This window comes from Leptosomus discolor, chromosome 1 (assembly GCF_034619465.1).
Source record: "Leptosomus discolor isolate bLepDis1 chromosome 1, bLepDis1.hap2, whole genome shotgun sequence".
Taxonomy (NCBI): Eukaryota; Metazoa; Chordata; class Aves; order Leptosomiformes; family Leptosomidae; genus Leptosomus; species Leptosomus discolor.
In genome coordinates this window covers 75,172,532-75,286,133 of record NC_141391.1, presented here as the reverse complement: position 1 = coordinate 75,286,133, position 113,602 = coordinate 75,172,532, and the positions used below count along the sequence as shown (strand labels likewise).

General features: G+C 42.6%; 4 protein-coding genes across 7 annotated transcripts; 1 reads left to right on the top strand and 3 right to left on the bottom strand.

The window, feature by feature from the left end:
• Positions 1–12,480: 12,480 nt before the first annotated feature.
• Positions 12,481–72,686, top strand: CYFIP1 (cytoplasmic FMR1 interacting protein 1). Of its 4 annotated transcripts, XM_086482213.1 has the most exons (30): positions 12,481–12,597; positions 12,806–12,895; positions 14,275–14,352; positions 15,804–15,905; positions 17,152–17,333; positions 18,693–18,789; positions 18,925–19,053; positions 20,320–20,424; positions 20,602–20,693; positions 21,920–22,037; positions 22,740–22,862; positions 25,602–25,727; positions 26,027–26,193; positions 27,575–27,722; positions 29,591–29,744; positions 30,972–31,128; positions 31,689–31,785; positions 32,130–32,206; positions 32,300–32,408; positions 32,982–33,101; positions 36,678–36,877; positions 43,877–43,964; positions 56,102–56,245; positions 57,800–57,890; positions 65,806–65,936; positions 68,250–68,322; positions 69,456–69,550; positions 70,692–70,930; positions 71,834–71,981; positions 72,457–72,686. In XM_086482213.1, the coding sequence occupies exons 1-30, from the start codon at positions 12,481–12,483 to the stop codon at positions 72,619–72,621; spliced, it is 3,762 nt and encodes a 1,253-aa protein (XP_086338339.1). In that variant the 3' UTR covers positions 72,622–72,686. The 4 variants fall into 4 exon arrangements, with proteins under 4 accessions (XP_086338339.1, XP_086338340.1, XP_086338341.1 ...); XM_086482214.1 differs by lacking the exon at positions 12,806–12,895; XM_086482215.1 differs by lacking the exon at positions 14,275–14,352.
• On the bottom strand, positions 49,810–50,481 carry LOC147416239 (fibronectin type III domain-containing protein 9-like). Its single transcript, XM_086482212.1, has one exon. The coding sequence runs from the start codon at positions 50,479–50,481 to the stop codon at positions 49,810–49,812; it is 672 nt and encodes a 223-aa protein (XP_086338338.1).
• A 3,191-nt stretch (positions 72,687–75,877) lies between the features above and the next one.
• Positions 75,878–89,237, bottom strand: NIPA2 (NIPA magnesium transporter 2). The gene is made up of 8 exons (XM_086482211.1): positions 89,198–89,237; positions 86,373–86,429; positions 81,563–81,623; positions 80,970–81,192; positions 79,277–79,333; positions 78,411–78,501; positions 77,682–77,842; positions 75,878–76,810 (listed from the first exon to the last, which is right to left on the bottom strand). The coding sequence occupies exons 4-8, from the start codon at positions 81,106–81,108 to the stop codon at positions 76,173–76,175; spliced, it is 1,086 nt and encodes a 361-aa protein (XP_086338337.1). The 5' UTR covers positions 81,109–81,192; positions 81,563–81,623; positions 86,373–86,429; positions 89,198–89,237; the 3' UTR covers positions 75,878–76,172.
• Positions 89,238–97,970: 8,733 nt separating this feature from the next.
• Positions 97,971–110,849, bottom strand: NIPA1 (NIPA magnesium transporter 1). Its single transcript, XM_086482210.1, has 5 exons — positions 110,496–110,849; positions 107,209–107,256; positions 103,214–103,304; positions 101,733–101,893; positions 97,971–98,482 (listed from the first exon to the last, which is right to left on the bottom strand). The coding sequence occupies exons 1-5, from the start codon at positions 110,653–110,655 to the stop codon at positions 97,971–97,973; spliced, it is 972 nt and encodes a 323-aa protein (XP_086338336.1). The 5' UTR covers positions 110,656–110,849.
• Between the last annotated feature and the right edge of the window lie 2,753 nt (positions 110,850–113,602).

Sequence of the window (113,602 nt, the reverse complement as noted above, 5' to 3'; positions counted from 1 at the left end):
AGCTCTTTTAGAGGAAAAAGAAACCTTAAGAAACTAAAAGCTATTTGCTTATATCTGTTTTCTCCTCCACCCTGTCCTGTAGTATTTCCTTATTTTTTTAAGAGAACTATTAAATTATAACTTGCTTCTTGTCTGATTCTCACCCTCCTTCCAAAATGCACGTTTTTTAAACAGCTTCTGAAGCTTGTTTTTTTAAAATACTGTAATTTTGCAAAATTGTACATCATTTTTGTACTGTGTTGGATATTGAATAAAAAGCTACTTTTAAGCATGAATAGTACAAATTTGCCTAAAATATCTTCCAACTTATTTTTCAGATAAAGCGGTGTAGGGTTTTTTTGCTTAAATGGAAGTCGAGAGAGTTGTATTATTGATTTACTGAGTACTTACAGGTAGAGAGAAGGAGTGGGGATGGCAGCACACAACTTCTGTTTTAAAGAGTAATTTTTACTGAAGCCTTTGTTCGCTTTTTAAACTTAAAATAAGGCAGTGCCAAAGCCAGAGCTTCAGCTGCAGGTTAGCATTGTGGAAAAAACCCGCTGGATGTGATTAACGCCTGTCATGTCATCAGGGGGCATATGCTGTAAGACAGAGCTGGATGCGTAATGTGGAGCTGCTGCGGAAGGGAGACTTGGGGGGCTGCCCTGGGGATGCTGTGGCTGGCAGCTCCCCCCCACAGGCAGGGGCTGCTGCCAGGTGGGTTCCATCGAGACGTGCTAAGGCTGACCCTGGAGCAACCCTGGAACTGGGCTCGGGAAGACAGTGCTATCCTCCCCTGAGAAAACAGCGGTTTCTTCTTTATTTCTCCCCAGTCTTGTGAAGTGGAAGTACAGTTCAAGAACTCACATGCTTAAATAAACACTTCGTGTTGTTGCTTAGCTTGAAATCTGAAGACTCCAGACTCTTGCCTTTCCTCTCCATCTTTGTGGCTCGTCTCTCTCACCTGTAACGTGACAGACTGGTGCTCAGCCCAACCATCCCCTGCTCCTCTCAGCCTATGCCCACAGGTGTGCCCTTTTTGGTTAAAATAACAGCAGTCTCTCCACACCAAATACGAGGGACAACCAACCAAACCCACGCTGAATAGGCCTGAGCGGTCTGTGACGGTAGTCTTTCTGCAGGATGAGAGGTGCTGTGTCTGAGCAATGCCAGGGTAGCTCCATGTGCATGTTCTTTCTCCTCTTCTTTCTGGGGTGGTTGTTGCTCTTGCTGCTTCATTCCTCATTCTTTGCAGAATCCTTACACTGGGAATCTTGTCTTCGCTAAGAAATGAGAGAGCTTTTCACAGCTGCTGAGCGTGCCAGAAGTGCTGTGCTTCTGTGCTAAACAGCGTTGCTTCCTAACACACCCATGCAGCAGCAGGAAGAATCAGAAACTGAAGAATGGAAGAAATGTGTGTTGAGGACAGCTGCAGGAGATAGCAGCACAGCAAAATGGCCAAAGCAGCGAAACAAGATTAAACAACAGGGGAAGGGAGGAGTAAACTGGGTGAGAGGAAAAGAACATGAAAAAGAGAAGGGGAGGGAGTTAGTCAAGAAGCAGTAAGGAGAAAGAACTGGAAGTTGGACAAGCAAAATGTAAGTTGCGCTTGGTGCAACTCAAAGATGTAATATTGGGGAGTACTAAAGGGACGAGGCAAATACGTGTAGCAAAACAGATCTCAGCACATGTAACCTAGAATGAGACAGCAGTTAAATCTTTAGCTTCGTTGCAGCCTGAAGAGAAGCCAAATATTGCAGAAGGGTTTTTAGTACATACGTAAGTTTAGGATTAATACATTTTGTTCCATCTTCGCTTAGAACTAACTCAGCGCTGTAAGAATTAGTAAGTTGGCACACCCCTCAGCCATCTAGCCCCACCAATAGCAGTATTTTTTTGTTTTGTATCAGTGACTTCTGTCTTGGGCTTCAGGCTTAGGTGCGCAGGTGAAACAAACCAAGCAAAACCCCTCTGAATTCAAGTGCCATTGCAGAGGGGGTTTGCGTGCTGCAGACCAAGCTGCAGTGACAGGCCCTCCCTCCTCCTTCACATCCGTGGGATGCCTTTGGAGCAAACTTCACAGGGTTAGGCTTCTCCCATATCATTGTAATGGATTCTCAAATGAAACGGATGGGGATGAGCAGAACCAGTTTCCCGTTTTTGAAGCCTGTGCATCGTACTGCGCTTGAGATTCCTGCGTGGGGATAGCATTTGACCCTATGTTTTATCATCAGGAAGTTGCATCTCTCCTCCAAAGCTTCAAGATGTGGAATGATACTGCAGATTCATAGTACCAGCCAGGCTGCCTGTCGAAATACCTGATGGTTACTTGTTGCGTTGTCCACTGCAGGTGCTGCTGCTGTAGCATTAGTACGTGCTCATCTGTGTGCTACAGCTGGCTGCTAACACAGCAGGAAAAGATAAACCCGCTCTTGTGCTAACTTGCTAGCAAGAACATAGTGACTCCAGCCTTGTGCTACAATGCAGGCATGCTAGGGATACACGGTGTTCTCTAATTGTGGGAGAGTTTCCTTACTCCTGCTTTAAAAGGGAGTAGCTAGTAGACCTGCACCTGGTGACAGGCATCAAGAAAAGTGATTCTGTCCTACTGTGGCTACTCGGTCTTGATGTAGGCTTCGTGCAAAGAGCCTGAGAGTTCCCATTCATAACCTGTTGCGATGACAGCAGGGTGTCAGGCCTGCCTGTCATTGGAAACGTGCTTGAATTCATCCAGGACATTGGAAGGGAGCGCCTACAGTAACTTGACAAGCGTGACTGATTGTCATCTGAGTGCTGGTGGTCAGTGTGTCAGCGAGCCGTTTCAGCTACGTGACAGCATCATTAGCAGCAGTGTCCTCCTGACTTTGCTTATGTCGTGGGAGGGAGGGAGGAACAGAACTGACTCATGAGAGCGTGGCTTTTCGTCTGCATTAACGGTGCTGCCATTGTTTACCAAAGTATCCGCTACTGTACAGAATTTGGTTTTCGAGGCGATGGGACTGGTGTGACACTGAGCACTCGGACCTTGGGTGCACAGTTGTAGCACAGGTGTGTAAAGAGACAGGGCTTGCTTGTCGCCGTGTTTCCCTGCAGGGGACAGAAACTGGACAGGTGGCAATGTAGGCTACCTTAATGGAGATGGTTATGTGAAAAACTCACAGGTGACTGAACACAAAGAGCTTGTAGTTTGGGAAGTTGAGATTTTCTAAAAAAAAAAAAAAAAAAGAATTTTTTGTGCTTTAGCCTTACGTTTTCCCCCAAATCTGTGGTCTGCTCTTGGAAGCCGTCTTCATGCTTCCCTGCACCCCTCCAACGGCAGGGCAAAGCAGTTGGAGTCTAATACTAAATTAATTGTCCCCTTCTGCTGGGACTTGCTGTTGTGCTGGGATGGGATAACTCGGTGCCAGAATTTTTGTTTTCTCTTTTGCACCTATTGAGCCTTTTTTTATTGCAATCGCAGCTGTATTTTTGAAAGCTTAACAGTATGTCAAATCTGTTGCACAAAGGACTGTCAGCTGCTGTTTGCTTTCTTCTGCCTTTTACTTTAATCAGGCAGGCCAGTAAATGATGTGAAAAGCATTTTTCTTTGCTTCTTCAGCTTATGCAAATCTGTTGCTTAGGAACGAAGTGGAGCTCCAGTCCCGAAAGGAACATCTTATGCTGATCCCCTTGGCAAAAAGGCAGATTGTGCTGCCCAGAGCACAGAAAAAGAGCGTTCAAACGGAGAAGACCCAGCGCGTTGCTGTTCTCTGAAGCACTTCAGTTATGAGTCTGTTAAAATGTTTGCTGCTCAGTCTGAACTGATAGGTATGCAGTTAAACAGCTGAGGCTTTTGAGGTTTAATTAAAATAGAACTAAAAGGGAATTTTTGAGAGCTCTTGGAGGTTTGTAAGAAAACTGAATATTATAGTAATCACTGTGCTGTTCTTGGAAGAGAAAATCCATTCCTTTTGTAAGCTCTTCTCTTCACACGGACCTTTTGTGATCAGTGTCTCATGGTTTAACTTGAGTAGGAACATTACACAGAGTATTGAATCAGATTTTCTTTGTAGAAAAATGATTTAATTGTTCTTCTGCAAGCCAGTAACTTAAAAGAATGACACAATGAAACAGAAGAAACCTGAAAATGTTGTGTTGCTATAGGGATAAAACTTAACTTCTGCTGCTGTGCAGACGAAGCTGTTCCTGTGGGAATGTTGTCATTAGTTCCCATGGAGTTCACTGAGATTGGTCCCATAGACCCTGGTTCCACAGGCCATTCAATCATCTTTTAAAATTTATCTCTATTTTAATTTCTCTCCTTCTGTGCATGGACTGTGGAATTCCTTTGTTCCTCCTTTTCAAAGGATATGCTTCTCTTCTCCCTCTTTAACTGTAGTACATAGACTTTTCCTGATTTTCCTCATGGTAGTCTGTCTTGTGAAGTAGGGTAAGCTTTGCTTTGTTCATTTATTTATTTATTTGTGCCTGTTTTAAAAAGGTAAAACAATTCATGTGAATACATATTTCAGTTGATAGATGGCACGGCAGTTGGAATCTTCTGTATCCATGCCAGGCTTGAGGTTTTGTTTCAGTTTAAGATTCAAAGATGCTTTTGCAGACTTAGGGAAGAAGAGAGGCAATGTCAAAGGAAGTGCTGTTTAAAGTGCAGACAGACTTCCTCTTTGTCTTATTGTGAGCCTGGGAACATGTACAAGCAGTTGGAGGTCAAATGCATCTATTTAAAAGCAAAAAGAAAAAATGTGTCCAGTGGACTGCAAAAAGGCAAGGAGCATCCGTTCCCGACACCTGTTTTCAGTCAAATGAAACCGCGTTCTCATCTGCAATGTCATAAAATACTCTAAAATTTTCTGTAATCTAGCAATTTTTTGTAGTTGTTTAAACTCCACTTTAATTGTCTCACTCTTTGGCACGACCCTTCTCCATCTTTTTTGGATATGAAATAATTTTTTCCACTTACAAATGTCAGTGTGCGAGATCTTTTTGGGTTACGTAGAGCGTGGTCTTACCAAAAACAATTCCCTGACAGTCCCAAAACACCTCTGCTTTCTTGGGCTGTATTCTAACGCTAATATTTGCATGTGTTTTATTGGTCTTGGGTGTATGTATGTGGGTTTCAAGAGCTTGCATTATACTGGGTGCGACCGCGGCCCGTTCCGTGCAGCAGGAGGTGAGGTGTGCTGCAGCATCTCTTCTTGCCCCACTGGTGCAATTGCGCTAGGACGTCGCTGAACACGCTCTGGTAACTTCTCCCTGCAGTGGAGAAAGAGAGAGAAACTGTGCTCGAGGGTCGGGCTTTGCTGATCCCAGCTCAGAGCGTGGTGTGCAGCCCCTGGCTGCAGCCCAGAACTGCTGATCCAGCCTTTTGTGACCGGGGGGCCCCAACCTCTCCTCTCGAGCAGGGGGAACTTGCCCTGCGGTTATGGTGGCCGTAGGTTATGTTTCTCCTGAACTGTTTCGGGCTGTTTGAAATGTAACTATCTGCATTTTGAATGGATTCATGCTTCTTTTAACCTTCAAGTTTTCTTGGAGCTCATGGTTAAATGACTGAAAATACTTCTCCAAAGCTAGTTTCTTAATTTTTGTTTCTTGACACGTGTACTTAAGATACTCGTGCCCAAGAATGGTGAAGTATGTGAGTCCCTGTGGTCTGACTTGTAAGGTTTGTAAATATAAGAGTTTATGGTAATGTCAGTGCTGAACATTCTCTTTTGCATCTTGAATGGTGACTTTTGATTTACGCTTTGTTCCCGGAAGAGCACTTGCACTCTTGCATTTCACTGTGTACCCTATTGCTTTGCGGGAGGTTATCCACTGCTGCTGCATCTCTGACTCCTCTCACGCTGAGGTTCAGCGTGGCTCAACTCTTTGCCCATTTAGCTCTTCTCACCTGCTTGGCCAAGTGTGGCAGGCAGCGGTGGTGTGTGTGTTTGGGGCAGGGAGGGAGGGAGTCTGTCAAAAGAGAAAGCAGTGGTAGGTGGGCTGCTCTGAAGAGGATGGGACCTCGGGAGAGGTTTGCTCTGCTGTTGCTGCTGTGGGGACAGCCTAGGCAGCTGGCGGTTCGTTCAGGAGTAGATGGGATGCGCTTCATTTTTCAGCACCCGTTTTCAGAGTCCATCGGAAAAGCGTGATGAACAAGTGGAGGAAAGTAATTTCATCTGTCACTTTTCCATCTGCTATCTTACTGCAGCGCTTCGTGCCAGGGCAGCTTGAGGACCCAAAGGAACGCAGCTGAGCAAAGACACTTGTTTTACTCTCAGACTGTTGGAGACATTCTGGTATTTCAGCTGAAGTTAAGCTGAAAAAAGCGCAGATCCTTTACGTTGTTGTCTCTTTAATCCCCCCCTTTTTTTTAATTGGAGGTTAAAGATAAGAGGAAATCACTGTCCATGAGCAGCTGAGCTGTTGCCTGAATGAGATGAGACTTTGCTCGCCTTATCAGCTCGAGTGCCCTGCATGGTGAGGTTGGCTGCTGCGCCTCTGTGTGTGATATCGGTGCTGGGGAGCGTTTCCCTCCCCATGGCATTGCCTGCTCGCTCCTCAAATCTTTCCCTTGCCATGCTATCAGCTAAACCCTTGTTTTGTTTTCTATGGAAATTTACCTTCCAGGGCATAAGATGAGCATGCGGTTAACTTGAAAATCTTAGTCCAGGGGATAACGGCCTGGTAATTTAAATAGCATATGTGCTTGTACCTCTCTAAGGAGTTACTTCCCATTCGTTCCTTGTGTATTTCAGGATACTCAATATACTTTTTCGTTTTTTAAAATGTTTTGTGATGACATGATACCATCCTCCTCATCTCCTCTGATCTTGTCTAACAGCCATGGAATTTCGTGATATATGATAGGTTTTGCGGTGAAGGGCTGCTTTTTTCATCTGTAAGTAGATGTTGCTCAAACCAGTTTTTTGAGGTTGAGCTTGTAACGTTGGAAATCAATGTCTTTTTAGAGCTCAGCTGGATAGATTCTTAAGGCCATTAGAGGCCGTTTCTGGGGAAGTCTTGGCCAAATGATTGTAGCAGAGGCTAAAGAGGAACTGCGTGGTAATTTCTGTATTTATAACAAGATCTCAAGAAGCCTACAGTTACTGAAGTTCATTTGCTTTGCCCATATTATTTTTTTTTTTTTTTAACTTGGTTACTAGCTACATCTGTTGAATTGTGTGTGCTGTTGCTGACCATGTTTAAGAACTATCTCCTATCATCAAGCATCATTTTCCTGTTTCAGCTATTTATAGACTGTGTATCTGAGTTGTCTTTTGATCTTCCTTTTTAAAAATCATCTGACCTGCTTAACACTGTCACTGGAAGAAATCTTTAAAACTCTAAGGTTTCTTTTAATAATTACTTAACTCCCTAGAATTTGGGGAATTTTTTTTAACTTCAAGCTTGAGAAGTGAGTAATATTTTAATGTTCTTTTCTCTGTTTTCTCAGTCCTTACCTTCTGGTTTTTTTATTATTTCTTCTGATCGCTTTTCTATTTTTTTTTTTTTTTTGTCTAGAATACTTTTCCCCATAATTTGCTCCTACTCATATTTTTTTTTTTCAAATAGTTTGAAGCCTCAGGAGGCCTCAAAGAGCAAGGCTGAGAGATACATGCTGGGCATTTTCCGATTGCTTGGTATTAAGAATATAGATCTTTTGCAAAGACTTCATCATTATTCTGTGGGGATGGAGGTGTCAAAATGGTGTCTGTGTCAGGATTGACACTTGCCTCCTCTAAATACCAGAGCAATGTTGTGAGCAGGGCACTGCGTACCACGCAGTTGCATGGCTGTGAACAGTACAGAATTATGGCATTTAAAAAAGACTGGCAAATCCTTTGTCTGAAGATGTTTCAGTGATAAGCCACCTCGCTCTGAAGTTAAATAAAAATGTAAACAATTCTAAAGGGACTTGAAGGTCTGGTGCCTTTTTATTATTTTGTTTTTCTTGCAGCCAAAATGCAATGGAGGCAGCTCAGTGAGCTTCTCTGCAGTACAGAGAGCAGATCAGGCCCAGCCAGCGCTCATCTCCTTCAGAACTGAAGAAAAACAAGAATATCCTAATTTAAGCTAGTCACTAGTCTTGTACTAACATACCCAAAGTTTTCCTAAAAACTCTGTGATTGATACCTCTGATCCTTGGGCACGGTGGGACTTGGCACTGTAAAGCTGAAGCTTCTCTGTGCAGGAGGCAGGGATTTTCTTGCTTTGAAATCCAGAAAAAAGGAACTGAGAATCAGCACAGATGCTGCTGTCTCCTGCTTAGAAAGCTTGATGTGCTCATTAGACACCAAAATTTAGCAAAACAGCTTGCTGGTCTATGCGATTCTCTCTGCTGGAGAGACAATGTCAGGTAATGAATGGTTTTGAATTAAGTTGTGTATGTCCAGGAAATGTGTTCTTGGAGTGCATTTTGACATTACTGCTGTAATGATGGGTCATGATACAAAGATAACAAAAGAAAAATAGGATTTTTCAGAAGTAATTCTTACTTGTCTTCTACCTGAGAAAACCCATCCTGGAAAATCCTGGGAAAAGATACAAAGCTGAAAACATCATAGGAGTTTAGTAAGAAAATAATTCTCACAGTTTGGGTAAATTTACTAGTATAACTATAATTAGCAGTATGATTATAGCATTTTAATCTGTTCTCATTTAGGTAAACTCCTAATCAGACTCTGGTTTCTGCACTTTTTTCAGTCAGTCTTTGAAGTTTCTTATGTTCTCTGCCAAAAGGGAGTCTGTTAAAATATTAGTGTTCTTGCCCAGTAATTTCACCTGTAACAGCTCATAGTGAATGACTCTTAAGGAGGCAAAACTATCCAATTTTGTGTGTTGGGAATTGTATTTTTCTTAAATGAATTTTTCTGAGATGTAGGGGAAAAAAAAATCTGGTTTTGTCAGCCCTCCATTGTTGCGTATTAGAAACAGCAGTTGTCTTTTGGAGCTGCTTTTATTAACAACAAGCAGCAAAAAAGAAAGAGGAAAAACCCCCAAACTTCAAGGAAATCTTTTCTGTCCTGGTCCCAGGGCTTCCGCGTCAGGCGAGGAGGTGGCAAGGACCGTGTGGTGGTGTCACCTGGCTGAGGGATGTGTCTCCTGGCTAACACAGCATGAGTGTGGCCGAGCCCTGGCTGTCCGTGTCCCCCCCCCCCGTTCTCAAACCTCTGCTGCTTGCTTCTCGGGGGGCAGAGGGGGAACACGCCCTTGCAACGTTTGCAGATGTGCCAAAGCTGGGCAGGAAGGAGCTGCTTCCTCTTTCATGTCTTGCTAGGTACCAGAGTAAAAAAGATGAACAGAAACGTTGAACTTGGCCAACAAGATACCAGGCGTGTGGATACCTTTGGCAAAATTACAAAGCGGAGCTGTCAGCGAGCGACCTTAGAACAAGAAGGCTTTTGTAACAGTCTGCACCCAATTACTTATGTTTTCCTGGTTCAAAAAAATGCTGATCTGTCTTTGGGAAATCACGCTGAAGGGCTTGGAAAAATGCGCCTTCCTGAATTCCCTTTCACAGCCTGGAGGGCAGCAGAAAGCTTTTGTTTCTGAGCTTGTAACTCTGGCCCGCTAATGGGGGTTTCCCAGATGTGCTATTAAATAGATGGCAGCATGAGATGGGATTTTGGTTTTGCTTATGCTTTAGTTTCTGTTTTTAAATTGTTTTCCCATTATTAAAAAAAATCCACAGATAGTCTAATGTCTGATAGATGGAACGTAGAAAGCTGATGCTGGAGGATAACCACTGTGTGTGATTGTAAATATTGAGGCCAAAAGTGTGCAGATGTGCTTTCTGAAATAGCACGTGCGGGGATTAAGGGCCATATCTTCAGAATATTTCCCTGAAGTGCTGAGGAAACACAAGTCAGGAGCCTGGCTTTTGTAAATGCCTGGCTCTCTCCTGCAGCAGGGACCTGAGTCATCAATGGACCATGTTTTGGGAGGAGAAGGAAGATGTGTGCATTGGGGAAAGGGTATTTTCTTGCACTTTATGACAGCTCCCCTTTTTACGTGGATAAGAGCCGTAATCTTTCATGTAGAATGAGCAGCCACTTTTCGCTGTGGTTTTTGGAGCATGGGTGGAGCAGGTTTTTTACGCACGCCCCTGTTGTGCTTGCTTGGAGCTGGAATTTTGTGGCCGTTTATCTGTCGTGCAGTGCAGCGGGGGAGAGGGCTATGGGCCTATCAGTCCCACAACCAGCACGTCCCAGAGCAGCCACACAGCCAGGTGCTTCTGTTTTCGTAGAGAGGCTAAGAAGGGGAAAAGTTTCAAGTTGGAAGGAGCCTCTCAGTTAAATTAACTCATGTGAAATGTTGTGGTTTTTTCTTTTTTAGCTAAAGCTTGATCTATACATACTCAGACCAAAAATTGAAATACTTTTTAGTTGAAATGCTCTGACTTCTTGGCAATTCTCTTCCACAACATCACAACATCCTTCTCTCTAATTTGGAGAGAGATGGATTTGATGTGTAGACTGTGCGTGGGGTGAGGAATTGGTTGGATGGTTGCATCTAGAAGGCAGTGGTCAACGGCTCGATGTCCAGATGGAGATTGTCGGCAAGTGGCATCCCTCAGTACTGGGACCAGTGCTGTTTAATATCTTCATCAGTGACATAGAGAGTGGGATCAAGTGTACCCCTCAGCAGGTTTATGGACGACACCAAGCTGAGTGGTGCAGTTGACACACCTGAGAGATGGGATGCCATCCAGAGGGACCTTGACAGGCTGGAGAGGTGGGCCTGTGCAAACCTCATGAGGTTTAACAAGGCCAAGTGCAAGGTCCTGAATGTGGGTCAGCGCAATCCCTGGTATCAACACAGGCTGGCGGATGAGGGGATTGAGAACAGCCCTGCCGAGAAGGACTTGTGGGTACTGGTGGACAAAAAGCTGGACATGACGCGGCAACGTGCACTTGCAGCCTAGAGGACCAGCCGCATCCTGGGCTGCATCAAAAGCAGCATGGCCAGCAGGTCGAGGGAGGTGATTCTCCCCCTCTACTCTGGTGAGACCCCACCTGCAGTGCTGCGTCCAGCTGTGAGGTCCTCAGCACAGGAAAGACATGGACCTGTTCAAGAGGGTCCAGAGGAGGGCCATGAAGATGACCAGGGGGCTGGAGCACCTCCCCTATGAGGACAGGCTGAGAGAGTTGGGGTTGTTCAGCCTGGAGAGGAGAAGGCTCCAGGGAGCCCTTATAGCGGCCTGCCAGTGCTTAAAGGGGGGCTACAGGAAAGGTGGGGGCAATCTTTTTAGCAGGGCATGTTGCAATAGGACAAGGGGTAATGGTTTTTAAACTAAAAGAGGGCAGATTTAGATTAGATTTAAGGAAGAAACTTTTTACACTGAGGGTGGTGAAGCACTGGCACAGGCTGCCCAGAGAGGTGGTAGAAGCCCCATCCCTGGAAACATTCCAGGTCAGGTTGGACGGGGCTCTGAGCAACCTGCTCTAGCTAAAGATGTCCCTGCTCACTGTAGGGGGTTTGGACTAGATGGCCTTTGAAGGTCCCTTCCAGCCCAAACCATTCTGTGATTTCCTCTAGGGTAAAATTGTTGAAAGTCTGACCTCCTCAAAAGACTTTTGCCTAGACGTGGAATTTTTTTGGCATTTATTTGTTTATCAAAAGGAGGACGCTGTGGGTTTTGCCAAGCTCTAATTTGAGCATAACTGTGGTTCTTATGAAGGAGCTTGAGCTGGGTGTAGGCAGGTGTTGGGCAAGCATCCCAGCGCAGGTCTGTCAGCCAGCACTCCTGTCAGTCCAGTCCTTCCTCGTTTTTCGGCAGGGATCACAAATTGCACAATAGAGGCATTTGTTTATTTTAACCTCATATGCTCAGGTTGAAGCAAGGTTTGGGCTGGTATTTCAAGAAGCAAAAGGCCCCTGGACCTTTCTGATGGCGGTTGTTTAACGTTGTCGGCGAGCTCTCTTTGTACGTGGTTGCAGCGATGGCTTGGGACTCAGGGTTGGTCTCTGAAGGTGGAAATCACTTTGGGCTGCTTCCTTCCCTTGGCTTTGGGTTTGGGGTTTTGTTTTTGCCAGCTGAGCCTTTCCTTGGAGGTAAAGCTGTTGTTTCTGCGGGGCTTTCCCCAGGAAACCATAATTAGGTAAGAGAAAGTGAGGAGGTTTTTCTGCCAGGCCACTAAAAGTGCAGTGAGTGCTGGGATCACCAGCCCGTCCTGTCTCTCTCGCGGTGAGCTTTTGGCAAAGCTGTGGCGAGATCTGCTCATTCCCCACCTGCATGTGCAGCAGTGGGGGTAGAGAAACATTTCTCAACTTGTAAAATTAAGGAGGAGGATGTTAGTCCTAAAAGTCTTTTTTGAAGTTGTATACTAAAACCAGCTGGGTTTGAGTCTGACTGTTTGTCTTCAATTATGGTTGAAGGGAAACTGCACATTTCCCACATAAGTAGTTCCCTGCTCATCCTGTCACTCATTTTCCGTGTGTATAGTAACACATAAAAGGTTATATGTATGTGTGCATACATATCTATATGTATCTATGTATTTTTTAATCAGGTGCAAAATGACTGCTCAAGTAACACTGGAGGATGCCTTGTCCAATGTGGATCTCTTGGAAGAATTACCGTTGCCAGATCAGCAACCGTGTATTGAGCCCCCGCCATCATCTCTGCTTTACCAGGTAAGTTGTCATTGTAGGAAAAAGAGTTTTTCCATTTCCCATTGCTTTTAAGAAAAAGAGTACGTGCTTTTCAAAATAAAAAAACTCCAACAAACCAAACAAAAAAACCCACCAAAAACCAAAACCCAAAGTGTGTTTATATTTGCAATATATATAAAAATTTCTTTCCCTACCAAAGATTTAATTCTGTACTTTGTTTTCTCTGCAGCCAAACTTCAACACTAATTTTGAAGACAGAAATGCATTTGTCACTGGCATTGCAAGATACATTGAGCAAGCTACAGTTCATTCTAGTATGGTAAGTAGATGTTCAGGTATATACTTTTGTATTACTTGGAATAAAAGGAGAGGAACTGTCTTCTTGCAGTTCATTGTAAGAATTGTGGTCACAGAAAACCAGAAAGCAGGTTACCTGCTACACTTTGAGGCTGCAATAAGATGAAAAAGCATGTGGCGCTTCTTTTTCATACATGTCCTTTTTGGCAGTTTTAAAATTGTCTTTCTTCTTGCTCAACCAATGTTGCTCAAAAGTTTCCTGCTTTCGTTGTGCGTTTTTCCAGTATTTGGAGGTGAGTTAGTTGTATTGACAGCTAGCTGCTGTAACTCGAGTGAAAAATTACCTTCCATCCTCCCAAATTTCCACTATTTCTCTGTCAGTGTAGTGGCGTTGAAGGGTGTTTGTTGGTTTTTGTTTTGTTAGTGGTTTATTCGCATGCTTTTGTGTAAGGTATTCTGTGGTTTTTAACAGTTCCACAATAGAATATAAGACTTCATGCTAGAGACTCTCTGCTGATGCTGTAGCTGGTTTGGGATACAAAAGAACTGCAAATGCTGGTCTGTACTGAACTTCCTGTCGTTCCGTGGCACTCTTGGAAAATGAGGAATAGTATATCTTGTAATTCCAGAGGCCAGTTCACAAACGGTGGAATGGCCAGATTAAGCACCTGATTACATGCTACTGAAAATTATGTAAATTAACACCAATCTACTTTTAAAATTATCTGGTGGCTCCTTAACCTGTTTTGATTGTTTGGATGTTGTTGGACCTCTCCTTTGACATGTAAAAAAGGCTATTGCTCTGCACATGCTGACTCTTTCGTCCTTGACCATTCAACCTGAGTTTAAAAAGAAAAACAAACACCACCCCACCACCATCCTCCCCAGATTAGTGTTTTTATTTATATTTGTGGATCACAGTGTCTTCAGTTTTGGGAAGAAAGAGCAACATGAAAACCAATCTGATCTGGGGAGATAATGATTTTTGTCATTAGGGAAGCATAATTGCTGCAGTTGTTGATTAGTGATCTGATAGATGCTCGTTGGCTGAAGTGGTATGAAGATGATGATGTGATTTCTCTCAGGATTAGGTTGGGTGCTAAAAGAGATGACTGAAAATAAATGGAATTTTTTTAAACTGTTGGATTACAGCCAAGCGGGACATCAGCAGCTGGTCAGCTCTGATACATGTAATATGCCAAGTGAGCCTTTGAATTATGGTAATACTATTTTACATACATACAGTATGTTGTATCGTTCAGCTTGCAGTATGTGTGTGTTTGCACGTATACATTCTGGTAAGAGAAAGAGATTTGTTTGGATAAGGGTTTGGAATGATGGAAGACAAGTGGATTTAACCCTTTTTTATTACAATGTCTATATTAAGTGTCTTTCTTACAGAATGAAATGCTAGAAGAAGGTCAGGAATATGCGGTCATGTTATACACATGGAGAAGCTGCTCAAGAGCCATTCCTCAGGTAAAAGATTAAAATTAAACTGTCATGCAACGTAGAATCATAGAACAATTTCAGTTGGAAGAGACCTTCAAGGTCATCGAGTCCAACCTTTGTCCTAGCTCTACCAACACCACTAAACCATGTCCTAAGTACAACATCTAACCATCTCTTAAACATCTCCAGGGATGGTGACTCCACCAGCTCCCTGGGCAGCCTGTTCCCATGCCTGACAGCCCTTTCAGTAAAGAAATTCTTCCTAATATCCAGCCTGAACCGCCCCTGGTGCAGCTTAAGGCCATTTCCCCTTGTTCTATCACTTGTAACTAGGGAGAACAGAGCGACCCCCGCCTCGCTACAACCTGCTTTCAGGTAGCTGTAGAGAGCGATAAGGTCTCCCCTCAGCCTTCTCTTTTCCAGGCTAAACAGCCCCAGATCCCTCAGTCATTCCTCATACGAGACGTGCTCCAAATCCTTTGCTAGCTTGGTAGCCCGCCTCTGTACCCTCTCCAGTACCTACGTGTGAACTTCTCTCTTGTTTTGGTGTGGAGTTGCACAGATAGAGCTTTGTCAATGAGCTCTGAAATTTAGTCTGCTTTGACTCCTGAATTGTTAAGCTGGGTGTGCCGTAGAATAGCATCTTTTAGCACTTGGGGACCAGTTGAACTCTTTTTTTTTTTTTTTTTTTTTTTTGATAAGTCATCTGTAGCAATGCCTCATGGGGTTTGTGTCAGTCTTCCTGATTGGTTCACGAGTAATATAGGGGTAATGTGCTCTAGAAGGAAAACCTTTGATTGTTGGATCTGTTTGAAGTCAAAATTTCATTCAAGAGCATGGACCCTTCACACTCCCCAACTTGATACTTGAATTCCGAACAGGTTTAACAAGTAGTGTAGCATGTAGCAATTAACATTCAGGTTAAACATTCAAGTTTCTAGACATCTTACGTAGTCATTTTCTAAAGAGCTATGTAGTGTTTTCTTGATCTATATACAAAAGTAAAACCCTGTGAAAAGGTGACAAGTCAGCCTCAAGTGCCTGGGAGCAGTTGTACAGGTGTGGGGTGGGAAGAATATTAAGATGCATCAGAAAACTGAGGAAAATTATAACCTTGAGTTGACACCTGCCTGCTTTATCAGGAGTTTGTAATGCAATTAGTTTTGTACTGAAATGCAAGGAAGGGTTTTCCTGTGGTTTAAATATTTAGAGTGTTTTAATGTACTGACCATACGGAGGTGTTTAACAACTAAATAATTTGCTGTGAGGGAACAGAAATGTCTTACAGGTTTGTTTTTTGTTTGTTTGTTTGTTTTTTTCCCACACAGTTAAGCTTAGAAAACTAGCATGAAATTACCAAACCCAGAAATTTATGCCTTTGTCTCTTTAAGGATCATAGTGCATTTTCTTGGGATCTTAGTTTCTGAGCCTTTATCAGGGAAAGTTCCAAGTGTAATGATCTCTTCAATTATCCTCAGGTCAAGTGCAACGAGCAGCCTAACAGAGTAGAAATTTATGAGAAAACTGTGGAAGTTCTGGAGCCAGAAGTCACAAAACTGATGAATTTTATGTATTTTCAGGTAAAAGAAATGGAAACAAAATTTGTCAGTAGGCTTGTATTTTTGTATTCCTATTTTGTGTGCTTGTCATTGTGTGCTTAACATTGTGTTCTCAGATGCTGAACTGATTTCATTATACTTCGAAAAAAAACCCCATATTGTCTCACAGAAGGGCAGAATTTCTAATGTCTGTCTTGAAAACTTCAGGCGATCTCCATTAAGACTTCCAGCATAAAATCAAAGGTAGTTGCCTATGGTCCCTACATAGCACATGGGGACAGAGATCTGGCACTTCAGGAAGAAAGGAAATAGAAATATAATACGTTTCACATGGATACATAAAAGCGTCTTGGCACAGAAACCCTTTGTTGGGGAGTGAGGCATCCCCAAGTCTGGACACCAGAGCAGCAGGTGCATCTCTTCTACAGAAATTCATAATTGAGGCAAGCGAACCCAGTTGTTGTGACCTGCCAGCCACCCGAGCTACTCGGGCACTGGAGAATAGCAGTCTGTCTTGCTTTCTCCTCCCATATTGGCAGCTTGCCATTTGGTTCAATGGACTGAGGATGTTTCCAGACGTTATTTGGAGGAAGAGAGAGCAGCTAGAGGCTGTGAGCCCTGGAGCACAGAGGAAGAGGAGACTGAGTGAAATGTAATATTTCCTGTCGTCTTCCCCAACTGGCGGATCTTGCTGACTGTGAACAATCTTGTTTTGTTCACGGAGATTAGTGCTCTAAACTCTGAACAGTTTGCTTTCAAAGTTGCTGTCTTTTTTTGTACTTGTAATCTCCATCTCAAATGGCCCTGATGTGCACTTGGAAATAAGCCCTCAAATAAACATGTGGCAGGCTGATTTTGCAAGTTGGCATGTGCTGCTGTTAATCAGTCTGCTGTAGGGTTTTTTTGTTTGTTTTAAGAGAATATGCCTATAATTTGCCCTTTAATGAATACACACTTTCTCACTAAAGAAAATGAAATCACTCGTTTCAAAGGGATTTTGAACTTCTCTGGCTTTAATCTGCAAAGAAAACCTTGCCAGGCAAGCTCTGTGGCAAAAATCACTGGTGGCAGTTGTAGCATACAGCAAGTATGGAGAGGTGGAGCTGCAAAGTCTGTGCTAATGCCTTGTTAGCCTTGCGTGCTTTAAACATTTTTCTGCTTCAGTGGCACTTTTCATTGGACCAGCTTCAGTTACACGATGAAACTTTACTCCTGGAAATGTCATGGCTTTACTCCCTGTTTCTTCTCTTTTTTTTTTCCCCATTAGAGAAACGCGATTGAACGATTTTGCGGGGAGGTGAGACGCTTGTGCCATGCAGAGAGGAGGAAGGACTTTGTGTCTGAAGCGTATCTGATCACGCTGGGCAAATTCATCAACATGTTTGCGGTATTGGATGAGTTGAAAAATATGAAGTGCAGCGTGAAGAACGACCATTCAGCCTACAAGCGGTAAGTGGCAGAGGAGCAACAGGACCCGGGTTTCTGCTGCCAGGATACAGGCCTCCCACGAGATGGCAGCAGTTGCTCTTTTTCTGGCAGCTTTCGCTTCAAAAGTAGTGGGACAGATTACCTTGAAACTGGGGATGCATTGACTGCAGTTAGGCAGTTGAGTAAATCTGTTTTCTTTATGCTGTTCTTCCAGCAGCAAGAGGATCTTCTGCCTTTTAATGCCAAGCTGTCAAATACTTACGTCTGGGCGTACGCTAAACGTAATGAATATACTTTGCTCAGTAAAGCTTTTCAAGTTTGAGAGGAAACTGGCTTTCTGGTTTCTTGTGCCACTGCTATTCTATCCTATTTTTAGCATCCACTTTTGATATTTGTAGCTGAGAGTGGTTACACTTGTTTGTAAGACATTTCAGGTTTGCCATTCAAGGTCATCGTGACCACAAGTGTAGCTGGGAGGGGAGGAGCATGGGATATCAGTGGCCAAGTTTTGTGCCTGAGCTGCCAGATGGTATCGGATATCTTTTGTCAAACATAGTGGTCAGAGCAGCAGGGGAAGACAGTCTTTATGCCAGCTGTAGCATCTGTGGTCTTTCATAAAGAAAATCGTTCAGGCAATGACTAGCCAATTTTATCTATCCTGCTTCCACTTACATGAGATTTAATTTCTGCCTCGACCAGAAGCTGCCTTTTGTAGTTGTTGTTGTGCTTGGAGATCTCTTAAATTTATTTAGTTTGTGAGTTTTTTTCTTCTTTGAAGGCGTGCTTCTAGAGGACAAAGTCTGTTTTCTGGAGAACTGACTTTTCCTGGGTTGTTGGGTGGCTTGGGTCTGTAGAGCCATTGCTGCCCCCACCAGTTGAGGGATATACCAGTGGTTTCTGTGTTGTGTTGGATTGGGTCTTTTAACGAGGGTGCAGGGGGGGATTTGGGATTAGAAAAACAGTTCATTTGGGATAAATTAAGTCCATATCTCTATCATAGTGAACTTTCACCTTTCTTTTCAGCTGTTTTCCTAAAAAGTCTTCCTTTTATGAAACAGGCCCTTGACACAGATTTGTTGAGTTGATAGCCTGTGTTTGGATAAGTCACTTTTATAAAGCTCTGGCAAGAAAGTACTGGCTGCGTCTGCCAAGTTCTATTTCTGCTTGATTCAGGAGTCTGGAGGAGAGAGATGCTTTGAGGTTGACAGTCCTGTACGAGCAGTGAATGTTACGCCGTTGTACTGGTGCTTAAAGACCTCCTGACACCTAACAGTTCCCCTGGCAGATTTGGGGACAAGTGTGTTTCAGTTGAGAGGGGACAGATTTCCTTACAAGCAGTCATACTGAAGGGAAATACTGTCTTTTCTTCTGTTTTCAAAGAGCTGCTCAATTCCTGCGGAAAATGGCAGATCCTCAGTCCATTCAAGAATCCCAGAACCTCTCCATGTTCCTTGCCAACCACAACAAGATAACACAAGTAAGCTTTAATTGTCTTCTTGCACAGTACCTAATGCTTTACGAAACTCTTAAAATAAAACTTTTCCAGTTTGGTAGAAACTGTTGATCCCCAGGGAGTTGATTAATATCCTTTTCTTCTTTTTTTTTTTTACAGTCTTTACAGCAGCAGTTGGAGGTGATCGTTGGCTATGAAGAGCTGCTTGCAGATATTGTGAATTTGTGTGTGGACTACTACGAAAACAAAATGTATCTAACACCCAGTGAGAAACATATGCTTTTGAAAGTAGGTTTCTTTTGGGTACAAAATTAAAAAAGAATGATTGAGGCAGGACACAGATGTTTGAATTCTGTTTGTTTGGGGTTTTTGGTTTGTTCGTTGTTGGTTTTTTTTTTTAAAAAATGGAACCAAATGAACCAAATAATTCAAATTATTCAGTTTTCTTTTTTTTTTTTTTCCTCTCTGCCCCTTTTCATTATGTGCTAAATCTATTTGGAAAGTTTCTAATCCATTTTTATTTTTCATAAATTGAAGTTGACCCAATTGAACTGCAGCCTTGTTAGGAAACCAATTCCACGGAATTTTGTTTCTATGAAGTATAATGAAAATTGAAAGGAACTACTACATTTTACATTTAGATATGTGGCAAGTTTGTGTCAAAGGTTTCAGGGAAGAAGAAGCTTAAAATTAGGGTTAGTAAGTAGATGTTTAGTTAGCTGGAATTTGTACATGGGTGCTAGGCAACATGAATCGTGGTTGATATTATCAGCTGCGTGTCTTGCAGTGGAAAAAAAGGTGTAGAGTAAGAATTGAAAATTTGCCTCATGACAAATATTTTGAGTCTCTTCATTGTTTTACTTCTGAGGAGCTCTGTTTATTAGGGCCGAACTTGAAGCATCATGAAACAATATGTGAACTCTAGAACTTCTAGCTGCAGGGATGTGCAACGGTCTTTCATATTTAGGCCTTTTGTTTGGTAAATACATGCTTAGAACACATTAAGTTGCTGATGCTCAGCTCTTGCTGCTGTAAATACTGAATTATATCTTAATGAATAACTTGGACAAAACGTAATTAGATTTTTTTTGATGCTTCTGAGCTCTTGAGTATGTAATTCAGAGATGCACTGAAAGCCATAAAAAGCAATAAGTCAGAGATGTTAGATCCAAACTTCTGTTACAGATCAGTTTGCACATACAGAATTTTAATAAAATGGAAGTGGAAAAACAACCTGTCTAAAAATAGCCAGACTCTAGTTTCATTGAGACTTTTTGGTATGCTAAACCTTTATACAGACAAGTAGCATCTTTTAAGGATAACTGATCAAGCTAATGTTAATATAAAAACTGCTAGCATACGTATACTAGAAGAATACTACAGAAATGTATGTATCTGAAAATATATGCTATTTGAAGGAGGGTGGGTGTTTCAGGTCTGTGTTTTTGAAGGATTACTTTTTTTTTTTTAATGATATGAAGAGTGGACTTACAGCAGCAGGTTTTTAACTCTGAGGTCTTTTTGCAGAGAGGTTTGTTTTTTTTTCCTTTTCAGGTTATGGGCTTTGGATTGTACCTGATGGATGGAAGTGTCAGTAACATCTATAAGCTGGATGCAAAGAAAAGGATAAATTTGGCCAAGATAGACAAGTTCTTCAAGGTTGGTTAAGAGAGGTGTTTCTTAATATGTGATTTTAAAGGTAATTCCTCTTGCGTTTTTAAGATAATTAAATAGAATAAGGATCACTTTGGTCTTTCATATGGGTAAATAGTGGTTTCCTTTCACTAAGATTTGTATTTAATAATTTCTCTAATCTGATTTATTCCCTGTTTACAGCAGTTGCAGGTTGTCCCACTGTTTGGTGACATGCAGATTGAACTTGCAAGATACATTAAGACCAGTGCCCATTATGAGGAAAATAAATCCAGGTAAGGGGGAGAAGGAAGCAAAGGCAGGGAGTGTCTGGTCTGGGCAAAGTCAGGCTCTTGGAGTGTATTTTCATAATCACCCATTAGTCTGTGGGTCTGTAGTAATTACTTTAATAGGATTTTTGCCTTGGTCTGCTTTTTCATGTGGGTATTTTACTATTAATGTTTTTCATGTAATTAATACAACTAAAGAAACGGGTTGTTTAAAGGTCTTACTGTTCAGCTGAGCTCATTCTTGCATCTGTGACGTTTCTTATCACCTGGGTTGGAGGAAATGAATTTTATCTTACACTAATTTAATTTTTATTTTTTCCTTTAAATATGAAACTTTCTTTAAAAGAAATGAAGGATTTTACTAAGCAAGGTGAGCAGTAGTAGTGCATGGGTAAATAGGCATGTGTATATTGTATACAGAGCAGCAACTTAGCTTGTCTCCCCCCCTCTTTTTTTTTTGGCTAGGTGTGCAGCACAGCAAAATGGCTGGAAAATGCAGCCAGTTTTTACATAAATGGTTCCATAGTTTATGGTCATTGCTTTGTTTTAGTGAACGTTTCTGTGCTCCTCCAAGACCTTCCCTCCATGCAGTTACATGAATTTAGAACGTAGTGCTTTGCATTTTAATTCCTGCAGAAAAAACACATAACCTGCATGTAATTGCTAAGAGAAAATCAACAGCAGTGGGCCTACTGAGCTACTAAAAATGTGAGGCTACTTAACATGACATTCTTGGTAGCATGTCTTTTGTGACCCTCTTGATAACACATCGATAGTATTTCATTATGTCTTTTTTGTAGTTGGGAGCATACTGTAGGCTCTTCATCATTAAACAAGGGTAACAAAAAACGATCTGAAGGTAGCATGTATCTTATGGCCTATACCTCTACTTCTGCCCTGCCTTGCGCTACTTTTCCCTGACTGTATGCTCCTGAAGAGAGATGCCAGTTTGTATTTCATAGCAGCAGCCTTTAAAAAAATACAGAAAAGAGTTTGGGGTTTTTTTAAGACTTGGGAGAAGTGCTGTTTGAATGTAGAAAGGCAATCCACCACTAACGGGCTGTGCACGGTCAGAGGTAGAGGTGTGAGGAGAAGAAAGGCCTCAGGCCTCAAATAGAGGAGAAGGAAGACTTTTTTTAAAAGTCATGCATTATGGTTCTTTCTTTGCAGTATCAGTTGTACTGTTTATTGCCTAAACTGATTTAGGTGGGGTTTTTTGTCGCCTGAAACAGATGGACATGCACGTCTTCCAGCAGCAGTCCCCAGTACAATATATGCGAGCAGATGATCCAAATCAGAGAAGACCATATGCGTTTCATATCAGAACTGGCTCGTTACAGCAACAGTGAGGTGCGTGGGATTAGAGTTATTCATGCAAATTTCACGTCACTGATTAACAGTTTCTGTTAAATATTCGAAGAGCAGGTAAACCTCAGGCTAGGTAAATGACAAAGCTTGAATCAAGAAAAGCTGGCTGCAGGGCTAGTACCCAGTCTCTGCATGATATTTACACTGTTTAAATTTAATAATAATAATGATACATCTACAAACTGCAGTATTCTTCTGCTTATATACATATCTGTCGATCTAAGATATATATCCTAGAACTTTCAGCATGTCTCTTTTGGAATAGGTTCTCTAGTCCTTACTCCAAACGGGTGCTCATAGCAGTTTAAATGAAACTAAACATTAAGAGATTATCTAAAAAAAAAAAAAAAAAAAAAAGAGAGAGAGAGAGAGAAAAGACATGTACATGCATACACGCATGTATACATACATATATAGAACCTATAACACTTATATAATATATATAATTAGTGTCTTGAATTGATGGTGATTAGGGATGTCGCTGGTTTCCATCACTTGAACAAAATCTGTGAAGTTCAACTATGTAAGTCTGTAGAAGAAAAAGCTGATATTACTGCAGGTGTTGGTACACGATGCTGTTTTAATGCTTAAAAGAAATCTATGTAGAAATTTGGCTATGGATGCTGGATACAGCATGTTCTGATGTGGTTTTGGTTTTTTTTTTGTTGTTTAATTATGTTCTAGGTGGTGACTGGATCTGGTCGACAGGAAGCTCAAAAAACAGATGCAGAGTATCGGAAGCTGTTTGATCTGTCTCTGCAAGGGCTGCAGCTTCTCTCTCAGTGGAGTGCACATGTCATGGAAGTGGTATGTTATCTGGGGAATAAAACCAGATGGAAAAGAGGCAGCCTGGTGGGGTTGGGCAGACTTTGCTTTAATGGAATGAAAAATACATGTTGTGTTTTTTTCCCTTAATTCCGCTCTTCCTTTTTCTTCCTTCACTCCTTTTCTCCTCCTGCTCCAAACCACATTCTCAGAGGAAGGCACATGAAGTTCTCAAACGGGTAATAAGAGTCATGTTGCTGCTTTGAACGTCCAGTAGCACGTACAATCTCATACAATACATACAACTTGTTATATTTAATGGATAGGTGATCACTTGTGAGCCGTGACCAGATGTTTTTGTATTGCTCTTGATACATACATTTTGTAGACTAAGACTTCATTACTTTCCTCTAAACCTTGTTTGAAATTATATAGAATCACAGAATGGTTTGGGTTGGGAGGGACCTTAAAGACCCATCTAGTTCCAACCCCCCTGCCATGGGCAGGGACACCTCCCACTCAAAGCCCCATCCAACCTGGGCTTGCACACTGCCAGGGAGGGGGCAGCCACAGCTTCTCTGGGCAACCTGTGCCAGTGTCTCACCACCCTCAGGGGGAAGAACTTCTTCCTTGTATCTAGTCTAAACCTGCCCTCTCCAGCTTCCAACCATTACCCCTCGTCCTGTCACTGCAGGCCCTTGCAAAAAGCCCCTCCCCACCTTTCCTGCAGGCCCCCTACAGGTACTGGAAGGCCGCTATAAGGTCTCCCTGGAGCCTTCTCTTCTCCAGGCTGAAAAAGCCCGGATTTATGTGCTGTTAGAAATATCCCTACCAGCACACAGTTACACAGGAGGTGATAGAACAGCCTCAACTGGCTATGTTTAGATATCATAGCTTAGTAAATTGAAGCATGTAAGGTCTTAACCAAGGTCACAAAAATGAACAGAAAGGTTCCCACTGGCTTTAGATTAGGCTTTTAGTCAAAAGAAAGTAAATGTGGAGAAAGGAAAGTTTGACAGGAGATGAGGAAGGGAAAATAAAGAACCTGCGGAGCTATGTTTTAATAATTTATTCGAAAAACAGATGCCAGTTAGAAACTGCTTAAGGCAGAAATTGAAGAGAATGATGCAGGATTCCTTTTTATGCTGCAGACATTTGGATAAAAGCTGCATGTGTTACCTGCACTAAACCATGTTCTACGAAGGGTTGAAGCAGATGACGTATTGTATGAGAGAAGCCAGACTTGCTCCTCCTCTGCCTCTGACGTCTGAGGGAGTATCGAGCTGTTTGTGCTGTGTGAATCCAGTGCGGTCACAGCGAGCATAGCTAGAGACCCAGTTTTCTTTCTCTTCTATGTTTTTAACTGCCTCTTTTAAAAGCCAGTAGATGAGTCGTGCTTTTTCCTGTATTATCCTATTCCTGTTTAAATCAACAGTGTATTTTATGGTGAAAATCTTCTTCTCCTTTTCTCCTTCTTAAGAGAGGTTGCTGTTGTCTATTTCTGGCCTTTGCAGCTCCCAGACTTGCTCCCTTTATTTCTGTCATTGCAAAATGCTGCATTCAGGCTCTCTCTTCACAGGGACAGTCTTCCTATTTTACTGTATTTCGTAGAAAGTCCTTCATTCTTAGCTCTGTTTTTATCCTCCCAGTTCCAGAACAAACTTTCTCTGAGGATCACAGCAGGCTTTTTTTGCTTATTATCACTGCTTTTCTTTGTCTTTCTGATTTGTATGGGTTCCCTTAAGTACTTCTCATGTAAGTTTGTTTTCACCTTCTCCCTGTCCTCCTACTGAGAATTTATTCTGATCTGGAGTATCCTGCTTATTTACCTGTCTTCTGCATTCACTCAGTATCCATGAACCTTGTTAACCTGCATCGTGTTCAGATAAAAAGTTTCAGCATATGTTTAATGTCTTACTTAACTCTTTTAACTTACTGCCCCCAAAATACTTCATCTTTGTTTGATGTTTTCTTTGTAGCACTTAGGTTGCAGGGTGTGATGCTCTTCTTTGCCATAGGTAAACCAGTGCAAATATTAATCCATTGTAGTAGGCAAATTTATATTGCTCTGTTATCTGCAAAGATAATATCAACCAGACCTTGTTATTTGCTGAACTCAAATGGTGAGAAAATTGTATTTGAATGTGACAAGGATTTTTCACTAGATGTACCCTGATGGATATTAGATCAGCCTGACACTGCTCAGGAACATTTTGAGCTGTGTTTGCAGTTGACTGAAAAGAGAAATGCATGCTGTGCAGATAATATTGTCACAGGTAATACAGTATTTCCACACCTTTAAGCCTAGTAAACATGGGAAAAAAACCCAAACAACAAAACTGTATAGTTTTCCAGGTGTGCTTTGAATTCTAAATGTGAGTATTTGGCCAAGTTTGGAAGCTCCTCTTTTTGTGTGTGGGTGTGATGGATTTTTTTTGTTATGCTCTGAGGTCTCTCTGTATCTCTTGTGCTTGAAGTAGAGAGGAAACTTTTGCCTATGCTAGCATTTCCTCCGTGAAAAACACCCTGAAGTGCACTACCTGCTGAGTGCAAATTGCATTTTTTGAGCTAATACAGGCTGTTTGGCATTTCCACTAGAGAGTAGTTTCAGGATTTATGTAGGTTTTGAGAATCGTACCAAATGTTATTTCTCAGATATTCTTGAAAACACTGGAATATTTCTTAAAGCATGCTGTTTGTGTCCAGCTATGTTTTGTGTTTCTCAGGCCTTTTTTTCCCCTCCCATCTTTTTTTCTCCCCGTTCTGCTGTGTGAACTGCAGTATTCGTGGAAGCTGGTACATCCAACTGACAAATATTCTAATAAAGATTGTCCTGACAATGCAGAAGAGTATGAAAGAGCAACAAGATACAATTACACTAGTGAGGAGAAGTTTGCTTTGGTTGAGGTAAGATAAATCTTTTTTTACAGGGATTTTCTAAAGATTAATTCTATGCAAAGGAAAACATTCTCTATAAGCATTTTCTATAGCCAGTGCAAAAAGACAGTGTGCCCTGTGTTGATTCTGAAAGAGCATGTTTTCCTTCATTCAGTGTGTAGGAGGAGCACAGGAAAACTGTCCTTTGTCTTTTGGAACATGTTCGTTCCCCTCTTCTCGTTTTCTTAAAAATGAGCTTAAAAAAGGGCTCTTTGAGAACAGTTATACAAACAAAATAAGAAAAATACATGTTTTTTTTTTTTTTGTAGGTGATTGCTATGATCAAAGGTCTTCAGGTGCTGATGGGAAGGATGGAAAGTGTTTTCAATCATGCCATTCGCCATACTATTTATGCAGCTCTTCAGGACTTTGCCCAGGTCACACTTAGAGAGCCGTTAAGACAAGCCATTAAAAAGAAGAAAAATGTCATTCAGAGGTAGCCTTCTTGTTTTCTCCTATATTTTTCCCCAAATCCTACTGCATTTGTTGCAGAATTGCACAGCTGTTAAATTTTGCCTCTTTAAGTCTGTAGTCCCCTACTAGTCTGTCTGGTATTCAAAGTTAGCTTGGCTGAATATGTATTGGAAGTTGAAGAAGTCTGAAGTCAAAAATGAATGGCTGCCAACATGGCTATGGTAAGAGTCCAGGCTGTCTTGAGCCACTTATGACTATGGCGGGAAATCTTGTGTTCCCTGTAGTTTGTTTCTAAGGAAGGACAAGTACTGTGATATCGAAAGCAAGATAGTCTTTTTATTTTGGAGAAAGGTGTTAACTGTCCACCTTCATTATGATTCCGGTGTTACCTCTCCTTGTGTGTCATGTTTACATCCCGCCCCATAGTCTTATCTCTGCCCTCTTAGCATCCTGCCTTCTTTCTCAGTTTCTGCTGCTTTTGGCTTATTAGCCTTGCACTTCTCTTCTGAGTGCTCCATCTGCCCACTCTGCTTGGTGGCATTTCCTGACTTTATTTTTTTTGTCCCTAATTGTTTGCTTTAAATCTTGACTTGTTCGCCATTTGTTTACTCCTACGTTTCATTGCAAAGCTCTTGGAGGTGAAAGTCTTTGGCTAATTAGGCTATTGCTACATGCTCTGACTGCTACAAAAATACTGTCATAAGCTAAAAATAAACAAATTACTCCAAATTACCAAGTTTGCAGGGAGAGTCTTTGTCCCAGGGACTCACATGAAATAATGAAGTGTTACTTTCATACTTGCTCAGATTCAGGAGGAGCCATTTGATTGATCATTCAGCATGCCACAGGATCTGGCTGGCTGTGTTTCTGCCAAGTATCTGAAGTCTAGTTCAGTATTTGGAGTTAGAATTATGAAGTTGTTTGTATAAATTCCAGATGAATTCTTAAATTCTGCTGGAAAGAGGAATTCTGCTGTATCTTTTCATTTCAATCCAGAAGTGTGTCTCTTTAGTTTGGTTAATAATCTGCTTTGGTTTGATTGAATAATCTACTTTTTTGTGGTTTAGGAGAACAAAATGACTTGATGCGCTTGCTAAGGGTCCCAGAGGTGATCTTTTTATCTCTGGTGAACCAGTTTCAGAGGTCAGCTTTCTTCTCACAGAGAAGATGGGCTCTGGACTATCCTTTTTGATAAACAGCGTGGAGCGATTGTTTTGTGGATGTGGCATTCTTGACGTTGGTGGCGAAATCGTTTGCGGTTGCTCTGAGTTACCCGGAGCTCCTGAATGCTGTCGTGAAGTTTCTGTGCTTGTGGAAGAGTCCTTAAAAAAAAAAACCAAACAAAAGTTCTTACCAGTGCACTTGGATGTGTACCAGTCTGAAGTAGCGTGAATTGTGTTCAGTGTTTTGCAGGCCATCAGAAAGACAGTCTGTGACTGGGAAGCGGGTCACGAGCCGTTCAATGACCCAGCTCTAAGGGGAGAGAAGGACCCTAAAAGTGGTTTTGACATCAAAGTCCCAAGGCGTGCAGTGGGACCCTCCAGCACTCAGGTATTTTCCTGTCTGGTGGTTGTGATCTCTGTCAACAATTATTGCATGAAATGTTTTCTCTCTGGCCTGAACTATTTAAAAACCGCAGGTTTTGTTGTTGGGTTTTTTTAATGCTAAAAATCTACTCTGATTAGATTTATATTTATGTAACTAAAATCCTCTGTCTGGGTTGCTGTCACTTTCTACTCTGATGCATAATTTTTCCAAGTGTTCAACCTCTTTAATTTGACTTCCTGGGAAGAAATATTTTCTCATTGACCTCCTAATGTTTTTTAAATAATATTTTTGAACTATATGATTTTTTTCTTGGCTGACTCCCATCTCTGGTATGGCTGGTGGATTTTTTTTTAAATTTTTTTTTTTTTGTTAAATCCCAGTATTCAATAGGTGCTATACAGTTTTAAAATGTGTTTAAAATATAAATTATTTCCTGTAAAATATGGGAGAGTGTTTGACTTCTGACAAGATCCCTCTTACTGTTCAGTAATGAATGATAAAACTGCTCCCTAAAATCTATTTAATCTTCTGCTGCCGCTAAAACAAGAGGTATTTTAAGTGTGTTTTCTATGGTAGTCATTGAAATCCCGTGCCTAGATGCTCCTTCTTGTTACCTCCATATAATTCTCTTTTTTTGTTTTCTTTATGGATTTGTTTGGAGAGTGTATGGTCTGGTATTCATAGCTCATCTGAGAAAATGAGGTACTGAGCACTTTGGGTGAAAAATTGAAGGCAACTGTGGTTTGTAAAGACAATCTTTTAGTACCTAAAATTTGTGGGAGCATGTATGGATAATCTTGGGTAATAAAAAGTTGCTTAAATTATGGTAAGATGGGTTTAATGAAGATTTTGTTTGGGGAATTAGAAAAAAATGTTTTGATTTCTAATTTTCTGGGGGAAAAAAATAAATATCACCACCATTGTGCTGCTCCTGTGCTTGGTATGTTTAAGGGCTTTGTTCCACTGGCTGCAACAGGCTGTTTAGAGTACGCGGTTCTGTCTGCTTTTTCTGCTCTTGGGCTGGCACACTTGTCTGTCTCTGCTGATAGGAGGAAGCAAGGTCAAATATATCGATTTTAGATAGGTTTTTCTCAGTTTCACGCAGTTCTAAAATGGCTATGTATGAATTGGTAATACTTGGAAATCTTTGCGAAATCGTTTGAGAAGCTACTGGCTCTCTGAGCATCCTCTGAAATGAGCGGGACCTTTTCCCTTCACTTGAGGGAGCACTGGATTGCGGTGATTATTCTGAATGAAGAAGCCTTTCTGTATGTCCTCCTCTGCATGCTTACTGTGCTGCTTTTCATTTTTAACAAACTAACACGTTTTCTCTGCTTCTGTTTCCCCTTCCTTATTTACCCACGTGTTTTTATTAACGGATTCTCTCTCCCCTGCCTGCCCCTGTCTGTTGGTTTTTAGCTCTACATGGTTCGCACTATGACAGAGTCCTTAAACTCTGCTGAGCTGTTGAAGCAGCTCAAGTCTCTGGGACTGGAAAAGCTATTGCATGTGACACACAAGTTTCTGAGGCAGTCCTACATCTATCCGCCTCTTTTAAACTTTGGTGGTAAGACATTACTTATTACTTTTACTTTTTGTGGTGATGTGAACTGTTCCACTGCAAATGGTCTGCTGCTAAGTGTCAGTGGAGGTCCCCTTGGCATGGGTAGGCGTTTGTGCTGGTGCGTAGGCTAGCGTTGCATCTGTTCCTCTTGCCTGAAAGGCTTTTACCCACACAGTGCCAGTTTTCAGTTTGAAGTGGAGCAGTCGCTTACTGATAGTAATTCTCAGTGTTGCTCAACTAATGTACTGTGTGTATTTTCCTTTTCCCCCCCCTCTTTCCACCACAATTGTTTCCTTTAATGATACAGCTTTACATGGTGAGAACTATGTTAGAGTCCCTCATTGCTGACAAAAGTGGTTCCAAGAAAACCTTGAGAAGTAGCCTTGAGGGGCCCACCATATTGGACATAGAAAAATTCCATCGCGAGTCTTTCTTCTACACTCATTTGATAAATTTCAGTGGTAAGATATGTAGATGATCAGTGTCCAGCTTAGCATGTCCTAACACCTCTAACACGACCTGGAAAATGTTTCCGATTGCCTAAGTCAACTTACCTTTGGTTTATTTATCAAAAGCCTTGGTCTGTCCAAACTTTTTCCGAGACCTGGTATTCAGTATTGTGGTGGGATTTTTATTTTTACTTGTTATACATTTGTTTATAATGCATCAAATTTCATATTGTTACCTCCCTTTTTTATTTCTTTTTTATGTACGTATTTATATAACCAAGGGACAGATAAGCCTATACACATCGAAATTTTAAAAAGGAAGTAGTTTTTTGTGTTTGGGGTTTTTTGGGATGTTTTTGTTTTACGTACAGAGGAAACAAATTCTCTGTTGTGGTAAATTTGATGTCATTTCACTACTCTTACTATGCAGTTAATTGTAATCGGAAACATGCTGTCCTAAAGAATTCACCTACTGACATTGAATGTATCTAGTCTTTGTCATCACCATGCTGTGTTGTCTTTTCATTTTTGTTTTGCTGCTGGACTCCCTTACCCTCGGAGGAGGGGGAGCCTGTTAATGTCAGTCATACTGCTACTGGGGAACAGCACTTCAAAAGGTCTTCAGAAGATCTTGATGTGAAAAGTTCATTCCTGTTTTGGTTCTCAAGCCTTCTGCAAAAGAAGGCTTGTGACGAGTGTTTCTGGAGAGGTGGGAAGCACGCCTCCGCGCCCTTGACAGTGGCCTTAGAAACTTTCTGTTTTAATCTCTCCTTCATGTGTCTGTCTGCCATTTCCTGCCCATCTAACCAAGAGGAACGTGTGGAGCGATTCAGTCCTCCAGTGGGAGAGATGGTACTGGTGGATCCGGTACAACTTTGTCTCCTTCGCCTGCTGCTTCCCAAGTTCAGTGTACAGCTTTCTCAGCCCTCAGCTGTGAAATTAAACTAGAAATCCTCCTTTACTGGTGTACATAGTTTTTCTGTTTAATTGGTAGTCTGGTCCACTTCCACGCTTTTTTCTGTCATAAGGCACCACTTTGGGGCCAACGTGGAGTTCAAAACTCTTTGAAAAAGTCATAGGCTTTACGTTTTGAATTTGGGTTAAGTATTTGGCCTATGTATAGCTCTAGTGACTCACGCCTGCTTTTTTTGTTTCACATTTGCATCATCAGAATCACAGTTACATTGTTCCTGATGTATTTTTGTAAGAAGGGTAATTTTTCCTTATTTATTCTGAAAGAAACCCTGCAGCAATGCTGTGATCTGTCCCAGCTGTGGTTCAGAGAATTCTTCTTAGAGCTGACCATGGGCAGAAGAATCCAATTTCCCATTGAGATGTCCATGCCTTGGATTCTGACGGACCATATTTTGGAGACTAAAGAGGCATCAATGATGGAGTAAGACCTACTTGTGCTCTTCCACTGAATGATTATTAATGAATGTCATTCCTTATTACAATGTTACTGCTTTAATTGTTTTGAACAAGCAGTCACCGAGAAGGTTTTCTAAACCTTTATAAAATTTTCCTCTTAACATTTGCCAGTTTCCAGATTCTCAAAGTTGTTTTTTTTCAAGTGAATAATTGAAATATGGAACCTTCCATATAAGTATCATTGCACCAGCCAAATACGCTGTTCCCTGAGTGAGTTCATACTCCTCAAAGATGTCAGATATAATGCAAAGTCATAAAAGCATAGTTCCATTGTGATGGAAAGCTACATCTAGAAAACAAGTTTCAGACTGCAAATTCATCGATACAATTTCTTGAACTATCAAAAGACTTTCTTAAAGGAGAAATTGTGGTACTTTTTGCATAAACTCAAACAAAATGATCCTGTTTGCACAAACCGCATGTAGATTACAATATTGACTGGCTTACAACATCTTGAATGCACCATCCTAAAGAATCATAATTTCTATAAACATGTAACTCTTTCTTTTATTCTTTTTCATTCAGGTATGTTCTGTATTCTTTGGACCTTTATAATGACAGCGCTCATTATGCACTTACTAAATTTAAGAAGCAGTTCCTCTATGATGAGATTGAGGCAGAGGTAAAGTAACCTTAGCTGTTGGAGAAAAGTAGTCTGTACCGGAATGTGAAAATGGTGCTAAAGGCCAGGACCTATTGTAAGAGATTCAGAACAGTTGGGGATTATGAACAGAAGAAGGACCAGAAGGCGGGTAACGGGTTGGGTGATACGTTGTGAGGAAACCTGTAGACCTGTGCAAAACGCCTCGCATTAATGCTGAAAACTGAAGGTCATCTTCTCTTGTACTGGGAAATCTGGGTGCATTAATTTTCTTAATTATGTTTGGTAAACAGTGGGAGGTCTTGGATAAGCTCTGCACTTTTAATTTTAAGTATCTCTAAATGTACCGTTTTTTTCCCCCCAAGGTAAACCTATGTTTTGACCAATTTGTCTACAAGCTGGCAGACCAAATATTTGCGTACTACAAGGCAATGGCTGGCAGGTAGCTGTTCCAGTAGTGAGAACTTCCATTCATGCGTTTCTACTCTGCTTTGCTGTCTAATATAGTTTAAGCATTTTCTTCCTTTATTAATAGCCTACTTCTGGAGAAACGATTGCGTTCAGAATGCAAGAGTCAGGGCGCAACCATTCAGTTGCTACAGTCCAACCGCTACGAGACACTGCTGAAACAGAGACATGTCCAAGTGAGTTACCTCATACTCTGTTGTGTTTGAGTTGCTTGGGAATTTTCCAATGGTGTTGATTTACAGAGGTATATAAGACCCTTCCTGTGCTTTATGTTCTGTCATCTAAGGGACATAACTGACATTTGGATCAGCTTTTTTTGTCATATGAAGGAGTAAGTTAAGAAAAAAAGGTAAAAGATCCTGCTTTAATGCAAATGGCTGTTGCAGTTAAGCAAACACAAGCCAAATAGGAATGTCACGTGGGGTAGCGTCGTCTTCCCAGTAATGTTTTTTACCAGTTTTCAGTATGTTGTCGGCACAATGTTATGGAAGCATAAAATGCTGATATAAATACTTAGATGTAAATGCAACATGTGATTTTACTTCTTTTTGTGAGAATTGGGGTGTAAATTGTAGTACCTCATTTGTTCATGAATTTATAAATTTTTGCATCTGCTTTGTTTCTGTGTGTTTGGAATGCACGTTCTCCTTGTGAGACTGTTAATCTGTGGAGTTTCATAGTCCTTGTACAGTTTGTCTCGTAATTTGACTTTCAGTTTCTGCATTTCTTCATAGCATTTTTTTCTTTAGCTTCTTGGTAGGTCAATAGACCTGAACCGACTGATCACTCAGCGAATTTCAGCAGCCATGTACAGGTCGATGGAACTGGCAATTGGTCGATTTGAAAGTGAGGATTTGACTTCCATTGTGGTGAGTGGTGTGTTGCAGTTTTGCCAGAGCACTAACTCTGCAGTTGGGGTCTAGATGCTAGTTTTGCTTTGTTTTGGTTTAATTTAATTTTATTTTTATTTCTTTTGTTTACATTGAGAATGATAGACATCTAGCCTTTTTTTTTTTTCTTCTTTTTCCCCATTATAAATCTGAATTTATTTTTTAATGGCAGAAGCGAAAAACTTTCTCAGCTTTGCTGAAGTCCTCTAAGTATTCTCTCAGCAAATAATGGTTCAGTCACTCCTGAAAGGAGAAGAGGCTGGCTGACTAACAGGCAAACTTATTTTACCCTGAACCTTAGTTAAATATAGGATCATAGAATCATAGAATCATTTAGGTTGGAAAAGACCTTTAAGATTATCACGTCCAACCATTAACCCAGCACTGCCAAATCCACACTAACCATGTCCCTAAGCACCACATCTACACGTCTTTTAAATACCTCCAGGGACAGTGATTCAACCACTCCCCTGGGCAGCCTGTTCCAGTGCTTTTGGTGAAGAAGTTTTTCCTAACGTCCAATCTAAACCTCCCCTGGCACAACTTGAGGCCATTTCGTCTTGTCCTATCGCCTGTTACTTGGGAGAAGAGACTGACCCCCACCTCACTACAACCCCCTTTCAGGTAGCTGTAGAGAGCGATAAGGTCTCCCCTCAGCCTCCTCTTCTCCAGACTAAAGAGCCCCAGATCCCTCAGCCACTGCTCATACGAGATGTGCTCCAAATCCTTTACTAGCTTGGTAGCCCGCCTCTGTACCCGCTCCAGCACCTCAGTGTCCTTCTTGTAGAGAGGGGCCCAAAACCGCACACAGTATTCGAGGTGCGGCCTCACCAAAGCCAAGTACAGCGGCACGATCGCCTCCCTACTCCTGCTGGCCACATTATGTCTGATACAAGCCAGGAGGCTGTTGGCCTTCTTGGCCACCTGGGCACACTGCTGGCTCATGTTCAGCTGGCTGCCGACCAGCACCCCCAGGTCCTTTTCTGCCGGGCAGCTTTCCAGCCACTCACCCCCAAGCCTGTAGCGCTGCGTGGGGTTGTGGTGACCCAAGGGCAGGACCCGGCACTTGGCCTTGTTGAACCTCATACAATTGGCCTCAGCCCATCGATCCAGCCTGTCCAGATCCCTCTGCAGAGCCTTCCCGCCCTCGAGCAGATCAACACTCCCACCCAACTTGGTGGTGTTTGCAAACTTACTGAGGGAGCACTCGACCCCTTGTTGAGATCATTGATGAGGATATTAAACAGAACTGGTGCCATTGCTGTGAGCATTCCCACACCCTGACCACTGCCCTTCTGACTGGCCCATGGCCTGCTGCAGGTCTCTGAAGGACCAAAAAAAAAAAAAAAAAAAAGGAAGGGAAATCATTTAAGCAGTCCTATTAGAAAAATAACAAAACTTTTCTCTGTAAGTGTGAAATCATACAATGCTATGGCTGAAGTTTGTCTGATTTACTCAGTCTAGATTGACAAAACCACTTGCCAGAGAAGCTGCTTAGTCTTGTAAAAGGCATTCTTTTAGTCACCTCCAGCTACATCATAAATTATACTGGCAAATCCACTGTTGCCATTGTAGTATATTGTGGAAATTATTAATTCTGATGTGCTATGATTGTTTTCTCCCCATGCCTTAACCTGCATCTCTGTTCAAACAGAGCTGTGGCCTGACCTGACGCAGTACTCTGGAGTATGCTGCTGTACATGGGACTGTGCAAGTCCCAGTCCTGTTGAGACTGAGAATCTTGTTCTTTCCTTGCCCAGAATAAAAATAAACCTACTGCAACTGAGGGCCTTGGGAGTAAGGTGTAAACATCACCTGTAGAGAAGACGTTATACTAGGACCCCTGAGGAAACAAGGAAAATGAGCGTTCTTGTGATTTAAATTTTTGCAAATGCCCACTCCTGTCCTTGCTTACAGATAAATTGCGGACCAAAACAAAACAGTCTAGGGCCTGGTAGATTCCACATGAGTTTATTTACCCAGGCAGCTTGGTTTTGTAGCATGCAAAAATAATATTTTTTGTGAAGGAACGAGAACTTACTTGTGCCTGTGGAAGAAGAGCATCTGTGCAATACTGAGGTGCCTTTTTGAGTCAGTTTCTTGATTAAAATGCTAAAAACCAAATTTTATTTCCAGACGGCATGAGTTTGACAAGTAAATATGCAGCCAACAAGAAAAATATCAGATACATTCAGTTCTGCTGGAATGAAAAATAAATCAAAAGTTATGCAAGAAAGTTTACGATTGGTCTTTCTGTAATAAGTTTTTTACCAGTGATATTTTGTCATGCAGTTAACTACCGTGATTTAACTCTTTACTGAAGATAAATCAAAAACTGAGGCCATAGAGCCTCTTGACTTTTCAGCACTTGGTGTTATAACTTTTGAATTATTGAAATGTATTTTTACTTTATGTGCAGGATTTTCTTTCTGGCTAGGTGAACAGAAACTGTTGATGATGTGTTTCTTAGGTCACAGGTTCTTACTTTTTCTTGAGTTAGAAAGCAACAGGGCTAAGGAGTTGTCCCTCTAGCACACTCCTTTTTTTTTTGTTTTATGCAAAGTAATTTCTGCTTGTTTTCCTCAGTGAGAAATTGATACTGATAGCTTAACTGATCAGTAATTTCTGCTAAATAAATTAATTGAAGGTAGTTAAAAGACTAAGCTGTTTTTTCCCTCAGATTGGACTGAATACTGTAATAGCAATCATAGTGGTTTGATGCACAGCTAAACAAAGCCAGTGGACACTCCTTTCTTCACTAGGTCATTGCACCGCAATCCTTAAAAGCAGTGCCTTGGGGTTTTCTTGACTGAGAGGTTGTGTTCTTTGTGTTTGGTGTTTTCAGCGGCTGATGTCAGAGATGGATTTATTTTATTTTATTGTTTTGTTTTGTTTTAAAGAAAATGCCAGAAACTATACTAGGAATTTCTTGTCAAGAGGAGAAACATTATGAAATGCAGTGCTTATAGCTAGTTGTGTGGTCCGCAGCTACTGATTTTGTAGATACCTTCACAACATTTGTAAATGTCTGGTCTGGTCTTCCATGGCATACCAGTACATTCTTCACTGGAGTAAACCGTGAGAAGGACTTAGGGTAAATGTGATGCTATCCCTGCCAGTACTACTACAAAAATTAGTTCACCAGTTGCCCTACTGAACAGAAATTACTTTGTGATAGCTTGTAGAGTAGAAAATGCAGAAGATGCTTCTTGGGCTGTGTCCGAACCCATTTAAAGGTTGGAGTTTTAACTTTTGCTCGGTGGAAAAAGAATTGGTGCAGATCTGTGTTTGAGACCCATCTGCATTGTGGACTGATTTTAATGAATACCCTTAAAATCTCAGAGAGTTTTGGTGGGAGGTAGTTACAAAACAATCCCAAGAGCACTGATTTTTTTCCGCTTCTTACCATTAAAGTGAGAGACTTTTGTTTGGGGGAGAGTCAATTGTTCGTTTTGACTTCTTTCTAGTCTTTTATTCAGTCACAGTTATTTATGTACTTTGTTGAGTTTCTCTATTACATGCACTACTCACTTTCTTTCCTCTTGTCTTTTGTAGGAGCTGGATGGCTTGATAGAGATAAACAAAATGACTCACAAGCTTCTGAGTAGATATATGACCTTGGACAGCTTTGACGCCATGTTCAGAGAAGCCAATCACAATGTGTCAGCCCCTTATGGAAGAATCACTCTTCATGTCTTTTGGGAACTCAATTATGATTTCCTTCCAAACTACTGCTACAACGGGTCCACTAACAGGTTAGCATGGCAGCCTTTTGTTTGCAGCAGTTCTTCTGTCACCCCCCTGCAACTTCTTTCCTAGCAAATGCTGACAAGTCCATCTCCATTCAATTAGTGTGTTTTCCACTTCTAGTGCTTTACTGGAAGTGAAGCAGCATGAGTCATTTTACTAACTACTGTCAAATATACGAAAGCCTGTTATTTGTCCACAATAGAAGTAAAATGTAACTGCAGCATCCAAATTCTGACATTTTGACGACTTAGCTATAGTATGCTGAAAAATAAAGTGTGTCCAAAAATACTGCAAAGTGTGTAGCAGGAAGCTATTTTGGTAGACAGGATCCTCAACTGTGAGATGATGGAAATAAAATTAAATTCCTGATTCTGCATTACCGTGAAGAAAATGATTATTTACTGGAGAAGGGAAGAGTTCGGTATTCACCACAACTACAGTTGCAGCCTGTAAAGAGAATGAGTAATGGAAATAGAAAGAGGAAGGTAGGATCTCAAGTTTTATCTAAAGACTGGGAGGTGTAATGCTTGGGACTTTGCATTTCTGGGCTTCCTGCTTGTGTGCTGTTTTCAGGATTCACGTTGCTTTTAGTTTACTCAGGGTTTGGTTAAAGCACTGTGAAGTGACAGTAAAGTGATATTGAATATTGAGCTGTAGGAAGAGGAGGAAGCCTGTTCTCATCTTTCACTGTCTCCTTGGAGAGCTTTTCCTCTCTGACATGTCCCGTGGTGGTTATGCTGCATTTTAGATCCAAAACTGTGTCTGGGAAAAAAAAGGAATGTTTTTTTGTGGTTAAGTTTTAGCCAAGAAACTTCTGTTACATTAATCATGGAGAGCAGGGGCAGGAGATATGATTCTATGTTTCTATGAATCTTTTTGCACAGGAGAGCTGAATGTATTTCCAAGGAAGCTACTGTGCCATTGGTGTATTAAGAATCACATAAGCATAATATTAAAAGAAAATCTTGATGAAATACTGATCCTTCACCTGTCAGCTTTAATGAAGGACATTCAATAGCTCCTATAATAATTCAGCCTGATGTTCATCCTGGCCATAAGGACTGCTGTAGTGCAGACCACAGTGCTTGGGAAGGGAGCGTGGAATGCCAAAGGACACTAACAGGATCCTGTAGGGCTGTTGCTTGTCTGTTTAAAAACTGTCTGCACGAATTGAGTTAGGCTGATCCTCAAGCTCTTTGGGTAATTAATTCAGGATAATTAATTTAAAAGACGACAAAGTTATGTGTAGCATGTGCCCAGTTTCATCACAGAATTGCTTTGGTTTCAGTCAAAAACAGCAGTGTGGAGAGAGTGGATGTGTGAGTTGCACATGCTATACCGTGCCCATCGATATTTTTGCTGGGAGAAGGAACGGGGAGTTTCTAGCCCTTTCATAGTTCTTAAGCACGTTCGTTACAGCTATTGCTGCCTTGCTGTTAGTGTGAACTTTAAACTGAGCTTTCTCTGCATTGAACTGTGCAGGTTATTGTGTGCAAATACAGGAGCACACAGTGAGGAGCTCTGAGAGAGCTGCTAGTTTATTTCTTGACTCTTGATAGGTAGTGTCTTGCATGAAAACTACATGTAAACAAGGGGAGAAAAGTAACGATGAAAGGTTGGAAGAAAGAGAAATAAGCGTGGTGAAAAGCAGAGAGGTTACTTGCTGGTGAGGGGTTGGAGGCAGAGCTCCCAGGAATTGTGTAATACCTGTGGCTTGGCTTTTAGTAATTTGACCACAGCCTAGCAGTAAGGATCCTTCTTTTAAAGTTAGTGTTTTGGTCAGATTAGCTCGTGTCCGGTACCTTTTGAAGCTCTTTTTTCCCAAGAATGCTTGAACGTGACAATTTCGGACATCTGTAAAAGAGTTTGAGTGTTTAGAAACCCTGCAGGTTTGGTTCAAAGGCTAAGGCTATTCACGCAGAAGTACTGACACACATTGCATGTTTAATTATTTGGGATTTAGGATTATTTTTTTTTAATATCTGATAATTCACTGAGATTAAACAGTGAGGCTGCTATTAAAAGATTTAGCAATTTAATAATTGCAGCGGCCAGTTTTCTGAAATTTAGTCTCGTTAGTGCTGGCCAGCTGCACAGGTGTCTCCAGACTTGGGTGCCACAGTTTGTAGAGAAGGAATTGGGGAGATGAACGAGGGGAGCTCTGCAAATGGGCATTAGCACTGAAATCCAAGGATGTTTTTCATCCACCTGTTGTTGATCGCAAAAGAAAGAGAACAAACTTTTGGATAATGGCATGAGCATAGGAACTGCAGAAGAGGTCAAAGCCCTCTCTAGTCCGGTGTTCTGATGCTGGCAGCAGCCGTGCAGAGGCCAAGTACGAAAACAAGGGAGGCTTGCGGTGACTTTTCTCCCAGGAACCGTGCCAGCCTCTAGCAACGATCAGGTGTTTGTGTAAAACAAAAATGGTGGGATGTTAGTGGATTTCTGACCTTTTACAGGTATTTTTTTCCCCTATTGCTTTGTCTAGTCCTTCTTTTAAAGCTATGTGAGTTTTTGGCATTCATGACATGCTGTATTGAGGAGGGAGTCTGCAGTGAAGCTGGGTGCTGCAGGAAAAAGTATCTGGTTTAGTTTACTCTCAAACTGTTGCCTGCCAGTTCATACACTGAAAGCGACCGCCAACAGCCATTTGCCACTTGTTGCCTTTTCTGTGCTGCTTGGGATTTTTTTTTAAGAGCGCTCTCTCATGTTGGCCCGCAGCTGCACGTTTTTCCAAGCCGAAGGTCTTTCCACACAGAGACTCTGTCATGCTTACGCCTGTGTCTGTGCTTTTTTCGTTCGCCTGTATCTTTGTGGAGTTAGGAGGACTAAGGCTGTCCAGAAGATTCAGATGACACAAGGACAACTTTGAGATTTTTGTTCTTTGTTCCTTTTCCACTGTCTGTAGGGTTCCTTTTTCTGCCTTATTGTCTTCCCTAATTCTGAACCGGTCTTTTCTTCCATGATAGCTTGCTTTGTTGAGGGCTAACAGAGGACCAAGTGTGAGACAGCCCAGACTTTTATTTGGACTGAAGGTTTTCTGTGCTTTCTTGACACAGCTTCTGGAGACGGTAGTCAGACTTGTAGCTCCATCTCCTCCCAACACATTGTCTAAATCTGTATTCACTGCTGAAAGTTCACGTGTGTAGCACTCTTCTACATGCAGTACGACGTGTTTCTTCTGAGGATACAGATTTGTCACAGAATGAACAAAAAGACCAGCTTTTCATTTTTCAGTCTTCCTCCCTGCCTGCCTCTCACCTTTCCTTTTGCAAGCTCTCTGGCTCTGTCCTACTGCTTTTGAGGCTAGATTTCACACGAGAACAGCTGTGTCTTCTTGTCTCGTGTACACTCTGATAGTCTGTGTTCAGAAAAATCTTCTGCCCTTTCAAACACTGTTGGAGCAAACCTGAAAAGCGGCACTGGCAGTGAAAGCTGCCTAGTTACTGCCGCAAAGAGCCAAGGGGTGCAGAGGTATAGGTTTATGCAAAGTCAGGGTGGCTGTAGACGACCTTCCCCCACCTTAAAAAAACAAAAACAAAACAAGAACAAGTCTTTCTGCCAAAAGGAAAGGTGATAGCAATGGAGTGGTGGAGATCTGTTACTCTCTTATGATCTGTTTTCTCTGCTGTTTCCTCACGCTTCAGTTTGTAACCTCCTGTTCTCTCTATCTTGGCATTCATGTTCAAGAAGGGTGAGTTAGATCTAGCATGCACAAAGAGAGGAGGTGTAGATCTGGTAGACAGGACAAACTAATTTGAGAAGGCTGGAAGGTAAAAGTGTTCATACCAGTTAGACAGGGAAGTGCAGAGGGACACTTTCTGTATGAGTAGGGAGGGAGGATTGTGGTAGCTTACTGCTTCTGAGATGGAGCTCAAGAAGGTTATGAATGAGATTGTCTGTCTGATCTGGTGCCTGCAGTAGACAGGCAGCAGGCTCATTGACTGAAGTGTTCTCTTTCAGATTTGTCCTTGTTTTCTTAACTAGATTGTGGTAATTAGAATCCTAGAATCATTTAGCATCGTTTGTAAAGCGCTCACTATGAACTCCTTCCTGGTAGGTATCACAGAAACACTGATATAAAATGATTTGATCCCTAAAATAATTACTTTTGGGCTTACATTGTCCTTTAGCAATCACTGTTGCAAAGCTTTGGTAAGCCAGCAGGCTTTTCATCTGCTTAATCTACTTTGACTGCTTACAACCTGCGTTGATTAAAATGGATAAATTGCTGTGAGATTATCAACACTGATTAAAAATGAAAAGATCTGATTCTCGAGTACGCCAAAACCTGCATCCAGCAGTATCTGAGGGAAAGTAAAAACTTGCCTAGCTTTAGAGTTGATATTCAACGAGCTTCAGTCCTTCAAAGAGATATTTCTGTTTCTTGGAGGAGGAGCAGGAGGGAGCCAACCAGCAGGATGTCAAGAAGAAAACACACACACATTGAAAAATTTGAAGAATAGGAGATGATGCTGAGCTGTGAAGGTTTCTATATAGCCCTTAGTTTTGATGGAAGAAATCTCTAATATTTATCTGAATGATATACTGGGCTTCGTCACATACCTCCTAGAATGATGCGCTCTCTTCAGCCTGTTGTATCCTCAGTCTTGGCCATTCCCCATCTGTAAGATGTCAGGTGACTTTATCTCTTGCGCCTACTTTTTTTTTCTTAACCTCTTTCTTGCTCTCTTGGCATCTTTCACCCAAGAATGTATAAAATGGGTGCTTACTTCAAGTCTTTAAGAAAGCTTTAAGACCATTTTGCTACTACTCTAAAGTATTGGCGATGGAGAAACCCCCAAGAATATAGAGGAGCACTGGGGAACACACAGGAGTTACTTGTGCTTGTACAGAGCTGGTGGAACTTAGGGACTGTGTCTCAGAAGTATTTCTTCAGCATTTGATTTCTGAGGCTGCGATTTCGCCTCAATCCAGATACAGTCTGACTGGTTTGTTCCCAGACACTAATGACATTGTAATTAAAATACATTCATAATACCTTTTTGAAAAGACTAAGAATTGTAGTTACAGCTTCCAAAGTCATGGGATACACCCACATTTATATTCTGAAACACTCTTTTCCTTGTGAGGGTTTTAATTTAGTGGTAACAAACCAGCATTGCCCTGCATGCTGAAACCCAGTCTTATCTCAAATGACATGGTATCTTTAATTTCTTTCACTTTAGAGATTTTCTTAGGGCTTGAAAATTGATGTCAGTTTAAAAAGGAAGAAAGGGGGCCTAGAGTAATCTCTGGGACTGTCATATGTTGCAGATTACTTTGAATTCCATCAAATGTTTACAACATCTCTGGTAAACTCATTAATGAAGTATCTGTGCAGAGAACAGATTGAAGTAATCTCAAGAGGAAATTTTCAGATGCTGTGTAAGTGAGAGTGAAGGCGGGAAACTTGTGAACTGAGGAAATTAAATGTAAGGACATTTAAATTATATATGTATATAGTGTAAAAAAGAATACACATAAATGATCTTTTCTTCAAGAGCTCTAAAAGCAAGCACTTTCTGGACTTCAGCAAGTACAAATACTTCTGGAAAGACAGGGCTAAAATTCATATGAACGAGTGAAACTGTGGCTGTATGCCTATTTTTGAGCAGGTTACAGGAATACAGAAAACCTTGTCCTGAAGTTACAGATTCTCACGAGAATGATTCAGATTACTTACAATTATTTCCACTGTGTTTTATTTCTAAGTCGCGTGGTGCAATTTATACATGTTTGCGTGAAACAATTTTTGATTAGCATGGTTGATTTTGTTTTCAGCTAGAAAATGGATGTATTAAAAATAGGATTTTGACGTTCTTTCTAGGAAAAATTATTAATGAATCATTTAGTTTGTGTGATGGTTAAAGTCAAACATATTTTAAACAAAACCAGATCAAGATATAATTGTATCTTATGATATTATAATGTACTGCAAACTTCCTTTCCTGAAGCCTGTTCCTAGATGCATTTATTTTACTCAGCCATCACTCAGAACAGCCTGATCTGTTACAAGCATTTGATGTACGGTTCTTAAATAGCTGTTTTTCCTCTTCACTGTGTATACACAGTTTTGCATCTTATTTACCAAGAAATCCTTTTCATCAAATTAAAAAATAAAGCCATCCAACCCGTAAACACACAGACACGAGTAATTTTGCTCGGTTTAGTAGAGTTAAGCAGAAGTAGAATTGTAGTAGATGTCGATTAACTTCTTTCTGCACTAAAACTATAGTGCTGCAAAATGCGCCTTACACAGTTAACGGGCAACGCCAGGCGAGCAGGTCTGTGCTGCGCGTTCAGGAGAGGACTGGTGCCTGCAGAGTTCCGCCCAAGCACGGTTCTTCAGACGCCGGGGCCCTCCGTTTGGAGGGGGCTGTTTGATCCTGTCTTTTGCAGTCCTCCATATCTTTGTAGTTCTCTTGTCATCCTCTTAACAATAGACAAAGGCAAAGCTAAACACTGTTTGTATTGGTACGTGCTCATGCTAAAGTATGATCAAACTTTGAAACATTAATTTTCCTACAAGGTTTCTACCCTTCCTCCTGACTTTTTTTTAAAGGCGTTAACCTGAAGTGTTTCTCCTGCTATGAGTTTCTGGGGGGGGGGTAGGGCTCCAAAACATAAATGTTCATTCTTAAGGACTTCCTTTTGGAAGCACAAAGAACTTCCTTACCCTCCGTGAGGGGCTGCTGCTGCTTTGTTAGTTGTATCTCTTTGCTGGGCTGGGCTAGAGTAGAGGTGAGAAATATTTTGGGACCCTGCACACCACTGGAAGAACAGGGTCTCAGTATGTGATAGAGAATTGCATCATGATTTGTGTCCAGGCTTTTGGGCAATGCAGGCTATGTGCTTCCCTGGTTTCAACTTGGGCTGAAAGGCTACTGGTCTGGCTTTAATTTTATATGTAGACAAAGGCAGTGTTATACTGGGTAAGGTGCATCAGGCACACACCTACTAACCTAAGTATAATTAACAAATTCTTTATTTTGTTTTTATAGATTTGTTCGGACCGTGCTACCGTTTTCTCAGGAGTTTCAGAGAGATAAGCAGCCTAATGCACAGCCGCAGTATCTCTATGGATCGAAGGTTGGATTTGATTCCCTTTATATTTGTGGTTTGCTAATGTTTAAAGGTATCTTTTTTAATTACAGAAATTATGGAATATGAAAGTTATTAAAAATGGACTCAAATACATTTTGTGAGTATTTTAAACTCAACATAAGCTTTTTTTTTTTTCAGACTTTGCTGTAAAGCTCACCATATGTTTCAGCCAAAGTGCAAGTGATTAGTCTGATGGTTAGTTTTATCTGACATAGCTAAAAATAAGTCCTTCTCTCAACCACCTTGCATTGCACAGTTGCTTATAGTGACAGAGCAGGCTCAAAGAAAAGATTAATTAGTCATCTGGTGAAGTGAGAACAAGAGCCCATCTTGGGTGCAGCTGCTCCCTTGTTACAGTGATGAAGACTGTGATGGCAGGAGAAAAAGAAACAGACAGGAAAAACTGCTTCCTTCAGGTGTTGTCTGACTTAAAAGGTTCTGACCATCCTAAACTGTCAGATACCAAACAGCTCAAATGATTTAAAAAAAAACCCACCCCAAACAGTAGCATTTCTTTGGCACCTTCAATCCAAGGACCTCAAAGTCGTTGTGATGAAGTTGGCCTTCTGGCCATCTCATCTCCTGTATTAGCATCGTCTTTCTTGCTTTGCAGCTTAGGAGCACCTAGAAGGTTTATGCAAGTTTTCAGGTGTACATGATATGCAGTCACGTACTCTGTGCCTTAAGGCAGTGCCCAATACTGAGGTTGGAAAGGAGCTTACGTGGGTGACCTGTTGAGAGAGTACTCGGCGCAAGAGAATAGTCGTGGGCTTTCATGGAGCTCCTCAAGCGAGGAAGGTTGAACTGTATTCGCAGAAGCAATGCTGTGCTCATCTGTGCAGTACTGTATGTTGGAGGGATAGATTTATTCCCCCGATCACTGCAGATTTGTTTCCTTGCCCTTCAGAATTATTACGTGCATCTTAACGAGTTAAAGGCATAGCACATTAACATATATCTGCAGTTTTAATATCCAGTCAGAAATACTGATCTGCTTCCAACAGCAGTAAAAACCAGTAGTGGTATCTTCAGCAAATCATTTGAGAATATTTAATTTTGTTGTTTTCTTGAGTATCAGGGAGGCAAAATGACAGTATGGAAAAGATCAATAAAAAATATAAGGATCAAATTAGAGGATTGTTGACTAAACAAAAAGTTTTAAAATTATGTACTCAATTATCCTTTAATTTATACAAATGCGCTGTGTCTTTTTCATGTCTAGCTACTTTCATTATCTAGCTCATGCTTAAAGATGAGCATAATTAGTCATCCTACTGTTATTATTTTCTGCACGTGATATCCTAGTTATACGGTGCAGTCTCCGTGAAGTGATTTGCCCAGCAAGCTAGTTTTTGAGAGCTGAAGAGATAGCCCAGAAGTTACAAATTTTAGTCCTAACACATTCCCTGCAATTGTAAAACATGCATGCTTTTAAAATATAAAGGAGGTGGAAAGGATTTATATGTCTTTAATGTGGAATGTAACAGCTGAGTGATTGTCTGATACTGTGAATAAATTTTTATGTAATTGTTCTCCAACAGGGAACAGTAAATTATAGGAAAGTGCGGTTTTCTTACATTAGAGTTATTGTGTGCCTTACTATTTTAGGAATTCACCAGATGCAGTGTGAAGAGCAAAAAACCTCACTGAATTTAGTAGAGATTGCTAACTTAATTTATCTAAGTGATGATACCGTGGGGTGAGTGACAGAGGATTAACTGGCGAACCCTTTTTTTATCAGTCAGGTTACGTTATTAAATTGAGTTTAGTAATCTTTACTCTGAGAGCTATACGTTTTCAGAAATCTGATTATTTTTCTATATGAGCAGGAGCAGTTGAGGGGGTTCTTAGATGCGTTTCTGGAGCAAGATATGTCTATATTAGCAAATATTCCTGGCTGTCTGTAGTTTTAAATTTTTACAAGAGTATATTTTTATTCTTGAATCTAAGGTATTTTGGAATTGGGGATATCTCAATGGAATTTTAGGAGAATTTTGGGACGTTTCTACTGTATATCGCAAGTAACAGATAGTGATTCTTACACGATAGAGGCTGCACGTTCTAGCATGTGATACAGTTGCATGATATTCTTCAGCGTACTATATAGCCAGGCTTGCCACAGAGCACATCCTTGTGTGGGTCCTTTAACGGCTGTATTGTTGAATTGCCTCCTGACTGGATAATAGTGGTCTATGGGGTAGCTACGTATTTTTCATTTTATTGTCTTTTCTGAGTTCCTGAGCTACCCGAGATATTCAGGTCAGCACTTCATACTGATCATATAGCCAAGGAATATGACTTTCATTTTCCTTATTGGACTTCATTCGTTGGTTTGGAGGTTTTTGGCATGTTTTTGTGTTTGTGTTTTTTGGGTTCTTTTTAGCCATCTATAGCGTTTATTTAGGTCAGTGACAAGAGCGTTGTGGTTTCTTGTGCGTATGTACGCTCATACATGCATCTGTTGGACTGTAATGGCTAAACACTTTCTGTGCAGAAGCTTTGCACGAGCAATGTTCTTGCTTAAGAGTGATTAAAGAAATTTTTAGTTTTGATCTCAAAATGTTCACATTTCTCAGATGATTCTAAGTGGATCAAAGCATTTGGTCTATATTAATGTGTATTGATGCTTAGCATAGACAATTGTGTCCGCATTCTCTGTTGCATCTAAAGTTTTCTGAGCAGTATCTTCATCCAGTCAGCAAAACAGAAACCCACCGATAGAACTCCTCCTGGCTGACACGGGAGCAGAGCTGTCAAGTGGGAAGGAGCTGAACTGCAAAAGCTCATCAGCCTTTTAAGTGAGCTGGAGGGTTTTAAAAGCTCATTGAGCATGGTCATTGAAATCCCTTTCATCAGGGAAGTGTGTGTAGGATTAATGAAACGAATGTTAGCAGATTGAAATTCGGCAACAAGGGCTGGATGCATAAAATGATTAATAATGTACATAGAAGAAAGAGCCTCTTTTGAGGATTTGAAACTAACTTTGCATATTAATGAAGTGCCTGCTTTTGTAGAGGTTGTGTAGACCAGAAAGTAAGAGCTTCCTTTCTGGCTTATGCAACATTTGCCAAAGATTTTCATGTTTGTATAGGTTCTGCATTTTGTAGATGCCAACTCATTTGTTTTGTGAAAAAAAGACACGTTTGGAAAATATTTCTCAATGTGAATATAATGTTTTTTGTCTACTGCTGGTGCACAAATTGACATCAGTTTGCACTATGGTACATCTTGTTATCAGTTTAGAATCACTTAGAATGTTTGCCCCTTACTAGGTCACTGTTAAAACTGGACAGTGAACTACCAAACCACAGAATTGCCAGAATAAACCTGAATGAATCTGTAATAAAACTTTATGAGCAAGAGACAAAGAATCGTGTAGCTCTATGAGTGGGTGGTGACGTGAGTTCTTCAAAACTAGCGCAGAAGCGAGATGACACTCCTTATGCATTGCTCGTTTGCAGCAGGTGCGAGACGGTCCGTTGCTCGTGAGGTGATACAAATGTTTATCTCAGTAGTGCACAGTAAACTCCTTGGGTGGAATGGTTTTATATTTAGATGAGGTAAGTCCCATTCCTGGGAGCATTCCCTGGAGGCTCCTTGCCTCCTCAGTCTGACACATACATGCGTCTTTTTGTATGTATGTGTTTGTGTAGAAGTAATAAAATTCAGTAGGTGAATTGCCTCAAAACCGCTTTAAGACTGAACTGCTCCTTGTTCTCAGTATGGTATATACACGTGTGTATAACATGTGAGTGCATGTAAATATACTGTATTGGACTGCCTTAAAATCCACGTAAAGAAACAGAGATGCAGAGAAGGAAACAGGTTTTCAAGGGCCTAAGATGCTGGCAGAGATGAGAATATATGTCTCTTGGCTCCATCCCTTCAACATTAAAATAATCTTTTCTCTCTTTGATGAAATTCTAGTCAGAGAAGTGTTACCATTAATTTGATTACAAGATCATTTAAAAGCATTTTTTTCTATCCCTGCTACCCAGCCACTGCTTTTTGGCAGTAGACATGTAGCGTTGGCTTCATGCTCTGAGGAGAGTGTTTCAGTGTCTGTTTCATGAAACACCTTCATTTGAAACAGGAGTAAACTGTTGTCATCTTCACGATTTATTTAAGACTGACGTGTAAGACAAAGAAAAACATGTGAGCTGGAGGAAATGCTATGTGGGGGGTGGAGAACACATTATCGCCAACTTAATAAAGACGCCTTTTGAAGTGTTTTCTAAAAGTAATAATCGCCCCCATTCAGGGCGCGTTTCTGTGTGTCGTACCTACCGTAGTAGAAAAAAAAGTAAAGATGATGAATCAAACTTCTGCCAGCTCGTGTCTTCCTAGCAATAGGAGAGTTGACGTCTTTCACGAGTTGTGGGAAATGTCAAAATAGGGTAGCTGAAAAGACCCGCTGCCTGCTGTAAAATATTCGGCGGGCACTCTCTTGCCAAAATGGTACACCGCCTCGGCTTCCGGGGTGTGGTGGGAAGGGATGGCAGCTGCCCAGCCGGCAGTTCTCCAGCCTTTACTGGTACAACCGAGCTGTGCCAACAAGACCGGACTTTACGCATAAGTTCGTATCAATAGGAGTTTAAATTGCCTGCAGTCACAGCGTATCTTTGTTTTTCAGACATACCATAGTGTACAGCAATACTAAGGTTTATTGTCTTTTTATGGAACACAAATGCACTTGAGAGATTTAAAACAGGGTGACTTAAACATGTAAGCCAGACAAGACTTGTCATGTTGTGAGAGTGAACAGATTTCTGTCTGAAGGGCCTTTCTTGGCACTTTGCCATGAAGCTCAAGGCAGAGTGAGAGGATCGGCAGATTTGCTTGTTACAAAAATAGAATGTGTTTTGGCATATTTACTTCCTTGCCCCTTCGTTAACACAAAACGTACTGTGCAGTTGGAGAGGAGTTTGCAGCTGGTGAATGAGTTTTTATCATTAACACTGAGAGGGAAAGAGAGAAGGAAGGGCCAGGAGTTGCTTCTCTGAACTCCCATCTCCTCTACAGGGAGTCACTCACCCGTGGAGCAGAAGGTAGCTTGTGGCGGGAGCAGAAGGTGGCTTGTGGTGCGTACAGAAGAGCACAAAATACGATAACCCATGATCTTTCCTTAGTTTCATTAGAAGTGTCCTTACAGAGTCGCTATCTCACATGTGTTTTTAGACTGAGGCGCAATTCAGATAGACGAAAGGATACCATTAAAATCCTGGTGAGTTTAGCTCACGTACCGAGACTGACCTCATTCAGATGGGAGCTATGGAGAGCGCCGTGGTCGGTGAAGCGCATCGTCTGCGTGATACTGTTTGTAGTGTGTAGTTTGAGAAGCAGTCAGGCTTGTGGGTTTAAAACTCCCACTGGCAAACCACTGCACTTGGGGTGTACGTTCCACTTGCCTGTAGTGTAGCAGTATGGGCTGCCATCTGAAAATTTCTACTCAGTTTTAATTTACGCTAGTAAAAAGAACAGTCTCTTAGTCACTTTTGATTCACTTTTGTATTTGTTTGCTGTTTTGGACTGAAGAAAAGCAACCAAAAAATCCCCTCAAAATATAAACCGATTATTTGCTACATGCTTTGCTTTTATATAGCAGAGCGTGGCTGAAGTGCTCACTTCTTGGGAGTCTGAACCTTTGCCTCCGAGTGCCTCTGGCTGCCTACGGGCTGTCGGAAAGGAACGTGACGCCTGAGGTCCAGCCAGGAGCGCTGCGGCGAGCAGTCGGAGCTCCGCGTTGTGAGCGCTGACAATCCACGCCATCCGTTTGAAGCAGTTGGGATGTCAAATGTAGTCAAAAAATCTCCTCCCTGACAAAAGGTTTCTAATTTATAGCAGAGCGCTGTCCTGTCGTTGGCACTCGTTCCTGGCTTTTGGAAGGGCGTGTGACTGGCTCTTTGCATGCCGAGGGATTCTCTATGATGGTGGCCAGCTGGATGCCACCCGGGTGCTTTTCCTCAGTGTCCTGCATCAGTTGGCTCTGCCTGCCGAGCTCCTCCGAGGCGTATGCTGTGCTTTGGGTCCACGCCTTCCCGTGGTCTTGTTTGGAGGTCCTGTTTCGGCCTTGCAAACGCTCGTGTCTCCTGCGGCACAGGAGGTGCAGGCAGCCGTAGAGGAGGATCGCAGCGATGATGAGGAGCAGGACGCTGCTGGTGAGCCAGATGCCCAGCGCCAGCTCTTTCTTGGTGTTGCTCGCAGACGCCGGGTCTCTTTCCAGCGTGTTAAAAACTCTGCACTGGTCACTGGAGGGGTTTGCGGACTGGCAGGTGACACACACGATGTACGTCGTTAGCGGGGTTAGGTTTTCAACGACAAAGGAAGAGCGGCTGGCAGGCACCCTCTCTTCCTTCTGGAAGCTCTTTCTCGAGTAACTGGATAGCATGCTGTTCCAGTTAGGGTGGTACATGACGCTGTAAAAGCTGTCGGCACAACTGGCCGTTTTTGGCCAAATTACCATTGCCGTGTTTCCTGTGATGTTTTGGACGGTTATTCCCATCAGGATGTTGCTGAGGTGTTTTTTTCTCTCCCAGTGCTGATCTCGCTGTGGAAAGGGAAGATGTTCGTTTCCCAGGGAGGTAGCAGAAAAGCTGCAGCACTGGGGAGGTCGTGTGGGTCTTAATCGTAGCGCTCTGTAATTTGGGAAAGGAGTTTATTAGGAAAGTATGCTCTTGTCTTCGGTACTGCTCTGTAAAAGTGGTAGTTGGAAGTTCATAAGGTTTAGGGTATTTTAATCTGTGTATTTCTTTCCCAAGTGGAAGGATGAACATGTACCTATAGAAATTTAATCAGAGCTGCTGCCAGTACAGGTGAGCAGTTGTACCTTGTCTCCATGAGAGATGGTATGTTTTGCAGAATTTGCAATCGGGAAACCACTTCCTTTCACAGATTTTTTCCAGATGACTGAAAAAGAAATGCAGCAGTTGTTTTTCTCTCTGCTCTGAGTATTTTATGTTTTATTTTATGTACGTGGTGTTTTACATAATCTCAAAGCTTGCTTCCGTGAGCAATGAATTTTCTTACGTTAAGTGGCAAGAGAGGAGTGGCAGGAGTGGATTTTGAGGGATAAATTCCTCTACCAGCCACAAGTCTTCATTTTTGCCAGTCACGATCACTTAAAAAACAAAACAGTATGTGGAAACATCACCAGATATTATTTTGTCTCCAATATAATTTTACATTAGTTTGTTAGTCGCCGATACTCTCCATTTTTTTGCCGGTGACTTGGCACATCTGTAGCCACTGCTAGAGCAGTGTGATGGCTGTACGTGGGTGGCATCAGTATCACAATATTTAGTCTTGATGCTAGTCGGGCTCTTGGAAAACCTTTTTCAAACTGAACTTAGTTGGTGAAATACAGCTTTTGCTATAGCATAACTTTTGGATAAATAGTGGGTTTTTAAAAATGTCTAATACTCTTTTCTGTTCTAAGTGATTGTGTGTAATTCCACAGTCTGTCTGCCCTGAACTTACACTCCTCCTCATGATGAAATTGAGATTAGAAAAACTGCCGGTATCTTGAGATTCTCAGTTTGTGTTACCACTGTAAATAGTGAAAGGAAAACATCTATTTTCTGCAATTCTCTGAACACATCTATTAAAGAATATATAATAACAGCCAGTGGGTATTTTCATTTGTTTGGCGTGGTTTTTTTGCTTTTACTGTTGTGAGGGTATCTTTTGAAAAAGAGCCTACCTTGGCAATTTAATCTGATTCTCTTAATTTAGTAGTGGGTTTCTAGTGGCACTCATGTGAAAGTTTTTTCCACTGTGTAAGTTTCTTGCTTTTTGTGTTAAGATAAATGTCCGTGACAGTAACCCTGTATTTAGTTGTTTATAACTTCATTTTTATTTTTATTTTTTTTTATGATCAGGTTTAAAATGTTAAGTCTCCTGGCTAAATAACAGTTGACTATTGAAAATTCTCCTGATGAAGAGAGCTTGTAAGATTTGCTCATAACATATTCTGAAATTATTCTGTAATACTTTTATTGTATTCTATGCTAGATAGGAGGCTGGCATAATATATATTATTACTGGAATTTTTATAGTTACATTACATTAATAGTAAGAATTCTGTGACTGTTTATGTGAAAATTGATGGTCAAGGCTTTTGGATTACACTTCTTGGGAAGTGGGAAGAAAAAGATGTATGTTTATCTTCATTACAACATAAAACCTTAGATATGATTAATCCGGGTAGATGCTGCCATTCCAATTACGTGCTAAGTGCACCCTTTTTGATACAGCAAATATAAAGAAACTGAGTTTGTAATCAAATAAACTTACTAGACAGGCACATTCTGGCATCTACCCAAATTCTGCAGATATTAAAATCAGGGGCATTAGTAAGATCAGAGCTTTCACTTGCTCAGTTGTCTTCTCTTTAGCTGGTAGATCCCAATTACTCAAAATTATAATTTATTTTTCATAGAACACTTCCTAACAGTCTAGAAACAATAGTTTAATCATCACAGCATTTTGTAAGTAGAATGTTTGGATTTTAATTAAATAACAATAACACATTTCTGTTGTTACAAAATGTCAGTTATTAGAAGACACATAATTACTGACATATAAATGTTTGGAAAACCCATTTGATGTTTTATAAAGTCAGTACTTACCGTCACTTCCTGATGGAAATTTCAGAACAGAATTTTCATACGGTGATGCTGCTGTGAAAACGATGTAAACCACTAAATTTTCTGTATCCCTTTTCACATGAATTCTTCCCTGCCTGATGTCTGCTTGCCAGTTTGCTGCTTCTTCCCCTCAGATTTCCTGGACTGGATTCTCATTGCTTGGTGGTTTCAGTTTTTTTTCTCCAGTGCTGCTGGTGGCATGGTTTCTTTGTCTCTTCCACTTAAATTCATGCAAGAGCACATCTTGTCTAAAGATGCTGTTGCCTTTCTTTTCGGAGAACATACAGGAGAAAAAAATAATGTCTTTTTCCCCCCTCTCTCTTGCTTGCCTCCCCTTGGACAGTGTACTGTGCTCTTGTGCGTGTACCCGTAATGCTGTGAGTGATTAATGTTAGCACTTTGATGACATCAGCAACTAGCAACTCTCTTTTTTTTTTTTTGTTTAATTTAAGTAGGGGAGGGAGCAAGCATAGCTTAAAAAACAATGAACTCCATCTTTCCTTCCCTCCCTTTCCACCCCCACCCTCCCTTTGTTATTAGTGGCTTTTGTGCATCATGCGGGGGAAGCAGCGGTGGCGTGTGGTGGTGTTTTCTAAATCCCTTGTCACAGTTTCTAAAGCTCCGCTAATCCAGTGTTTACAGGTGGACCATTTTGGGTACTTCCGCATGAGGGTTATGTTAAAGAAAGGTGTATTTTTAGATTGGCTGGCTTCTAATTGTTCTGTATTGGTGAGTTTTTAAGTACTGAAATAATGTTTTTAGGGCTTACTTTTCTATGACAAATTTCTGCTGTGCAAAGAGGAGTTCCCTCCCTTTAATCTCATGGCAGTAAAATGTTTTAACCTACTGAAGTAAAATTCTCCTTGTGCTATAGCTGAAATCAATAGTTTGGATGCATTTATTGTGGAGACCTACCTGATTGGAAACATCAAAACCAAAAGATGAAATCTCGCCTTTTAGAGACAATTGTATAAAAGCTTAGTGTCTGGGGATGTTCACCTGTAGATACAGGTTTCACCAGTTCTCTCTCCCGTTGATGCCCCAGACCCTTTTTTTCTATGTGGAGAGCTGTGGAAATGCACACGTCGTACTAGAGGGTACAGCTTTAGGCTGTCCACCCGGTGGGGTATGTTTGGAGTTTAGCCTTTTAGCCGGCTCTGATCTGATAGCAGGACCATGTCATGTATTACGAGTCTAATAATTAGCCAAGGATCTCTTTTAGTTTGTGTTCACAGAAAAGATGGCTGAGTATTTGGGAACGGCCCTCCTCCCCAAAAGCCACACAAGCCTGCGGTCCTTAGAACAGAGCTTCCTGGACTGATGGATGGCTGAGGCCAGGGGAGCCTCCAGAGCAGGGTGACCTGCTTGGGGACCTGTTTGGTTGGGTCTCGAACATCTCCGAGGACAGAGACTCCACAGCCTCTCTGTTCGGCCACCCTCACAGCAGTGAAGTTTTCCCTGACATTTAAATGGGATTTCCCGTTTGTGCCCGTTGCCCCATGTCCTGTTGCCGGGCACCGCTGAGCAGTCAGCTCCATCATCTTTACTCCCCCCCATCAGTTACTTACGCACGTGGGTGTGATCCCCCTGAGCGCTCTCTTCTCTAGGCTGAACAGTCCCAGCTCTCTCAGCCTTTCCTCATAGGAAAGATGCTCCAGTCCCTTAATCATCTTCGAGGCCTACTGCTGGACTCTCCCATATGCCTCTCTGTGTCTCTGCAGTGCTGGGGAGCCCACCACTGGACCCAGCACTCCAGGTGTGTCTGTCTCACCCGTGCTCAGTAGAGGGAACAGATCACTCCCTTGACTCTGCCTAACGCAGCCCTGCTGGCTGCTGGCCGCCTTTGCCACGAGGACATACTGCTGGCTTGTGGTCAGTTTCTTGTTCACCGGGACCCCCAAGATAAGAAAAAAAAAAAAAAAACCCAAATCCACCTTCTGCAGGTCAGGCTGTCTTGCTGTATGGTTTCATCACAGATGGACGTTCAGGCACGTAAGAAATATAACTAAACCTTTAAGTATATTTCAGTACTGGCAACTTTTGAATTTTCACATTGCAGCAATAAATTGCTGTTTGGAACTTCCTGTGGTTGTTGAAGCAGATAAAATTTATGTAACTTTCTGTGTGTGAGTGTCATCAAAACATATGCAAAGTTTCTCACTTATGACCTAAGTTGCCTCATTCAGAAAGTTGGTTTTGGATCTCTAGTTCTCTCTCGTTATGACCCAGATGGTCTCTTCCGAGCCTGTGCTTTCATGTGTTTCTTCATAGTGCAACAAATTTTGACGTGTGAGGGTTTGTGAAGTATAAAAGGTGGCCAAGAAATGTTAACCTGTTGCCAGAGTTGCATTCGCTATATATCAGTCTAGAGTCCAATATTTAAATTCCTGAGACCGCTGTTCAAAACATGTTGGAAACTGGTGTTTATATAGAGATTTACCAGATAAATAAAAATGTGTATGTTCTGTCCTGGTATCTTACAAGACTTGATAGAGTTTCATGACTTGAATTCCTAGTAGTTTCTTTGTGGAGTGCCACATATTACAGTATCTGGTATTGACTGACATGGATAATTGGGGTGGGATTTGCACTGAAGAGAAGGTCAGTGTTCTTCCTGGATACTGGTGAAGGAAAATTTTCTGTTACAGCTGATGTTTGTGGAGTTGCGAGTCTAACAGTCCGCTGTCTTTCATGCATGTATTACACTGAAAACTGCGGAACGAAAAGGAAACAGAACAGAACCTTCTGCAAGAAGGGCTGACAAGATTCCCTTTTAAAATTAAATTTCAGGATATTAGGAGAACAACCCTCTTACAGAAATGGAGGGTGTTAATTTTTTGATCCGCGGCTTCAGCAAACAGTTCCTAAATCCCTACACAGCACCAGTCTGTGTGGTTGTGTTTGCTTTGAAGAAATAGTCATTAATACGGCAAAGCACCTGGTCCTATTTATACAACTCGAGAAGAATTGCCATGAGGTTACATCCCAGACTTAGATTTGCTTTGATCTTGTGTACAGCTGAGGGGTTTGAAAAAAGGGAGATGCTTATTAATTAGTCGCAGAGAGCAGTAACTACAGAAGGCTGTTTTTTTTTGTAGTTGAGTCGTCAGAGATTTAAAACACCTACTATGAACTGAAAATTGAAGTAACTTCTTTCAAGATGTTTTATACATACAGGAATGGAAGCTGTGCTTTAAATTTAAGGATCTGTACATTGGCATTGACTACTCTTATCCTTTTGTACCTGTGTAAATAGAAAAGTACAAAAGAGGAAATGTTCATAGTTTTATAAATGGTAAGTGGAAGATGCCTAGTGGAAAAAAAAGTGTTTAGGAAGCTTTGTGTTATTGCTGGAGAGTGAGTGAGATCTGAAGTTATGTTATTTTTAATATGCTTTAAAATGCTGTTTAAGTGAGATTATTATGAAGATGCAGTCATCTGAAATTGCCATTAATCATACCTGTTCTCTCGTTTTAGGCGTTGAATCTGGCGTATTCCAGCATCTACAGCAACTACAGGAATTTTGTTGGTCCTCCTCACTTTAAAGTCATCTGTAGACTTCTTGGGTATCAGGGTATCGCTGTGGTGATGGAAGAGTTGCTGAAAGTTGTCAAGAGCCTGGTATGCTAATTGCCTTTCATTTTCTGCTATTCCAAATGGTTTCTGATAAGAAATATCTCAAGAAAAACAAAGTCAAAGTAAGATCTCAGATAAAACTAATTAAAATGTTGCTTCCGTTGAAGTTCAGTATAAGCTGTGTTGGAGCGTACTCAATGTCTTGTGAGAGCAACAGATGTGCCTTGGTAGCCTGAGCAGTGTTTTGAAAACCTTGGATTCTTCACTGGAGATGAATTTAATTTCTGGAGACCTATGCTGTTAGGTCCTGGGTAACCTCTGGAAAAGTGTGAATGTTTAAAATTAGTTGATTTTGACTTAAAGATTGTACTGTAAATTCACTTTCTCGATATTTTTGAGAACAGCTGGAGTGTGCTTTCTGCCTTGCCTGACTTCAGGGCTTTCATTAATAACATCATTGACAGATGACGCCTTAATAACGAGGAGGGTTTAATCTCTGTGCTTGATCTAGCAATGGGTAGCATCAAGGCCATTTAGAGGAGTGCTCAGAGCAGATGTTGCAGAAGTCATCCATGCAGCCTGGGTATCTTGTACTGGAAAGGGCCTTTTCTGCAACCAAGAGGAGGTTGAGGGGCTGGCTGTTTGCTATGTTGTTACTGTCTGTGTACACAGTCATAGTGCGTTGCAGTTAAGTTTAGGCCAAAGAAATTGCCTTTTCCTCTCTGTCCCTGTTGCCTGTAAGGAGCAAGCTGCCAGAATAATCCAGCTATACCGGGGCGGAGGGAATAGCTGTAGTATTGATAGTCTCACTCCAGAGACTTGGCACATTCCCAAGTTTGTTTACAGTAATTCCCACAATTTTCTAAGTACCTTTTTGATGTTCTAGAAAGGCTGGAGCCTGCTTGGAGGGGTGTTGTGGTCTACTGGGAAGGAGGGAAACCCAGCTATTTTTTGTGGTTTTGGGCTTGAGTGTTGCTTTGTTGTTTGTTTTTTTATTATTTATTTAGGTGCTAAATCATCCCAATTCATTAAAGGTAGCATTGAGCACTTGGGCATTTATAAAGAAGGTTAAAAGGCCTTGGGGGGAAGGTATCCTGCTGGTGCCTGGTGCAGACGCTTAGATATAGGGAGACAGATATGAGATAGGTGGGAGGAAGGCAGACTGACTGTAGGCTGTGACTGTGTCTTAACTGGTATGGCTGGAATGGCCGGTTTGAGCTGTTACAGATGTGCCTAACGCTTAGGATTTTTATCATATTGTTTTTGAAGGCATTCAAATGCAACTTTTTAACCAAAAATCTAAAAGTTGGTTAGATAATAGAGACAGTCTGCAAGAGAAGAACATGATTTCCTCTTTTTTACCATCCTGGCCTTAGCTGTTGTGCTGCTTTTCCTGTAGCAAAAAGTGTCTAATGCCACATGAAGGAAAGTGCAACTGTATTCATTTGAAAAAGTTGCCTTTTTGAAGATGATGATGGAGAGAATTAAACGCAGCATTTTTAGAGCTTGTTCAATTCATGGGTAGGTTGAATGCAATTTATTGTAAAGTTCCTTAGTTCGGTAACACTGACGTCTTCACACGCATCTGTTTTCTCTTAGTTACAAGGGACGATTCTTCAGTATGTCAAGACCCTAATGGAAGTGATGCCTAAGATCTGTAGGTTACCAAGACACGAGTATGGTTCTCCAGGTTAGTTCGTGTTTGGTGTTACCATAGCAGCCTTCATAAGATGATACTAACCACTGCCTTCTGGATCACGTGTACCTCTGTCTTTCCCTGCCCTTCTTCTCTCTCCCAATAATCAGCACTTAGTCTGGTGTCTGTTTGTTCGTTTGTTTGTTTTTCATAACAAGAATCATTGAATGCTGGGCTTTCCGAAAGTACTTAATAAAGTTTTAAGCTTTCTGTGCTTAGGGCAAATGAAAGGATGACAGTCTGTCTATAGACAGCCTTACGATGTAATTGTGGGATGGGATGTTCACAATAGTTTCTATTTCTAGTCTTTCTTATAAGCGTGTTGAGCTTTTGCCTCTGCAAGTTGGCCTCTCACGCTCTGTGTAAATGTCTCAGATAACCCGGATTCTCTGGAAAAGGCTCTATTCCCTCTTTCTTTGTCCTTATCAAATGTAAGATAAAAGGAGTGATACTGCTGAGAGGCGAACTGGTCCTGCCAGAACAGTGGTGTCCTGAGGCTTGTGTGGGGCGCATCCTAGCCCCATAACAGGAGGTGTGACAGTTGCAGAAGAAGAACTTACTTTCAAAGCTGCTTGCCACTATGGAGAAATTGGCTAATTAGTGTTTATCACATTGTTCACTGAAATTCTGAAACTGCTTCCCCCCCCCTTCAAAATATTCCTCCTCCACAACTTCTAATTAACACAAATTAATCCTTCCATGTGCCACCCACCTCCTGAGGATATCTTTATTTTTCCAGAGTCGATTAAGTTTATTAAATGCCGCTCCAACTGGAATGAGGTTGGTTTTTTAATGCTTCCCACAGCTTGCTTGACGCTCATTACCAACGTTAAATGAAATCAAGCACTTACTAAGTGTTTCCTTCCTGTTTTTCTCCCTGGAGCGTAGAAATGGATGAATCATGGTAGTTAGCAGTATAAAAATAATCTATCTGAGGTTTTTAGCCTCTCATTAAGGTCTGACCACAAAAGCAGTAGGTATTCTCAAATACAGATTATGCATCACTAGGGTCTGTGGTGCTACAGGTGACATTAGGAAGCTCATAGTCTCTTGCCAGAAATCCTCACCTGTAAGGAGTTAGTATTTGGCAGGAGGTGCCCAGGGACTTAAGCAGAAACTTTCTCTAGAGGTTAAAAGGCAATCCATCCTATCAGAAAGCCAAAACTTTATTGTGCAATAGTGGCCTTCACAGGATTGATTAAAACATTTTTAAATCCTTCACCACTTTCCTTTTTTCTTAGATCACAAACTGCTTTGACCTTATATTTACTCTTGCAAAAGAAATCCCGTTATGTTTAGATGCCCACTGTACCAAGAGATCAGAGTAACTCTTGGTTTTATGATGGAAGATCATAGCAACTAGGATTGGACTGGATCTCAAAACCCCAGATTCTCTGCTGCTTCACTGCCCCTGTTGCTGACAGGGTTTGTCCCAATACATGTATTTTTTCCTGTTCTGAACTACTTCTAGCATATAACCTCCCAGGGAGTCTCTTCCAAGAAATGGCAGAGACAGCCTTTATACACTGTCATGCCACCATTCCCTTTCCTTTCGAAGACACTAGACAGAAAAGTCACGTGGAAGCTCAGGGCACCTCCATCCCTCTCTCGCATCACTGCAGAATCGCGTTGCGCTCTCTGACGTCTCCCCATCGTGGAGCTGTCTGCCCTTGGAGCAGCTCTGACTGGTAAAGGACAGTGTTGTCTGTGACGGCGACGTGCTGTAGATGTAGCCCTCATCTGCCATCTTGAGAGGAACTGCCGGATTGTAGAAGGGCAGGCTCAAACCGTGCTTGATTTGAATCCCTGTCCTCTCCTTTCTGTGCTAAATTCTCCCAGGTAGCAGTCTTTGCCACACCTTGTTTACTTGGTTCGCCGCAGAAAATACAAGCTAACACATGCCAACTGTTGTCTGGTCCCAAAACTTCTGCCTCCGAAAGCTTCCTGCGGAAGTTAGTAGTTGTAGTAGTGAGTGCTATGGGGCATGTCTGTGCTGCTTCTATTCTTTTGTCACAAATCCTTTAATCACTTCGCTGTGATTGGTGCTACCTACAGATACAGCCCAAAACTCTGATTCCAAAGTACAGATTGAATGCGTAGATTCTCATCTGTCTTGATGCAACATGCATTTATCAATGCAGAATTAATTTCCTGAGTTCGTTCTCCATATGCAAAGCGATTTAAGTGTGCTCAGCAAGTAAGCCTCTAGCTATTTCATACACTTCGGACTTTTCATTTGGAGAGCTTTGTTTGGGCTCTGTTGATTGCAGTTCCTTGAGCCCTACATAATCAGCCCTCTAGACTTGTGGATTTCTAAACGGTGATTTACTCCTGCTAAAAGGAGCAGGGTACAGACAGTGGCATCAGAGTTGTTCAGGACTCCTGTTTGCCAACGGGTTTGTTTCCATAGGAACAGTCTAATGCAGTGGGGAACTTGCTCAGCTTGTAATCATAAAAATATTTGTCTAAAAATACATTAAGCATAAGTATTTTTAAAGGGACCTTTTAAAGTTGCTAAAGCTCTTAAAGGAATATTGGCCTGTGAGTTGAAACCTGAAATTTCATCTTGGAGGTAACATTTTCTTCTGCTGTGTTTTTCAAGTGTGTGAATACGGCATTCCTGCTCTTGATAAATGAGTATTTCATGGCCTGCCACTCTGAAATGTCATTGGATGTGATGAGGAAAGTAGTTTGTCAGCTCGGCTGCGAGATGAGGCTTAGATTTTTGTCACTGGTATACCGGCCCTCCTAAAGAAGGTCTTTTTAAAAAAAATCAATGGTCTTAGCAAGACATTAACTTGGTGAGAAAGTAGCCGAACTGTGTATTTTTTCCTAAGTCTAGCATTTCCATGTTTCTTCTTTTAAAAAAGAAAAAAAAACAACAAAGAAACAAAGCACCCAAAGCTGGTTCAGGGCAAAACACTCATTACAGTGGGCCATGATCTCTTGAAATGCCATGTGTTTGCCCAGCAGCGTGGGGAAGCCTCCCAGTGCCCCGTGCCGCCGGCTGCTGTGTTCCCGTCTCTCCCTGGGCTGACTGTGCTGCTGGCTACACCTGCTGAGCTGCTTGAGCACAGCAGCCTGGCAAAAACCAGTCTTCCACCCCTCCTTTTTCTGGACTATTTCGGATCAGAGTCTAATAGGAACTGGAGCTAGCCTGGGCCGGGAAGCATGGTGGAGGGCAGTGGTGGCTAAAGGCTGCTGGGGAAGCATCCCTTGGGGCACTGCAGAAGGGCTAGTTATGCTTCCTGTATCCCAGGGTTTTGATCAAACTTGGATGAGTAGGAGAATAAGTTAATTACTTCGTGGGGGCACAATGGCTTAAGTCCTCATGAGGAAGAATATAAAGGGAATTTACTCCTAGGTTTTTCTGGAACCTGTCCATTGGAGAAAGATTTGGGAGGGAATCACAGACTATTTGAAAGAATTTGTGGGCAAGCCAAGTAAGGCCTCATTAGCTATGCAGAACATTAGGATATGTCTTTCTAGCAAAATATACACGGTGCACAGGCTCCGTGATCATAATTCCCAGATACATGTGCATGCTTAAACCTCACGAACATTTCTGTTGAAATGAACAGCAGGACTGCTGGTGTGCAGCGTTAATGATGTCTCTTGTGAGCCAAAGATGTACTTGTAGCTAGCATTTGAAGGTCTGTATGGAAGTGAACATAAACTAAAGGTCATTATAGCACCCAGTTTCTTGGGAGCAGTTTTGCTGTTGCAGATTAGCAGATTTTACTTGACAATAGTCAAGTCAGTACTCTGCAGAAAATATCCCCAAACACAACTAAACCAAGAATTATATTGAAGATCTAGTTTATTGTTAGTCAGCAATTCATTTCTAGAATTCATAGCTAATTTTTGTCCTAATCCTTTAGGTACCAGAATTGTTTCAAGCTCTGGAACGTGTTTGAGTCTGTAGGTGTCCGTTGAGATTGTCTTGTAGAAAATGAAAGGTGCCCAAAGTGAAGAAATCCAACCAGCTTTGCTTTGCCTGTGCTGATTTCGTCTGAGTGCCTAAATTAATTAAGTGTGCAGACTGCACAGCTGAAACCTGGCATCTGCTGTTTGAGTGCTGTCAAGATAGGATTTTGGAAGCAGAAATGGAACCTAATCCTTTACTAATCTTCTGTACTTTACTGGATCTATTTGGTATCAACAGCCTTTGCTTCTGTTGAAATCTGTGTAAATCAGAAACTGGGATTATAAGATCGATTATTATGACACCTAATGTCATCCCATCTGCAGGAATAGAGGGGTTTAATTAGAATTGCTTTCTTGGAGAGAAGGAGCAAACCCAGTTGATTCATATGCCTTGCAAAATGCTGTGCATGTATTACTAATTCAGTAACTTATGAATTGTACCCACAAATAAAATTAGGGGAAGGAGGAAGGTTGCGTGCAGTTAAGTGAAATCTAAGACACTTGTTCTTTATCCAGGGGTTCAGTATGCATGTGTAGTCTTTCATAAAAATATGTTCTGCGTGCTGTACAGTGTAAGGAAGTGTAATCAGGAATGCCATTGCTCAAACATTAATGAAAACATGGTGATGTATTTCTGCCATAGGACTCCACTGGGGAGCAGATCGTGCTTTCAGTGTCATTTCTGTTCCCATCAAAAATAGCCTGTGAAGTTCTGTAAACTTTCCTCTGTTTTGCCAGTAAATCAAGCCCTTCATCTAAGGGGAACGGTTGATGGCAGCATTTGGAACAACTGCATGCTAATACTGAGTGTCAGATTTTCAAAACCACGACACTATAGGTGTGGGTGTGTATTTATATATCTGTAATACGGATACTGGGGCTTTGGGTGAAGAAAAGATCTTTGTTAAGGATTTTGAGAATTCTGGAGCGACTGTAAAAGGCAATATGTAATTTTGATGGTATGAACCTCAAGTCTCTCTGACTTCTGCTATCCTGCTGCTTTTGGGTGGACTCACCACCTCTTTAGTTTCAGTTGCACCTTCAGTATGAGTTCCTTGTTGCTGGTCACAGTCCTCTGTGCCGCTCCTGGTTTCTCTCTGTGCCACCCTGCTCCTTTGCATTTGCTGTAGGTGACATGTGTTATGCTCAGGATTTCACTGCCCATATAAGATCGATAAAATTTTCTCATCATCTTTCTGGACATCAGTCTCTTTTCTGATACTGCCCACAAAATCCCCAGGCTGGGTGGGGTATTGAGGAGAGTCTGAAAACCCCGCTCTTTTCCCGTCATGACTGATGGTTGTTTCTGTGTTGCAGTAGCAGAATCGACCGTGTGCTCTGCCTAGCTGCTATTTCTCACCAAATTGCTCCCCACTCACCCGACAAGCTAAAGGGAACGACATCCCTGTGTCTGTCCTTGTTGCTCAGATAGCGCTTTTTCGCCACGGTGACTATGTGGAGAAGTCTACAGTAACTCACTGGGTTTCGGGGAGTCTTCCAGCCCTTCTGTTGATTCACCATCAGTCTCTGTGTACATGCCATGGATACTAAGACCAGAAGTGTTTGTACATATTGTAGTTTTATTTCCTCTAAGGCACAGACCTAAGCCCAGGATAATGCAATGGACTTTCGTTTTCCAGAAAGTCCTGGTGTGTGGAAAGTATTTGACTTGACTTCTAGTAGTTGATACTTAGAAGACCTTTCTTGCTATGTGTGGAAGCCCTTTCATCAACAGAGAAAAACACAAAGGAAATATTAGGGCGTGTAGTACAAAACACTGTAGACTTGTGGTAACTCTTGCTTCAATTCCCTCACTTTGCATTTTTTCCCTAGCATCAAAAATTTTTTGTGAATAATTTTCTACCGTATCAATCTGCCTTTTCAACCTCATCTTTCAAACAGGAGTCCCAGTATTCAGCACTGCAGCATCCCATTCCTACGGTGGGCAGGTGTGTTTAAATTTGTTAACAAACCCGAGTCCTCGCTGCTGCTCAGACACATGGAATTGCAATTGGCCTTTATACCGCAGCGTTGAATGAACACCGACAGTCTTTTCCAGAGCTTTTTCATTACATAGGCCCCATGTTAAGGAAAGGAGGGAGTTGGTGGTGTGCTGGCATGACTTGTTTGCTTTTTAGCTAGATTTAAATGTGTTGCTTTTGAATAAATCAAGTTCAGCACGCACTCACTACATCTGACCTTTCTCCATTAGTTTTTCAGCTCTGTTTTTCTATTGAGTCACTAAACTACTAAAGTTAGGTCTGAGATTTATTTCCACTCAATGCATGTGGGAACACTCATTTACTGTGAATTTTCTGTTGACAAACAGTTCTTTGAGATGTAACAGAGCCAGCCCTGGATCCTCTCGCCTTGCACCTTACTGATGTTCCGTGTTATTAATTTTAATGACATGAGGCTTTCTGGAGAAGTGTGTGGGTTAGCTACACAGTTCCCTCCTTCACTGCATGTTTTCAAGTTCCTCTGGTGAATTTGAGGGATTTCCTTGGAATAGATACGCTGCAGGCTGTATTTGGTGTTTGTCTGCTCCCCTCTCAGCTGTTGCTTGGCTGAGTGAATACCAAAGCCTAATCTCCTGCACAGGAAGAGTTCATCAGTTGTGTCCAGGGAACGCTTGGGATGGGGGGGCGGATCAGTGCTCTCTTGCCTTGTCTCTTCTCAATTGCTTTAGATGTGATTGGGTGGAGATTTAACTCTGACTTAATTCACTGTAATGGAAATGAACTTCTGTGTGTAGCACACAGTTCTAAAGCTTTGTGCCATGCATTTTCAGATGAGGGTTTTGGTGGCTTTTTAGAAGGGCCAGGCTTGTGCAGACAGAGGGAAAAATGCTGATAAAAGTTAACTTGTAAAAAGATGGAGAGCTGTCTGACCTACTGCAGTTCTCTGCTCTTCCTCGCCCATCCTGCACATCGCTTTAACCTCTACGGTGCGACCCAGACGAGTTCTCTGCAGCAGCTGCTGAGCCCGGGGTTTCCCAGGTTTGTCTCTAACCAAGGGACTGCACAACCTTTCTGGGGCTGAGGGGAGAGGAGCTGGAAATCCACCAGCATGTTACGTGTCATCGTTGTTTGGGAGAGGTTTGGTGGAAAAGATGTATGTTTATGTAAATGACGTGGTTTTGAAAATAATCATTTTAGCTGTTTTTCAACAGCTTTTGGCAAAACTTTGACAGAAACAGTGTTCTGAACTGCGCTTGTCAGCGGGATCTGATGTACCCACAAGCCAACAGAGAGCTTAACTTGTGATTTCTGCATTTAATTGTTTTGTGGGATTGCAGATCACCTCTGTGGCACAGAGTCGTAGCCTGGCACCACCCCTCTTCCCTCTATCTTCAGTGCTGTGCTCCTTGCTGGCTCTGTCATCCTTGGAAATAACAGCTGCGAATTGAACATGTAGGGTGGTGTGGCAGGTTGGGGGACAGAGGCTGAAACAGGACTAATAGCAGACGAGAGCCCCAGTGTCTTTTCCTGCTCCTGGAAGTTATTTTCTTGCTTCTTATACTGGCTCTCTTTTCCAGGAGTGAGAAGCTAGGCACTCCATTTTGCATGGTTTGTGCAATTAAAAAGGTCAGCACGCCACTGGCTTAACACTTCATAACCTCTGATTTTTAATGTATTGAAGTTCTGCTCCTTTCAGTTTCCTCTAGGCTGCACACCTGGAGACAAAAATCTCATGTGCTGGTATCTGGAGAGAGAACTCTAAGCCCGCACCCTCAGCTAGTTGCGCTCTGATACCGTGTGTGCGTGCGCATTCAGTGCAACCTTTGAATAGGCAAATTGGTTAGAAAATTGGAGTGCTTTTGAGGCAGAAAGAAAAATTAGCCCTGATCCGTAGGACTCTTACTCACATGACTAGAACCTTTTCTCTGCTTTCCCAAGGTAATAGTTGTGCCTGCGTGATCATCACTAGATTTTGTTCTGGCTCCTGAGATTTAATTTTTTTGCTTCTCTTTTGATTTCAGGTATCTTGGAGTTTTTTCACCATCAGTTGAAGGACATTGTTGAATATGCAGAACTGAAGACTGTCTGCTTCCAGAATTTGCGGGAAGTGGGAAATGCCGTCCTGTTTTGCCTCCTCATTGAACAGAGCCTGGTAGGTGCCTGCTGTGCTAGTTTAAAACCCATCTGTCTCTCAAAATGTACTCTTAAATTTTTGTTGCTAACATCATAAATAACAAGGCTGAAATCTGCAAGTTTGCTATTGCTGAAGGGCAGATGGGCAGAAACAGTTCCCTGCTCCGATCTCTTGCAGTGGCTTTCATGTCTGTGAGATAGCGGGGATGCCTGACTTTGCTGGGTGAGAGACATTGCCTCGTGTACAGTACCTGAGGATCAAATATTATGACTTTCATCATAAATTATGATCAAATACCGTATTCCTGCAGTCAGTAACAGGGTGGCTACTCTCTTTATGTCAATGAGTTGTGCAGCTGATACTGTTATTTTTCTTCCCTGCTTGTCGTTCCTGTTGTCATCCGAAACATCGCAAAGTTAACATGGACTTCTTGGACATCCTTCTTGCCACTAGGATGGCTGGCAGTGGTGCCCGCTCTGCCGGGCGTTCATCTGTCCTAGTTTGAACGAAGCTGTGAAACATGTCCAGTCTTTCAGCTGCTTCCTATATGCCTTACAGCACACGAAGCTGCCCTCTGCTGAGGCCATGGTGCTACAATTGCTCTTTATCCTTACCTCTCCTTTTCTTTTCCCACTCTTCTTTCGTATTCTACAATCTGCTGTTCAAACAAAATAGCCAGCTGTGTAATTTCTTGGTCTTCATGCTTTTGGGCGCTTACAGAGGGAAAGGTTGGCATCGCTTGTGGGCCAGAAAAGCAGCAGGTGTGCTGGCTTCCCTTTCTTTACCTGGGTTGTGCTTCTGGGACTTGGGTGGGGAGTCTCTTCCCTGCCTGTCTGTACAGGACACTCTGCCCACGCTGTGCAAGCACACGCTGCCGCTGAGGCTGGGCTGCCCGTCCCATAGAGGTCTTTGCTGTCTGCAGACCCACCACGTCATTTCCTTGGCAAGCTGGCTGGGGGCCTGCCACTGCACAGAAATAAATCCTCACGTAACACTGCTTCTCTAGGGTGCACTAAAGCTGTTGATGTTAGATAAGGCAGTGAAGACACACTGTTCCTCAGAGTCCTGTTTATGCTGTTAGAAGATCCCTCCCTCGTGGTGGAAAGTAATTGGAGGGACAGGTGACAAGCAGTGAAGCCGCATTCAGTAACGGGATAGCTGAAACAAAATGAGAAGCTGGATTCCTTTGGATTCAGGCTAACAGGTACGCAGTGAAAGGCCAGGAAGGTGAAGGCCCTCACTGCTGGAGGGTGTACTGAAGTGACACCAGCGCTGGAGGTATGTTCTTTGGGACGCCGCCTTGGTGACACTTTCTAGTAATACACCCCTGCCTGCTGCCCCTCCTCTTGTTTTTGCCCTTGGTGGTGCCCTGATGTCCTGTCACAAATGGCAGTATTTTTCCATTGTGGTCACCCATGATCACTTAACTAGACTTTGCCCCAGTGCACAATGTAGGTCTGTAGTGCATTTCTGCTAGTGGGCGAGTCTTGTTGATCTCGACGGCCTAGCACATGCATTTTCAAAGTGTTGACATAGAATCATAGAATCATTTAGGTTGGAGAAGACAGTTAAGAACATAAACTCCAGCCATAAGGAACTAGATGTGGGGAAGAAGGCGTATTAACTCCGGTACCCTGGCCTTTCTGAGTGTATGGTTGATGAACACCTCTTCTAATATAGTGCTGAGGGACTACAAATGAGCAGGGCCTCTGCTCTGAAAATGAGGAGAGGGCTTACCAAAGTCACGTGTCTGCTTCTGGTCATCTCTGCCTTTTCCCTGCACGTACAGCAGCCAAGAACCAGGAGACATCTGTCTTCCTTCCCCCTGCCCCTAAAGATGCACAATACTTCCTGAGGGGCGGTTCACCGCTGCTGTCCTGTGTCTCAGCCCGCCTGGCGGGGAGATGCCCCCACCATGATAACGGGTGGTGGGAATAGCGTTGGTAAAAATAACCAAGCAGTGACTCATCTCCTTCAGCCCTCCGTTGGTCTGCGCAGGAGCCGTCTGCTGCTTTCACACCGAAATTACTCATTCTGCATTCGTCTTTTTCATAAATACGCTGTCCTTTACGAACTGCCAGCTGAGGGTGGGAGGAGAGCTGCCAGAGTTTATTTGGGAATCCAAGGTAACCTGGTGAAATCAAATTGTCTCTTGGGGAGCGATCCCCGTGAGGAGAGCGAGGGTGCGGAGCGACTCTGTGCGGTGGTGACAGAGGCTGGCTGCCCTCTGGTGTTGAGGCGATGGCGTGCTTCTGGAAGCCCGCTTTGGGGATCTGGTGTGGTTTGGGGATTCTTCAGTCCTAAATGCCTCTCTTTTCCTTTTCATTCCAGTCCCTAGAGGAAGTGTGTGACCTGTTGCATGCAGCGCCGTTCCAAAATATCCTGCCCAGAGTTCATGTCAAAGGTATTGGCTAATGAAAACGCCTTCCTTGGGTAATGCTTTCCACTTTCCTTGCCTCCTGCTGCAGTTTCAGTGGCCATCCTCAGTCATCCTTTACAACATCGCTGTTAGTTACAGGACAGAGGTAATATTCAGGCCTGTTTGCCCGGGTGAAAAATACGTGCTTCTTAGCGAGGCTCGGTGCAAATTAGAAGAGGAAGAGGAGGAATACCCTGACAAGGACAGGTGGGATGGATAGCCAGGGCCATATTACCCCTCCATGTGGATGTGGTGAGAGGCTTTTCCAAAGGTGCTGTTTAGTTTATATGATTGTCAATTAAATGAGGTAGGTTTGATCATACAGGGTATGGGAATTCTGTCAGCAGAGTAAGTAAATACAAGCGGTCCCTGCTCCCAGTAGACTTTTCACATGCCTTTGTACTAAACTGGGCGTGCAGTGGTGAATGTTTGCAGGATTGCTTCCTTTGGTACCTGCTTTCCTCATCCTTCATCATCAGAAAGTGAGCTTTTTTTTCCTCTCACGCTTCTTTCTGTGCTGCTCCTCCATCTCCTTTCCTCTCTGTTTCTCGCTGCCAGAGAAGCTGATTTGTTCTGCTCGGAGAAAGCTGCTTGCATCTCTGCATAAAACTAACCAGACCATTGTAAACAATATTTTTGCATTTGCTGGAGAACATTTCCTACTTGCCAGTGATGAGGGGGTGCCAGCTGCTTTTTTTAAGCCTTGCTATAAATAAGATTTCACCCTCATTATACCCCACGTTCTAGAGTCAAGCATTTTGTGTATGATAAGGGGACAATTTACATGGCTTTGTACAAGTGGGAGTCAAATATGTTAGCAGCAGCAGCAGCATAATAGAGCCTTATATTCTTTCTTTAATTTAGCTAATTAATTAAATGCATTCTACAAATCCTTCTTTCTGTTTGCACACACAATGCAACATTTTAAAATATGTATTTTTCTAAAAGCATACTGAATACTAACCAGGTATTTAGAACTGAAATTACCTTTGAAAATAACATACTCAGCTTTCTTCTGCAGTGAATAAAGATTGTGTGAAAATAAGAATTTTCTTGGTTAACTGCAATTTATCAGTGCGCTCTCTTTTTTTTTTTTTTTTTTTTCCTTCCCCTTTCAGAGGGTGAAAGACTTGATGCTAAAATGAAGAGACTAGAATCAAAATACGCTCCACTACATTTGGTTCCTCTCATTGAAAGATTAGGAACACCCCAGGTAATCTCTCATTTGTGTCAGAGGCAATTCAAGAAATTTCCGAGCACTAGAAAGCCTGTTCTTTCACATGTACCGATGGCTGTGTCAGAACTTCAGCCTGCGCATCCAACTCGCTCGCACAACAGGGTTTGTTTTTTTTTTTTCAGATCTGTGCATTCGGTAAAGCTGTTAAAGCTCAGAAGTTTAAAACATTTGAGATTGGGTTGGAATTGCCAGGTTTTGGAGAAAATGCTAGTTTGTGTGTACGTTGCTATGTGATACCCTCTCAGTGTAAGGGCCAGCCTGGGAGGTCCTAGTGCAAATTCTGCCAAAAGCAATCAGTTTTCTTGTGCACGTATATGTATGTTTTAAAACAATTTATTCCTTTCTCAGCCAGATTATTAGAAACCCTTGGAAAATGAGCGAGTTGTGCTTTCCTGGAAACACAGCAACCAAAGAGAATGTTCTTGAACTGCCTTTGCAGCTTCAGCTCTATTTTCTGTCAGCGTGAGGGGTGCGTTAATTCCATGCTAAGCTTTGCAGTTTACAAGCAATTGAGATGTGAATAGTAGAAACTAAGAGCAAAGTGCTCTGAAGCAAAGACTTCAGACTGCTTTTGTCACCATAGGTGCTGCCGTTCAGTAGGTGCTGCTGCAGGAGAGAGCTCTGTGTGACAGCACAAGCTGGGACAAGCCCTGTCTGGCATTGCCTGCTATCGGTTTGTGCTGTCTTTGGAGCTTGCCCATCTCTGACAGCAGCAGCCGAGGCAGATGTGCAGGAGCGCAGGCAGGAGCCTATTGCCTGTACCAGCAGTGGAGCACTGAACTCTTTGGGTTTGCTTTCTGCCTCCATTTAGGCAAAGAATTCTTTAAACTTCCCTGGGACTAGTCCAGGATTAGCATTACCGCAGTTAGTGTTGCTACACCAATGGCCTGTCTGCTTGAAAAGGCTTTTACAATTTTCTCTGAATGTTTTTTCCATCAAACTGAACCCCAGGTGAGTGGCCTCTGACCTCACTTAAAGTCAGGGGGAATTGCTTCTAAAATACACCAAGCGAAACTGAAAAACGTGGTGGTGGGTTGTTTTGGTTTTTTTTTTAAGTAATGTCTTGTGGTCAAGTGGCTTTTACCAGGATTTTGCACTTTCTTTCTCTCCACCTTAGCAAATAGCAATCGCAAGGGAAGGGGACTTGCTGACCAAAGAGCGCCTCTGCTGCGGCCTCTCCATGTTTGAGGTTATCCTGACGAGGATCCGCTCCTTCCTGGACGATCCCATCTGGCGCGGGCCCCTGCCCAGCAATGGGGTGATGCACGTGGACGAGTGCGTGGAATTCCATCGCCTCTGGAGCGCGATGCAGTTCGTCTACTGCATCCCCGTGGGAACGCACGAGTTCACTGTGGAGTACGTAGCGCACCGCCAGCTGCCGCGGTCCACCTGCGGGCAGCAGTGCTTTGCTTGTCCTCCCCGTAACCGGCAGGGGGCGCAAGGCGTTAGAACGGAGGGGTTGGTTTGTCCATCTGCAACGCCGGGAGGGCTCATAACGCGTGAACACAGATATTACTGTCTTTTTAGCAAAAATAACCCTCTGTTTTAAATACTGCCACTGTATAGCGAATGATCCCATGACAAACAGGCCCCAGAGCAGACATCTTTCAATAGCGGTCAGACCCCTACAGATGCTGACTTAAATCAAAACAGCTCAACGTTGGTGTGTGTATTTCTAACAAGTATTTGTCTTCTCTGAATTAAAAGCAAGAACGAGCACTTGGACGTTAACGTGATTAACACGAGTTAACCAGGAGCTGTAGTTCTTGGGTTTGTTAATGTCGATAATATCCTTATTTTGAAAGACTGTTGAGCTGCAACGTGCTTTTCACTGAGCAATTACAGAGGCAACAGCACAGGACGTTTCCTTCCTTTCACGCCTGCAGCCCAAAGGAGCAGAGTGGTGTTGAATTCCCACTTGTTTTCTTGGAAAGTGTTCTTTCCTTTCAAAATGAAATGCTACAGGAGTCTATTGGGGAGTAAATTTTTTTTGGAGTAACTCTGTAAAGTGGAGGGGGGTCTTCTGGTTTTGTTTTTGTTTTTTTGTTTTGTTTTGTTCAGCATCCATTTTGCATCACTTGTGGTATCTGGAAATTAGTTAATTTATTATTAATTTAGTCAGGCTTTTTCAGTATCTTCTAGATTAATGTCTAACGCATTTGTTATTCAGTATAACGGCCGATGACTGAGCATTTCCTGTGGATATGTTTCTGAAGATGTAGGTGAAACGTGCTTTATGTGGTGTGTTTCGTGTCTCAGGCAGTGCTTTGGAGACGGCTTGCACTGGGCCGGCTGTATGATCATCGTGCTTTTGGGACAGCAGCGTCGCTTTGATGTGTTGGATTTCTGCTACCACCTGTTGAAGGTCCAAAAGCATGATGGCAAAGACGAGGTTATAAAGAATGTGGTGAGTTGAAAACGTCTGTTCTGTATTTGCTGTAGAAAAGAAGACAACAATAAATCTGAGCCGTTTGTACCCGGATGCAGCGTAGAGGTAACGATCGCTTTTTAGAATGAAATGCCGAAAATGAGGGCCCCAGGGGTTGTAGGAACAAAAGATTAAGGCATTAGAACTGGAGTTTGAAGGCCCATCAGTGAGAATTCTCATTTCCTGAATATGTGGGATTTTCTTAATGCTTTCCATCTCACGTACATGCATTCCGATTATGACAACACTGCTGTAAATTGCCCTTTTTTTGTACAAAAAGCAGCACTGTCAAAAACCAGAACACACCTTGGATTTTCGCTGGATTAGCTGTGTAAGGCAGACATTCGTAACATTGTTGGGAGAGGTGAGGTAACAGCATTTGCTGGTTTTTTTGTTGAAGCCTTTTTATCTCCAAAGCTAATTCCTGTGTGTTTGGTTTTTTTGTTGTTTGCAGCCTTTGAAGAAAATGGTCGAGAGAATTCGCAAGTTCCAGATTCTGAATGATGAAATAATTGCTATTTTGGACAAGTATTTGAAGTCTGGTGATGGAGAGAGCACACCCGTGGAACATGTGCGCTGCTTCCAGCCACCGATTCATCAGTCCCTTGCCAGCAACTAGACTTCCCGCCTAATGATACTTTTTGCACCTCTTTAGGCTTAAAAGTATGAGGAAAAAAAAAACAACAAACCAACCCCACACCAACAGTTTTAAGGAATATTCTCATCTGCATTTTTTTCAGTATGCCTGTGCCATGCGAGTGGTGCACTGTCCTCTTCAGTCTCCAAGCACAGTAACTGTATACAATCCATACTTATTTTTCTAGGCTAAAATTTTATACACTTTGATTAAAAACCTGCAACTGTAAAAGATTTTTGAAATCTCTTTGCATTCCTGTACTGAGGGGGCCATTTGAGACTGGACTGGCAAAATTTCCCCCTGAACCTGTCAAAGTAAGAGCTGTGGAGGGTAAGAAACTGGGTTCTGTAAAAAAAAAATAATTTAGAAATCCATTCCTAATTGACTGTATTAGAGCATTAATTGCTTAATTAGCCTTTATTAAAAAAAAAACAAAACAAAAAACCAAAAAAACAACAACCAACAAACTCTGCTGGTGCTTTAATTTTTCTAGTCAGTTGATTAGTTTTCCTCTTTGCAAAACTGTTCTCTGAGATCAGTAATTATGGAAATGAAGGCTAATTAAGGTGATTGTTTCAGAGCTATTTAACATAGAGGTGACTGATAGTATTCTGATCTTTAAAAAAGGCAGTAGTCTGGCTGATTAGAACGGGGACTTCTTCCTCATCAGAGCTTCTAACACGGTTTGTATTTCAGTTGGCGATACATCCCTGTGTACCCCAATACACAGGGATAAGGAATTACAAGTGATAAGGAATTCTTGTTCACAAGATTTTTGACTACAGTGATCAGGTGTAATCTATCCCAGTACATAAGCTCTAATGATGTGAATAATGATTTACGTATGGGAAGTATTCGTTTAATTACACTTACTGTATTGTGCAAACACCACATGAGTAAAATTGTTTGTAAAACTTCGCTGCCGTAAAAGTTGAATTTCAAAGCAACCTGTTCAGCCAAAAGCAGTAACTCCTGTTTGCTTCCTCCAGGCTCCGAACAGAGCTTTTCGGTCGGCTGTTAGGCTCAGCCCAAAACAAACATCAGTGCTAAGATGGCTGGAACAGGCACAGATGCGTAAGGACAGGATACGGCTTTCCAGAGGTGGCAGTTGGTTAATGTTTCTAATGCCCGGTGTGAAACCACGAATGCCTCCCTTTGAGAACCCGTTTTTCTCCCTTCCCTCTTACTAGTCCAAGGGTTGGTTACAGCACATCTTTTCTCCTGCTCAGCTCTTTTCTGATGTTTCACAGCAATGGAATAGAGTCCAGCAGTGGGTAGAAATGAGCATCTTGAGAGAGGAAGGATGCAGATGAGGAACATGGAGGTACTGGGGTGGCAGGGAACTGGATTTTGATGAAAGAAATTGACTGAAATTCTTCAGCAAAACAGAGGATAGAGAATTTTCTGGCAATCTATAAGCAAATTTCCTCTACCGCAGGTTTTTCCAGGACATCTGTGCTTGAGAGCTGCTGTTCTGGAGTGGTCTCTGCTGCGGTGGGAGTGCAAACAAGGCTGCCCGGGGTGTGGGAGACAGTTAGGAAAAGCCTGTGCTTTGTGATGCCAGTTTGTTGCAGGATTTCTTTCACAAGGTGCTTAACAGACAGTTTTCTTTCAACGTTTCTTTTTAAGTCTCAGAAGACTTCTAGTCAACCAAGTGCTTCAGGCTTCAGTTAAGGAAATGAGCAACTTTCTTAATTTGAGATAATCATTGGTTATGGGGCAAGTCTGACACACCTGAGGCTTTGGCTTGGCACTGTGGTATACAAATGGTTAAGAAAGCCTGAGGTTTTGTTTAAGAACTATTTAAAAATAGCTAATCGTGATGTGAGTAAAGTCCGTCCTAATTCTTACCAGTTAGCTTTCAGCAGTAAGAGAATTGGTCTCCCACCATCCTAAAACTACTGCCATTAATACATATTTTATGCTCCCTTTTCTCCCTTGGGTATCAGTTTAAGAGAACTCAGCCATTAGTCCTATGAGATGTTCGTTTCCCATTTCTCCAAGGTAGGTTACTTCTTTTCCAACAAGATTATTAGACTCAATGGAAGCTAAAACCTGTTCACCTGGTACAACTGCTCCCAGAGGGCCTATCACAACATACAGTAACAGCCTCCCCTCCCTGTATGAAATCGTAACCTGCTGTTTGGCTGGGCTGGTGTGTTGGTACTGGGAGCGGCAACCCAGAGCTGGGCAACTTGGCAGCAGTTTGGCCGCCTCCCTGCCGCTCCCCGTTACTGTGCCCGTTGTTGCGTAAGCAGAGGAAGGACGTGTTTCCCTGACTAAGCGCTGCTGATGTGACATCCCTTCAAATTAGGTAGAAGTTCAAATCCCATTCTGGAACCAGAAATTAAAGCACTTTTTCTTGCTTCATACCTTCGCCCTTCCTGCATGTATGACAGGTGCCAAAGGAAGGCAGCAGAGTTAGTTTCACAGGTGGGAACTGGTGGGGGTTTTTTTTGTCGTCCTCATAATAACCTTAAATTATACTCTTAAGCAGTAAGCACTGACAACTTGCAGCAGTAACTACTTGGCTCTGTCCCACATAATTTCTAACCTTCCCATCTATGCTAGAAATGCTCTTACAAAACCCTTATCACTAATTTTATCTTCTGCCTTTGCGAACTTAAATGACTACCTAAAACTGCCTCACCCCTTTTTTAAGCAGTGACATTATGGTCTAGGTTTTTGGCCCTTTTAAAAAAGCTGACGATCACAGCCATAACTGTTACTGGAAACAAACCTGCAATTCTCTGAGTTCAAGCTGTAACATCCAAAACACAGAGCAGCTCTGCAGAGCCAGGGCAGCACAGTGCAGCAAACAGGCAGAAGCTGACTTCTTTCACAGAAGAGGGAGTAGCTTTTTGGCTATTACTAATGACGCAAATCCTTCCTCCTGCATCAGATGTCTCAGCAGGAGCTCCCACCTCACCCATCCAAGCAGAGCAGGAGCTCCTGCCTTGTTGCTGCCAGCCAATTACTCTGAATTGGTAAAGCTGGGGGGTTTTTGATGCAAATCCTCAGCTTGAGCATATAGCTTTAGTTAAGCAGAATTTTCAAAGGATTAGTTGTAGCTTTCCCTTTCCTCTCTTACAAACTGGGCCAAGAGTACTTACTGCAGCTCCTTTCTTAGTATTTTTACAGTGTTCAGGCAGGGCAGAAGTACAAAGGACCCAGGTTCACTGCCATCTTTTTACCACCAATGCAGAAATAAAGCTATTTATTTTTGATAAAATTGTCATTAGTGCAATACATCTTAAAACAGAAGAATGAAATGGAAGTATTTACACATAACTTAAGCAACAAAACCAACTGTGGTTTGAGGTCATTTTAGTATTTTTAAAAGTAAAAATAAGGCAAATAAAACCCCCTTCAGTGTTCATTATCCAAACTAATTGAACTGAAAAATTAACGATTGTCTATACATCCTGGTTAAAAAGTACACGATTTTCCAGACAAGCTCAGACATTTCACAGCAGAAAAAAAAAAAATAATCCAGAGTTACAGAATTGTTCTTAAGTAACACATAGATAGTTTCAGAAGGCTGACAGGCTTCCATTTCTCCTGGCTGAGAGACTCTCAGTGGATTGCATTTCAACTAGACAGGCAGAACTTTCTTCATCCTGATTAAAGCAGTCGTATGTGCTGGGCAAAGTACCATTTGCTGCTCTGTCATCCTTCCGCAAAGAGAGGGGCAGATTTGCTAGGGTGAAATTAACATCTTTGAAGGCATGCAATAAAAAGATCCCCACAATAATAGTCAGGAAGCCACTGAAGGTGCCAATAATGTCGTCAGCCGCCATGTGTTGCCATTCCTTGAAAAGGATGGCAGAACAAGTTAAAACAGATGTTGTGAAGATGACGTAATATATTGGAGTCACTATCGAAGTGTTGAATATATCCAGAGCCCTGTTTAAATAGTTGATCTGTGTGCTCACACAGACAATAAGGCTTAGCAGCAGAATCCAAGACAAGGGATGTTTCAGCACTGGTTTTCCTGCGAAAAGTTCCTTTATAGCGATGCCCAAACCTTTTACGCAGGAGACTGATAATGCTCCAATTACAGAGCAAATTGTGATGTACACGAGAATGTTGGTCTGTCCATGGCGAGGTCCCACCACAAATATTAGAATTAAAGACACAATGACAACAAGGGTTGCGAAGACCACAAAACCTGTGGTTGGGGGGGAAAAACAATAATCTTGTTATTTATGTACACCGTCAAAAGCATCTTAGAGGTACTGAGAAACCGCTCATTAACAACACGATCAGCTCAGCTTAATCAGAAGAGTCCAGGATGTTTCTCATTATCCTCCAACGATTTTAGAGTGAGCTAGCTAAAACAAAGAATGAAGCTCAGACACGTTGTATTACCCTTGCCAGCCCAGCAGCAAGATGCCTACAGGATTAGATTGCTGTATTGCCTTGCACACAGACAGCACTGGATACGGGCTTGCGGCTGAATGCTGTTGAGGGAGGTACGCTTTGGCGGGCTGCTGCGTTCATCGGCAGATTTCCAATAACCAGGTCATTCCTTAAGCCTTTTAATCTCTCTGCTGGCCAGTTCCTCATGTTTAAAATGGGATTTGTCTTTGCATATGTAGTATTCTGCAGATGGGTATCTGCAAGTGCCTCATCTTCCACGTAAGCATTGGAGCTAGTCTCCAGGATATCACACTTGTCAGCAGACACTTAACCACAGCACCTACTTTTTCATTTCATTAAGCTCCAAGTGGGGCTTACAGACTGACGCACTTCAATTAAAAAAGTTACAGAAGTGGTGTTTACCCAACTGTGCTGCTGCATTTGTTTAAACTGTCATCTCAGTCGCTCACATCGAGACACTTCTTTTTTCAAGGCCAGACAAGTTCACTGGCATCATGCAAAGCTCCCGATGGAGTTATGTCACAGAACTCCAATCTCTGCTTCATTTTGACAACACAAAGCAGACACGGGCTATCTTCCTGGAACTTGAAAGCGGCAGTAATGAAACCATAATAAAGAAATGATGGGCTGCGTACATATCAAGTCAGCATTTTTCTTACCTGGATCACCTAGTTTGTGGGACATTTCATTCAAAGTTTCTACTTCCTCCTCTTGTGGAGCGTGAATTACCATCACAGTTGATCCCAGTATGCTTAGCAAACACCCTATTTTTCCATGTAGATTAAGTTTTTCATTTAAAAAGAAGGATGACAGAATGGCACTAAGAAGAAAAAAGAGCACCAGCAATCATGGAATTAGTAATAGCCCATTCATTTGCTCATCAACTTACAGGTTGCTTTGACTGTACAGGTCACTTCCATATGCAAGGTGCACCTTAAAAATAGCTGCATCATTGATTTTCTACCTCAAGACACTTGCTATGGACAGAACTCCCTGTTAATATTTGGCATCTCTCCCCAGAACCCCTTTTTTATGCTGCCTCCCAAAAAACTCTGTATCTAAGCACTTGTAAAGATAATTCTTAAGAGACAAAAATCGTAACTCTACGGAATGAAAATACTACCCTGTTGTATACAACATGTCTTTGAAATGCAGAGGACAAGAGCTTCTCACAGATCAAGGTGCAGATGCATTGCTAGAACCCTTTTACAGCACAGTCACTTCACATTTGGAGAAACTTAGAAGTTACTCCTGACGTTTATAAGCACTCTTTATTTATTGTTAAGAACAAACCCACGTTTATTACAGCATATTTCAGTGACGTTTCTAAATAAATATTTTACTTCTCTCTCCAAAAAATCACACTGCTTTCTGTTAGCGTTTCTTACCTTACAAGAACACTGAGAGCTCCTAAAGGAGTCACTAACGTAGCTGGTGCAAAAGCATAGGCAGCAAAGTTAGCCACTTCGCCAGCTCCCACTGCAGAGTAATAATAATTTAAAAAAATAAAAAAAGGAGTTAGGCTGTCTTATGCAACAAACCTGTGAATCAGTGCAAGTGTTCTTATAGACACAAACATGCAGAAAGGGGACAATGGAAAAATCCAATTACAGCGTTTAGCTAACGGTACTAGCAGAACACCCACCCCCCTCCCCACTACTATATTTTAAAAAGAGGCTGGGGGGCTACAACAGGTATTAAAATTAATACAGCCAAATTAGAAGGTGTGTTATTTGGTGTCTACGTTGTAGCTCCCGAGCCATCCAACTTGACTCGTGAACTTCTGTATGGAGAAACCTGAAATAGCAGGATACAGGGCAGGCCAGAGTTACCTGAACAGAACAAGTAAGTCGAGAGTTTAAGCAATGAAGAAAAAAAAAGTTCAGAAAACAGACATCATCCCAAAATATGCTTCCCTCTAAAGAATCCCTTGTATCTGAGCACTTCTCTGCTAAGACAAAAACCAGAAGGCATATGCTAGCGAAGAGATACGGGAAGACCAATGTCTGCCCAGTTCCACTGCCCAAAGGCGGCAGTTAAATTAATGCAAGAACCTCTGGTGTGACAGAAGTTATATTAAAATCAGTAGAGCTGCACCCATCAAATCACCAGACACCATTACCACACACTGTAGAATCCCCACCTCGCTCCTTTTTTATAATCATTGCTGACACCTGTGCCATAGCTATTTACTCAAGTTACATAATGCAGATTATATTTTTGATACTGACTTGAATACATTTTGGACACTTACTTGAAAGAAGTCCAGCCCACCACAGCCACTCCTTAAGGTACGCATGACCACCTTGACCTAAAATTGAAAGAATATTTGCTACCCCATTAAAAACACACATTGACAAACAGTAAGCCCCATCACTGATAACATAAAATAATTTTTGCAGCCCATGCCCTTAAAAACATTGGCAGCCTTTTGATGCTTGGGCTTTACAGTTACATGGACTGAAATGAAAGCATCTTAATTCCTCATGTGCATGTGTCTCCCACAGCCGACTTTGAAAACCAGTTATTTTATTGGTTTTGTATTAGACATAGCACTGATGACCGTATCTGCATTACCCTGAAACAACAGTTTTTTCAACTCTCTGTAATGACATAAAAAGCCGTGTTATGTGCCTCTTACAAGAGTGCTACTTTGTGGAAATCGTGCAGGGTTTATATGGTTGATTACATGTACAAACATGTGAAATGTAGCGATGCTTTCCCATTCCAAACCAGAGAGCACGAATTATGTAGCTCAAGATGAACCATCTTTTAGGACAGATGACAGGTACTGAATTAAAAATATTCAGATTCAGCCTTCTGAATCATCTGAGGATGCTGCACCCATCCTATCTAAATCTACCCTCTTTTCAGTTTGAAACCATTGTCCCCTGTCTTGTCACTACAGGCCCTGGTAAAAAGTCTCTCTCCTGCAGGCCCCCTTTAAGCACTGCAAGGCCCCTGTGAAGTCTCCCCGGAGCCTTCTCTTCTCCAGGCTGAACAACCCCAGCTCTCAGCCTGTCCTCACAGGGGAGGTGCTCCAGCCCCCTGATCATCTTGATGGCCCTCCTCTGGACCCGCTCCAGCAGGTCCATGGCTTTCCTGTGCTAAGGACTCCAGAGCTGGACGCAGCACCGCAGGTGGGGTCTCACCAGAACCAAGCAGAGGGGGAGAATCACCTCTCTCAACCTGCTGGCCACACTGCTTTTGATGCAGCCTGAGATACAGTTGGCTTTCTGGGCTGAGAGCGCACATTGCTGGGTCATGTCTGATTTTTCACCCACCAGCACCCCAAGTCCTTCTCCCCAGGGCTGCTCTCAATCCCCTCATCCCCCAGCCTGTCACTGTGCTTGGGATTGCCCTGACCCAGATGCAGGACCTTGCACTTGGCCTTGTTGAACTTCATGAGGTTTGCACAGGTCCACCTCTCCAGCCTGTCAAGGTCCCTTTGGATGGCATCCCTTCCCTCTGGCGTGTCGAGCGCACCACACTCCATCCCACTGTCTAGATCACTGATGCAGATATTAAATAGTAAATGAGGGACACTACTCATTACACACTATTACTACATGTGATTTTTAGTTTTCTAAAACAATCTCCTGACACTTCTAGTTAACGCTCTCCTAAATTCACTCCATCAGGAGCACAGATGTAGTTAAGAGCGCTGCTTCCAAGTTCAATTTGCAAGTACAATTTAGACTTAACTGACACGGGAAGGAATCGTTTAACAAGTGTCCCTAGAGGGCATTACATGCAAATTAAACACTATGGTTCACACACAGAGTTGGTGTATCTGACACCAGAGAAAAAACACATCAGATGTATGTTTCAGGTTTCATATACCCGTAACAAACAAAAAGGTTAAAACAAGACCATCTGTTCTGTCAGTAATCTTCTGTTAAACAGCAAAACTTAAACATCAGCAAATTTCTTAAACATGCATTTACCTGCTCTCATGGAGCCTTTCCTAGCTAGCCGGAGAAGGCCTTTCTTTTTCAGGATGAAACTTCCTCCGATGAAAATGCTGGAACTCATAGCCAACACCAGACCAATACAGAAGTCATATCTCCCACGAGTTTGGCTCATCTCGTAAACTACTAAAGACTGTCACATTGATCAATGAACGGTAGAATTTCTGTTACTCAACACTAGACGATGCAACACTGAAACCTGAGCAAAATAAACACATTGGAATTACATGGGTAGAAATACATACTGTATAGGAAAATCCTCAACAGCTCACGTGACTGGTTCTCCTGTGAGTAGTCTCTGTTATGAGTGTTTTTTTTTAAAAAAAAAAAAAAGGAATCTTTGAAGCATGCGTAAGGCTGAACTGTGGATGAGTGGCAAACAAGTCAGAGCACACAGAAGGAAGGGCTTCCGACCTGCCGTATAAAAAACGAAACCCAAACAAATAAAAGTTCTTTGACAAACCTTAAGGAAAACTTAAAAGATGCAATTCATTTTTCTTTTCATTAAGTACACAGATCTATGTCCAGCACACCATGTAACTGACCATACTGGTCAAACAATTACTTACATTGAAATCAGTTTGTAAGACAGTTTGAGAACAGCCACAGCATTTCTTCCATATAAACTCACTAGAAAAAACGAAAAAGGAGATTAGAATGGATGTTTAATCCCATAGTCATCTCCCTAACACAAACAAGCTTAAGATGTATGCACATGCACTTATCCTCTAACGAACAAGAAACAAGGCATCTGTGTGTTGATGTATTTTACAAAGCGTTTCCCACACCTGCATGAAGCATCTTTTTTTCAGCTTAGCTACAGTAACTATGCAGAGTTTACAGTTTAAAAGCTTTCACCTCGCCTGCTAAGGCTCCAAATCTAGTTAGGTAAGACCTTCAATGAAAGCTTAGCAGAAAATAGCGATTTTTAGGATAGAAATCAAGATTTTACATACTCAACCTCCCGCTTAACAAGAAAATTATATTCAGTGCATCTTTTCTCCTCTTACAAGCTGCAATGAGGATATCCTGGATTCCATCTAACACACAAGATTTTAATTTAAGGTATGTCTATAAGTAACTTTTAAACTGAAGGAAAAAAAAGCCCAAAGTACTTTCAAGGTGATTAACCTCTCCGTAGTACGAAAGGAAATTAAAACTATTTTTTATGTTTTGATTTCAAGACAACTGATAATTATGACGCTGTAGAGAACTGTTCTAAAGGAAGAAAACATCCACAGATAAAAGAATTTTTATCTCCAGGGAACACCAATCACAGATGCGCCAAGACTAGCATTTAGTTCCCTAAGCAATTATTTTCCAGATACTCAGAAGTGTGATATATGACATAAGTTGCATTAACAAGCTTTTGATTTAAAAGTAAAAGGGGGGAAGAAGAGGATGGAATGAAATATTTCCATTTCAGCGCTTATTGGAACCTGAGTTCCACAGCTTTAATGTTGAGATATAGCAGCAGCCTCCCCGAGCAGGAGTACAATGCTGGTGTCGAGGGAGGAACTGCAATATCAAGCACCCTCTTACATGCGCAGGCAGAGATGGACGCACCCACTGGGAGTCCAGGACTAGATAAAATCATATTCTGGTCTGCCGTGCCAGTTCACAGTTCCAATTCCTGCACCTGGTTCTTCAAAACCTGTTTTCTTCCAAAACTACCTTTCCCTGTACGTTCTTGCTTCCGACTTTGATTAATTTGCCACACCCCTAGAAAAGCCTAGCAGAGCACTACAGGTAGGTTTAACATTAAAACAGAACATAGATCCTCTTACTTACATCCAATTGGGCTGTGAAAAAGTACAGGAAATCAGTCCCATTTAATAAGCACTCGACATGGCAGTACCGAAAATGCTGCAAGATCCACAGTTCAAAATTCTCAAATCCTCTTCCCTTAACCCTTGCACAGTAATTTTTAATATATTACTTTGCAGGAAAAATTTAAGTAAATTAACTGCAAGGGTCTGCTTCCATTTTCTAGCAACTTTAAAAAATAAACTTAAGTAACTCTTGCATGATACAAAATCGCCTATCAAACAAAGCTAAAAAAGACAAGTTACTACTGTGGGAGACAGACCAGAACAAGCCACCTCACTAACCCGTCACTATTTCTCTGGTTTTGAATTCAAAGCAAGACTTTTGGTCCCCTGAAGAAGAGAGGCATTTTTTAATGCAAGGAAAAGACATCAAGATACTTTTGCGACTGTTCTCTCTGCCACCTTTTCTAGCAGTCACAGGTCACACTGTTCAGGTAATCAAGCTGAGTGTTCTTCTGGCTCCAGCTGGTGCAAAATGTGATACTGGTATAGCAACACCTGAGGGAGGGGGGCTTCTTTCTTGAGCTTTTCTACTCTACCAGTGTTTTCAACAGCTGCTACTCTAGTTATATTATAATGGAAGTATTTTTAGTAGTGTAGTTTTTTGCTGAAGCAGAACTCACCATACTGGCAAAACCACTTTTTTTCCCCCTCTCCCTGGCTTGCATAGTTTCATCTACATGAAAACATTTCTGACAAAGGTAAAGAGCATCAGTTAGTCCCATCCTGACGTCTTCCACCCACTGCATTTCAGAGACCAGGGAAGAAGCACAGGCTGGTTTTCTTTGGAGTAAAGGAGAAATTCGATTGCAGAAGAATGAGGAAAACCTGCGAGCTAATTTTCTGAATTTAGTCTTTAAAAACCCCTAAGTACGCTACACTTCAAAACTAGTAGTTCTACTCTCCCTCATGACCCAAATACATTAAAGAGTTTTTGACTCCCTGTCAACCACTTTGTTAATCTTGTAAATGACTCAACTCTTAACCACTTCTTCACATAAATTAGCGCCAGCTCTTCTTGCCAAGTTTATCCTCACAGACATGGCCAGTCCCATTCCAGCTTGGGCTGGACTGCCATACTTCCACCTAAGGTTTAGACGCGTGTCTACACTTGCTGGCCATTTCTGCCGCACAGTCACAGTGAACCCCCCTCTCTGAGAGACCTGGGTCACTCTGCATACAGCGCAGATGTAACGCGCCTGTGTAGAACTGACAGTGTAGCTGCAAAGCCAAAGCAGTAGCAGGTACAGGAAGTTTTACACTTCAGGAGATCCGTAGTTCAATTTTAACCCTAAAACTTAGTAAAAAAGAGGAACTAACAGGTCCTCATAAGTATCACCAAGAAAAATTACCACCTTCGGGAATAAGAAAATGCCATGAAATGAGGAGTTTCTGGATTAAATACTCCTCTCACTTTTCAGCTTTGGGACATGCCGAAGTTGTCCCATTCCAGCAGCCAGGGCCACTACTAAGCAATAAACAGGAGAGAAGCCAGAAAATGTAAAGGTTATAACTAAAACCATTGCCAGCTTTGTTTATTTCGTATAGTTCTGCAAAGGTTCTTTAATCAAGTTCATAGCTGATGTTAACACAGAGGACATTTCACCCATCCAAGACCAGCAGTTTCACAGCAGAACACTTAACTTTCTGCTCTGATTTCAGAGATGTAATGAGGGGATAGGATTTTCCTATCCACAGAAGCTACATTTACAATGCCTCGAAGAACCACCCATTTATGAACTGCCTGTGGATCTTCCAGTATCTTGAGTCATAACTCTCAGCATGTAACAGTAACATGACAGACAACAAGGGGAACATATGCTGAGTTTGGTTATCAGACAGGGAGAGATGGAGAAAAAGCTTTCTGAAAAAAATCACAGGACATAAGAGAGTCCAGATTGGACACAAAGTTTGTTTGCTTATTTTTAAGCTGTAACCAACAGGTATCACAAATGCTGACAAGATACAGACTCTCTGGTCTAAACCACAAAGGAACACTTCTTTGTCGCTTTGCTGAAAAGTCCTTTCTCCCAAAAGCACACAGAGCACTCAAAAGATGTTATAAATGTATTGTAAAAAACAAGTTATCTAAATCTCAGAAACACTGAAAGTGGTGTCACGAGGTGAGATAATACTTTACATTTAAAAGCAGGTAAGTATGAGGGAGTTATCAGCCAAAGACAATTAGTATCCCTTCTACAAATTGCGCATTGTATGGAAGTAATAATTACAGTCAGCACAAGTAAATGTGGTGGATTGTTCAAACTTTGCCTACTTGGCCACCAGCCGTCAAGAGTTCAATAGACAGCCTTTTCTCCCAGAAGTAACCTAAATATATGCTAAAATATTTAAAGTGCTAGAATTAACGATTTTCTTGTCTAAAACCTGATCTTCTTAACTGTATAAAAGATGATGTCACCAAGCTAAAAAGGACCTTAATAGGCCATTAACTTCAACCCTTTGCCATGTACAGCATCATTCACTGCTGCTCCTCATTACAGGTAATTCAGCTAAGTTTCTCCCAGAAAATAACCTCATAAATGCTGCAGCCATGCTTTGATGCTTAGGAACTCTCATGTCTAATGATCTTCACTCTGAGTACCAAAGCCCGCTACATTTGTCTACTCTGGACTTGGAAAAGACACAACTCCCGTTATCTTTGCACCCACACCTTAACATCACTCTGCAAGTCAGGTGCTTGGCACCTCCTGCTGTGTTACCCTCTGGGTCCTTTCCCAATAGCCCACAGTTTTTCTATGAAGTCAAACTCCCAAAGCTCTTACAGCGTTTTAGCTGAATTATTATTTATTACTGCTGCAACACAGTGGAAGATTATACTCCTCTTCCTGAAACGGGTGGTTTTCTTAGCCCTTCCTGAGCAGTCATCTACTGTTGACTCTTCAATTTCTCTAGATTATCACCTCTAAATTATTTTCTACAGAACTACCATTCTCTAAACTGTTATTTGTATAGCAAATTATTCCTGCCTAGGTGTGATCACTTTCATTCACTTCTATAAAAAGCATCGCTTTTTTTTTCAGAAATGTTTCCTGAAAATATTCATCTGAGTTTACACACTGGTGACCCTTCCCTGCTCAACGCCATTCTTTGTCCTTTCAGCCAGATCACTGAACAGCACAAGATTCAGCAGTCATGACTCACACGGAAGGATTTTTAAACAAAGTCTGTTTTGACAAGACATTAGTAGTAATAGTTACTCCAGGTACAGCCATTCAGCATCTTTTGAACTGTTCTGGGTTTTTTTTATTTTATTTTCAATTCTGCTTGTTTACAAGAGCTCCATGAAAAATTTTGTTTCTAACACCTATTTAATGCCCTCCTAGCCATAAAGTTTTCATGGAAGAAAAAGCAGTTGAATCAACAAGTTGCTCTTAACAAATACACACAGACCATCATGTCACACACAGACCATCAATCATGTGCTCCCTTCTTCCTTTCCACAGGCAAAAAACCACAGGAAACAAACACTCCCTAACAACAAAAATGCAAACGTTCAGTGATGAGCCTTTCAAACACTCATTATACATACCAACTTTGTTCCAAAATCCAGAGGCATTCGCTTCTTAAATATTTCAATGTCAGGTTTCTAAAATATAAGTTAAAAATAATATTAATTGACATTAAGAATTCAGCTAAAAAAAATTATGTCCATCATTTCAAGTTAATCTCATTTTCATGCATGACACACAAGACTGTACATTGTCTCATCTATGCTTTAAAAATAAAGAGGATTTTTATTTTAAAAACACTTGAATAACAAAGTAGTGTGATTTTTCAATTTAATATTCCTTAGGTATGTCTCACCTGAAGCGTTACAGTTATTTCATCCCTTTGCGTTTCACTTCATTTATCAAAGAAACTAACTTGCGATTCAAGCTATTCTTGAGAAGGTAACATGCTAAAGTCAAACTGAAATACTATCCAAGTCCTTTCAGTTTTGTTCTGTAACTTAAGTGCTAAGGCACTTTTATTACAAAACCTAATATAAAGTTTTAATTACTGGCTTTGGTGCAGTGAGTTTTTAGAGGCTGTTTATCTACAGAACTCCAGGATGGTGGGGAGTATGAACACAGAAATTTTCTCAGTAACTTTACTAAAATCCTCAAAATACAGCTAACTCTTTAATCCAAGCCTTCTTCCTTAGTTATGTTCCGTCCACTCATGAACTTGTCTTTTACAACACAGGGATAGAGAGAACACTGAAAGGACAGACATAACACACCATTAAAATAAAAAAAGCTGCTGGTTCAAAACTTAGTCACATCCATCTTTAAAAGGCCAAGATGAGTGCATACAGTACCCAAAGATTCTGTATACATTTAGGAAAGAGTACCTTCAATTTTGCACTGTAAGTCTGCCCAATACAGATACAGTTTTCCAGCTTTATCAAAGTTAAATGAGCGTGCAAACTTGTACATACAATTACTTAGATATTACATAGGCAAGGAAAAAAATATTTGTTTATAATGTTATATATATGCATATATATATATGTTAGAGGCACTAGCACAAGTACTCAGAAAGCAAAACATCTATTAAGAGTTCTGAAGTTCCCTATTTTAAGAGAGTTCTGAAGTTCCCTATTTTAAGTTTTAGTTAAACTGTGAGGAAACTAATCCTTTACAGCAGATTTCTATTAATAAAGCAAAAGCAACAAGAATTCCACTTTAATCAAATGTGAGAAAACAAGTAGTCCACACTGAAAGCTTTTGTACATCTTATTCTTTGTATTTGCTATTTGTAGTTATACTCTTCCATAAAAAGAATGAGCTTCCATTAAAGCATTTTCACATAAAACTAAAAAGTATCTTCACTAAAGCTGAGTGCTACTCATTAACTAAACACAAACTACAGATGCTGCTTTATAGCTGATACTGTATTAACTGTATTTCTCAGAAGTCTATCAAAATAGATTCAAGATAAGAGTAGATGACACGTCTTGCTTCGTCTTTGCTGCACCTAGTACACTAGCTTCATTCGCAGTAGGATGAGTCACCAGCACAGGTTCACCGAATTCTACCTTTAGTATTTAAGATGGGCAATTTCAAATTTAAGATAACTCAGTAAGTTAAAGTCGAATCTAGACATTAGTCACTGCTTTTCCTTTGATATGACTGATAATCTGTTATAACCCACTTTCTACTTGCTGGGATTTTATGCTGCAAAGCAGTAACCTCAACAAAAGCAAACTGGTGTGACACTGAATTCTAAACACAATGATACTGATGAAAACTTACACAATAATTTACTATCAATGAAACAATAATTTACTATCAACAAACTTGTTACCTTTCAGGGGGAAAAAACCTAACTGTATACCATGAGACACATCAAAAGCATTCAGAAACAGCCATGATGACTTATGTTCATTATGTTTTAACTAAAAATAATGCTAAAGATATTGCCGGAAAATGGAGAAAGGTGGTTGAAAAAGAAAATATTAAGAAAAAACCCAGGAACTAAAAAGAGTCAGACCTAGGCTGTATCTTCACAGTACGAGAACAAACACAAATCATCACTCTGATCCACAATGCAAAATTAGAATTATTTGTTTCCACCTCAAACTAAAGCACTGCCAGGACTCCCAAGTTCTACTGAAGCAGATCTAGAACCAAGTTGTGCAGCTCTCAACCTCAGCTAAACTCAATCCTGAACCAAACCGAAGACAAACTGGTTTAGCCCCTTGATTAACAGCACGCACGCCCCATTAAGTACCACCACAGCTCTGTTAGAACAAGCACACCGTAATTTGCCACTGGTGCCCAGCTGGAGAGCCTAAGAAATATTCAGATTTATATTGTTAACCTCGGCCTCCAGAGCCCAAAGGCAAGTTTCCCACTACGGAGAAACCAACACGACGACAGTCCCCTGGCGCTTGTGCAGCCAGGTTTAACGCCCAGAACTCTGACAGCCCCGCAACCACCGCCTCCCGCCCGGAGGCCGCACGGCTCGCCCCGGTCTGCTCCCTCCTCACCCGCAGCACCGAACGCCGAGGACCCTGCGCAGCTCGGGGCGAGGGAGCCGCCCCAGCACCGGCGCTCCCGAGGCGCCATCGAGCAGGCGGGCGGCGGGGCCGAGCCGGAGCCCGGCGGCGCGGGCAGGGCCCCTCCCGGCAGCGGGGCTCTCGCTCCGGTCGGGCTAGCGGCGGCGGCCGCACGCGGGGACGGGCCTCGCGCCCGCAGGCACCGCCCTCCCCCGCCCCGCAACGCCCCGAGCGCCCCCAACCGCCGCGCCCCCTCCTCACTCCGCCCTCCGAGGGGCCGGCACGGCCCGCCGCCGCCCCCGCCCCTCAGCCAGCCCAACACCAGCCGGGCCCCCTCCCCGCGGCGGGCCCGCCCGCCTCTTCCCGGTTACCTGCGGTCACGGCCCCTCACATCCCCGCCGGGACGGGCTCGGCGGCCGCCGCCGCGCGCGGACAAAGAGGAGGAGAGGGGGGAGGGGGAGGCCGGAGCGGGCGGTGGGAGGGGTCGGTGCCCGAGCGCTCCACCGCCATGAGGGAAGGGAGGGGGGGAGGGGGGCGGAGGAGGACACTGGCAGCGGGGCGCGGCGGGCAACGACGACGGGAAGCGAGGGCAGGCAGCGTCCTGGACCCGGCCGCCCCCTCTCCGCTGATTCCGGCAGCGCCCGCCGGAAGGGGCGCGGCCCGGCCCAGAGCGAGGCAGCGGCGGGGCCGGCCGCCCCGCCCGCCTCGGGTCACGTGCCCCTTCCCGCAGCCCCGCCCTCTCCCTTCCCCGCGCGGGAGCCGCGGCCGCCGTTCACAGCCGGTAGCCGCCTCCCCGCGGCGCCCCCTAGCGGTCCGCCGGGGCCTCGCCGCCCCTCCGGTCTCAGGGGAGCCTGCGGACGGCGGCAGCCCGGGGTAAGGCGGGGCAGCCGCTGCCCCCCGGGACTGGGGAAAAGTCGTTCTGGAAACGGCTCTGCCTTACCCGGCCTCAGCTTCGGCTCTTACAACGCCCTGTAACGGAGGGCGGGCGGCGTCCGACAGCGACGCTGTTTCCCTCAGCTGTGCCTGGTTCATTCCCGCCGAAACCGCGCTTCCCAGTATTTACACTCTCACAGAAAATAAATACTTAACGCTTACAAACCATATGCGATGAGGGAAGGAGACGTTTTACGGGGCTGGGTAAATAACATGGTTTATTAATCTATTTAATCCGGGTCCCACGCGCTCACTACATGCTTTACAACCTAAACCGCTTTAATCTCCTATGAGGTAGAATTGATATATGTGGTTAGACAAACGCTTCTCCTCAGCTTACAGCGAAGAGTCTTTGAAACAGTCGTAACAAGCTCCAGACTCCGAGGGCTCCTCAGGTTCTTCAAAACTACCTCAGCAGGCTTTACGCCGCTGCCTTCCAACACTGGGTCAAGATTGCCAGCACTGCCAAAACGCAGCGGAAGGTGCAACTCTGCCTTTCCATAGAGGCCAAGACTGATTCACCACGTCCCTTAGTGACACCAGTTCCTACTCCTTTACCCTCCTTGCCCCCAGGGTTTGTGTTGCCCTTATTATCACAGTCTGCACGAGCAGCTGCTTCGTTTTCACTAGTCTTGGGAACAAAACCAGAGACGCGATCTTGGCTTTCCCTCGCAGGACACCCGTAACAAAGCTGTTCCTCACCACGTTACCTGCTCTGCTCTTTCTCATTAAAAACTGCCCCTCGCTCTGTCACAAAAATAAGATTTCTACACTACTGAAAGCAAATGGATAGATTTTAGGCCTATTTTATTCTCTAAGGCAACATTCCATTCACTATTTTTAAAACAAGTCTAGTATTCATGACACGAACCTTGCACTTGTGAAGTAGTTTTGTATCTATGCGTGTGTGTGTATACAAAAATTTTTGGTGGGTTTTAATATATAAAACCCACCAAGCAATATGCAGTTATTACCTACATGATTACACAGTAGGAGGATGGGCTTTTCTGTGTTCTATGAGACACTGAAACTGTGAAGTCTTTGAAAGCTGGTAAAAAGGGTTCCTCAAATGAATTAAAAAAAAAGTAACATCTAAACCAGAACAGTATGAACAGGAGCATCTAAGTACCGATACCTAAGACAGTTCAAAGTTCAAAGAAGCTGAAGAAATTAATGTGCCTGTGATCGTACCAAATGCTGCAAACACATACACATTCCTGATGTCTGAAGCAAGTCTTCTCCTTCCACTCTCCTCCCTTCAAAACCAGCTCTCAACCAACCTACAACAATAACGAAGGGAACGAACACCTGAAAATATTAACTGGATTCCTTTAAGCATTACAGACTCATTTTGGGACTTCAGTCATTATTTGTTAATCCTCTTCCTTACGTTTCTTCAACTGCTAGTTCCGCTTAACATACCGTCATCTGTTCACACAAGATTTGAATTTTTTTTAAGTGCTCTCAATTCGACACAAATCATTAAATCTTTACTTCAAAGCCAGGGGTTGTGCTCAGTAACGGAAAATACTCAAAGCATCTCTGAATAATTTACAACAACGTGGTGTTTCAGGCATGGTTGCTGAGTGTCTGGAAAGAACTCCAAATATTAGAATGGCAGTAACGTGCCTAATCTAACCCATTCTTGCAGGGTAACTCAGCAGCGCACGCCATCTCTGTGCTCAGTGAGTTTCGCAAGAGAGCTCAGCTAGCATCGGTACTTTTGCAAGACTATGCACAGTTTTTTTTTCAGGGCACGGCATCTACTACATTCATAAACATCTCATAAGGTTTAAAAGGACAAATACAACCTCGGGGAAAAATTACCGGGCTAGCGGGTAGTCTGGCTTGGGTTGCATACCGACTGACTCCGGTGCAGTAATTTCCAACTGTGTACAGACGGTGAAGGGGTTGCGGTGAAAGCCACCACACGCCAGCTGGTACACGGTCCCTGGGCAGAACGGTGCCAGCTGGCAGAGTCTTAAAGCGTCCCGCCCGGGTGGTGAATCCAGTGAGGTCTGTACCGCTGGCACAAAACTGATTAGGGAATCAGGCAGCTGTAACGGGGTCTCTGGTGGCCCCGTCCCTGCTGCATTTCACAAAGAGAGCTGAGCAGAACAAAGAAGCCATGTCTGCGAGTCTACTCGAACAACAGTCACACTATCACATACAAGGAACTTCAAAGACCCTGCTTAAGACTGAAGCTCTTAGAACAAACCTCAGGAAAACCGATGGGACTTTCTTTTTGTTTTTTGGTTTGGTGCTATCAGATTTTGGTCTTTAATGCTCTTCCCATATGAACTGTGTTGGTGAGATACATAGGCTTGGGACTGGTTATGTCCCGGACTCAACAACATACTCGCCTTTACCACAATGCTGCTTTAGAGGCCTAACTCCAGAGGTGGACAAGAAGAGAATAGTGTTGAATTTTCCTGCTAAAAACATGTTCCTAAAATGCATACTACATATCCTATTTACTTAAAAATCAGAGATGCACGTAGAAGGGAAAGCCTCTCTGGTTTTCTGGTCTGTCTTTGTATGTTACATTAATATCATCAAACTTTTAAAAACAAAATTGCAGTGACACACTCAGTAAAGAATCGACATCAGCCTTTTCCACAGCACACAACGCAGTATACTGGAGAGGAGATAATTTCCTTGTTTAAAAATAACTTCCAGTTTTGACCAGCAGTAATACTGATGCATACCCTAAAACGCAAGCGCAAAGACTGAAACAGTTCTTAGTCATAAATCCTACCACTAAAAAAAGAAAAGCAAACAAACCCAAAAAAACCCCACACCTGAAAGTCACATATTTGCCAGCACCTGATACTAGGAGCTAGGATGAAGGATTACAAGCACAGCCACCATGATTTTCCAAGTCATTCTTTCTGAAGGAAGCTCTTGTGCCAGTAGGTTAGACTGGTGACACAGACTTCCTTAGAGCTGTGCCACTCGATGCACACCCAACTGTGGAGTAGTAGATCTCGAAACAAAAGCTCTACCAATTAGCCAATGTACGGCAGTGCACAAACAGAGCGCGTGATAACCCTCAAGGCACAGTGTGAAGTGACTCAGGCCCCAACAAACATTTCTGGCAGAGAAGTGTTCATTTTACCTGCGAGCAGACTTCAGGGCAATGAAGACAGTAAGGCTACAGCTTGCTGGTAGACACCACTACACAACAACTGAGCCCTTTGTGTGGCAACTGATCTGTACACATGAAAGAATCTGCTACTCTCAGTAAAAGCAATTTTATGAAAGAGTAAATGGAAATAGTTTGGGTTTATGAATTGGGATTAGGCTGTACAGCAGCTAGATGTGTGGGAAACCAATTTGTTTTCCCCCCATGTGATAAAGAGGAGTCGCAAAACCAGCATTGAGCTAGAAATAAATCATTTATTTTAAAACAATACAGGTTAATAAATAGATTAGTTATCAGAAAACTTAATAAATAGCCTTTTATAATTTACACAAGGCAAATACAACATGCCTATAACTATTGTTTAAAAAGCAAAGAGTAAGCTTTACTTGTAAGCCATTAACAAATCTATATATACATTATTTGGAAGCTAATAAAATAAACCATTTTTATGTAATCTGTATAACTATATTGCAATAGCATTGAAGCAACCAAACCTGACACTGTATGTTTGTTGCCATCCACCTTTTCCCCACATCCCATTAGAATTATTTTTTACATTCCAGGGGAAGAAAAAAAAAGAAGTTAAAAAAAGAGATAAAAGTTCCACAGTTGGAAAAGGATTTAACTTAAAAATACTCCTTTTGTGTAATATTTTCCACTCTGTAGAGCAGCTGTCTGGGCGAGGGGGAACCCAACAGAGACCAAAAACCCAAACAAAACCAAAAAAAACAATTAAAAACCCAAACTTATTTGCAGCTTTTAAAAAAAGATTTCTTAATCCATAACATTTCAACACCGCTGTCTGAAACACTTGGGCACTAGTAATAATAACTGTTGACATCATTGGTGCCTCACATGGTACATGCTAAAATTCTGCATCACTTAAGCCCAGATTCAGTAGCACCAAAGAGTTACTACAAAGACTAATCTCAGTAAAGAAAAGATAACAGGTAATAGGTAAACATTTGATTTCACAGTAAAACTTCAGCAGTTACACCATCTCAGCACAACTGAGGAAGATCTGTAGAATCCTTGATGGTTTATATTTATGAAACAAGGAGGTGAGAGTGGATACAACGTGCAAACAACTGCCCATTTAAAGCACCCCATACTTATTAACCCCAAATATTTCTTCAAATACAAACCCTCTATTTTTTTAAATAAAAAGGAAAGCTAAACCTCAGTTTCTAGTGTTTCAACAAATTAATCCAGTGTTTTCATTTTTCAGTGCTAGTAACTTCAGAAAGATACCTATGTTCAATATAAACCAAGATTATTAATAGGAAGCCTCACTTGTCAAACTGTGATATGGCAGGTTCTTATTAGTGGTAGTTGCAGCTCACTAATAAATAGGCTGTATTTACACATACAGAGTCCTGGAAAGTCAATACAGCAGACAACTTGTTTAGATATTTTTCTTTTTTACAGAAATATTTAAGGTGTAACAAATATTTTTTTTGGTTGTATCAAAAAGTTTTCTATTCTCCTACTGAACATTTGAGGGATTTTTGTGTTTGACAGCTAATAAAGATCGTGACTGACACATGTAAATCCTCCATACACTGAAGGGATAATGATCAAAGAGCTATCTTCAAGTGACTACCAAGTGAGTATGTTTGACAAGTGTAACAGAAGGCAGACATACGGAGTGAAAGACCTTTCATACGGATTTGAATTTAATCCAAATGCATCCCACCACTGTAATGAGTCCACTTTTTGTATGCATAGCCTCTCCCACCTCAGCTTTGGAATCAGAACTGAAGTCATCTGGCTGTAGCTATCAATAGCCATAATGCAAAGCCAACGTGAAAAGGGCAGACCTGCGAGGGACACCAAAGCTCAGGAGACAACTACGCACATTTGCTCCCTGAGATGATGGAATGCAAATATCTCTCTTACTCAAAGTGCTTACTTGTCAAAGGGGTGGGGGTGGGGGGGTGGGGGGGGAAAGAGGGAACAGCTAAAATCCAACTTCAACAGTGCCTTGTTTTAAATCAGAACAACAACGGGACTAAAAAAGGTAGGACACCTAGAACAAGGAGGGTGTGGGATGGAGGGGGGAAGAATCAAACCAACAGTGACAACAGAAAATGCTAATACATTTCTAAAGTTAGAACTGAACCAGATCCAGGTACAGCAGAACTCAAAAGAACACTGCTACATACTGAACGAAGTAGCAAAACCAACGGTTTCCATTATTTAGCATTCATGATGTAAAAGGCTGCAGATATAAATGATGTGCAAGGCCACGAGAATTTCTTTCACCTTATGTGCTGGCTTTTGACATCTCTGTTTTAAACAACAAGGTTAACTAGACATGTCTAGAAAGCTCACCACAGATGAGGAGCAGCTGGGGAGAAGAGGTGAAACCTATGCAGACATTTACCAGCTATAAGGATGGTCAGAGGACCACAGCACATGGCTGCTACTTTATTCTTACTCTGCATAATGAGCGCTTATCAAGTAAACTTGTGTGTGTGGTGCAGAAAATGGAAGGTTTAGACAGGGCAGTCAAGTTATTTTGGATCTAATATTTACTAATAATTTGCATACGCACCTAACATACTAGGATAGGCACTTTCTAAATAAATAGGAATGAATTTTAAAACAAAAGAAGACAAGCACATATGGCTAAAGGAGGAGGACTAAGATGTGACCACAATCATTTCCATTCCGACCTAAAGATTTTCACAGAAGTCTTCAGAGATTAAAGGCTATTACAAAACCAACATGCAACTTATGAACTTTGAATGTGAATTTTGAAAAGATGACTGCTTCAGAAAACAACTAAAGTTGTTTTAAAAAGTCAGGTCGCTACAGGTCTCATAACCTATGCACAATTCCAGTTTCAAGAAAGGGAATTAACAGGACAAAATATAACTGTCTGCTGAGAACCAAGACACCGTCTTCCAATCAGTAACGGACAGAGGTCAGTTTTAACCAGCTTTCATAGTCCAGTTCCCCTCACCTACAACTCTCAGGCTTTCTAGAAACCATACATAGTATTCGAAAATCCACTAAGAGGGCCTTTTCTCTGCTAGCGCTATTTCACCAAGACACCCAGTTTCCGTGCTGGCCTATAACAATGTACATTTCTGCCAACTCAGAGGCATTTCCCCTCCCAATCTGGAGTTATAAAACAAGCTTCCAAATAACATAGTGGGGTTCTTACTCCCTCAGAACAGTCCCTTCAGAATACTAAATCTTTAGCATTCACTGTTCATGATTATTGCTGCTATCAGAAGGGCTTACAACATTCCTTTTAAATGAAAATGGAGGCTGAATTTTAAGGTAACATTAATTCGGGTCAACAAAAACCATCACGAGTGGACAGTATTACTCCCCATTACTCAATGTCCGCATTCCTGTCAGCCAGCCACAAAGCTACATTCATGATTTCTTGATAGGGTGTCATGAACTTTTTCAAACACTGTCTCATAATCACATTGCGTTTTTTTGTTTCAAGAGACATTCTGAACCAGAGACGTTGAGTTCCACTGTACCCTTGCGTTGTCGTACTTAAATGGAAACGAACATTCAGACTTTTCAAGCTTTCCTTACAAGTTTTTGACTCATGATGTTGTTCAACTACCAAATATAAGTAGAATATGAAAAAGAACTATTTCTTTCTTTGACATACCAGTATTCTCTAAATGGTTTAAACTGAACAGTTCAGAATCATTCCAATCATAGCTTAAGCTATCTGTACTACTTGTCAAAATATTATGGCTGAACTGTTCACACAAGTCTGTAAATTGCAGGATCTCAATGTATATCCCTGTTGGTTATCTGAAACTCAGCTCTATGCTTTTTCAGTCCTTAACCTCTTTTTTTTCCAGAGTACAAGAGGATCAGACCTTCATTTTTTGAGCTATGATAGATCTCATGCTCTTCTCTCTTAAATTTCTTTTTTTTTGTGCTCCCTGCTTATTAGCTACTTCACAAAATGGTTTCACTTAACTAAAATGAAGGTATGCTGGACTGCTTTAAACAGTCCTCCTGTAGATTACCTCTTCCTGTTAGGACTATGGGTTTTTCAGAAGCTGTCAAGGCATCTAAGCGTTTCAGTTCAGGTTTGTCAATTCTTCTGAAAATGCATGCCTCCTTCTGGATGCTTTACGTGTTTAGAATTCAAATGCAGTCCAATATTATAGACAGTGAAATTGAATTACTAAACCAGCATAGGCCATCTGAAACAAATACATTCACGTTTATGCAGTATTTTTGGATTACAAAGGCACTGAAATAGTTCCGAGCTGCTTACAAATAAGCCACCATATAGGCAATGAGTCTGTGCATCATTTCCACATCCTCCACAGTCTTTCTGTCTGCTCCCAATTAAAAGCTCTCAGATGAATGCGGTATGTCTTAATGCATGTAAGTTACAAAGAAAAATGCATACCTGGACACTACCATCAGCTGATAAGTAATTAGTGAAAGATTTTTAAGGGTCCACTGCTCCGGATAAAGAATTCAATTTAAAACTCCCCAGTGTCTTCACCGCATGGCAGATCAAGTTGCCAAGACAGCCACTAAAAAGGGCAAATCTGCAGTCCGTGGTTCAACCAACATTTGTCTCAGAATTCACAGCCTCGACGGTGAACACATTGCTATACTGAGACTAACAAATCGTTCCACTCACTTTCTTCTCCCCCCCATATTTTAAGGTATATGTCATTCATGAAAGTTGTCAGATTGACTGCATTAGAAACTGATGTTCTCTGCCTGCAGAAACTACCTTGGAAGCCTCAACACAAGTTTTCACACACAGGACTGTCAGAATACCCTCAGATCTTTTCTGATGGATTACCTTCTACAGCAAGGAAATACATCAGTCTCTATGCTGACTCAATCAGTGGTTCCAATTAAGGTCATTTATTGTATTGACTGGGGTACAGGGACAACTGTTCCTTTGAAACTGGATGGAGGCCTCCAATTCATTTCACATAGGCCACGAAATCGTCAGAAGGTAACTACCAGCCTCAACCATAGTCGAATCAGTGACCTAGAAATGAAAGGCTCTGCATCCTTCCCTGAGCCATCCAGTTTCCCCTCAAAAAAATATTTTAATCTGTCTTCATGTTAGGTTTATTTAAATCCCCGATATTGAAGTTGAATTCCTTGAAGACTTGTATAAGAACAATTCCGATAGATACTGTGGTGAATCCACAAGCCATTCCCAAGAAATCTACCACTCCTACATTACTCCATTCCCTGAAAAGGATGGCTGAAGCCAGCAGGACTAGGGTGGTAAACACAACGTAGTAGATGGCACCAAACACAGAGGAGTCGAAACATTCCAGTGCCTTATTGATGTATCTGAACTGAATGATAATGCTACATCCTAATACTGCCAGAAGTACCAGACAGAGGTACAGAGCCCTTTGACTCGACGGGTTATTGTGAAAGATATCTTGAGCAGCCAGCCCAATGCCTTTTGTGCTGGGAACAGTGAAACTGCCCAACAGAGAGCAAATACTGATGTAAACCATGATATTAGTAGGTCCATGAGCTGGAGCTATCCAGAAGATAAGCAGGAGAAGCATTAGCAGCACTACGCAGAGATAACCCACGAAAACTGGAAAATAAAAAGAAAACAAGATAATAGCAAGGTGAGAACTCTTGGTCTTCCAAAGGTTTTAGCAGGCAAATCACATCACACCAGTAAACTCCAGGTATACACCAGGATCAAGATTCCCTATTGAACATAGATTCAAATCACTGAGCTTTCAGAGATGTTGTGGGTGTCTGCAGCTGATGATGCTGTCATGCTGTCCTGGTTTGGGCTAAACCAGAACTAATTCTGTTTTAGTGCTGTAACTTTTCAGTTAAGTCTCCTCTGACTAACGGCACTTTCTGAAACAGCAGCATGTTTTTCCAGACAGTGACTGCTCCTAGCAGTGATAATGCTTGATGTTTATAGTTCTACCAAGCAGAGAGGCCCTTGCTTATACTTGTTCTTACAGCGACCAAGGTCACTGCTAAATCTTGTGCCCCATGCTGGGGTGCTGGGAGTGAAAAGGGTCGCAAGCATGAAAAAGGTCGCACCTGCAGGGAGGAGCAAACCGGACAGGTGACCCAAACCTGACCAACAGAGTATTCCATCCCATATACGTCATATTCAGTATAGAGCTGAGAGATCACGAGGGTCTCTCTCTCTTCTTCAACGGCCGACACCTGAGGAGGACTCTGTCAGTTCTTCTGTCATCGATCTCGATCTGTGCATCCCTGAATCCAGTGCCTGAGTCCAGCTCCTGCATCCCATCCCTGTCAGCTGCCGAGTCCAGCCGGGGACTGCCCCAGTGCCAGTCCTGCAGCGTTACTGGTGACGTATCATCATCAGGGTGGGGGGAGTTGGGTTTGGTATTGGTTTTGTATACATTTGTACATAGTGTATATATTTCATTATTTCCTTATTCTTATTTTTATTCTTATCTTTTCTTTTATTGTTATTGTTTCATTAAGGCTGTTTTAGTTTTCTTTTCCAAACCGTAAAGTCTCTCTCCCTTACTGTCTCTCCTTTTCCCTTTTGGGAGGGGAGAGGGGTTAATAGAGGGTGTCTGTCATTTGTAAGTGGTTGGCCCAGCCTCAACCCATGACATACGTTTTTTTGGGCAAAACAAATCATCATGTAGTAAAATACAAACTGTTGCACATTTGAACTGGATTTAAGGCAGCTTTCTTTTAATTCTTTCTTCCATCAAGATTATACTCCTTTAAGCCCTCTGTGACAGCAGTGATAACACCTCATTCATAACCAGTTCAATAGAGCTTGGTGTGTGCACCTGGCAAAGAGCTTAAAGTTAGATCCCATGAAGGTAAGTAGGGCGAGTTGGAAGAACTGGGAGGCATATCATTTACATTATAGCATCTGTACACAGATTAGACTGGTGAAAAACATTTCATGCTTTACAGTATATTTCCAATTCATTTCGGTCAGATTGAAATGGTAAATTTAGACGAGGGTATTTGTTTTCTTTTCTTTGTTTGCAATTTTTTTGGATAGCTGATGTTATTAGGTTTGAGTTTCTCTCATCTAAAGCAATTAAAAGAAATAACAATAGTTGGCAGTTTAGCTCTTATGCAAGGAAAAAAAAAAGTGAATCTGGCACTTATTAGCACTAGTATGTGTCCTGAAGCAGCTAGTGGGGCTTCACATTCTCTGTGAGAAAGAACAGGCATTTCAGCATATGTCTCAACAGCATATTTCTACACACCTTTATTGTGCAAAGAAATCTGCTTGGAACATAACTAGTATCTGGTATAAATTTTTAATAAAAAATAAATGCAAAATTAAAGAAGACAATCAGTATTTTTTTTTTGTTTGCATTTATATTGGGTTTGCATGGCAAGATTTTGGTAGTAGGGGGGCTTACAGGGGTGGCTTCTGTGAGTTGTTGTTAGAAGCTTTCCCCATGTCTGACAGAGCCAGTGCCAGCTGGCTCCAAGATGGACCCGCTGCTGGCCAAGGCTGAGCCCATCAGCAATGGTGGTAGCGCCTCTGGGATAACGTGTTTAAGAAAGGGAAAAAAGCTGCACGAGGGCAATTGCAGCTGGAGAGAGGAGTGAGAGTATGTGAGTGAAACAACTCTGCAGACACCAAGGTCAGTGAAGAAAGAAGGGGAGGAGGTGCTCCAGGTGCCGGAGCAGTGATTCCACTGCAGCCTGTGGTGAAGACCATGGTGAGACAGGCTGCCCCCCTGCAGCCCATGGAGGTTAATGGTGGAGCAGATGTCCACCTGCAGCCTATGGAGGACCCCATGCCAGAGCACGTGGATGTTCCTGAAGGAGGCTGTGACCCCACGGGAGGCCCATGCTGGAGCAGGCTCCTGGAAGGACCTGTGGACCCCTAGAGAGAGTAGCCCACGCTGGAGCAGGTTTGCTATCAGGACTTGTGACCCTGCAGGAGACCCACGCTGGAGCAGTCTGTTCCTGAAGGACTGCACCCCCATGGTGGAGCAGTTTGTGGAGAACTGCACTCCGTGGGAAGGACTTACGTTGGAGAAGTTCATGGAGAACTGTCTCCCATGGGAAGGACACATGTTGGAGCAGGTGAAGGGTGTGAGGAGTCCTCCCCCTGAGGAGGAAGAAGCAGCAGGGACAACATATGATGAACTGACTGTAACCCCCATTCCCCATCCCCCTGCGCTGCTAGGGGGGAGGAGGTAGAGAATCAGGAGCAGAGCTAAGCCTGGGAAGAAGGGAGGGGTGGGGGGAAGGTGTTTTAAGATTTGGTTTTATTTCTCATTACCCTTCTGTGATTTGATTGGTAGTAAATTAAACTAATTTCCCCAAGTCTGTTTTGCCCATGACGGTAACTGCTGAGTAATGTCCCTGTCCTTATCTCAATCCATGAGCCTTTTGTTGTATTTTAACTCCCCTGTCCAGCTGAGGAGGGGAAGTGATAGAGCAGTTTTGGTGGGCACCTGATGTTCAGCCAGGGTCAACCCACCACAACATAAAACAACTTAAATTGAGATCCTAGAATCATACTTTTCATCTCTAAGTAGCCTGATACACTTTTTCATAATTTTAGAAAATTACAAGTTCAAATGGCCATTGTGCTGAGCTTGCTGTGCAGGTCAGTGTTTTCAAAAGTATCCACATTTTCCTTTCTGCACACGTGTACCAATAACACTGATGAGTTCCAAGTACAGCAACGGATAGTTTTCCTACACAAAAGCTGTACTGGTTTGCCTCTGTCACGTCACAGTTCTTCAGAAGTCAATTTTCCTACCTTGGAAAAGTGGAAGTGGTAAGCCTCTTGCTCCTGCGTGCCCTTGATCAATCTGACAAAATCATTATGAGTTAATAAAAGAACAAAGTACCTGGATTTGTAAGCTTCTCTTCAAGCTCAGCCTGAGTCGTTACACTCTCGGACTTTGGGGAATGGATGATGAGAACAACAGACCCAGCGCAGCTCAGCAAACATCCCAGCTTGCCAAGAATGTTGAGTTTTTCTTTCAGCAAGTAAGAAGCTAAAATAGACCTTTCACAAAGAGGAAGAAAATTAAAAGTTTGAATACATCCTGTTAATAATGTGCTAGCAGCGACGTGCCAAATGAATTTCCCTCTTAAAGGAATAGTATTAAATGATGGTCCATCTTCAACCAAATGTTGGTGGATCCTCAAAATGCATTTCTGACTTATGTTAGGGAAGATACTCTAGTCTCAGTCTTACTCAATCTTTGACGTCTCACCTCAGGAAAAAAAAAAAAAAAATCAAAACCAAAACCAAACCAACCACCCAAGAAACAAAAAAAAACCAACCACAAAACCCCCAAAACCAACACCATATCACCCCTTCAAAAACAAAAACCCAAACCTCCAAACCAGGCACCTGGTACCCGAGGCAGATAATCTACCCATTAACAATCTGGAGAGCTGTCACGAAGCCCCATTTTATAGGTGCTACGCAGTCAGGAGATAAAAATGACCTTTGGTTACAAAGACCACAGGGCTCAGCTCAGACATGTAGCTGACCAAAATACACAAAATTATGTGGCCTAGGATAAAATAATAGGTGGTAAGTAGAGCACCCTCAGTGTGTTTCATCGTGTATAAAGCTAAAGACAGCCATGAAGCCCATACAAAGCACTCTGCACTCTGAAGTAGATGACAAGTGCAGTCAGATACACAATTCAGCAGCCAACAGTAGGCAACAGAAAAATCTCGAGGCAATGCACAGCTTTGTTTTTGAAGAATTATACTTTTTCACTGCAGTAGTTTCACAACTGTAGTTCAGCTATTCACAAAACATTTAGTTGCATATTACACTCCTTTTAGGAACACTCACTGCCTTTTTTGTTCTGCTCCCCCCCACCGTGAATATAACATTCAAGAAGCTGGGGGCATGCATATGTAAGGCACTCCCTTGCTTCAGGAAAGGGGACAAATCCAATTAAATGAAAATTAGCATCTATAAACACGGGTGGGCTGTGGATAGCAGGGGAGAGAAAGAACGTGAGACAAAAGGAAAGATCTACATAGTAGAGGAACTGTGAATAAGAGAATAGGCAGAAGAGTCCAGAATAACCACAGGGAAGGCAAGAAAAAAAAATGTTTATCTGTTGCAGATCATAGTCATAGTTAAAGCAGAAGATACTCGGGAACCCTGTCTTCACCAGTGCCTTCCCCGCTGCCCCAGCCACTTTGCTGAGGGAAACAGGATTAGGTGACACTATAACCCATCATTAACAGTCATAAGCCTGACATCTTCTCAGTGGACCTCCAGTGATCACTGGGTCTATCTGACATTTTATTAAGTAGTAACAACATTCACATAAGAACAAGAAAAGCAAACTCTTACCCAAATGGAACGCCAAGAGCTCCCAGGGGTGTCACTAGCACAGTGGGCACTGCAGTGTAGGCCAAGAAATTCCCTATTTGACCCAGAGCCACTGTCAAGAGAACCAGAAATAAGCCTTTAAATCCCTTTGTAAACAGAAGCAATGAAAACTTACCCAATACTGTTTGGGAAACTGACCTGACTGAAAAACAGATGTTACAGATTCATTTAGCTGTTAATTTTGCACTTACAAAAAATGGTTGTAATTTTTCCATATTTTAAAATTATTTTTTAATATAGGATATTTGCCACACAAGAAGATCCAAGAGGGCAAAGTAAATAATTTCATTTGCAATTTCTTAGTTGAATATAAATAAGTCTATGAATTAGAAACACTCATGGATTACTCTCAAATATCTCAATATTACACCCAAATATTTATATGAGGAGGGCTAAAAGCATATATAACCCAGGATTTCAGCTTTAGAATGTGCATGCATGTAACACAAATGCACATGGTCATAGTTTCTAATGGCAGTGTTACTTTTGGGGGGGGTGGGAAATAAGGGCAGTACTGAGGAAAGGAATCTAATAATGAAACACTAAGCATATGCATAAAGGCTCTTCAATGTACAGTAGATCACATCAAATTCTCACAGCACTATATAACATCAAAAGTAATTCCTGACCCCTGTAAAAAGAACAGATCCCTGACAAGTCACAATAATAGCCTCACAATCTTATTTTTTTCTTTCCCCCAATAAAAGGAAATTCCAAGATCTACCATACTATTGCACATCACAGCTACGATAAACAGTTCATGCGTTCAAGTTTTCAGTTAAAAACAAAAAGCTGGATGGTTTTGCAAGTGCTGGCAAGTTTATAATAGGTCAACATGATGCTTGCATAGTTACAGGGTCTGTGGTAACTGGCAAGAACCTCGGGACTGAACACAATTTACATACAGCTCAAATTTCCAGTTGATGTTAAGAGCCATTATCAGCATTTACAAACATTTCAAGAATCCAAGCTTTCTTTGTGCTCAGGCTGCCATTGCCCTCGACTATCAAACATCGTTACCATCATGCTGTTCTTTACACCTGCAAAGCACTGTGCAAACATTAATTAATGTACCAAATTGGCTCACATTATCAGTAGAGCTGAAGACCTGTGTAACCTACAGGAAACACGAAGGAGACAAACAAACTTGCAAAACTGCAGAGTGTGGCAAAATTACACCAATTCAGTTCACTGAGGCTTTCTCTATGTGCAGGAGTGAGCCAGAGAAGTTAATGAGCAGCGTTTCTAGAGCACAAGAGTCAGTGATGGTCTCCTGAATTCTCCCTGCCCCTGGGAACACAGTAACTCAGCTATCAGCCTCCGGCTTGTTTTTCAGCAGACGGACACAGCGACTTTGGCATTATCTTCAAGGCATCTGAAGGCACTGGGGCAGATCTTGCACAGAGGATGGGACACAGCTGGCATGCTGTGTTTCTGCAGATCACATACATTTCCAAGTGACTCTGACAAAAGGTTGCTTTTTTTGGAGGTCAGCTGCCTTAACTTTCTGTGGGAAGAACCCTAACTGACGGCACCAACACTAATCTGTAAATTAGCTCTCTGAAACTTCAGTCAAACTGCACGTATTGTAAAGCAACTGAACTTACCAGAAGTTTTCAGTATCGCCACGGAGTAACAGTAACAGTCTCTTAACCACTATGGACAGACCAGGACTAATTAAGATCAATTTAAAAAAGAACCTCAGTAATTGTTACCATCTACCTGACATTGATGACCTTTGCTGCCAACCTCTCTGGATAGAAACTCCTCTCTGGATACATCAATGCCATAACTCAATTCATGGTTTCAGTTCTTGAAGGCACACCAAGCTTTAAGGTTGCTAAAGGAGCACCAGTATCCCTGAAATTATTGCAATACAAAACTTGATGCACACTGACACGTCTACATTAGCAAGGAGACCAGGAGTAGATCTGTACAGCAAAAGATGGCTGCTCTACACGTGTCAGGGGTTTTATTTCAGACTAACTTCAGCCTGCTCCCACAGACTGAAAGTCTATTTGCAGCTGCTGTGCAGTTGGCATGTTCCTAGAGTGCATCTTCCAGCCTAGTTTCATCTTAAAGTCCAGTTCAGGAGCTCCAACACCGCTCCACAACGTGAAAGAAAGCCCAATCCATGGAGACAAACAGGAGATTTGCTTCACAAGTGTACTGCCCATCTGCAACAAAATGCTAACATAGATGTATCCACTATAAAAAACAGACACATCTATGCTGCTGTCAAAACCTGAACTGAAACTAATTAATTAGCCAATTAATTAGTTTAACGCTCATTGAAATACCTGTACACATGCTGCAATCAGTCTTTTGACTTTAAAAAAAAATCCCTTAGCAGAATCTGTAGCTCTTCCTTTGAAGTCTTCAGTAATCCAGTGGATCCCAAGGCCCCAAAATGGTTAGGCAGTGTTATGCTGAGTCAGCATGGCAAGACAGAAATGCTTGTTCACCATCTGAACAAATATTGTGAAAACAAGTTGATAGAGTTTATGTGGGTTTTGTTAGTCATCCAAACTCCACATTCCCTGCTTGAGAAAATGATGTCAGCTGTTATAATTTCACCCAGATAACTGCAGATACTGCTAATTCCCCAAACATCGCCTTTCTCTGCATCTCGTAAGTGCCTACCTGGCCCTCACTATTGCTGTTTGTGACTCTGTTGCAATTCTGAATCTATAATATCTCTAAGCAATTCTTCCCTTGGTTCCTTTGTAAACTCACCGAGGCTGCACCTAGCTACTGGACAAAAGCCAACTGACACCATCCCCTTCAGCTATTTTGCCTTCATTCAATTCTGTCAGCTCTTTTAAGCATGAAATCAGTTTTCTCTGATTCACTGAGATAAACTCCTGTAATAAAACCTCTCTTATTTTAACTCCTTGTGCCCAGAGATTCAAGATGGGAGCCTCACGAGCGATAACAGCAGTGATTAATGCACAGATTTATTGCTGCTCAGGCAGTAGCGATCCTGGCAGAGGAGGAAGCTGACAAAGTACTACTTAAACGCAGGTTAAGTTAGCCGAGGACTTTCCTCTGAAGCTCTACTGGCTTCTACACTTGCTGTGAACTTTGTGCTTCAAGGGATCTATCAGTTTCCATTCCTTTTGCAAAGGTTGGAGACAACAAAACCAGAGACTTACCTCGTTGCAACGAAACAAGGAGCACAACTGTACTCATATACTTCTCAGCAACAGCATCAGAACGTTTCCAAATAATTTGCAAAAGGCTGGGTTAGAGACTAAAAGCTGGGTATGATTTTAAGCTCATGGGTAGAACTAGGGCTTGAACTGCAAGAGGAGAAAGCTAGCTGCTCCCCATGCTCTGGATTCACATCAGAGAGTGAACTTAGCCTGAGCGGAGTTTACAAAGACACTAAGAGTGTAATTACACTGATCTCCTATCAGCACCACACAAGGCTTCGCATTAATCTTTTAGATTAAAGGAAAAACTGAAACTGTATCTGTCAAACTAGAAACCAAAAAGGATTTTTAAATTTTTTTTAGTCAAGGCTGGCTAAGTGCTTTCTGATCTAAAATAACAACATGTGCTCAATGAGCCCTTTTGTGCAGAGCGACAATTTCTTATTCAGCTTTGACTTTTATTAAAAGCTGAGCAGACCAGTGCAATCCAGAGACACGAACCGTGCAGGAACCCAGAGTCAGAGCAGCGCATGGCTGCCAAGAGCTGCAAGTACCAAACAGTTCGGAAATGTGGGAAGATGTCCGACTTGGGTTTGTCCCAGCTCTTTGCCTTCTCAAACACCGTCAGACACGGTAGCCAGAGTGAGAGTTTACTGAAGGTGGGATATTTCTGAGGGATAGAAATTTCATGACAAGTGAGCGTGAGATTCAAGATGAGAACCCAGATTTCCCGAGGTCTAATTTCACCATCTAACCACAAAGTCTCCCTTCAAATAAAATCAAAACTTTTAAGATACTTACTTGCAATAGTGCCAGACCACCATACTATATCTGTTAAATACGAAGTACCTGAAAGAGGAAGTATAGGAAGACATATTAGAAAAATATGAAATTGCAATACTGGAACTACAAAATGGAGTAATTTCAACAGACTCAACTATTGACGACCTTCATCTCAACCCTTTTCTTCAAGGCAACCGAGTGGAAGGAAAAAAAGAGAGAAGGTGCTCGGAGTTGGCCTAAGTGTCCAAGTTAGACCTTCTTCAGATAACTTATTAGTCAGAAGTTCTGGTTTCCAGTGAAGTAGCTATGCAACACTAACACAGTATTATTTAGAAGAGCATCCAAAATGTCACCAAATGCTTATGAGGGTGCCATTTAAACATATGTGTTAGAACCACTACTAGGAGGATGGGAAACCTATGGAAATAAAAAATTATGTGGATCAATTAGTTTGGTAATATAGCTTCAATGAGATCATATCACAGAAATTGTAGCAGAGAAATTGTTTTGGCATGTGGTTTTGGCAATATCGTGGCATGGACCGACCCTCCTGCTTTTGAGCATTGGAAAATGCTACGACTGAGGTCTCTGAATTCCTGACATACTGCTCCTTTTCAAAGAGAGGAGTAGAAACTCCGGATTGTCCCTTAGTGTCTCCTAAACCCAAGGATGATTATTTTCATCGTCAGATTATAGGCTCTCGCCTTGGGGCGTGCCAGGGCAGCCTGTGCACCACATTTTATAAGTTCTGCTTCTGTACAACACCAAGGTTAATGACTGCTTACTAAACTAAAGCCTGGCCTCCAGCGAGCATGACCTTGGCATCACGCTACGCTCTTAGATTCTGCTCCTCTTTCTAGCAATTCAGGTCTGCATTTATTTGGGAAGGTACTCTCTCAAGAGCTGCTGGAGCAATAGGCAATATTGTACCTACCCTGAAATCCCAAATGAAAGAAAACCACAGTAATCTATAACTCTGGAGAAATTAAAAAAAAAAAAAAAAAATTAAGCGCTTGGAAATCACACTATATAATTGAAATGAGATGGAAAATGACTAATGAAAATGGCCAGCTTTAGAGTGGGTGTAATAATTTTTTTAGACTTTTGTTATTGCCTAGAAAATAAAAACACTGTTGGGGGCACAAATTATAGAAAATATTGACTCAAGTAAGATAACTTTGCAAAATATTTGTCACCCGCTGCTGTTTCGAACTAAGCAAGGATTACTAATTGCATTGATACTATATGATTGATTCAACAGAGAAGACAGAAAAGACTTGAAGTGCCTCCTTGTTAATTATACAACACCTACTAAAGCCAATGGAAAAAAAGACATCATCTGATGCTGGTGATCTGGGGCTCACAGCCCCGACTGCTGGATTCAAGGCAGAGCCACGCTGCTTTGCAACATTAAACAGAGAGAAACCTAGGGTATCTGCCTGGATGTCTCCACACTGAGCATGGCAATAGGAAACACTACGAATCACTCGGTAAGATACAAAATAAACATCAATAATATCTTCAAAACAGGGTGTTTTACAGCTGCCAGTGCTGAGAAGGCAGGCACACACCCATCACCCACTTAAGCAAGTGCTCCACTGAAAGCTCTTCAGGACTAATTACACCCAACTCTACTGCAAAATGGAAACTTCCTCCAACTGCCTTGGGATGGAAAGTCATTCCTTTCTCTCAAGTTTCTCATTGCTTCCCTTACAAAAAAAGATTTGTATTTGTGATGCAAACGTGATCTCTCTGTGGACAATGAAGATGGACTACAGCCATCTTGGAGGGAAGGGAAGACTATGCTCGCGTAGCAGTAGCTTGAGGCCCTTAACTGTAAGGTATGGCAGAAAGGGCAAAAAAAGCCCTTGTTAGATCATGCCAGCTGGTCGTAACATAGTTGCAAGCTTGCTCTGTTCCACTGCATCCACTTTGAACATGCCAGATGCAGCAGGCACTGGAAATGCACTGCTACTCCAACACCAACCCTCTCAAATACATCTACGTGTACATATGAATTTACATAGACACATGTATACAGAGAAAATACCTAGCGTGTCCTGGTCACCAAAAAGGATTTTTCATAAGAAAGAGGCCCCAGAACCTATAGACCCATTCTTGTACACACACAGACACCATCACCTACAAAACAAACAGCTATTGAACAAAGAAATACAATCAAAAGGCCTCACGCAGCCTGTATTTACAACTTTCCCCTCACATAAAAGCATGATATTAAGAACACATAAATATATTGCATTTTCCTATATTCAAAGCATCAAGATGCACCTAACAAGTGCTATTCTGAGGCTGCATGTTTTGCGGAACTCCTATTTCAGAATAAAATACAGAAGATCTTCATACTCTGTGAATTTACAGCTTTGTTTTGGCTAAACTGTCCAGATAGCACAGTCAGTTCCTGAATACATTCCACTCAGAGAACAACAACGAGGTATGGGATTTCAATACGAAAAATAGAAGAAATTATTCGTGTTACTGGTGGTGCCTTTCTTCTCTACGAAAGGAAACCACCGCGTGACGAATGTGACTTGTCGTGCATGTCCATGGAAGAGCTACAATATACGAGTGACAAGATGTGCTGGTGCTGTTCATGGTGAGAAACTACCAGAGCCAAAGAAACGGGTAGAAAAGTCCCACACGTACACGAAAATGCCGCAAGAGAAACCTATGTACGCACGCACACACGGGTCCCCGGTGTGGTGTGACAGCACGACAGAACCCCGTGAGCTGGCCGTACCCAGGGAAGCTGTTGCTGGTGTCTACGTTAACACACCCTCGCTGCTCCCCACCTGCCGTCCCCTCGGTAAGTCATCGCACCCCTCATGCCACGCTCCAGCCACCGACCTCTGATGTCAAACACGCCGAAAGTGACAAACTAAGGCCCGCTCCCCCCACCCCTACCCCGTCCGGCCGCCTGGAAGGTGTGTCCCCGCACACCCCCCGGGCAGAGGGTCCGCCACGACCCGGGGGTGCCTGCCCTCCGCACCCCCGGGGCTGGGCCCCGCGGCACCTCCCCCTCGCCCCGCCCGGGCCGGGCCGGCCGCCGCCGCAGCGCGGGGCAGCCGCGGCCCTTCCGCGGGGGCTGCGCGGGGGCGAGGGGAGGGAGCGGCCCCGGGGGAGGCCGGGCTGCTCCCGGGGCGGGGCGGGGACGATGCTCCGGCGACCTGGGAGGTTACGTGGGGGTGGAGGCGGCGGTGCGGAGGGGAGAGGGAAGCTTGGGAAGCCCCCGGGGGTGTAGGGGGGGGCTACTCCCGGCCGCCACCACCGCAGCGCCGGGCCCCTACCTCGCCCGCGGGCCCGCACGATCCCCTTCTTCTGCAGGACGAAGGTGGAGCCGTTCACCAGGCTGGAGATCACGGCCACGCTCAAGCCCAGCGACACGGCGGCGGGGCCGGGGCTCTGCGCTGCCCCTTCGCCCGCTGCCGCACCGACCGCCATCCGCATCGCCCCGCCGACAGCTGCTGGCACGGCGGCTGCCCGGGCCCAGCGCACCCGGCAGCGGCTCTGCGCCGGGACCCGCCCTGCGCCGCGCCGCGCTGAGCGACCCGCCCAGCCGGGGGCGGCTCCGGGCGGGCACCGGCGGCAACCGCGGCTGCTGGCGCCCGTCCCGCGCGGGGACGGCAGCAGGATGACGTCATAACAATGGCATTTCTCTCTCCCCCCCCCCCCCCCCGCAACGTCACTGCTTTGTGCCGCCCTTCTCCGCGCTGGCACCGCGGGGGGCGAGGCGGCCCCGGGCAGAGAGGTGTCGTGCCGGCCCCGGTGCCGCTGCTGGCGGCTTGCAGCGTTTTGGGGAGCGGGCGGGGGAAGCGGGGGGTGGGGGTGTCCTGTCCCCGGCCTGGGGAAATACGGAGCAGGAGCTGCGGACCCCGCGGGAGGGAGCTGCGAGCGTCCGTGGGCACAGGGGCGCGGGAGGGCGATCAGAAGGAGGGGGGGGGGTGGTCTGCAGGAGGGCAGAGGGAGCCCCGCCGGGCCAGGGCTTCTGGGGTGGGAGAAGCGCTGCTTTCCAGCGCTCTCCCTTTCCCTTAGGGTTTGTAAAATTTGGGTCGGCCCCCTGGTCCGGCCGAGGGCACGGTGCTTTACGACGGCAGGGCAGGAGCCAGCCGAAGGCCAGGCGGGGGCTGAAGGCCACGGCTGCAGTACCCACCCGTGACCCGGAGCCGTAGCTCAATCCACCCGGCCACCGGCTGGGTCAATGTGCTGGGCAGAGCTGGACAATCGGCAAGGGAACCTGTGGCTACAGACTGGGAAAGCCCGGCCACTGCCAGGGTTTGCGCGCATTGCCTGAAAACTGTGGGGTACACAATCATTCCGGTTTTGTCCAGCAATAAGTCCCAGAATCTACATTTATTTCCAGGAAAAAAGTTCACTCTCTCCTAATGGCACAGGGCGAGGTTGGCTGCTCAAAATCACAAGTCCCCCAGCTATCATTCAGCAGCTTCCAGGTTGTGGGAGGGCAGAACATAAGTCATCCCGCCATCACAGAGAAGGGCTGGAGGTCCCTGTGGTAGCAATACCCCTGTGACAAATGGTCCCATTGCATAGGGCTGGTTACCTCATGTAAATAATGCATGCCTCACCAGCAGCTGCATCCTTCAGGAAAAAATAAAAGACTGATAAGAAGGAAACATCCTGCCTCAGAAGGCCCGAAAGATGGGCGATTATCAAAGCAGCATGAAGGCAGTAAAATGGGTGGTAATTGGGGGAAAGGCAAATGTGGCTGGGGGGAGATAGTGACCACCGACTCAATCAAAACCTCCTACTTGCTGTATCCCACCCCTCTCTGAGCATGCACTGTAAATTACAACTGTACTGTGACTGTACAGTCACAGAGATGGGCAAAGCAAGAACCAGTAAAATTCAGAGTGTAAACTTGGGCGGGTTTTTTTAAGCATGTATCAAGATAAATAGGCTATGGCTCCTGTAGCCAGTTAAGCTAGCTTTGTGCAATACCACCTAGTTTCCAGCTTTGCACAAACCTGTAAGTAAAAGAAATACCTTGGCCCCGTGTGCATATTGGCTTTGCATACTGGGTGAAAGATGCCACTTTTTGGGACAACACCTGGGCCGACATGGGGCCGCAGGTCTTTCTTTGAGAGAACCAAGTCTCTCAAAGCATGAAGTGCTGAGCTGAAAGCAATCTTCCCTGCTACGCAGAAATACTTTGTAGCACGTATCTCATTGCAGTTCTTACCTGTCTTGGGTCAAGGCTGGGCTGGCTACTAAATAAATAACAGATCACAGAATCACAGAACGGTTGGGGTGGGAAGGGACTTCTGGAGATCATCTAATCCAACCCCCCTGCTAAAGCAGGTTCGCCTAGAGCAGGTCACACAGGATCACATCCAGGCATCCACAACCTCCCTGGGCAGCCTGTTCCGGTGCTCTGTCACCCTCAGGGTAAAGAAGTTTTTCCTCATGTTGAGGCGGAACTTCCTGTGCTCCAGTTTGTGCTTGTTGCCCCCTGTCCTGTCACTGGGCACCACTGAAAAGAGCCTGACCCCATCCTCTTGACACCCACCCTTTAGATATTTGTAAGTGTTGATAAGGTCCCCTCTCAGTCTTCTCTTCTCCAGGCTAAGCAGCCCCAGGTCTCTCAGCCTCTACTAATCCCTCTCACCTCCCAGAAGGGGAAGAGAACGAGAACAAGGGAGACTTATGGGTTGGAAAAAAACTAAAACAGCTTTAATGAAATAATAACAACAAAAATAAAATAATATTAATAAGAAAATAATGAAATGTATACAAATTATACAAAACCAATATCGAACTCTCCTGATGATCGTCACTTCACCACTGGTGCAGCAAGGCAGACACTGTGAAGGTCCCAGACTGGACTAAGCAGCAAATGGGGACTGGATTCAGGGGCTGGATTTGGGAATGCACAAATTGGGATTGAAGGCAGAAGAATGGACAGAGTCCTCCTCAGATGCTGGCCATGGAAGAAGAGGGCTTAACCCTTGTGATCCCTCAGCTTTATACTGAGTATGACATATATGGGATGGAATACTTAGCTGGTCAGTTTTGGGTCACTAGTCGGGTTCGTTCCTCCCCACAGGAGGACCTTTTCACATGCTTGTAACCCTTTTCACTTTCGGGACGCCAACATGGGGCACAAAATTTAGCAGTGACCTTGGTTGCTATAGGAGCAAGGATAAGCAAGAGCCTCTCTGTGTAACATTCCTTGGTATTAACTATAAACATCAGGCCTTATCGGTGCTAGAGCAGCCAGTGTCTGGAAAAACACGCTGTTGATTTCAGAAAATGCAGTTACTTAGAAGAAACTTAACTGAAAAGTAAAATCACTGAACAGAGAATTGGTTCTGTTCTAGCTTAAACCAGGACATTAGTATTCCCAGCTATATGTTGAAATAAATCAATCCATAAATGG

What these genes read in the sequence shown, in the direction of transcription:
- NIPA2 (XM_086482211.1), bottom strand. Translation starts at nt 81,108, where the DNA reads ATGAGCCAAACTCGTGGGAGATATGACTTCTGTATTGGTCTGGTGTTG. An exon ending in GAAAGGCTCCATGAGAGCAG is followed by an intron (nt 79,334 to 80,969) that starts GTAAATGCATGT and finishes TTTCAATTTTAG; the next exon opens with GTCAAGGTGGTCATGCGTAC. An exon ending in CCACAAACTAGGTGATCCAG is followed by an intron (nt 76,811 to 77,681) that starts GTAAGAAAAATG and finishes CCCCAACCACAG; the next exon opens with GTTTTGTGGTCTTCGCAACC.
- LOC147416239 (XM_086482212.1), bottom strand. Translation starts at nt 50,481, where the DNA reads ATGGGAATAACCGTCCAAAACATCACAGGAAACACGGCAATGGTAATT.
- NIPA1 (XM_086482210.1), bottom strand. Translation starts at nt 110,655, where the DNA reads ATGCGGATGGCGGTCGGTGCGGCAGCGGGCGAAGGGGCAGCGCAGAGC. An exon ending in GTGGTCTGGCACTATTGCAA is followed by an intron (nt 103,305 to 107,208) that starts GTAAGTATCTTA and finishes TTCTCTTGACAG; the next exon opens with TGGCTCTGGGTCAAATAGGG. An exon ending in GCTCTTGGCGTTCCATTTGG is followed by an intron (nt 101,894 to 103,213) that starts GTAAGAGTTTGC and finishes TCTTTGTGAAAG; the next exon opens with GTCTATTTTAGCTTCTTACT.
- CYFIP1 (XM_086482213.1), top strand. Translation starts at nt 12,481, where the DNA reads ATGACTGCTCAAGTAACACTGGAGGATGCCTTGTCCAATGTGGATCTC. An exon ending in TACAAGGCAATGGCTGGCAG is followed by an intron (nt 32,207 to 32,299) that starts GTAGCTGTTCCA and finishes CTTTATTAATAG; the next exon opens with CCTACTTCTGGAGAAACGAT. An exon ending in AAAGATTAGGAACACCCCAG is followed by an intron (nt 69,551 to 70,691) that starts GTAATCTCTCAT and finishes TCTCCACCTTAG; the next exon opens with CAAATAGCAATCGCAAGGGA.